Raw genomic sequence first — 141465 nt, 5'->3', positions numbered from 1 at the left:
TCAGCTCAAACCTCCCCTGGCACAGCTTGAGACTGTGTCCTCTCCTTCTGTCACTGTTGCCTGGGAGAAGAGCCCAACCCCCACCTGGCTACAACCTCCCTTCAGGTAGTTGTAGACAGCAATGAGGTCTCCCCTGAGCCTCCTCTTCTCCAGGTTAAACTCCTTTGCTCTAGCAGATACCAGCTCTGGCTTCTGCTGGCTTTGCTGACCTTGAATTCATTCTTGGTGTGGTTAAGTACTAAAGAGCAATTCTCATCTCTTTTCTCCTCTCTTCTCTTGCCCCATGTACAGGGGGAAGGCAGCAGGGAGGGGGAAGCTCTTGGTAGCCCCCTGGTCTTTTCCAGGGGGGTTCTTGTGCTGTTTATCCATTGTGTACATGTAAATATTGTATATTTTGTACACAACCTCACAGGGTGACAGGGGTCGGAAGGGACCTCTGGAGATCTTCCAGTCCAACCCCCTGCCAGAGCAGGACCAGAGAATCCAGCACAGGTCACACAGGAACACATCCAGACAGGGCTGGAAAGGCTCCAGAGAAGGAGACTCCACAACCTCTCTGGGCAGCCTGTTCCAGGGCTCTGGGACCCTCCCAGTGCAGAAGTTCCTCCTCATGGTGAGGTGGAACCTCCTGTGCTGGAGTTTCCATCCATTGCCTCTTGTCCTGTCCCAGGTTGCAGCTGAGCAGAGCCTGTCCCCTTCCTCCTGACCCCCAGCCCTCAGCTATTTAAAAACATTCATAATAAACATTTCTTAGCTCTTAGTTCACCTGACCTACATATTCAATGCATTTCCTATTTGGATTGCAGTTTTGCTTGGCAACTGAGCTTCATTTGCTTTCCACCTCAGCTGGTCTGGCAGTTTTGTGTTGGGTGTGTGTGAATTCAACCCACCACAGCACCCTGGGCAGGGACAGTCAGACAGCTCCTCAGCAGGAGATGAGATTTATTTTGGGAATCCCTGAGCCAAAGAGCAGAGCACTGGGCAGCACCACCCAGCACTTGTCTCTTGCAGCAGGACTGAGGGTTGATAGATGACAGAGTCCCTGCCCTCTGCTGCCATCCCTCCTCCAGCCTGCTCACCACAGCAGAGTGAAGACAATGACAGCTAATGAAGTTTTGAGACATTCCACAGTGCACATGTTCTGTTTTGTTCTATTTATTGACAGTGACAGATGCAGTCAGTCACAGGCTGGGTGTGAAGGGCTTGTGTGGGGGTGTAGGCAGCCAGGTGAGGGGGGAGGACTGAGCTAGACTGCAGAGACAAACCAGGCTGTGTCACAGGCATGTTGGATGTGCTGCAAGCAGCACTTTCACTCATTTGGCATCACAGAATCATAGACTCACAGAATGTATTGGGTTGGAAGGGGCCCTTGAAGGTCATCTTGGCCCAGCAGGGAGGAGGGACATCTCCAGGCAGAGCAGGTTGCTCATCAAGGTTGATCTTGAATGTCTCCAGGGATGGAGCTTCAACCACCTCTCTGGGCAGCCTATTCCAGTGTCTCACCACCCTCATTGTGCAGAACTTCCTCCTGATGTCCAACCTAACTCTGCCCTGCTTGACTTTCAAACCATTGTCCCTCATCCCATCACTACAAGCCCTTGTCAAAAGTCCCTGCAAAGCTGCTCGAAGGACTCTCCAGAGCCTTCTCTTCTCCAGGCTGAACAGCCCCAACTCTCCCAGACTGTCCCCACAGCAGAGGTTCTCAAGCCCTGTTATTATTTTTGTGGCCTCATCTGGACCCTCTCCAGCAGGTCCATGTCCTTCCTGAGCTGAGGACTCCAGAGCTGAGCTCAGTACTCCAGGTGGGGCAGAGCAGTGAGGCAGAATCATCACTTCTCCCACTTTGTTGTTCATCCACTTTGTATGTCCAAAGTGTTTGAAAGGCTGAACTGAGACATGGAGTAATTGATGCAAAAGAATTGCAAGGCTGGGGAGGAGTCTGGAGCACAGCCCTGTGAGAAGAGGCTGAGGGAGCTGGGGGTGTTCAGCCTGGAGAAGAGGAGGCTCAGGGGAGACCTCATTGCTCTCTACAACTACCTGAAGGGAGGTTGTAGCCAGGAGGGGGTTGGGCTTTTCTCCCAGGCAACAATGACAGAACAAGAGGACACAGTCTCAAGCTGTGCCAGGGGAAATTTAGGCTGGAGATTAGGAGGAAGTTCTTCACAGGGAGAGAGATTTGCCATTGGGATGTGCTGCCCAGGGAGATGGTGGAGTCACCATCACTGGAGATGTTCAAGAGGAGCCTGGATGAGGCACTTAGTGCCATGGTCTGGTTGATTGACCTTAGAGCTGCCAATAGCTGAAGGGATCCTCCAGGAAGGCTGCAGAGGGACTTTGCATCTGGGTGTCTAGAGACAGACCAAAGGGGAATGGTTTGAAGCTGAGGGAGGGGAGGTTCAGACTGGAGCTGAGGTAAAAGTTCTTCAGTATGAGGGTGGTGAGACTCTGGCAGGGGTTGTCCAGGGTCCCTGGGGCTGCTCAAGGCCAGGCTGGATGAGTTTAGTTGAGAGGTGTCCCTGCCCATGGCAGGAGGTTTGCAGTAGATAATCTCTGAGGTCCCTTCCAACCTGAGCCTCTCTGATTCCCTGCACTAAGGAGGTTAAACCTGTTTTCCAAAACAGCCAAAAGAAGCCAGCTTTGTGATCCAGCCTCAGGCAGTTGCAGTGCATGGGGGAAGAGGGAAGGGTTCCCTGAAGGAGCTTTGTTTCACTCATCCTGTGGCTCCTAAACCTACACACTTTATAAATAACTCCTCTGTGACTGTAGGTCTTGTGTGCACTGCAGACAGTCAGACTGAAGCACTGCAGCACCAAAAGAGGTGAGAAATACTTCTGCAGGACTCTGAAGCAGAGTGCTAATGGCAGAGCCTCATTTGGGTGTCAAAATGCTGATAAAGCCAATGCATACCTCAGGCAGCTACACACACTGCAGGCTGCTTGTATTTAGAGATCCACACTAGCCAAGGACAGGAAAACAGGCTTTGGGCTACAGGCTTCAGCTGTCAAGGACAAGAAGGGTACCAAGGCCTTCCCCTTCCTCCAGGTCACCAGCACCTGCTTTAACAGAGCCAGGAACAAAGGCAGAGGGTAGTGCTGGGACCAGTGCTCTGCCAGTGACATGGACATGGGACTGAGGCAGCCTCAGCAAGACTGTGGATGACACCAAGCTGTGTGGTGTAGTTCACAGCACTGGAGGGAAGGGATCCATCCAGAGAGAGAAGTGAGCCCAAGCCAGCCCCATCAAGTTCAACAAGACTAAGTGCAAAGTCCTGCAGCTGGGTGAGGGCAACCCCAAGCACAAATCCAGGCTGGGTGAGGAATGGCTCAAGAGCATCCTTGGGGAGAAGGCCTTGGGGGTGTCAGTTGGTGACAAACTCCCCAGGAGCCAGCAATGGTCCCTGGCAGCCCAGCAGGCAGCTGTGTGCTGAGCTGCATCCAGAGCAGGGAGAGCAGCAGCACAGGGAGGGGATTCTGCCCCTCTGCTCTGCTCTGCTCAGACCCCACCTGCAGCACTGCCTCCAGCTCTGGGGCCCCCAGCACAAGAAGGACCTGGAGCTGCTGGAGAGGATCCAGAGGAGATGATAAAAGGGCTGGAGGACCTCCCCTGTGGGGACAGCCTGGGAAAGTTGGGGTTGTTCAGCCTGGAGAAGAGAAGGCTCCAGAGAGACTCCAGAGCAGCCTTCCAGTACCTGAAGGAGAGCTGGGGAGGGACTTTTGACAAGGGCTGGGAGTGACAGGATGAGGGACAATGGCTTTGAGCTGGGAGAGGGGTGATTGAGACTGGAGGTGAGGAAGAAATTCCTTAGAATGACACTGGCACAGGTTGCCCAGGGAGGCTTTGTATGTCAGGTTGTGACTCTGTGCAACCTGGGCTGGTGGGAGGTGTCCCTGCCCATAGCAGGGGGTTGTATCTGGATGGTCATTAATGTCCTTTCCAACCCAGACCATTCTGTGATTCTATGCTCTAGCTAGCAGAAACTTTTGAGGCTGTGCCAGCTCAGACACATGGCCATGCCTGAGGATTCCACACGACTGGTGAAGACCCTTCTCTGTGAGAGGACTTTGGGCATGACTGAGTCACTGCCTGACAGAATCTTGCATTCCTGCAGCCCTTGTTTCAAGGAGACATGCAGCTGTTTGTTGGAGCCCCTGTGAGCCTGGAATGTTAGTGCAGGTGTGGGGTTCAGAGGGACAAATCCTCTCCCACTTCTTTTTTTGCACTCCAAATGCCTTCCATCTCTGCCGCTGTGTGGCTGGGTGCTGGTGCACCTTGGAGTGCAGGCTGTAATACAGAATAAGAACAAGTAAAGAGTGATGTGAGCAAAATGAAGGTGATGTATTTCATAACATCTCCTGTGTGTGGAAGGTGTAAGTGCTGTGTAGCTCATTCACTTGCTGGGAAAGCCCTGTGCATGCTGTGTATCCAGGTAGTTCCACCTGGGAGCCCCCATTTGTGCCATGGCCCAGCTGTGCAGGCTCTCTCTAAGACCTGTGTCCCTTTCTAGATCCATAGATTCTTATGGTTTGGGTTGGAAAGCTCCTTAAAGATCAGCCAGTTCCAAGCCCCCTGCCATGGGCAGGGACACCTCCCGCCAGTCCAGCTTGCTCAAGGCTTCATCCAGCCTGGCCTTGAGCACCTCCAGGCAGGAGACATCCACAGCCTCCCTGGGCAACCTGTGCCAGTGTCTCACCACTCTTCACTGTAAAGAATTTCCTCCTAATTTCCAGTCTAAATGTGCCCTCCTCAAGCTTCAGTCCATTCCCTCTCATCCTATCACAACAAGCCCTTGTCAAAAGTCTCTCCCCAGCTTTCTTGTGAGCCCCCTTCAGGTCCTGGAAGACCACTATATGGTTTCCTCAGTGTGATGGTATTAAGACTGTCTTCAATTTTTCCTCTCACAAAGTTCAAGCAGAGAAAGTGAAAGGATGTAAATAAATCACTGCTGGGTGCAATAAAGCAAAAAATGATTATTGTAAACACTTCCATTGGAGAGAGAGAAATGTTTAAGAGTCACTGCTCCTAACCAGGTCAGGCAGTCAGGCAGTCTGTCCTCTCTCAGTCTGCTGCTGCTCCTCTCTCCTGGCTGAGGATAACCTACTGACCTTGACAAGCTAAGTCTAACAGCCTCTCTCTGCTTCTTGGCTTTCTTCCCTTTTGCCTGCTCTGGGAGGGGGAGGAAAAAAGGAGCACGTCCCCCTCTCTTCTGGGGGGGCCAAGGGGGCTTGGTTGTGTTTTTCTGTTGACTGTACCTGTTTGTAAATGTTGTGAGCAGTGTCTGTTTGTACAGAGTCATTGCATTGCATCACAGGTTGTAGTGTTGCCTTAAATACAGCTTCCTTTGCTGCCAGACTGAGCCAGCCTGCTCAGTGTTGGGGTGGGAGGGGGATTTCAGCTCTCACACTGTGACACCCAGAGCCTTCTTTCCTATTGCCTGCGCTGCCTCCTTCCCACCACTGAGCTGCAGAACAAGCTGCCCACTCCCTGCACAACTCATGAACACTTCCCAGGATGAAAAGGTTTCTGTGTCCTTCCCTGAGGAGCACCAGAGAGCAGCTTTGTCAGATATTAGCACCTTTGAGGATCTGCCAAGTGAACCACTTAGAAACTGTCACCAAGCCTTCTGTTTTTTCCTGTCAGGAGGGACTTGGTGAGCTGCTAGTCTCAGTTAACCATTGGTAAGCTGCTAGTTCCAGTTAAGCATTGGCAAGCTGCTAGTTACAGTTAACCATTGGTAAGCTGCTAGTTCCAGTTAGGCATTGGCAAGCTGCTAGTTACAGTTAACCATTGGTAAGCTGCTAGTTCCAGTTAGGCATTGGCAAGCTGCTAGTTACAGTTAACCATTGGTAAGCTGCTAGTCTCAGTTAACCATTGGTAAGCTGCTAGTTCCAGTTAAGCATTGGCAAGCTGCTAGTTACAGTTAACCATTGGTAAGCTGCTAGTTCCAGTTAGGCATTGGCAAGCTGCTAGTTACAGTTAACCATTGGTAAGCTGCTAGTTCCAGCTAGGCATTGGTAAGCTGCTAGTTACAGTTAACCATTGGTAAGCTGCTAGTTCCAGTTAGCCATTGGTAGGCTGCTAGTTCCAGTCAGCCATTGGTAAGCTGCTAGTTCCAGTTAACCATTGGTAAGCTGCTAGTTCCAGTCAGCCATTGGTAAGCTGCTAGTTCCAGTTAACCATTGGTAAGCTGCTAGTTCCAGTTAGGCATTGGCAAGCTGCTAGTTACAGTTAACCATTGGTAAGCTGCTAGTTCCAGTTAGGCATTGGCAAGCTGCTAGTTACAGTTAACCATTGGTAAGCTGCTAGTTCCAGTTAGGCATTGGTAAGCTGCTAGTTACAGTTAACCATTGGTAAGCTGCTAGTTCCAGTTAGCCATTGGTAAGCTGCTAGTTCCAGTTAGGCATTGGCAAGCTGCTAGTTACAGTTAACCATTGGTAAGCTGCTAGTTCCAGTCAGCCATTGGTAAGCTGCTAGTTCCAGTTAACCATTGGTAAGCTGCTAGTTCCAGTTAGGCATTGGCAAGCTGCTAGTTACAGTTAACCATTGGTAAGCTGCTAGTTCCAGTTAGGCATTGGCAAGCTGCTAGTTACAGTTAACCATTGGTAAGCTGCTAGTTCCAGTTAGGCATTGGTAAGCTGCTAGTTACAGTTAACCATTGGTAAGCTGCTAGTTCCAGTTAGCCATTGGTAAGCTGCTAGTTCCAGTTAGGCATTGGCAAGCTGCTAGTTACAGTTAACCATTGGTAAGCTGCTAGTTCCAGTTAGGCATTGGTAAGCTGCTAGTTCCAGTTAACCATTGGTAAACTGCTAGTTCCAGTTAGCCATTGGTAAGCTGCTAGTTCCAGTTAGGCATTGGTAAGCTGCTAGTTCCAGTTAACCATTGGTAAGCTGCTAGTTCCAGTCAGCCATTGGTAAGCTGCTAGTTCCAGTTAACCATTGGTAAGCTGCTAGTTCCAGTTAACCATTGGTAAGCTGCTAGTTCCAGTTAGGCATTGGCAAGCTGCTAGTTACAGTTAACCATTGGTAAGCTGCTAGTTCCAGTTAGGCATTGGTAAGCTGCTAGTTACAGTTAACCATTGGTAAGCTGCTAGTTCCAGTTAGGCATTGGTAAGCTGCTAGTTCCAGTTAACCATTGGTAAACTGCTAGTTCCAGTCAGCCATTGGTAAGCTGCTAGTTCCAGTTAAGCACTGGTAAGCTGCTGGTTACATTTAACCATTGGTAAGCTGCTAGTTACAGTTAACCACTGTTTTTAAGGTCACTCTGACTGCTGTCTTTAGCTCCCTGAACTCTTTTGTGATTCTGAATCCAGAGTGGAACAAACAAAGAACAGAACCTTACACCTGCCCTCCTCAGTGATCAATGGATTGATCAGAGACTCAGAGTATGCTTTGGGTGGGAAGAGACCCTAAAGACCTTCTAGTTCCTTGAGTTTTGCTGTTCTAAACATGCAGTAACTTTCTGCTGTTAATCTCACTCTGTTTTCTTGAATGTTGAGCTCATTAATTAGTGGTGACCTCCTTCATGTTGATAAAGATGTGCAGGGTGGTGTGGGGAGGACAGAGCCAGGCTCTGCTCAGGGATGTCCAAGGACAGGACAAGGGGCACTGGGGGCAAGCTGGAGCAGAGGAGGTGTGTGATGGTTTGAAACTGTCTCTTTAATTTTTCTTTGCAAACTTCAAGCAGAGAAAGCTAAAGAGTGTAAATAAGTCACTATTGGGTGTAAGAAAGCAAAATAATGATTGTTCTAAACACTTCCATTGGACAGATAGAAATGTTTAAGAACTACTACTCAAAACAAAGTGGGGGAGCCTGCAGTCTGCAGTCGGGGCAACTTGCTGGGCTGTCTGGCTGCTGTTTCTTCTTCTCTTCTGGCTGGAGATAACACACTGACCTTGGTGAGCTAAGTTAACAACTTCTCTGCTTTAGCTAACTCTGCTTTCTGCCAGGGGGGTCTGGGGGGGAGGCCCCTGGGAGACAGACCCCTTGGGAAAGGTCCCCTATGTGGGGAAGCAAAAGGAGCTTGGTTGTGCTTGTCTGTTGATTGTATATATTTGTAAATGTTGTGAATTGTGTCTGTTTGTACATATTCATTGCATTTCATCATAAATTGTAGATTTTGCTTGTAAATACAGCTTGCATTTGCTGCAAGACTGAGCTAGCCTGGGTATTGTTGGTGTGGGGGGAATTTCAGCTCACACTGACACAAGGTGCCATGGGAACAGAAGGGAAAACTTTGTCCCTGTGACGGTGCTGGAGCCCTGGAGCAGGCTGCCCAGAGAGGTTGTGGAATCTCCTTCCCCGGCAATGAGGTTGGAGAAAGGCCTGGAGCCCCTGGGCTAGAGGAGGGGCTGAGGGAGCTGGGGGTGTTGAGGCTGGAGAAGAGGAGGCTGAGGGAGACCTCATTGCTCTCTACAGCTCCCTGAAGGGAGGTTGGAGTGAGGAGGGAGCAGCCTCTGCTCCTTGGGGGCAAGAGACAAGAGCAGAGGAAATGGTTCCAAGCTGCAACAGGGGAGGCTCAGGCTGGATCTCAGGAAATATTTCTGCACTAGAAGGGCTCTCAGACTGGATGACCTTTGGGGGTCCCTTCCAACCCAACCCATTCTATGATTCTATGATTTTCTTCTACAGCTCAATGACTGTTGAATGCCTTGTGCACCGTTGCCAGTGACAGCAGGGAGGGTCTCATCTGCATGGCCATTTAACCACCTTAAAACTCAGTCAGATTTATTTCCATTTCATCCTTTCCAGTTGCCAAATCCCTTATACAGCTGCAACAGAGAGAAGAATCTAGCACTGGCTGGTCCCAGTGACTGCCTGCATCTATTAACAGCCTTACAACTGCCCTGGATTTGACCTCCTTTTGTGCTGTAAATACCTAAAGCATTGTCTGGGAAATGTTACCATTGCTGGTTTTGTTGTTGTTTTGGTTTTGAAGAGTTGATTGAAGAATCGAAGTGTTCAGGTGTTTTCCCACACTGAGCACAGAGAACCCTTCACTGGATACCCTTCTGATGATGCTGTGAGAATTAGAATCATTCATGAAGACAAATACCAGCCTCAGCTGTTCCCCATGGCTCAGTGCTGGACCCAGTTCTGTTTAACATCTTTATCAATGATCTGATGGTGATGAGGTGATGGAGGCACCCTCAGGCAGTGTGCAGAGAACACCACGCTGGTGTTGCGGCTGTGTTGTGTGGTGGCTTTAAGGCTATACCTTAAATTTCTTCTCACAGAGTTTGAGCAGAAAGAATGTTGTGATGGATTTAAAACTGTCTTTTTAATTTTTCTTCACAAAGCTTGAGCAGAGAATGTGAAAGGATGTAAATAAATCACTGTTGAGTGCAAGAAAGCAAAATAATGATTATTCTAAGCACTTCCATTGGAGAGAGAGAAATGCTTAAGACTCACCACTCCAAACCAGGTCAGGCAGTCGGGCAGTCTGGCAGTCCTGCTTCTCTCAATCTGCTGCTGCTTCTTATCTGCCTGAGGATAACATACTGACCTTGACAAGCTAAGTCTCTGCTTCTTGGCTTTCTTCCCTTTTGCCTGCTCTGGGAAGGGAGGGAAAATAAGCATGGCCCCCCTCTCTTCTGGGGGGGCCAAGGGGGCTTGGTTGTGTTTTTCTGTTGACTGTACCTGTTTGTAAATGTTGTGAGCAGTGTCTGTTTGTACAGAGTCATTGCATTGCATCACAGGTTGTAGTGTTGCCTTAAATACAGCTTCCTTTGCTGCCAGACTGAGCCAGCCTGCTCAGTGTTGGGGTGAGAGGGGGATTTCAGCTCTCACATTCTTACGATTCATATTTTCACACCCAATGTGGGGCTTGAACCCACAACCCTGGGATTAAGAGTCCCATGCTCTATCGACTGAGCTAGCCTGGTCATGGTCAGTATGGGAGGTGGATTTCAGCTCTCACACTGTTATAAATGTGAATAACTCACAACTGGGTGTAAGAAAGCAAAATAATGATTATTCTAAACACCTCCATTGGAGAGAGAGAAATGTTCAAGAGGCAGCACTCAGAACAAGGTACAGGCAGTCTCTCAGTCTGTCTGTCTGGTGTTTCTCTGCTGGGCAGTTCTGTGTCTCTCCTCTGGCTTTGGGAGATAACACACACCCTCATACTGACCTTGAAAAGCTAAGTTTCTAACAACCTCGCTGCTTCTTGGCTTTCTTCCCCTTTGCCTGCTAGCTCTGGGAAGGGGAGAGGGGAAGAAGCAGAGCCTCTCTGGAGCCAGGGGGCTTGGTTGTGTTTTGTTGTTGATTGCACCTATTTGTAAATGTTGTGAGTAGTGTCTGTTTATACATAGTCATTGCATTTCAACACAGACTGTAGTGTTGCCTGTAAACCCAGCTTCATTTGCTTCTGAGCTTCATTTGCTTCTGAACTGAGTGAGTCTGGAGTTGTAAATGTGGAAAGGGAATTTCAGCCCACCACACTCCAACATGTTGATTTGCTGGAGGGCAGTGAGGCTCTGCAGAGAGATCTGGCCAGGCTGGCTGGATGGGCTGAGGCCAGCCCAGCAATATGAGATTTAACAAGGCCAAGAGTCAAGTGGTGCGCTTGGGCCACAACAACCCCATGAATGCTCCAGGCTTGGGGCAGAGAGGCTGGAAACTGTCTGGTGGAGAAGGACCTGGCTGGAGATGAGCCAGTGTGTGACCAGATGGCCAAGAAGGTCACCACCATCCTGGCCTGGATCAGCAATGTTGTGGCCATCAGGTCTAGGGATAGGATTGTCTCCTTGGGCACTGCTGAGGCCACACCTCAAGTACTGCATTCAGTTTTGGGCTCTTCACTGCAAGAAGGACATCGAGGAGCTGGAGCAGTTCCAGAGAAGGGCACAAAGCTGGGGAAGGGCTTTGAACACAAGTCCTGTGAGGAACACCTGAGGGAACTGGGGGTGTTTAGTCTTCAGAAGAGGAGGTTGAGAGGAGACCTCATCACCCTCTACAAATCCCTGAAAGGAGGTTGGAGCCAGCTGGGGGTTGGGCTCTTCTCACACTCAGCAAGTGACAGGACAAGAAGGAACAGTCTCAAGCTGTGTCAGGGGAGGCTCAGGTTGGAGATTAGGAACAATCTCTTCCCAGCAAGGGTTCTCAGGCACTGTCCCAGGCTGCCCAGGGAGGTGCTGCAGTCCCCATCCCTGGAGGGGTTTCAAAGCTGCATGGATGTGGTGCTGAGGGACATGGGGCAGTGGCAGTGGCTCAGCAGCAGGGCTGGGGCTGTGAGCTCTGGGGGAGTGCTTGGACTTGGTGATCTCAAAGGTCTCTTCCAACCTCAACAGTTCTGTGGTTCTGTGATCCACGCTCAGGCTTTCTCCTTGCCACCCTAATGCTGCCAGAAGAGTGCTGTGCTCCTTTCCCAGCTCCTTTATGGTGCAAGTGAGTGAAATCCCTTTGGAGAAGCATTTCAAAGCACTTGTTTGTAGTGACCCTTGGATGTTAGAAAGAAATTCTGCATCATGAGGGTGGTGGAACACAGGAACAGGTTGCCCAGGAAGGTGACTGTGGCTTCTTACCTGAAGATATCCAAGGTGAAGCTCAACAGGGCTCTGGGGAACCTGATCTGGAGGAGGATGTCCCTGCTGACTGCAGGGGGGTTGGACTGGATGAGCTTTGCAGGTCCCTTCCAAGCCAAATCATTCTATGATTCCATGATTGTTCATCCACACAGTATGATTGTTTTAAACAGCCTCAGAACTGCCACCACTTCCTGCATTTCCATGTGCCAGTGGAGGTGTTGCTGTAGAGCTGCAAAGGGCTAAAGGTGCAGATGATTGCTGTCCAGGGCTTAAGGTGCAGATTGCTGTCCAGGGCTGTGGTTCCCTTTTTTCCCTCTTTGAAATGTTGGTGTCTGCCTGCCTGCTTCAGCAGGATCATATAATCACAGCTCACAGGATGTTAGGGGTTGTAAGGGACCTCTGGAGATCTTCCAGTCCAACCCCCTGCCAGAGCAGGACCAGAGAATCCAGCACAGGGCACACAGGAACACATCCAGACAGGGCTGGAAAGGCTCCAGAGAAGGAGACTCCACAACCTCTCTGGGCAGCCTGCTCCAGTGCTCTGTGAGCCTCAGAGTGAAGAAGTTCCTCCTCATGCTGAGGTGGAATCTCCTGTTTATATCCTATTCTAGGATGCTGCTCTGCTTACAGGATGAGGCAGTGGCCTTTCCATCTCGATGTATCCAGTGCTGGCTTGATAAGGCAAATCTCTTTCTGCTTTGCATTCAGTTTTGTCTTTTAAGTTTTGGGAGCCTTCTTTTTTTTCTTTTCTTTTTTTTTTTTTTTTTCTTTTTCACCCTGCTCTTTGCAAGGCAGTAAGAAGTGTGACAGGAAGGTGTGATTTTTCATTTACACCAGAGTTCTCAACAAATAATGACTTTTCACACCCTGTTATTGCTGCTTAGCCTGGGGGAGGAGTTGTATGGCTACTGTTGTCATATCAAATTAAATCCACTGGTGTCACTCAGAAAGAAGTTCTTCAACTTAACCCTTTTAAGTTGTTGAAGCACAGAGTGGCTTGAGTTGAGATCACCTAGCTCCAGTCTCTGCTGGCTCAAGAGTGTGAGATGGAGCACAGCTGGTTTGGGGGATCTCTGCTGCTGAAGGGTGAAGTTGGAAATGTTTCTATGGAAGGATGGTGACCATTTGGGTTTTGTGGTGCAGTGGTCCTGTTGTGGTTCATGTGGTGAATCCTCATCTTAGCCTGGAGTTCACTGCAGGCTGAGAAGAGGAGGCTGAAAGGAGACCTCATTGCTCTCTACAGCTCACTGAAAGGTGGTTGTAGAAAGGAGAATGATCTCTTCTTCCAAGTAATAAGTGATAGGACAAGAGGAAATGGCTTCAAATTTCATCAGGGGAGGTTCAGGTTGGATATTAGAAAAAAAGAAAACAGCACCAAAATGGTCATCAGGCACTGGCCCAGGCTGCCCAGGGAGGTGGTGGAATCCCCATCCCTGGAGGTGTTTAACAGACATTTGGATGAGGAGCTCAGGGACATGGTCTGGGAGCTGTGTGCAGGGAGCTGTTAGGTCATGGCTGGACTTGATGATCCCAAGAGCTTTTCCATCCAGGTGACTCTGTGATCCCGTGATGTATTTTAAGAAAGGGAAGGCAAGGCCAAGCATACCAGAGGTGTGGTCACCTGGAAAACAGGCTGGGATCGTTTCCTCTGCTGCTCTCTGTGGATTGCCAGCTCAGCCATGGAGCACTTGGTTCTCCTTTATCAAGGAGAGCTGAAAAACATTAGTGAGAAAATCACCCTCAGAGAGAGTTTGCTGCTGTGGATGTGTAGGCAGAGCAGGACAAGCTTTGCCTTTGTAAGTCATCTTCTCCTGAGGAGACCCAAGCCAATCCCTCAGGAAGAGGGAGAGAAAAGTGCTGCTGGAGCTGCTCCTTCCCAGGGCAGCCACCACGTTGTCCTAGGGAGGGCTGGAGCCTGAAGGGTTGGACAAGCAATGAACAAGGGGACTGATTCCTTTTCCCCCCTTCCGGGGGCTTTATTGCCCCTAATTGTTGGTACTTGAGGGTTAGTGTTTGCTGGAGAGCCTGCTCGGTGCTGCAGGGGGGGTTAAGGGGCTTAATTTACTCTCAACATCTCTGTGCCAAAGCCTGGTCTGGTGCTGCTTGGGTTTTTTTTTCCTCTCTGTAAGACGTCAGCCGTTTCCTGACGAGCTGCTGGTGGTGAATTTCACACCTTTTTGCTTCTCTGTGTGGAAACCTGGGTGTTAATGGTACTGGAGCAGGTCCTTTTTTATAAGCCATGAGGCTGTCTCCTAGAGCAGAGGGAAAGCAGGAGAGGGAGAGGAGGTGAAGGAAGTGATCCAGGGGAGCTGCTGCTTTCAACAGTCATCAGCTGGATTATTCTGCACTCTTTTTGTTCAGGGCATGTACATTTATTTCCTAAGTGCATTTTTTTTCCCCCTATGAAACATTAGAATTCAGCACAAAAATAATCCTCTCTTTTAATTTCACAGCAACATCTAAAGCATTGAAGCAGCTGAAGATGGAAAACTGGACAGTAGATCAAGTCTGCAACTGGTTGAGACAGAGGAATTTAGGAGAACTTGTTCCCAAGTTCCGTGGTAAGCATTCCTGTTGTTTGGGGTGGCGTGTGTGTGTTTAGTATTTCTTTCTCTGCCTTTACCTGGCACAGCCTACCTTGTCTGGGGCTTGTGTAGGTAGGCTAAATTCAGACTTTATAGATAGTGATGAGGGTAAGAGCTGGCAGAGATCAGCTCAAAGGAGTGTGGAGGTTTATTGTGTCTCTGAGAAGTGCTGGGGGATGATACGAAACCTGAATCTGAATGGAGGCACCTTGGAGCTGAGCTGGCACTTTAACAGTCTGGGCAGGGCCTGCTTTATGTTGGATAAACCTAAGAAATTCTTCTTCACTGGGAGGGTCCCAGAGCCCTGGAGCAGGCTGCCCAGAGAGGTTGTGGAGTCTCCGTCTCTGGAGCCTTTCCAGCCCTGTCTGGATGTGTTCCTGTGTGACCTGGATTCTCTGGTCCTGCTCTGGCAGGGGGCTTGGACTGGAAGATCTCCAGAGGTCCCTTCCAACCCCTAACATCCTGTGATAATGTCACTGCAGTGTGTAAATGCTTTGTAGAGTGTTTGTATCCTCATAGTTAAAGGAGTGCACGAGAAGCTGTTATGTGAACAGGCAGTTTGTTGTCTGCTCCCTGGTATCAGGTGATAGGAGGAGAGGAAATGGCCTGAAATTGTGCCAGGGGAGGGTTAGGTTGGAGATCAGGGAAAATTTCTTTGCTGCAAGAGTGGTCAGGGATTGGCAGAGGCTGCCCAGGGAGGTGGTGGAGTCCCCATCCCTGGAAGTGTTCAAGAAAGATGTGGCCATGGCACTTGGGGCCATGTTTTGGGGGCCATGGTGGTTGATGTTTGGACTGGAAGATCTTAGAGCTCTTTTCCAAAGGAAACAATTCTGTGATTCTTAAAATGTTTGCTTTCATAGAATCAGAGAATCACAGAATTATCAGGGTTAGAAGGGACCTCAAAGATCATCCAGTCCCAACCCCCCTGCCATGCCTCACACTACAGCAGGTTGCTCACAGCCACATCCAGCCTGGCTGCAAAAACCTCCAGGGATGAGGCTTCCACCACCTCCCTGGGCAACCTGTGCCAGTCTCTCACCACCCTCATGGGGAAGAATTTCTTCCTGACATCCAATTTAGCAGAGTGGAGCAGAGGGGGAGAATCCCCTCCCTGGTTCTGCTGGCTATGTTTTCCTTCATGAACAAAGTCCCAGCCTGCTGAGGCCTGACTGAAAGCATCAAAGCAGTCAGCTCACTGCTTTTGTGTGTCTCATACTTGGCTTTTTGTCATGGGAAATGTCTGGCCAGTGCCCAGCACTCCTGGCAGTGCTTGGGGAAGGACAGTAGCTAAACCATCATCGTTTTAGCAGTTGAAAAACCATCAGCAGGAGAAATCATCCTTCTCCTCCTCCTCTGCTCAGCCCTGGTGAGACCACATCTGGAGGACTGTGTCCAGTTCTGGGCTTCTCAGTTCAAGAGGGGCAGAGAACTGCTTAAGAGAGTTCAACAGAGGCTACGAGGATGGTTAAGGGACTGGAGGTCCTCTCTTATGAGAATGGGCTGAGAGCCCTGAGGCTGTTTATCCTGGAGAAGAAGGCTGAGAGGGAACCTTATCAATGTCTACAAATATCTGAAGGGTATCTGTCAGGAGGCTGGAGCCAGGCTCTTTCCAGGGATACACAGCGGTAGGGTGAGGGGCAATGGATATAAACTCAGTCACAGGAAGTTCCACCTCAACATGAGGAGAAAATTCTTTGGTGTGAGGGTGCTGGAGGCCTGGAGCAGGCTGCCCAGAGAGGTTGTGGAGTTTCCTTCTCTGGAGACTTTCAAGACTCTGCCGGCTGTGTTCCTGTGTGACCTGCCCTGGGTGCTCCTGCTCTGGCAGGGGGGTGGTCTGGATGATCTCTGGAGGTCCCTTTCAACCCTGACCATTCTGTGACTGTGACTCTTGCCTCTGAGCTGCCCCCACCCACAGCTGATCAGTCACACAGAGTGTTGCTGTAACTGTAAAGCTGTTGTAGAGTCACTCTGCAATCCCCTTCCACCTGCAGAAGAAGAAGTGAGTGGAGCAGCTCTCCTGGCTCTCAACGACCGCATGGTGCAGCAGCTGGTGAAGAAGATTGGGCACCAGGCAGTGCTGATGGACCTGATCAATAAATACCAGCAACACAAAAGTGGGCCAGGAGCCTGCACCTGCTGCTGTGAAACAGCTTCTCCAAAGCTTCCAGAAGTCCTCAGTGGGTGAGTCTGTCCATGGCCCAGAAAACACCAATCTGGGGAGAGCTGGGTTCTTTGCATTCTAAAGTGTCATTTACTGTCTCTTCAGAGGTCACCTGGGACTGGTTCTTAACTTTGAGTATCTTCAACTGCATGGGAAATGCAGAATGAGGTCATGGCCTTGCGCTTTTTGAGAGCCTGCACAATGCTATTAATGAATTGAAACTGCTCTGCTTTCACAGGCTCCCAGGATGTCAGGGGTTGGAAGGGACCTCTGGAGATCTGCCAGTCCAACCCCCTGCCAGAGCAGGACCAGAGAATCCAGCACAGGGCACACAGGAACACATCCAGACAGGGCTGGAAAGGCTCCAGAGAAGGAGACTCCACAACCTCTCTGGGCAGCCTGCTCCAGGGCTCTGGGACCCTCCCAGTGCAGAAGTTCCTCCTCATGTTGAGGTGGAACCTCCTGTGCTGGAGTCTCCGTCCATTGCCCCTTGTCCTGTCACAGGGTGCAAGTGAGCAGAGCCTGTCCCTGTCCCTTCCTTCCTGACACCCAACCCTCAGATAATTATGGACATTGATTAGAATGAAGTGTGTGGGAGAGTCTTTTGGAGTGATGCAAGAAAATTATTTCCTTTGTAATACAGAGGAACAGAATATGTGACAATCCCAATGTTGCTACAGTCACCATCTCTGGAGGTGCTTAAAAGGCTTTTGGATGAGGAGCCTGGGGACATGGTCTGTGGGTGGTGTAGAGGGAGATGGTAGGGTAGGTCATGGTCCAGAGGGAGCTGGACAGGCTGCAGAGCTGGGCACAAGTCAACCTCATGAGGTGCAACAAGACCAAATGCAAGGTCCTGCAGCTGGGTTGGGGCAATCCCAGGCACTGATGCAGGCTGGGCAGGGGCTGGCTGGAGAGCAGCCCTGAGGAAAAGGCCTTGGGGGTGCTGGGGGAGGAGAAGCTCAACAGGAGCCAGCAGTGAGCACTTGCAGCCCAGAGAGCCAAGCAGAGCCTGGGCTGCATCAGGAGAAGTGTGGCCAGCAGGGCCAGGGAGGGGATTCTCCCCCTCTGCTCCACTCTGCTCAGACCACACCTGGAGCTCTGGGTCCAGTTCTGGAGCCTCTGTTCCAGGAAGGATCTGGAGGTGCTGGAAGGTGTCCAGAGAAGGGCCATGAGGATGAGCAGAGGGCTGGAGCTGCTCTGCTCTGGAGACAGCCTGAGAGAGTTGGGGTTGTGCAGTCTGGAGAAGAGAAGGCTCTGAGGAGACCTTCTTGTGGCCTTCCAGTATCTGAAGGGGGCTCCAAGAAAGCTGGGGAGGGACTTTTGAGGGTGTCAGGGAGTGATAGGACTTGGGGGAATGGAACAAAACTAGAAATGGGGAGATTCAGATTGGATGTCAGGAAGAAGTTCTTCCCCAGGAGGGTGGTGAGAGACTGGCACAGGTTGCCCTGGGAGGTGGTGGAAGCCTCATCCCTGGAGGTTTTTGCAGCCAGGCTGGATGTGGCTGTGAGCAACCTGCTCTAGTGTGAGGTGTCCCTGCCCATGGCAGGGGGTTGGGACTGGCCAAGCCTTGAGGTCCCTTCCAACCCTGGCAATTCTGTGATTCTCTTAGAGTTGGACTTTTCCAGCCAGGTGATTCTGTGACTCTCTTCCTTTACTTGTTGCTCAGTGCTGCCAGGCTGAGCTGCACACTTGGTGACATGAGCAAAGGCACTGCACTGAGGTTCACCATTAGCAGTATCCATAGCTGAATGTGTGGCCCCACAGCTGCAGGGGACTACTGTGAGAACAAAGTCTGCATGTTGATAGCTCAGCTCCTGTTGTGCTTGAGCTCAGGTGAAAACCAATCCCCTTTCCTATTGCACTCAATTATTTCTCAGTCAGGCTAGTTCCTGAGCTGCCTCACACTGCAAGGGCCAGGGCCAGGGTGGAAAAGGCATTGCTTGGCCACAGGGCAGGGCAGAAATCAACCCCAGAGTTACCTCTTTCTGGCTCAGCTGTGAAGCTTCAGGAAGCGTCTTCAGTATTTCCCTGTTGTCTTGCCCTGGTGAACCTCATGAAGTTCAGTAAGGTGAAGTGCAAAGTCCTGCACCTGGGTTGAGACAATTCCCATTATCAATCCAGGCTGGGGATGAGGAGATTGAGAGCAGCTCTGCAGAGAAGGACTTGGGGGTGCTGGTGGGGGAGAAGCTGGACAGGAGCCAGCAATGGGCACTGGCAGCACAGAAGGCCAAGGGCAGCCTGGGCTGCATCCAAAGCAGTGTGGCCAGAGATGGAGAGAGGAGATCCTGCCCCTCTGCTCTGCTCTGGGGAGACCTCACCTGCAGGGCTGGGTCCAACACAAGAGGGACATGGACCTGCTGGAGGGGATCTGGATGAGGGCTGTGAGGATGCCCAGAGGGCTGGAGCAGCTCTGCTATGGGGACAGGCTGGCAGAGTTGGGGCTCTTCAGCCTGGAGAAAGGAAGGCTGCAGGGAGACTTTAGAGCAGCGTTTCAATATCTTCCCCACAGTGGAGGTTCTCCAGCTCTCTGTTCATCTTCATTGTGCTCCTCTAGACCCTCTCCAACAGCACCATGTGTCTCTGATGTTGTGGACTTTCCCTTTCTCCCTCCTTTCTCCCCTTCTTTTTCGGTTTATTTTGCTTTGGTTTGTTCCAGGGCTGCTGGCAGACCACTGTTACATTCTTCTGCTCTTGTGGAACAGAAAAAATATCTCTGCTTACCTGAAAGTGAAGAAGGACTAATTGATCACAGAGTGCTAAAGCAAAAGTGAGTTTCTAATGCATTTACTGAACTTCCCTCAGCTGCTGAACATGGCATAAGCAGGAGTTTGTTTTGGTAAGATTAAACACATCACTGTTCAGTTCTGGGCCCCTCACTCCAGGAAGGACATTGAGGAGCTGGAGCACATCCAGAGTAACCAAGCTGGGGAAGGGTCTGGAGAACAGGGCTGGGGAGGAGCAGCTGAGGGACCTGGGGGTGTTCAGTGTGGAGAAGAGGAGACTGAGGGGAGAGCACATTATTCTCTACAGCTACCTCAAGGGAGGTTGGAGTGACATGCGGGTTGGTCTCTTCTCACATGCAATAAGTGCCAGGACAAGGGGAAACAGCCTCAAGCTGTGCCAGGGGAGGTTCAGGTTGGAGATTAGGAACAATTTCTTCCCAGCAAGGGTTCTCAGGCTCTGGCACAGTGCCCAGGGAGGTGGTGGAGTCCCCATCCCTGGAGGTGTTTCAGCAACCTGTGGCCATGGCACTTGGGGCCAGGGTTTGATGGCCAGGGTGGTGTTGGGTTGCTGGTTGGAGTGGGTGATCTTTGAGGTCTTTTCCAACCCAAACAATTCTATAATTCTATGTTGTAAAAAGTGATGCTGGTTAGGGGAGGCTTAGGTGCAGCAAGATATGTTCATAAATTGGGACTTGACTGATTGTTGGAGTCCAGCAGTGCTTTGTCTGCCTTCCAACCTCAGTCCACCCTCACTGTCTCATGTGTTAACTTATGCACATTACAGACTTCTCTTTATTTTTCTAATTTTTATTTCTCATTGTTTGGTCTGGTTTTGGTTTGATTGTTGGTTTTGGGTTGTTGTTTGGGTTTTTGGTCTTTTTTTTTTTTTTTTACAGGTGTATTTTCAATAGCAATCTGGTAAATTAATGATTCCAGGGTAGAACATGGCTGCAAAAAAAAATTGTGTGCTTCAAGCATCTCAAATGTAGCACTTGGGAAGGTAGAGGTGCTGATAGCTGGAAGAGGAGAGATTGAGACTGGAGATCAGGAAGAAATTCTTTCCAGTGAGGGTGGTGAGACACTGGCACAGGTTGCCCAGGGAGGCTGTGGCTGCCTCCTCCCTGGAGGTGCTCAAGGCCAGGCTGGATGAGGCCTTGAGCAAGCTGTGCTGGTGGGAGGTGTCCCTGCCCATGGCAGGGGGTTGGAACTGGATGATCTCTGGAGGTCTCTTCCAACCCCTACCGTCCTGTGCTTGTGTGAATATCAAGGAAGGTTCTTTAGACACAAAACCAAATAGTGAGTGGCTGCAGCAATGATTTCCTTTGCCTCGCCTGGCAGTTGTGCCTATGTTTAACCAGATGAGCTTTGGAGGTTCCCTCAGTGGAATAACTTTCTGCTAGCAGCTCCACAAGTCAGAGCAGTCCATACTGTGAATCTCCCAGGAATATCCATCTTGCAGTGGTGCTTTGCTGGGAGGACAGTGAGACAGCTGGAGAGGACAATGCAATAAATACATTTCCCTTCTACCTGCTTTCCTGTGTCAGCTCCAGCAGTCTGCTGGCTGCTGCCAGCCTGGTGTTTATCTTGTTGCTAAGACAGAGGCTGCCATTCCTGATACTGCTGGGGGAACCTTTTACTGCCCTGGCAGCTTCATGCATCCTGTCTGCCTTTCCTCAAGGTGTTTGCTTATCAAATGTTGTCCCTAGCACACCCCATTCCCCCTGTTTCCAACACAACAGTCCAGCTGCTGTCCCTCAGGAGTGATGCCCTGGTGCAGGCTTATTTGCACATTGATTCTTCTGATGAAAATGTGTTCTCTAGCTCCTGAGTGCTGTGGAACAGATGGACTGTCTCAGTGCCTTGAAGCAGTTTGCTCAGAGCAAGCTTATATTCACAAGCAGGAGAACACAGAATCACAGAATGGTCAGGGCTGGAAGGGAGCTCCAAAGCTCATCCAGTCCAACCCCCTGCAGTCAGCAGGGACATCCCCAACCAGATCAGGTTGCCCAGAGTCCTGTCCAGGCTCACCTTGAGTATCTCCAGGGATGGGACCTCAACCACCTCCCTGGACAACCTGTTGCAGTGTTCCAGCAACCTCCTGGTGTAGAACTTGTTCCTAACTTGTTCCCTGTATCCAATCTCAATCTGCCCTTCTCTGGTTTGAAGCCATTGCCCCTGGTCCTGTCCCTGCAGGCCTTTGCAAACAGTCTCTCTGCAGCCTTCCTGGAGCCCTTTTCAGGTCCTGGCAGGCTGCTCTAAGGTCTCCCTGGAGCCTTCTCTTCTCCAGGCTGAACACCCCCAGCTCCCTCAGCCTGGCCTCATAGCAGAGCTGCTCCAACCCCCTGAGCATTCTCATGGCCCTCCTCTGGACCCTCTCCATCAGCTCCATGTCCTTCCTATAGTGAGGGCTCCAGACCTGCACACAGCACTCCAGGTGAGGTCTCCTCAGAGCAGAGCAAAGTGGCAGAATCATCTCTCTGGCTCTGCTGGCAATGCTGCTTTGGATGCAGCCCAGGATGGGATTGGCCTCCTGTGCTGCAAGCTCACACTGCCTGCTCCTGGCCAGCTTCTCATCCATCAGCAACCCCAAATCCTTTTCCTCAGGGCTGCTTTCTATCCCCTCCTCCCCCAGTCTGTACTGCCAGTGAGGATTGTTCCAGCCCAGGTGCAGGACCTGCACTAATGTAGTCATTCACAGTCATTGGGTTGGGAGGGACCCTTGAATGTCATCTTGCCCAACCCCCCTGCACTCAGCAGGGACATCTCCAACTAGATCAGGCTGCCCAGAGCCACAGCAAGTCTGATCTTGAATGTTTCCAGGGACAGGGCTTCACCCACATCCCTGTGAACCTGCTCCAGTATTTCACCACTCTCATTATAAAGAACTTCTTCCTTATGTCCAACTTAAATCTGCCTGAGCTGAGCACCAAGCACACCTTCCATGCTCACAGCAAACAGAACAGCTGGAGGCTTTCTATCCCCTCTTCCCCCAGTCTGGACTGCCAGTGAGGATTGTCCCAGCCCAGGTGCAGCACCTGTACTTGCTCTTGTTGAACCTCATGAGGTTCACCTGGGCCCAGCTCTGCAGTTTGCTCAGGTCCCTCTGGATGCCCTCCTGTCCCTCTGGACAGCACCACTCAGCTTGGTGCCATCTGCACACTGCTGATGGTGCACTCAATTCCAACATCTATAGCACTGATAAAAATATATCCTCTGGCTAGCACTGAGAGCCTCCCACTGCTCTGTTTGCTGTGAGTATTGTAGGTGTGGTCAGTGCTCAGTTTTAAGTTGAACATAAGGAAGAAGATTTTTATAGTGAGTGGTAAAATACTGGAGCAGGTTGCCTAGGGATGTTGGTGAAGCCCTGTCCGTGGAAACATTCAAGATCAGACTTGATGTGACCCTGGGCAGCCTGATCTAGTTGGAGGTATATCCCTGCTGACTGCAGGGGGGTTGGGCAAGACCTTATGCATACACCTTCCAGTATCTGAAGGGGACTACAAGAAAGTTGGGGAGAGACTTTTGAGGGCATCAGGGAGTGATAGGACTGGAGGGAATGGAGCAAAACTAGAAATGGGGAGATTCAGATTGGATGTTAGGAAGAAGTTGTTCCCCATGAGGGTGGTGAGAGACTGGCACAGGTTGCCCAGGGAGGTGGTGGAAGCCTCATCCCTGGAGGTTTTTGCAGCCAGGTTGGATGTGGCTGTGAGCAACCTGCTGTGGTGTGAGGTGTCCCTGCCCATGACCTGGGGGGTTGGAACTGGATGAGCCTTGAGGTCTCTTCCAACCCTGACAATTCTGTGATTGTAAGTAGAATCAAAGAGTGCAAGGCTCAGGTTTCTCTAGCAATAGTTTTCCTTTGTGCTGAATTTTTTGCCTGTGTTTTTCTTTCCTCCTTGCTTGCATTCCAGCAGAAGGAGGTCATGACCATGATGACCTGATATTTTCTTTTGCAGAAATAATCTGAAGTCCTTTGTTGCAAGATACAAAACATTGCAGTGGACAAGTTGCTATGCTTTGCCAGACTTCCCTCATGATATCAAGTGCATACTGGCAGAAAAAAAGAGCCCTGACCACAGCATGAGAATAAGGATTATTGAGTTCTTACAAGCAGACATGACAAAATACCTGGAAGGATCACTGTAAGTAAACACCACCAGATCATAGAATCAACCAGGTGGGAAGAGACCTCCAAGATCATCCAGTCCAACCTATCACCCACCCTAAGCAATCAACCAGACCATGGCACTAAGTGCCTCATCCAGGCTCCTCTTGAACATCTCCAGTGATGGTGACTCCACCACCTCCCTGGGCAGCACATCCCAATGGGAAATCTCTCTCTCTGGGAAGAACTTCCTCCTAACACCCAGCCTAGACCTCCCCTGGGGCAACTTGAGACTGTGTCCTCTCCTTCTGTCACTGGTTGCCTGGGAGAAGAGCCCAACCCCCACCTGGCTACAACCTCCCTTCAGGTAGTTGTAGACAGCAATGAGGTCTCCCCTGAGCCTCCTCTTCTCCAGGCTGAACACCCCCAGCTCCCTCAGCCTCTCCTCACAGGGCTGTGCTCCAGACCCCTCCTCAGCCTCATTGCCCTTCTCTGGACACCTTCCAGTCCTTCAACATCTCTCTTGAACTGAGGAGCCCAGACCTGGACACAGCACTCAAGGTGTGGTCTAACCAGTGCTGAGCACAGGGCAGGATGACTTCCCTGCTCCTGCTGGCCACACTATTCCTGATGCAGGCCAGGATGCCATTGGCCTTCTTGGCCACCTGGGCACACTGCTGGCTCCTGTTCAGCTGCTGTCACCCAGCACCCCCAGGTCCCTCTCTGCCTGGCTGCTCTCCAGCCACTCTGTCCCCAGCCTGTAGCTCTGCTTGGGGTTGTTGTGGCCAAAGTGTAGAACTCTGCCCTTAGCCTTGTTAAATCTCATCCCATTGGCCTCTGCCCATCTGTCCAGCCTGTCCAGGTCCCTCTGCAGAGCCTCCTACCCTCTAACAGATCAACTCCTGCTCCTAACTTGGTGTCATCTGCAAACTTACTGATGCTGGACTCAATCCCCTCATCCAGATCATCAATAAAGATATTGAACAGGATGGGGCCCAGCACTGATCCCTGGGGGACACCACTGGTGCCTGGCTGCCAGCTGGCAGTGGCACCATTCACCACCACTCTCTGGGCCTGGCCCTCCAGCCAGTTCTTGACCCATTTCAGAGTGAATCTGTCCAAACCATGAGCTGCCAGCTTTGCCAGGAGCTTCTTGTGGCAGACAGTGTCCAAGGCTTTGCTGAAGTCCAGGCAGACTTCATCCACAGCCTGCCCTGCATTCACCAGGTGCTAACCTGATCATAAAAGCAGATCAGGTTGGTCAGGCAGGACCTACCCCTCCTGAATCCTGCTGGCTGGGCCTGATCCCTTGACCATCTTGCAGGTTCTGTGTGATTGTGCTCAGGATGATCTGTTCCATAACCTTGCCTGGCACTGAGGTCAGGCTGACAGGTCTGGAATTTCCTGGTTCCTCTTTCAGGCCCTTTCTGTGGATGGGCATCACACTGGCCAGCCTCCAGTCATCAGGGACCTCACCTGTGAGCCAGGACTGCTGATAAATGATGGAGAGAGGCTTGGCCAGCTCATCTGCCAGCTCTCTCAGCACCCTAGGATGGATCCCATCAAGTCCCATGGACTTGTGAGGATCCAAGTGGGTCAGCAGATCCCTTACTGCTTCCTCCTGGATTACAGGGGGACTGTGATGTTCCCTGGCTCCATCTGCCAGTTCAGGAGGCCACTTGTCCTGCAGACAACATGTCCCACTATTGAAGACTGAGGCAAAGAAGGTGTTAAGTACCTCTGCCTTCTCCTCATATTTTGTTACTATATTCCCCTCTGCATCCAATATGGAGACACTACCTGTTGGCTGCAGAAGCAGATTCTGACCTATTCTCTTGGTGCTGGAGGAGGCTGAGGGCCTGCCACCTGCTGAAGTCAAGAGGAAGGCTTCATGCCAACCTTAAAGCTGGTATCCTGGGGTGCAGCAAGAAAATGTGGCCAGCAGGGCTAGGGAGGTTCTGCTCCTCCTCTGCTCTGCCCTGCTGAGACCACAGCTGCAATCCTGTGTCCAGTTTGGGGCTCCCCAGGTCAAGAGAGACAGAGACCTGCTGGAGAGAGTCCAAGGGAGAGCCAGGAGGATGCTTAGGGAACTTGAGCAGCTCTCCTGTGAAGAGAGACTGAGAGCCCTGGGGCTGTTTAGTCTGGAGAAGAGAAGGCTGAGAGGGATCTGATCAATGTCTATCAATAGCTGAGGGGTGGGGGTCAAGGGGAGGGGGCCAGGCTCTGCTGGGTGGTGCACAATGATAAGACAAGGAATAGTGGAGACAAAGTGGAACAGAGAAGATTTCAGCTTAACATGAGCAGAAACTTCTTTACAGTGAGGGTGCTGGAGGTCTGGAGCAGGCTGCCCAGAGAGGTTGTGGAGTCTCCTGCTCTGGAGACTTTCAAGCCCCACCTGGATGTGTTCCTGTGCAGACTACCCTGGGTGCCCCTGCTCTGGCAGGGGGCTTGGAGTGGACAATCTCTGGAGGTCCCTTCCTCTAACCATCTGTGATTCTCTTTGCTCAGCCAAGGGAGAACCATGGCAATCAGTTCAGTGTAAATCAGTGCAGACTCCACAGAGGGCCTGCCAGTGTCCAGAACACCAACAACTCGTTTCCATCTCCATCTGTTTGCACAGGTACCCAAACAGTCAGCAGTACAACCTGGTGGTCAGTGCCCTGCTGCAGGCATACCCATTCCTGGATGCAGATGGCAATGGCTTTGTAAGTGTTGTCAATTCCAGCTGGGAAAACACAGAAATAACTCTTGTGGGGGTTCTGTTGGTGGTGGTGGTGTTTTTTTTTTCCCTCACAAAATCAATCACAGGACAATAACTTAGTCTGCAGGAAATCAATATCAATTTCTTACATCCTGGCTCTGTCCAGAGCTGTTGGCTTCACTTGGACACATTTGGCAAATCACATTCTCTCAGGAGGAAGTCCTGCACAATGAGGGTGGTGAAAGGCTGCAACAGGTTGCCCAGAGATGTGGTGGAGTAGTTTGCTCAGAGCAAGCTCCACAAGCAGGAGGAGATCTCTTCTGGCCAGGCCTGAGAGCCTCCAGCTGTTCTGTTTGCTGTGAGCATGGAAGGTGTGCTTGGTGCTCAGCTCAGGCAGATTTAAGTTGGACATAAGGAAGAAGTTCTTTATAATGAGAGTGGTGAAATACTGGAGCAGGTTCACAGGGATGTGGGTGAAGCCCTGTCCCTGGAAACATTCAAGATCAGACTTGCTGTGGCTCTGGGCAGCCTGATCTAGTTGGAGATGTCCCTGCTGAGTGCAGGGGGGTTGGGCAAGATGACCTTCAAGGGTCCCTCCCAACCCAATGACTGTGAATGACTACATTAGTGCAGGTCCTGCACCTGGGCTGGAACAATCCTCACTGGCAGTACAGACTTGGGGAGGAGGGGATAGAAAGCAGCCCTGAGGAAAAGGACTTGGGGGTGCTGATGGATGAGAAGCTGGCCAGGAGCAGGCAGTGTGAGCTTGCAGCACAGGAGGCCAATCCCATCCTGGGCTGCATCCAAAGCAGCATTGCCAGCAGAGCCAGAGAGGTGATTCTGCCACTTTGCTCTGCTCTGAGGAGACCTCACCTGGAGTGCTGTGTGCAGGTCTGGAGCCCTCACTATAGGAAGGACATGGAGCTGATGGAGAGGGTCCAGAGGAGGGCCATGAGAATGCTCAGGGGGTTGGAGCAGCTCTGCTACAAGGCCAGGCTGAGGGAGCTGGGGGTGTTCAGCCTGGAGAAGAGAAGGCTCCAGGGAGACCTAAGAGCAGCCTGCCAGGACCTGAAGGGGCTACAGGAAGGCTGCAGAGAGACTGTTTGCAAAGGCCTGCAGTGACAGGACCAGGGGCAATGGCTTCAAACCAGAGAAGAGCAGATTGAGATTGGATGTTAGGAACAAGTTCTGCACCATGAGGGTGGTGGAAGACTGGAACAGGTTGCCCAGGGAGGTGGTTGGGGCCCCATCCCTGGAGATATTTAAGGTAAGGCTGGGCAGGGCTCTGGACAACCTGATCTAGTTGGGGATGTCTCTGCTGACTGCAGGGGGTTGGACTGGATGAGCTTTGGAGGTGCCTTCCAGCCCTGACCATTCTATGATTAGTTAATGACATGGCTGGCACCTTCAGGCTGATAAATCCATCACTATTCTCTGCCAGAATCTCCCTCCAGTCCTCACTGGGACTTTACCATCACCAACCCAAACATCTCCCCCAGACAAGCCTGTCCATCCCTCAGGGCTTTACACTTGTGGTACCTCCAGCACTCACCTGCCCCTGCTGTTGGGCTGCCAAGCATTGCCCAGGTGTTGATGATTCTGGAGGTCCTCTTGATCATAGTTTTTGAAGGTCTATGCAGCAATGACAAGTTGACCTCCAAGGGGCCTTGCCAACCAGATACATTCTGTGATTGTATTTACTTAGAGATGAATAAAATTAATATAAGATTAATACAAGATTGATAAGATTAATACAATTAGTAAGATTATAGGATTAATGAGGTCTCCAAAGAGAACTTGTGGCCTGAAGGGGGCTCCAAGAAAGTTGGGGAGGGACTTTTGAGGGTGTCAGGGAATGACAGGACTGGGGGGAATGGAGTAAAACTAGAAATGGGAGATTCAGATTGGATGTCAGGAAGAAGTTCTTCCCCATGAGGGTGGTGAGACACTGGCACAGGTTGCCCAGGGAGGTGGTGGAAGCCTCATCCCTGGAGGTTTTTGCAGCCAGGCTGGATGTGGCTGTGAGCAACCTGCTGTGGTGTGAGGTGTCCCTGGCCATGGCAGGTGGTTGGAACTGGATGATCCTTGAGGTCCCTTCCAACCCTGACAATTCTGTGATTCCCTAATCCAGTTACAGCCATTCCTCAAAGCCTTTGTGAGATCACATATGGCTGGATGTGAAGTCCCTAGTTGCTTGCTGGGGACAGTTTCTTTCTGGCTTTCTTGGGGACAGTTTCTTTGGGGATTGCTTTCCCCAGGAGGATGAATTGAAGTACCTGCGACTCATTTCTGTGTGTAACAATGAAGCCAGCCAAGCCTTCAGCAAACTCTCCATGTGAGGTCTACACATGACTGGAGTTCTTGCAGAGCTCTGCCATCACCTGTGTGTCACCTTACAGCATCTGGACATCAAACTGTGGGAGAGGGTCCAGAGGAGGCCACAAAGATGATCAGAGGGCTGGAGAACCTTCCCAGTGTGGACAGGCTGGGAGAGTTGGGGCTGTTCAGCCTGGAGAAGAGAAGGCTCCAGGGAGACCTCAGAGCAGCCTTCCAGTATCTGAAGGGACTCCAAGAGAGCTGGGGAGGGACTTTGGACAAGGGCTGGGAGTGACAGGATGAGGGACAATGGCTTTGAGCTGGGAGAGGGGAGATTGAGACTGGAGTTGAGGAAGAAATTCTTTGCAGTGAGGGTGGTGAGACACTGGCACAGGTTGCCCAGGGGGGTTGTGGATGTCCCCTCCTGGAGGTGTTCAAGGCCAGGCTGGATGAGGCCTTGAGCAAGCTGGGCTGGTGGGAGGTGTCCCTGCCCATGGCAGGGGGGTTGGAACTGGAGGATCTTTAAGGTCCCTTCCAACCCAACCCATTCCAGGATTCTATGTGTTTGTTCTGGGAATCTGGGCTTCATTTTGCTTTTGAAAAAGAAGCTGTTGGGAAGCACTGGTTGGGACCTGAGTGGGGCTGTAGGAAAAAGCAGTGGAAGCAGAGGGGTTAAATCTGGACTGCATTCTTTTCCCTCTTGTGACCCAGAATACATAGCTGTGGTCTCAGAGGACAGCCTTCACCTTTTGACTTCACATCATTGCTTTGCCATGTGAGACTGTTTTAAGCATCTGCTAAAAGTGGGTGAGACTCAGTGGGGATGGTCAGCTTCAGATGTCTGTCAGGATGTCTCTGCTGTCCAACCAGTGCAGAAAGCAAAAGGATTTTGAGAATTCAAAGAAACAAGGGAGGATTCATAGCTGGCTGTTCTAGTTCCCCCCTGAGCCCAGGCACTGCAGGAGGGAAGGGGCTAAAGTAAAGAAACATCTTGGAAAGGAGAGAGGGAACAGAAGGCTCAGACACTGACACCCCATCCTTCCTTTCAGCAGGGATTCCTCTCTCAGCATCCCACTGGGGGTGCCTGGCTGAGGTCCAGGGTAATTCTAAGGCTTCCCAGGGAGGTGGTTGGGTCTCCATCCCTGGAGATAGTCAAGATCAGGCTTGCCAGGGCTCAGGGAAACCTGAGGTAAAATGCTAAGGCTTCCCAGGGAGGTGGTTGGGGCTCCTTCCCTGGAGATATTCAAGATGAGGCTCAAGAGGGCTTTGGGAAACCTGATCTAGTGGAGGATGTCCCTGTGGATGTCCCTGCTGCCTGCAGGGGGTTGGACTGGATGAGCTTTGGAGATTCCTTCCAGCCCAGACCATTCTATGATCCTTTGATTCACCAACCTTTGTGAAGGGCAACCTGAATGACCTTCTGGGAGGGGCTGAAGACGTTTTTACAGCCTTCAACTTTGAAAAACTGTTTTAAAAGAGGGTTCCCAAGGGCCTTGGTTTGAGCAGGGCTGTAGGCTGTGCACTTGTAACTCCTTTCTTTGGCAAATGGCTCATTGATTCCCAGATGGATCCCAGAACTGCTGCTGACAGAGGTTAGGTGATGGGGCAGAAACTTCAGAGTTGTTGTTTATCTTTTGGTACTTTCTCTCATGTGTACTAGAAAGCAGCTCTGGAAGAAACTACCATGAGTGAGTGAGGAAGCTAAAATCAGCAGTTTGCAATGTTGCTGGTCTGACACTTCTCAGACCTTCTCCAGTGCTGGAGGCAGGGAAAAACACCCCAAAGGTGTCTGTCTGTATAGTGAAGTTTGAAGCAGGGGGTGAGAATGAGTGACTGGTTTTATTTGCCCTCCTGTTAGACATTCTGTTCCTCCTTCAAGATCATAAAAGCTATAAATACTGCTTTATTCTTGGTCTGAGATAGCTGTGTGGTACAACAGCAAAGGCTTCAAACAAGCCCCACAACATATGCACAGCTGCTAAGCACAAGGCTTGCAGTAAAAGTAGATTCAGATATTTTGAATAAACAGAAAATTGGCTAGACAGCATTATTGCATCTGCTCTCTGGGGAAGAAAAAAGGATGCTTAGCTAAAAAAATAAGTTTGTGTAGCCTTTCCCTTTCCCTTTCCCTTTCCCTTTCTCTTTCCCTTTCCCTTTCCCTTTCCCTTTCCCTTTCCCTTTCCCTTTCCCTTTCCCTTTCCCTTCCCCTCCTTTCCCTCTCCCTCTCCCTCTCCCTTCCCTCTCTCTCCCCTTCCCCTCCTTTCCCTTCCCCTCCTTTCCCTCTCCCTCTCCCTTCCCTCTCTCTCCCCTTCCCCTCCTTTCCCTTCCCCTCCTTCCCCTCCCTCTCCCTCTCCCTTCCCTCTCTCTCCCCTTCCCCTCCTTTCCCTTCCCCTCCTTTCCCTTCCCCTCCTTCCCCTTCTCCTTCCCCTCCCTTACCTCAGTAAGTGGTGCTGCTCGTGATGTCAGTATTGCATCCCAGCTCTTGTGAGTCATCACTCAAGAGTTACTGAGAGGTTTTGAATACCTTTGTCCTGGGCTGGTTATGTATCAGAGCTGCACAGCTACTCCTAGAATTCAGAGCAACCCTTGCTACCAGTCCAGGCTGGGGGATGATGAGGTTGAGAGCAGCCCTGCAGAGAAGGACTTGGGGGTGCTGGTGGGGGAGGAGCTGGACAGGAGCCAGCAATGGGCACTGGCAGCACAGAAGGCCAAGGGCAGCCTGGGCTGCATCCAAAGCAGTGTGGCCAGAGCTGGAGAGAGGAGATCCTGCCCTCTGCTCTGCTCTGGGGAGACCTCACCTGCAGGGCTGGGGCCAGCTCTGCAGCTCCCAATGCAAGAGAGACACAGACCTGATGGAGAGGGTCCATAGAAGGCCATGAAGATGATCAGAGGGCTGGAGCAGCTCTGCTATGGGGACAGGCTGAGAGTTGGGGCTGTTGAGCCTGGTGGATGAGAAGCTCAGCATGAGCTGTCAGTGTGCACTTGCAGCCCAGAGAGCCAAGCAGAGCCTGGGCTGCATCAGGAGAAGTGTGGCCAGCAGGGCCAGGGAGGGGATTCTCCCCCTCTGCTCCACTCTGCTCAGACCACACCTGGAGCTCTGGGTCCAGTTCTGGAACCTCTCTTACAAGAGGCCTATGGACATGCTGGAAGGTGTCCAGAGAAGGGCCACCAGGATGAGCAGAGGGCTGGAGCTGCTCTCTTATGAGGACAGACTGAGAGAGTTGGGGCTGTTCAGTCTGGAGAAGAGAAGGCTCTGAGGAAACCTTCTTGTGGCCTTCCAGGCTCTGAAGGGGGCTCCAAGAAAGCTGAGGAGGGAATTTTAAGATCTCAGGTAGTGATAGGACTCGTGGTCCCTTCCAATCCTGACTGATTCTGTGATTCTATGATTCTAAGAAGAGAAGGCTCCAGGGAGATCTTAGAGCAGCCTTCCAGTACCTGAAGGAGACCTGCAGGAAGGCTGGGGAGGGACTGTTCAGAAGGGCCTGTTGGGACAGGATAGGAGGCAATGGTTTGAAACTGGAGCAGGGCAGAGTTAGGTTGGACATCAGGAGGAAGCTCTGCACAATGAGGCTGGTGAGACACTGGAACAGGTTGCCCAGGGATGAGCAACCTATCCCTGGAGACATTCAGATCAAACTTGCTGTGGTCCTGATCTGCCTGCTCTAGTTGGAGGTGTCCCTGCTGCCTGCAGGGGGTTGGACAAAGATGACCTTTGAGGCTCCCTTCCAACCCAATGCAATCCCTGAAGCTGTGTGAATCTCTGCAAGCATTTAAGAATCCCAGAATGCACTACAGCCTGAAAGCTTTAGTGGCTCAAGATCTATCAGCTGATTAGCTATAATCATCTTTTCTTGGTTAAAAGGTTTCCTATTTCATTTTGCAGGAGGGGAAAAATATGTTGGAGTGCCATCAGCTCTTTTGCAGGTTATGCAGTGCAGTAAAGTCAGGATGGCAATAATGATTCAAAAGCAACAAGGTTGGCAATAACCCTATGAGGAGAGGCTGAGGGAGCTGGGGGTGTTCAGCCTGGAGAAGAGGAGGCTCAGGGGAGACCTCATTGCTGTCTACAACTACCTGAAGGGAGGTTGTAGCCAGGTGGGGGTTGGGCTCTTCTCCCAGGCACCCAAGGACAGAAGGAGAGGACACAGTCTCAAGCTGCCCCAGGGGAGGTCTAGGCTGGGTGTTAGGAGGAAGTTCTACCCAGAGAGAGAGATTTGCCCTTGGAATGTGCTGCCCAGGGAGGTGGTGGAGTCACCATCCCTGAAGATGTTCAAGAGGAGCCTGGATGAGGCACTTAGTGCCATGGTCTGGTTGATTGCTTAGGGTGGGTGATAGGTTGGACTGGATGATCTTGGAGGTCTCTTCCAACCTCATTGATTCTATGATTCTATGATTCTAAGCTACTTCTGCTTAGTAGTAGTTTCAAAAGAAGGTTGTTTACTAGGTCTCTCTAGAAGCAGGAAGAAGAAAGAACCCTCTGAAATTCTAAATAATAATAATGATAAGAATAATAATGATAATTATTATAATAATATTAATAATAATGTAATATTATTATAAAATAATAATAATGATAGTAATAATAATAATAAGTAGTAGTAGTAGTAGTATATCAGAGGATCACAGGATGTTAGGGGTTGGAAAGGACCTCTGGAGATCTTCCAGTCCAATCCCCTGCCAGAGCAGGACCACAGAATCCAGCACAGGGCACACAGGAACACATCCAGGCAGGGCTGGAAAGGCTCCAGAGAAGGAGACTCCACAACCTCTCTGGGCAGCCTGCTCCAGGGCTCTGGGACCCTCCCAGTGAAGAAGTTCCTCCTCATGGTGAGGTGGAACCTCCTGTGCTGGAGTTTCCATCCATTGCCTCTTGTCCTATCCCAGGTTGCAGCTGAGCAGAGCCTGTCCCCTCCCTCTTGCCTTCCAGCCCTGTGCAAGGTGTTCTAAATGAATCTACTTTAGCAGGGGGCTTGGAGTAGATGATCTCCAGAGGTCCCTTCTGACACCAACCATTCTGTGACTATACTTAAGTAAGACATAGAGCATTCAAAAATGCATCTCAATTGCATCATGAAATAGGTCATCAGATTTTTGATCCACCTTCTACAGCCTGCAGCTTCAGCACTGGCTTCAGTTTTGGGTGTCTCACTGCAAGAAGGACATTGAGGAGCTGGAGTGTGTCCAGAGAAGGGCAACAACGCTGGGGAAGGGTCTGGAGAACAGGGCTGGGGAGGAGCAGCTGAGGGAGCTGGGGGTGTGGAGGAGGAAAGGCAGAGGGGAGACCTCATTGCTCTCTACAGCTCCTGAGAGGAGGTTGCAGTGAGGTGGGGGTTGGGCTCTGCTCCCTAGTCTCAGGTGATAGAAGGAGAGGCAATGGCTGCAAGAGTGGTCAGGGATTAGAAGAGGCTGCCCAGGGAGGTGGTGGAGTCCCCATCCTTGGAGGTGTTCAAGAAACCTGTGGCCATGGCACTATGGGACATGGTTTGATGGCCTTGGTCAGCATCAATGTCAGGTCAGCACTTGGACTTGATGGGATCAAAGATCTCTTCCAGTTGCACTGATTCTGTGACTCAGTGATGCCAAGCAGCATTTGCAGGCAGTCTCAGACACACAGGTTACCCAGAACAAGCCAAGGTGACATCTGCAGCAGGCAGAAGAAAATTGTCCTGACACTGTTTCCTGACACTCACAGATACCCCCCAGCTGTGTCTGTTCCTGCTACAAGGGCAGGAAAGGGTCACTGCCCCTGTTTCATTCCAATTGCAATGCTATTGGCAATGCTATGACCTCCAGACCAGCACACAGGAGGAAAGAAAAGAGAGAGAGAGAGAGCAGCCTCCCACCCTCCCTGCTCCCCAGGGGGCTGGGCATCAGCTGGAGGCTGCCCAGCAGTGCCATGGTGCCCATGGAAGCTGAGCAACCTGTGCCCAGGGGCCTGGTTTATGTAACCACTGCACACAAGGTCATTGGTCACCAGTAAATTGCTGCCTTAATCCCTGTGTAATCCCTGCTCTCCTGTGTCAGACAGACACAGGCTGAGCCTTCTGCTCCCTCACCAGCACTGCAAACCCTGCTGGACTGGGTGGGGTTTGTGTGGCTTTGTGTAATTAATAGAACAGAAAGTTAGCAGATCAAAAATGTTACAAAAGCATCATTTTTAGGGCATGGAATCATGGAAGCATGGAATTGTTTGGGTTGGAAGAGACCTCTGAGATCACCCAGTCCAACCAGCAACCCAACCCCACCATGGCCATCAAACCCTGGCCCCAGGTGCCATGGCCACACCTTTCTTCAACACCTCCAGGGATGGGGACTCCACCACCTCCCTGGGCAGCCTCTTCCAATCCCTGACCACTTTTACAGCAAAGAAACTTTTCCTTATCTCCAACCTAACCCTCCCCTGGCACAATTTCAGGCCATTTCCTCTTAATTCTATCACCTGAGACTAGGGAGCAGAGCCCAACCCCCACCTCACTGCAGCTTTCTCTCAGGAGCTGCAGAGAGCAATGAGGTCTCCCTCAGCCTCCTCTTCTCCACACTGAACACCCCCAGCTCCCTCAGCTGCTCCTCCCCAGCCCTGTTCTCCAGACCCTTCCCCAGCTTGGTTGCCCTTCTCTGGACACACGCCAGCTCCTCAATGTCCTTCTCATAGTGAGGAACCCAAAACTGAACTCAAGCTGTGGCCTCCCCAGTGCCATGTACAGGAGGACAATCCCTGCCCTGCTCCTGCTGCCCACACCATTGCTGACCCAGGCCAGGCTGCTGGTTCCCTTCTTGGCCACCTGGGCACTGCTGCCTCATGTTCAGATGGCTCCCAACCAGCAACCTCAGGTCCTTCTCTGCTGGGCACTTTCCAGCCTCTCTGCCCCAAGCCTGGAGCCTTCATGGGAGTGTTGTGACCCAGGTGCAGGACCCAGCACTTGGCCTTGTTGCACCTCATGCAGCTGAGTTCAGCCATGGATCCAGCCTGGCCAGGGCCCTCTGCAGAGCCTTGCATTCCCCATGAGGGGAACCACAGAATGTGTGTGCTCACAGGATGCTCCATGGCACAGATACGTGAGAGGGGACCTGGCTAAGCCTGTGAGAATCCTATTAGAGAAATAGATTTAGTTGAAACTCTGAATTCATCTGAGGCCAGGAGGATGAAGCAGCTGAACAGTTTGAACTTGGATATTTCCAGCTCTGGGTAGGAGTCATTTTTCATGGGGAAAACTAAGCAAAAGGGGGAAAAAAAAGGTCTTTCTAGCCTAACAAAGAAACTGTGCAAAGCTCAAGGAAGAGGCTATTTAAATTGTCAGCTGCTAATATATTCTGGGATGGTCCTGGTTTAAAATATTTTAACATCTGTGCAATGCTTCAGAGAAGCCTTGAGCTAAGGGTTGTTTTGTTTGGGTTTTTTTTTTTTTCTTTTTTGTCTGATTGTTTCTTAGCAGCCTTAAAATACCAACAATGCAGCAGTGGCCTTGGAGGATCTGACCAAGCTCCTCAGTATTCCCCAGTGCAGGGTTTGCCTGCAGGCACGTTTGGCAGCCTTGGCTCTGTAGCAGCTTCTCTGCTGAGAAGGGCCAGGAGGGTGAGCAGAGGGCTGGAGCTCCTCTGCTATGTGGAGAGGCTGAGAGAGTTGGGCTTGAGCAGTCTGGAGAGGAGAAGGCTCCGAGGAGACCTTCTTGTGGCCTTCCAGGATCTGAAGGGGGTTACAAGAAAGCTGGGGAGGGACTTTTTAAGGTGTCAGGGAGGGATAGGACTGGGGGGAATGGATCCAAGCTAGAGGAGGGGAGAGGTAGATTAGACATCAGGCAGAAGTTCTTCCCCATGAGGGTGGTGAGAGACTGGCACAGGTTGCCCAGGGAGGTGGTGGAAGCCTCATCCCTGGAGGTTTTTGCAGCCAGGCTGGATGTGGCTGTGAGCAACCTGCTGTAGTGTGAGGTGTCCCTGCCCATGGCAGGGGGGTTAGGACTGGATGAGCCTTGAGGTTTCTTCCAACCCTGACCATTCTCTGATTCTCTGGGTGTTGGCAGGGAGCATGGCTGGGTCCTGTCTGCAATTCCCAGCTGGGCATCCCCTGTGCAGGATGCATGAGGAAGTTCAGCTTGGTTCCTGAAGAGTAACCCAGCTGGTGAAGGGCCTTGAACACAAGTCTGATGAGGAACAGCTTGAGGGAGCTAGGGGTGTTTATTCTGCAGAAGAGGAGGCTGAGGAGAGACCTCATTGCTCTCTACACCCCCCCGAAAAGAGGCTTGGGTGAGGTGGGGGTTGGGCTCTTCTCATGAAACAAGTGCCAGGACAAGAAGAAAGCCTCAGGTTTATCCAGGGGAGGTTTGGGTTGGATACTAGGAAAAATCTCTTCCCAGTAGGGGTGACCAAGGCCTGGGCTGCCCAGGGAGGTGCTGCAGTCCCCATCCCTGGAGGGGTTTCACAGCTGCATGGATGTGGTGCTGAGGCTGTGGGGTAGCAGCAGTGGCTCAGCAGCAGGGGTGGAGCTGTGAGCTCTGGGGCAGAGGTTGGACTTGGTGATCTCAGAGGTCTTTTCTGTTCTCAGAGGTCTCTTCCAGCCTCCACAGTCCTGTAGTTCACTGAGTGGAGGTTGCTCCATTAACCATGGACAGGATCTATTTACAATGCAGAGCTCCCTTTAAGTTGCAATTTGCATGCCTTGAGGAGTCTCTCAAATTCCAGGTCCTACTGGAATGATCCTTGATGGAGCAACTGAAGTGACTGAAGGCTGCCTGCCAAAGGAAGTGTCCTGCCCTGTCTGCCTGCTCCCTTGTGTGACAATCACACAACTACACAACCTGCCAGAGGCAGGGGAAAGAGCCCACTCACAAAAAGCCAATTTTCTGTGGCATCACTGAGCTGATCTGCTTCCCCAGGTAGTTTCATGACCTGATGTCATCAATGGAGCACCCAAGAGAGGAGCAAGCTCTGGTTGCACTGACAGCTCTGGTTATAGAGAACAAACCTACCCCTTAGGGTCAGTCACTGTCACCCCTAACAAGCCATGCCAGTGCCACCAGACCTGCTGGTCAGTTCTCAGAGTCCCACACCACAGCTGTCTGTGCTTCCTTCAGTCCTGAAGCCACCAGCACTCTGCTGCCACACTGTGAACCTTTTTCTGCTTAGGGGCAAACATTAAGAGCCACAAAAAAATGACAAAGGGAGAGGAACATCTTCCTTAGGAGGAGAGCCTGAGGGCTCTGGAGCTTGGAGAGGAGGAGCCTGAGGGTGACCTCATTGCTGGTGATAAAGATGTGCAGGGGGAGTGCCCAGAGGCTGGAGCCAGGCTCTGCTGGGGGATGCCCAATGCCAGCACAAGGGGCAGTGGTGGAAGCTGAGGCAGAGGAAGTTCAATGGGAACAGGAGAAAAATTTTTTTCCTTGTGAGCATGACAGAGCCCTGGAACAGGTTGCCCCGGGGGGGTTATGGAGTCTCCCTCTCTGGAGACATTCAAACCCTGCCTGGATGTGTTCCTGTGTGACCTGCTGTAGGTGACCCTGCTCTGGCAGGGGGTTGGACTGGATGAGCTCTGAAGGTCCATTCCAGCCCCTGACATTCTGTGACTCTGTGATTCTGTGACTCTGTGATTCTGTGACTCTGGGATTCTGGGACTCTGTGATTCTGTGACTCTGGGATTCTGGGACTCTGGGATTCTGGGGCTCTGGGATTCTGTGTGTCTGATTTATTAAAGCAGAGTTAGACAAAACTGATTGAGCAGGCTGCTCAAGGAGGTTGTGGAGTCAGCATCCCTGCAGGTGTTCAAGAAGTGAGTGGATCCTGCACCTCTAGTGGTCATGGAGGTGTTGGGTAGAAGGTTGGACTGGATGATCTGAGAGGTCTTTTCCAACCTTAATGATTGCATGAAAACTGAGTGATCTGCTTTAGGAATGGGGCAAATTCCTGAGCAGGCTGAGGGTTTTTGTTTCCCCCATGCAGCTGCTGTGGAAAAGGGCCCTGAAGGATCGTTTCAAGTACGTGCGGAGACCTATCAAGGACGACGAGCAGGTCCTGAGGAACAAAAGCAAGTTTGGCCACCGGCGAGGGCAGACCAGGAGACCTCCACCTGCTGAGCACAAACCTGAGCACACCCAGCTGCAGGCAGAGGTGAGACTGGTGGTGCTTAACTGAGTTCTCTTTCAGCTCTTCTGCTGGTGGTAAAAGAGGGAACAAAACCTTCTCATCCCATTCACCCTCATTTGTATAGAGTCAGAGGATGGCAGGGCTTGGAGCAGACCTCCAGAGATCACTGAGTCCAAACCTTCTGCCAGAGCAGGCTCACCCAGGGCAGGTCACACAGGAACATATCCAGATGGGTCTGGAAAGTCACCCTGGGCTGCTCCAGGCCTTCAGCACCCTCTCACCAAAGAAGTTTCTCTTCATGTTGAGGTGGAACTTTCTGGGTTCCAGTTTGTGTCCATTGTCCCTTGTCCTATCCCAGGACACCACTGAGCAGAGCCTGGCCCCTTCTTGCCCCCCACCCCTCAGATATTTGTAACCATTGATCAGATCCCCTCTCAGCCTTCTCTTCTCCAGGCTAAACAGCCCCAGGGCTCTCAGCCTTTCCTCATCTTCCAGTCCCTGCAGCATCCTTGTAGCCCTCTGTTGGGCTCTCTCCAGCAGATCCCTGTCCATCTTGAACTGGGGAGCCCAAAACTGGGCATAATTCTCCAGATGTGGTCTCACCAGAGCACAGGAGAGGGGGAGGAGAACCTCCCTTGACCTTCTGGCCACACTTAATGCACTCCAGGATACCACTGGTCCCTTGGCCACAAGGCCACATTGCTGTCATATGGATAACTTCTTGTGCCCCCGGACTGCAAGGTCCTTCTCCATGGAGCTGCTTCCAGCAGGTCAACCCTTAACCTGTACTGGTGCCTGTAGCCAGACCCTTGACTTCTTTTCCTTCCCAGAGAGCCAAGTCTCAGCAGTGGAGCTGAACCCAGCACTGGATGCCTTGCACAGTTGTTGTTGTTTAGATTCGTTGCCAGTTGGACAGAAGATTCTGTCTGCTTTCCTTCAATGCTGTGTGCCCATTTCTGGTCCTGGTTCTACACCTCCAACCAGAGTGAAAAGCATTGGAGGCTTCTGTCCCAGGTCTGAAAGCCTCTGTGCAGTGCTGTTTGCAGATGGCCATGGCAACCTCTGATTGCACTTTGTGAGAGCAAAGCTGCTTCTGTTGGTGTGTGATGTGCATGGGGAGGCTCTGGAATGTGTGGATGAACTTCTGTGTGTCCCTTTAGTTAGGTAATTCACAGAGCTGTCACTGCCGGAGAATGCTTTAGGCTGCAAGGACCTTCAAGCTCATCCAGCTCCAAACCCCCTGCCATGGGCAGGGACACCTCCCACCAGCACAGCTTGCTCAAGGCCTCATCCAACCTGGCCTTGAACACCTCCAGTCAGGGGGCATCCAAAACCTCCCTGGGCAACCTGTGCCAGTGTCTCACCACCCTCATTGCCAAGAATTTCTTCTTCATCTCCAGTCTCAATCTCCCCTCTCTCAGCTCAGAACCATTGTCCCTTGTTCTGTCACTCCCAGCCCTTGTCAGAAGTCCCTTCCCAGCTTTCTCATAGCTCCTTCAGGGACTGGAATGTATTCTGAAAATATCTGTAAGTAAAATAGGGATGCAAGAATTAACACTCATGGAGCCCAATAAGGCTCAATTATTAGTCCCACACTACTGAAGGAATCAAATCTTCCTTAGCTTTAGATCAGTTTCTGTGCTGCAAGCAGGCATGTGTGGCTCTGAGGTCCTAGCTGGAGTCACCACCACTGTGCAGAGCTCAACCAGATGTTTGTTTTCAGTCCTTTCAAAGAGATGCTGGGGGGGGTGTGTGTTCATCCTGTGCATTCAGGAGCACACATCAAGGCACCTTTCTGCCACTCCTTGGCACTAACAAGTCTGTCATAAATTTAAACTGATTGTCACAGTGTGAGAGCTGAAATCCCCCTCTCACCCCAACACTGAGCAGGCTGGCTCAGTCTGGCAGCAAAGGAAGCTGTATTTAAGGCAACACTACAACCTGTGATGCAATGCAATGACTCTGTACAAACAGACACTGCTCACAACATTTACAAACAGGTACAGTCAACAGAAAAACACAACCAAGCCTCCTGGCTTCCCCCTCCCCTCGAGGGGCTGTGCTTCTTCCCCAAGGGGCCTCCCCCCCAGCCAGAAGGACTCCCCCCGGGTCCCCCTGGCAGAAGGCAGAGAGTCAAGAAGCAGAGAGGCTGTTAGCTTGTCAAGGTCAGTGTGGTATCTTCAGCCAGGAGAGAGAAGCAGCAGCAGACAGAGAGAAGACAGACTGCCCAACTGCCCAACCTGGTTTGGGGCAGTGACTCTTAAACACTTCTCTCTCTCCAATGGAAGAGTTTACAATAATCATCATTTGCTTTCTTACACCCAACAGTGATTTGTTTACATCCTTTCTCTTTCTCTGCTGGAACTTTGTAAGAAGAAAAATTAAAGACAGTCTTAAAACCATCACACTGATAAACCAAGAGTCTTAGCCTCAACAAAACTAAAGATATGGTCTAGAAGCCAACACCACAGGCAAACCCAGGTGATACTCATAAAATACAAAATATCTTATTTAAAATATTTTTGTGTATATATTTTTCTCTTTTCTATTTTGGGTGGTGGTTTCTTCAGACGCTGCTGTGACTTGTTTACAGAGTACATTCACAGGTGCTGTTACTGGGTTGTGGGAGTTGCATTCCACATGTGAAGCCAGTTACATGCTTCAAGCACAGATCTGAGAAGTGCCAATACAGGACTGCAATTGGAAATAAAGGTGCAGCAATCTGTGGTTTCCCACCAGGGGGATTCTGTAGGAAATTATCCAGGGACTCACAGCTTGCTCCGCTGTCTGGTACCTTCCCAGATGCTGTGACTATAAATCAAGTGGCTTTTGGCTCAGAGAGGGCTACAGGGCCTCTCTCTCCTCCTGTGCTCTGTTGCCAGGCTGTGGCTTTTCCTTGGCTCAGAGAAGGCTAAGAGGCCTCTGTCCCCTCATGCACTGTTCACAGGCTGCAGCAGTGCAGCTCTTCTGGGATTCAGTTCTCTCAGGGCTTTTGCCCTTTCTGCCTCCAGCACAGCACTCTAGGAATATTGGTTGCCTTGGTCCAGGTGAGCACAAGGCCCAGGTGTGGTGTGCCTGCTAGGACAGACTCTGCAGCTGCAACTCCAGCAGCATTTGGCTCTTGTTGCTGTCTGGGTGAGCACAAGGCCAGTTGCCTACCTTCTTGGCTGGTTTAAATACTGTCCTAAGACAATGAATGCCCTTTGGTACCAGAGAAACCTGGTAACTGAACCTACAGGATGGGGCATAGCCAAGCAAGTCCAGGGGCACACACAGTCACAGGTGTGTTGTAAGGTTAGTTACAGGTACTACACCTTTACCTGGACCATCTGGACCCCAGGAAGAGTCCAGGTTTGCACATTCACAGGTGCTTAACCCACTGTCTGGGTTAGGACATGTTTTGGGGCTTGTCCCTGCAGGACAATTCATAGAATCATACAATTGCTTAGGTTGGAAAAGACCTCTAACCATTCAAATTATTTAATATTTACTACTAATAATTCAAATTGTCATTAGCCAGATTCCCTGCCCCCAACCCTGGAGGGACTGGAAGAAGAGATTAACTTCCAGACCAAGTGCAGGGTCCTGCATCTGGGTTGAGGCAATCCCAAGCACAAATCCAGGCTGAGCAGTAACTGGCTGGAGAGCAGCCATGAGGAGAGGGACTTGGGGGTGCTGGTAGATGAACATCAGTCAGCACTTGCAGCCCAGAGAGCCAAGCAGAGCCTGGGCTGCATCAGGAGAAGTGTGGCCAGCAGGGCCAGGGAGGGGATTCTCCCCCTCTGCTCCACTCTGCTCAGACCACACCTGGAGCTCTGGGTCCAGTTCTGGAGCCTCTCTTACAAGAGGGCTATGGACATGCTGGAAGGTGTCCAGAGAAGGGCCATGAGGATGAGCAGAGGGCTGGAGCTGCTCTGCTCTGGAGACAGCCTGAGAGAGTTGGGGTTGTGCAGTCTGGAGAGGAGAAGGCTCTGAGGAGACCTTCTTGTGGCCTTCCAGGATCTGAAGGGGGCTCCAAGAAAGCTGGGGAGGGACTTTTTAGGGTGTCAGGGAGTGACAGGACTGGGGGGGAATGGAATAAAGCTGGAAGTGGGGAGATTCAGGCTGGACATGAGGAAGAAGTTCTTCCCCATGAGAGTGGTGAGAGCCTGGAATGGGTTGTCCAGGGAGGTGGTTGAGGCCCCATCCCTGGAGGTGTTTAAGGCCAGGCTGGATGAGGCTCTGGCCAGCCTGATGTAGTGTGAGGTGTCCCTGCCCATGGCAGGGGGGTTGGAACTGGATGAGCCTTGTGGTCCCTTCCAACCCTGACTGATTCTAGGATTCCTGTTGACTGGAAGCCAACAGATCAAGGTTTTGTAGTCTCCCAGCTTCAGGAGACATTTAGAGAATAATCAGTGGAGGAATCCAGGCCCTTGTGTGTTACCAAAGGCTCCCTGAGCTGGCAGAGTAGGGCATTTGGGGCATCATAGCCAAAGCACCTGGCAAGCAGTGCAGCTGCCATTAACATCTGTTCCCAGCAGGTGACCTACTTAGCAGCCACACAGCTGACTTCTCTGCTGAGCTTTAGTTTCTGAACAGCTGTGGGATGGAACTTCAAAAGTGCTGAGTGTCAGGATAAGCCTGGATCTGTAATGGCATGGAGCTGATAACAAGGTTGGGTGCTAAGAGGAGATGCCTCCCTGCTACACCTGGCATTGGTAGCTATAGAAAGAGAGTAATGAAGCTATTCTCTTACTGACAACAAAAACCTTTACCCCCTTATCTATGTCACCATGCTGCAGTGGGTCCAGAGGAGGCCATGAAGATGATCAGAGGGCTGAAGAAGCTCCTCTGCAGGGACAGGCTGGGAGAGTTGGAGCTGTTCAGCCTGGAGAAGACTCTGGGAAGACCTTAGAGCAGCCTTCCAGTACCTGAAGGTGGCTCCAGGAGAGCTGGGGAGGGACTTTTGACAAGGGCTGGGAGTGACAGGATGAGGGACAATGGTTTGAAACTGGAGCAGGCAGATTTAGGTTGGACATCAGGAGGAAGCTCTGCACAATGAGGGTGGTGAAATACTGGAACAGCTTGCCCAGGGGTGTGGCAGGCAGTCACCAGGGACTTCTTTCCTGAAAGGATTCTCAAATGCTGGCACAGGCTGCCTGGGGAGGTGGCTAAATCCCCATCCCTGGAGGTGTTTCAAAGCGGCAGAGATGTGGTGCTGAGGGATGTAGATTAGCACCAGGCTTGGTAGAGGCCATGGATCAATAGCTTTGGGTCAGTATAGGTTGGGGACTGAGCTGCTGGAGAGCAGTGAAAGGGAAGAGGACCTGGGGGTCCTGGTGGATGGGAGGTTGACCATGAGCCAGCAATGTGCTCTGGTGGCCAAGAAGGCCAAGGGCAGCCTGGGGTGCATTAGAAAGGTTGTGGTTAGTAGGGTGAGAGAGGTTCTCCTCCCACTCTACTCTGCCCTGCTGAGGACACATCTGGAATATTGTGTCCAGTTCTGGGCCCCTCAGGTCAAGAAGGACAGGGAGCTACTAGAGAGAGTCCAGCACAGAGCCACAAAGATGAATAGAGGAGTGGAAAATCCTCCTTATGAGGAGAGCCTGAGGGAGCTGAGGGCTCTGGAGCTTGGAGAGGAGGAGCCTGAGGGTGACCTCATTGCTGGTGATAAAGATGTGCAGGGGGAGTGCCCAGAGGCTGGAGCCAGGCTCTGCTGGGTGATGCCCAATGCCAGCACAAGGGGCAGTGGTGGAATTTGAGCCAGAGGAAGTTCCATGGAAACAGGAGCAGAAATTTTTTTCCCTGTGAGGGTGACATAGCCCTGGAACAGGTTGCCCAGGGGGCTTGTGGAATCTCCCTCTCTGGAGATACTCAAGACCTACCTGGCTGTGTTCCTGTGTGACCTGCTGTAGGTGACCCTGCTCTGGCAGGGGGTTGGACTGGATGAGCTCTGGAGGTCCCTTCCAACCCCTGACACTCTGGGTTTCTGGGATTCTGGGATTCTGGGATTCTGTGAATTGCTGGGCTGGATGATCTTAAAAGACTTTTCCAACCCAAATGATTCTGTGATCTGATCCTGCATGCAGTGGATGATTTACACAGCACAGTTTGGCCTTCCATCACCTTATTTTGTGACAAGAGGAAAGGGCATGGCCTGAAGCTGTGCCAGGAGAGGGTGAGATTGGATGTTAGGAAGCAATTCCTCATGGAAAGGAGAATCAGACACTGGGATGGGCTGCCCAGGGAGGTGGTGGAGTCACTGTCCCTGGAGGTGTTTAAGGCAAGACAGGTTGTGGCCCTCAGTGCCATGGTCTCAGCACAGTGAGGTGGTGGTGTCAGGTCACAGGCTGGGCTGGATGATCTCAGAGCCCTATTCCAGCCTCAGCAGTGCTGTCAGTCTGTGATTGTTCCTGCTGGACAAGTATGGCAGCAATTCCTCCTCACACTGCTGCTGTATTCCTACTGCTAGCCTGCCACTGATGCTTAAAAGCATGGCCAATGGTCTCACCCAGCTCCTTAGTAATGCCACAAGATAAATCAGCTCTCCAGGACAGAGCTGGCTGCAGAGAAAGTCCATTGACTGGAGCAGTGTCTGTCACTACTTGGGAAGTCCATTGACTGGAGCAGTGTTTGCCTTAGCAAGAGGGATGGAGACAAGCTGGAGCCAAGGTCACAGCCTGTGGGTGTTTGTTTCTAAGCAACCCAGGCAGTCTGTGGCTGCAGTGCACTGAGCTGAGTTTGCTTTGCCTTCCTGCCTCTGGGAGTGAGCCACTGGGGGTGACAGGCCCTCTGGAAAGGAGCTGCTGTGCTCCAGGGGGCAGAGGGCTCCAGAAGCTGCTCCTGGGCAGGAGGCTTGGATGCAAACCCTTTGGAGAAGCATCTCCCTGTGAAGAGAGACTGAGAGCCCTGGGGCTGTTTAGTCTGGAGAAGAGAAGGCTGAGAGGGATCTGATCAATGTCTATCAATAGCTGAGGGGTGGGTGTCAAGGGGAGGGGGCCAGGCTCTGCTGGGTGGTGCACAGTGATAGGACAAGGAACAATGGAGACAAACTGGAACAGAGAAGATTTCAGCTCAACATGAGGAGAAACTTCTTTCCAGTGAGGGTGACAGAGCCCTGGAGCAGGCTGCCCAGGGGGGTTGTGGAGTCTCCTTTGGAGACTTTCAAACCCCACCTGGATGCATTCCTGTGCAGACTACCCTGAGTGATGCTGCTCTGGCAGGGGGTTGGATCTGATGATCTCTTGAGGTGCCTTCCAGCCTCTGACATACTGTGAGACTGTGAGCCTGTGAAGCCAATGGAAGCAGCTGTCTGGGGTCAGAGACCAGCCTAGCTCTTGCCCAGAGCAAAGCAGATGGTGAATGGAATTAAACCCCCAAGGCCCTGCCCAAGCTGTGTGTGTGCAAGCCTGGTGCTGCCAAGGGCCAGGGCTGCTCAGGCTGCACTCTCTAAGTGCAGGAGGGCTCCAACAAGATAAAGTCACCCCATGAAAGCTAGGCACACCTTGCAAGGCATGTCACTGGCACCTTCCAGCATGGGCAGAGGCAGGGCACCTGCCCCAGCCTGCTGTGCTAGGGAAGAGGTTACAGGACATGGACATGGGATGGAGGCACCCTCAGCAAGTCTGTGGATGACACCAAGCTGTGTGGTGCACCTGAGAAGATGGAGGGAAGGGATCCATCCAGAGGGATTTGGGCAGGCTGCAGAGGTGAACCCAAGCCAGCCTCATGGAGTTCAACAAGGCCAAGTGCAAGGTCCTGCAGCTGGGTCAGGGCAATCCCAAGCACAAAGCCAGGCTGGGTAAGGAGTTGATTGAGGGCAGCCTTGCAGAAAAGGACTTGGGAGTGCTGGTGGATGAGGTGCTTGACATGAGCCAGAATGGTCACTGGCACCCCAAAAGCCACCCATGTCCTGGGCTGCATCCAAAGCAGTTTGTGCAGGAGCACAGGGAGGGGATTCTGCCCTCTGCTCTGCTCTGCTCAGACCCCACCTGCAGCACTGCCTCCAGCTCTGGGGCCCACAGCACAAGAAGGACCTGGAGCTGCTGGAGAGGGTCCAGAGGAGGCCACAAAGAGGATCAGAGGCTGGAGAACCTCCCATGTGGGGACAGGCTGGGAGAGTTGGGGCTGTTCAGCCTGGAGAAGAGAAGGCTCCAGGGAGACCTCAGAGTGTCTGAAGGGGCTCCAGGAGAGCTGGGGTGGGACTCTTGTGGCACTGTGGTGATAGGACAAGGGGCAGTGTTTTGAAACTAGAGCAGGGGAGATTTAGATCGGGTGTTAGGAGGAAGTTCTTCACAAGGAGGGTGGTGAGACCCTGGGATAGGCTGCCCAGAGAAGTTGTGGACACCTCATCCCTGGAGGTGTTCAAGGCCAGGCTGGATGTGACTCTGAGCAACCTGGGCTGGTGGGAGGTGTCCCTGCCCGTGGCAGGAGGGTTGGAACTGGATGAGCTTTAAGGTCCCTACCAACTCAAGCCATTCTAGGACACCTCACTGAGATGAGCTGTGACACACTCCCAGGTCCAAGTGTTTGTGCAAGCTGTTCAGTCATGGCCAGGGATGGCCCAGGTGGCTTTCTAGCTGGGATGTAGTTTGGCTCCTGAAACATGGCAACAGGAAACTGGAGGCAGCTAATCTGATGACAGTTTCCAGAGTGCCAGGAGAGAACTGGAGATCAAACCCAGCAAGAAACCTGCTGGCCACGTGGGCAAGAACTGTTATGCAGCCCCAAGAATGAAGGAATTCCTTGAGTTTCTGTAAACAGAAGGAATTCATCATGAATGCCTGAGGTCTTTGAAGTATTCATCCACCCTGAGGCCAGGGGAGATCCATGCTGGCAGAGTTTAACTCCAGAACAGATTTCACCACTTGCCCTTCAAAGGCTCTTAGTGGATATAATCTGAGGGGATAAGCAGGAAGGTCCCAGCATGGATAAACAGTTCAGAGACAGAAGCAAGAAGACCAGGCAGAAAGAGAAGGTTTTCAAGTGGGAGGGATTATTAATGCGCAGTTTAGCCAGCTCAATCTAATCCTGAGTGGTGAGGCAGAAGGAGCACAGCTGGCTGACCACCTTTGGTGATGCTGCTGAAGGTACCAAAGACACAGACTGAGGAACTGCAGAATGCTACTGAGGGACAGGACAAAAAACCCAACCCCAACCCCAACCCAGCAGCTAAAATTCAACAGTGGCAGGTGGAAAAGAAGGCACAAGGAGAAAACTCAGTCCTGATGACACTCACAGTGATGGGCTCTGAGCTTCTCAGCACCCTGCACAGAACCACAGAAGGCAGGGGCTTGAAGGGACCTCTGATGATCATGGAGTCCAGCTGCCAAGAGAAGGTCACACTTCCAGGCAGGCCTTGAAGGTCTCCAGAGATGGAGACTCCACCACCTCTCTTGGCAGCTTGTTCCAGTGCTCTGCCACCCCCAAAGTAAAGAAGTTCCTCCTCATGTTTAGGTGGAACTTCTCATGTTCAAGTTGATGCCCATTACCTCTTTTGTCCCTGGGGACCACTGAGGAGAGTCACAAATGATATTTTCCTATCGTGCCAAAGAAACTGTGGGAAAGAAAACTGTGTCCCAAAAAAGTATAGAGAATGTTCAGAATTATTTAAGAAAGAAAAGCAAGAGGGGAGGGAGGCTCTGCAGAGGGACTTGGATAGATTGGAGCCATGGCCAGCATTACCAGGAGGAGCTTCACCCAGGCCAAGTGCCAGGGCCTGCCCTTGGGGCACAACAACCCCAAGCAGTGCTGCAGGCTTGGGGCAGTGTGGCTGGGAGGCTGCTGGCAGAAAGGGAGCTGGGGGTGCTGATGGCCAAGCAGCTGAAGAGGAGCCAGCAGTGTCCAGGTGGCCAAGAAAGCCAAAGGCATCCTGGCTGGGATCAGCAATGCTGTGTCCAGCAGGAGCAGGGAGGGGATTGTCCCCTGGGACTCAGCTCTGGGGAGGTCACACCTGGAGTGCTGTGTCCAGGTTTGGGCACTCAATCCAAGAGAGATGTGGAGGTGCTGGGGCCAGGGCAGAGGAGGGAAGGAAGCTGGGAAGGGCCTGGAGAAGAAATCTGATGAAGAGAGACTGAAGGAGCTGGGGATGGTTAGTGTGAAACAGAGGAGGCTGAGGAGAGACCTCCTGGCTGTCTCCAGCTCCCTGAAAGGAGGTTGTGGAGAGGTTGGTGCTGGGCTCTGCTCACAGGGAATTAGTGACAGAACAAGAGAGAACAGCCTCAAGCTGCCTCTGGGTAGGTTTAGCCTGGACAGTAGGAAACATTTTTCCCAGCAAGAGTGGTCAGACATTTGAACAGGCTGCCCAGGGAGGTGGTGGAGTCCCCAAGCCTGGATATGTTTGAAGGTGGTTTGGATGTGGTGCTTGGGGCTATGGTTCAGGGGTGACCCTTGCACAGTAGGGTTCTGGGATGGACTTGGTGATCCTGAGGGTCTCTTCCAACCTGAATGTTGATTCTGTGATTCTGTGAAGGGAGCTGATTGCTCCACTGTGTGCAGCTGTGGTGTCCCAGCATCTCCACCAGCATCTGAGGTTTTCCTGTGTCCATTTCACTCAGGCTGTAGTGAAATTAGAAAATATGCAAAGAAAATACCAAGAAGACTTGAAGGCTTAGAGCAGCTTTTCTGTGTGGAAGGACTGCACAGCTCAGGACAGTCTCATCTGGATAAGAGGTGGCTGAAGACAGAGTGTTTGTGAAACTACAGTGGCAAGGAGATGGTGGATTGGTTTTGAAGGCAGGAGGATATAATTAGGATGCAGGAGCAGCTGGAGAAAACAAACAGCAGAAGGCAATTCTCCTGGCAGCACACAGCTGCACTGCCTGCTCTAACACTGACTGCTGTGGTAGCTTCGATTCTATGAGGGCTGGAAAAGTGACCAGGAGAAATAATGGAAGGAAAAGGTCTGCTGAGGGAGATTAAATATAGAGATAAAGCCCTAGGGAGTCCATGAACCCTTTGAGAGAGCTCCAGGGAAGAACAACTACACCCTCAGCCTTACTTCACAGCACCCTGCCCAGCCAGGTAGAGGAGGGTAGGGGACTGAGCTCTATGACCACCACAGGTATCTTCAACACCTCCAGGGATGGGGACTCCACCACCTCCCTGGGCAGCCTGTTCCCATCCCTGACCACTCTTGCAGCAAAGAAATTTTCTCTCATCTCCAACCTAACCCTCCCCTGGCACAATTTCAGGCCATGATACTTCAGTTGCATAAATGTGGAAGTGAGTTGTGCTGCTCTCAGCACCTGTATGAGTAAGAAGAAAATCCTGCTGCTCTGGGAACGCAGAGCTGGTGATGCTCAGCACTGAGGCAGCATTAGAATTGCCTGCTGACTGCCACCAGTAAGGTCCAGTTAGGAAAATGAGCCACAGGCATAGGAATTTGATAGAATCACAGAATGGTTTGTGTTGGAAGAGAGATCTTAAAAAATCAGCCAGGTCCAACCCCCTGCCATGGGCAGGGACACCTCACACCACAGCAGGTTGCTCACAGCCACATCCAGCCTGGCTGCAAAAACCTCCAGGGATGAGGCTTCCACCACCTCCCTGGGCAACCTGTGCCAGTGTCTCGCCACCCTCATGGGGAAGAATTTCTTCCTGATGTCTAATCTACCTCTAGCTTGGATCCATCCCCGCCAGTCCTATCACTCCCTGACACCCTAAAAATTCCCTCCCCAGCTTTCTTGTAGCCCCCTTCAGATCCTGGAAGGCCACAAGAAGATCTCCTGGGAGCCTTCTCTTCCCCAGACTCAATTCCCCTTTGACTCCCCTCAAACCCTCTCAGCCACCCTCTAAACTGTCTGGCTGCTGTTCTGTCCTTCCTTTCTTGCCAGGAGGATGCTGTGCACCCCCAGGGCAGTGCTCTGGCTGCACACATCAAGTGGCTTAAGGAAGAGTATCTGAAAGCTCAGAGGAACTGGAAGGAAGTGGACAACAGGATGAAGATGACGATGGAAGTGCGCAGAAAGATGATCAGTGCCAAGGCTCCTGTCCAAGACATTCTCAGGCTGTTCCCATTCTTAAGATGCCCTTGTCAGGTAACAGAGCTGCTTTTGATGCTGGCAGTGGATTCTGTGTGGCAGCTGTGATCCAGCTGCAGGCACCACGCTGCCAGTGAGGTACCCATCAATGTCACAGAATCATAGAAGGGTCCAGGCTGAAGGGACTTCCAAACCTCATCCAGGCCAACCCCCCTGCAGTCAGCAGGACATCCCCAACTAGATCAGGCTGCCCAGAGCCCTGTTCAGCCTCACCTTCAATATCTCCAGGGAAGGAGATATTCATCCAATCTGAATCTCCCCATTTCTAGTTTTGCTCCATTCCCCCAGTCCTATCACTCCCTGACACCCTCAAAAGTCCCTCCCCAGCTTTCTTGGAGCCCCCTTCAGATCCTGGAAGGCCACAAGAAGGTTTCCTGGGAGGCTTCTCCTTTCCAGACTGCACAACCCCAACTCTCTCAGTCTGTCTCCACAGCAGAGCAGCTCCAGCCCTCTGCTCATCCTCGTGGTCCTTCTCTGGACACCTTCCAGCACCTCCAGATCCTGCCTGGAACAGAGGCTCCAGAACTGGACCCAGAGCTCCAGGTGTGGTCTCAGCAGAGTGGAGCAGAGGGGGAGAATCCCCTCCCTGGCCCTGCTGGCCACACTTCTCCTGATGCAGCCCAGGCTCTGCTTGGCTCTCTGGGCTGCAAGTGCTCCCTGCTGGCTCCTGGTGAGCTTCTCCTCCCCCAGCACCCCCAAGGCCTTTTCTTCAGGGCTGCTCTCAAGCTAGTCCCTGCCCAGCCTATATCAAATCAAACCATCCCCTCTGGTTTCTAATCTTATTTCACTCAGCCACTTTACTCCTTCTCCAGAGAGGGGTGCAGCACCTTGTTTGCAGCTTTGCTTCAGAGGGACTGCAGCAATCCCACCTCTTTCTTTGTCTTCCAGCTTTTTAGGGAGTTCCAGCTTCTCACCCACATGGACATCTACAAAAAAACGTCTGAGATTTTGGAGGTTTATTCTGAAAGCATCTTAGCCTTGGACGTGGTGAGGAACAATCCAATCACCATCCTGCTGCAGGAGAACCTGAAGCAGCACACAGAGGCAGACGTTCTGAAGAGTCAGTAACAAATCCTCTCTGCTCTGAACAGCAGACCTGTTGTGGCTAATTGTTGTTGTGTGACTAAAGCAGCTCCAAATTTACTGCAAAACCCACTTTAAATACCTCACAGGTGCCTGGAAAATAGATGGAAGATGAGGAAGGGACTGGGTTGGTACTGGGCACAGCCCTATGTAACAAATTGAGCAGTGGTCTGAGGGAAGGGATGGAGTTGGACCCTCAGCAGCTTTGCTGATGATACCAAGCAGCGAACTGCTCCTCCCTGTTTGCTGCTGATGCTCTGGAGAAGAGAAGGCTGAGGGGCACTTGGTCACAACAACCCCATGAAGTCTCCAGGTTTGGGGCACAGTGGCTGGAAACTGCCCAGCAGAACAGGACCTGGGGTTGCTGGTTGACAGCAGCTGAAGATGAGCCAGGAGGTGCCCAGGTGGCCAAGAAGGCCACCAGCAGCCTGGCCTGGATCAGCAATGGTGTGGCCAGCAGGAGCAGGGCAGGGATTGTGCTCCTGTACTGGGCATTGGGGAGGCCACAGCTTGAGCTCAATTTTGGGTTCCTCACTGCAAGGACATTGAGGAGCTGGAGTGTGTCCAGAGAAGGGCAACCAAGCTGGGGAAGGGTCTGGAGAACAGGGCTGGAGAGGAGCAGCTGAGGGAGCTGGGGGTGTGGAGGAGGAAAGGCAGAGGGGAGACCTCATTGCTCTCTACAGCTCCCTGAGAGGAGGTTGCAGTGAGGTGGGGGTTGGGCTCTGCTCCCTAGTCTCAGGTGATAGAAGGAGAGGCAATGGCCTGAATTTTAAGGGTGATGGAGCACTGAGCAGGCTGCCCAGAGAGGAGAGGTGGTGGAGTCTGCATCTCTGGAGGCATTCAAACCCCACATTGTTAGGGCTGGAAGGGATCTCAAGGCTCAGCCAGTTCCAACCCCCCTGCCATGGGCAGGGACACCTCACACTACAGCAGGTTGCTCACAGCCACATTCAGCCTGGCTGCAAAAACCTCCAGGGATGAGGTTTCCACCACCTCCCAGGGCAACCTGTGCCAGTGTCTCACCACCCTCATGGGGAAGAATTTCTTCCTAACATCCAATCTGAATCTCCCCATTTCTAGTTTTACTCCATTCCCCCCAGTCCTATCACTCAGCAGTGGCTCAGCAGCAGTGGGGGACTGTGAGCTCTGGGTGAGGGGTTGGACTTGGTGACCTCAGAGGTCTCTTCCAACTTCAGCAGTTCTGTGGTTCTAAATGGAATTGTGGTGATGAGTAGCAATCATGAAGGATCTGAATGCTGCTGCCCCCCTGCAGCTGAGGTGCCTAAGCCCTCCCTGTGGTACAGAACTGCTCTGGCCTGAGCACAGACACACTGCAGGGACAGCATGGACTGAAGCCCAGTTCCACTGCTAGCTGTGAGCACTGCATGGGCTGCAACCTGCTGCTCCAAGCTGGTGCTGCAGTGCCAGGATGCACAAGGAACCCTTGTCTTTGACAGGTATGAAAATGACTGCTGCATGCTTACTCCTGCCAGACGTCTTTGGAGATGATTCCAGCCTGTTTGCTGCAGTGAACGAGGAGGTAGGAGGCAGAGCACCCAAGTCTTGGCTTGTCTTCAGTAGCCACCTGGTCACATCACCTGGCTTAGCTCCTGGGAAAGGCTGCCCTGAGCCTGCCTCATGGGCAGGAGGCAAATGTTCAGAGAACTGCATGGGCTCCTGGGGAACATTCAGAAGAGTGTGGCCAGAAAGTCAAGGGAAGTTCTTGTCCCACTCTACTCAGCCCTGGTGAGACCACATGGTGTCCAGTTCTGGGCTTCCCAGCTCAAGGGAGACAGAGACCTGCTGGAGAGAGTCCAGCAGGGGCTATGAGGATGCTGAAGGGCCTGGAACATCTGTGTGAGGAGGAAAGGCTGAGAGCCCTGGGGGTGTTCAGCCTGGAGAAGAGAAGGCTGAGAGGGGATCTGATCAATGGTTACAAATATCTGTGGGGTGGGGGGCAAGAAGGGGCCAGGCTCTGCTCAGTGGTGTCCTGGGATAGGACAAAGGGCAATAGACACAAACTGGAACCCAGGAGGTTCCACCTCAACGTGAGGAGAAACTTCTTTGGTGTGAGGGTGCTGGAGGCCTGGAGCAGCTGCCCAGAGAGGTTGTGGAGTCTCCTTTCTCTGGAAACTTCCAAGCCCCACCTGGATGTGTTCCTGTGTGACCTGCCCTGGGTGCCCCTGCTCTGGCAGGGGGTTGGACTGGATGATCTCTGGAGGTCCTTTCCAACCCCTGCCATCCTGTGCTTCTGTGACCCCAGCTACATAACAAGCTGTGCCACTCTGCTCAGCAAAGCTCTGGCATTACCTGAGATCCCCTTTCTGACCCACAGGTGAGGGCAGTGACTCCAGTGCTGGAGGTGAGGAACCCCTTCAGCGTGAGTGGCTGTGAGTTTGTGCTGCAGGTGGACAGGGAGCAGCTGGCCCAGCTGGATGACTGCAGCATGGCCCTGGCTGCACTGCTGGCTGCCTTCCACGTGTTCCACATCCCCTGCCCCAGCAGAATCCACTGCACGCTCAGCTTCCTGCATTCCCTGCTCTTCGAGGGGAGCAGCCCAGCAGCCCTGCCCACCCTGGCACAGAGAGGGCTGCAGGCACCTGGCTATCCCACAACACCCCTCTGGGGAGCAGCTGATGTGGTGTCAGAATGAATCCCTCTGTCCTGAAGGCAAACCAGTGGCAGCCTGGGGGCAGTGCCTGGGTGTTTGTACCAGTTAGGGCTCACCCTGCCCTCTGCCAGCCTGAGCATCTTCCTTGTTTAAAATGGAATTCTAGAGCAGCCCTGAGGCTCTAGAAAGAATAAAGTTTCTGCAGGTTACTGCATCTGCCTTGTGTTCTTTTTTTCCATATGGAAGATACTCCCTCTGCCACCCAGAGGGGCCTAGACAGGGTGGAGAAGGGGGCTCAGGAAAACCTCAGGAAGTTCAGTAAGGCAAAGTGCATCTGAATCAGGGCAGTCCTTGCTACCAATCCAGGCTGGGGGCTGAGGAGATTGAGAGCAGCCCTGCAGAGAAGTACTTGGGAGTGCTGGGGGGGGGAGAAGCTGGACAGGAGCCAGCAATGGGCACTGGCAACACAGAAGGCCAAGGGCAGCCTGGGCTGCATCCAAAGCAGTGTGGCCAGAGATGGAGAGAGGAGATCCTGCCCCTCTGCTCTGCTCTGGAGACACCTCACCTGCAGGGCTGGGTCCAGCTCTGGAGTCTTCAATACAAGAGAGACCTGGACCTCATGGAGAGGGTCTAGAGGAGGCCACAAAGATAATCAGAGGCCTGGAGAACCTCTGCTATAGGGAGAAGCTGGGAGAGTTGGGGCTGTTCAGCCTGGAGAAAGGAAGGCTGCAGGAAGACCTTAGAGCTGCATTTCAGTATCTGCAGGAGACCTCCAGGAAGGCTGGGGAGGGATTGTTCAGAAGGGCCTGTGGGGATAGCAGGAGAGGCAGTGGTTTGAAACTGGAGCAGGGCAGAGTTAGGTTGGACATCAGGAGGAAGTTCTGCACAATGAGGCTGGTGAGACACTGGAACAGGCTGCCCACAGATGTGGTGGAGGCCCTGTCCCTGGGCACATCCAAGATCAGACTTATGTGTCCCCGGGCAGCCTGCTGGATGAGCTCTGAGGGTCCCTTCCAAGCTGATGCAATCTGTGGCTCTGTGATACTGTGTCAGGACTTAGGCAGCAGCCAGGGAGCTAAGGTGAGCACTGCCCTGCTCCAGCTGCTCACACAACCCACAGGCTGGAGGTCCAGACCTGCCTGTTCCCATCACTGGGACCCTCTGGCAATGGCTTTTGTGTTTGCAAATGTGCTTCAACGTACAGGGTGATGAAGTCTTCACTGTTCTAACACTGAGAACAGTGAATTATTTTCTCCATGTGTGAAAAATGCTTTTATTTTTTGACATGACTCCTGAATTTGCTCCACAGGAATTCCAAGAGGAGTTCTGCAGGTTGGAAGCACGACTTGGCTGGGCTCTTGCCATGCCTGTTTGTAAGCACAGCTTTGATGCCTCTGTTTCTGTCTCAGTTTGTTCCCCAGAACAAATTGACCTTCTCCACATGGTGACTCTCCTGGCTGCCCACACAGACCACAGGACCTCTCCTCTTTTCTTCCACAGCCTCCTCTTCTCCCTTACATGCTCCTCTTAGCTCCTGCATGTCTGGAAACCCCAGGGGCTGCTGCCTGACAGTGCATGGCTCTGGACAAGCACTTGGTGATGGGCAGTAGCACAGCCAACAAGCATGACCCACTGCATTCATTAGCAATTAAGATGACTTTTTATTCATACAGTCAGAGAAATGTTTGGGCTGGAAGAGACCTCTGAGATCATCCAGTCCAACCAGCAACCCAGCACCACTATGGACATCAAACCCTGGCCCCAAGTGCCATGGCCACACCTTTCTGGAACACCTCCAGGGATGGGGACTCCACCACCTCCCCGGGCAGCCTGTTCCACTCTGACCACTCTTGCAGTAAAGAAATTTTTCCTCATCTCCAACCTACCCCTCGCCTGGCACAATTTCAGGTCATTTCCTCTTCATTCTGTCACCTGATACTAGGGAGCAGAGCCCAACCCCCACATGGCTCCAGCCTCCTCTCAGGGAGCTGTAGAGAGCAATGAGGTCTCCTCTCAGCCTCCTCTTCTCCACACTGAACACCCCCAGCTCCCTCAGCTGCTCCTCTCCAGCCCTGCTCTCTAGACCCTTCCCCAGCTTGGTTGCCCTTCTCTGGACACACACCAGCTCCTCAATGTCCTTCTTGCAGTGAGAGGCCCAAAATTGAACTCAAGCTGTGGCCTCCCCAGTGCCATGTACAGGAGGACAATCCTGCTGGCCACACCATTGCTGATCCAGGCCAGGCTGCTGGTGGCCTTCTTGGCCACCTGGGCACTGCTGCCTCATGTTCAGATGGCTCCCAACCAGCACCCCCAGGTCCTTCTTGCAGTGAGGGACCCAAAACTGAGCCCAGCACTCATGGTGTGGTCTCACCATCGCCGATTACAGGGACACAATCCCATCCCTGGTCCTGCTGCCCACCCTATTCCTGATCCAGGCTAGGATGCTGGTGGCCTTCTGGCACACCCTGGCTCATGTCCAGCCAGCCATCAATCAACACCCCCAGGTCCTCTGCTGAGCAGCTCTCCAGCCACTCTGCCCCAAGCCCCCAACACTGCATGGGGCTGTTGTGGCCCAAGTGCAGCAGCCAGCCCCTGGCCTTGTTGAGTCTCACACTGCTGGCCTCAGCCCATGGCTCCAGCCTGTCACTTAGGTGAGGCTTGCTCTGCTCCCTGTGAACAGCACTAACCCAAACCCCCTGCTTACAGCCCAGCACACAGAAATGCAGGGAGCTGCTAACAGCCCCCAGGGATCTCTGTGGAGCAGCAAATCTCTGCCCTGCTTCTCACAGCAGGCCAGAGAGCCTGAAGGAAGGTGAACTCCATGGAGGGACAGAAGGAAAGCAAACAGGAATTTGGCTTTCTGCTGCTCTGCAGAGGCAACTTCAGCTGCTGCCAGTGACAAAAGCCAGGGCCACAAATGGAATTCTGTGACAGCAAGTGGCCTGTGAGCCTCAGATGTGTGTAGGGAGAGGACAGACAGCAGCAGCCACATTGCTCTTTGAGACCCATGGTGAGGAACAACTCCAGAGCAGCCCTAGGGACAGCTGGGCTGAGGCTCCTGGGCACACACCAACAGAACAGATGGCTCCAGGTCAGGTTGTGTTGGTGGTGTGGTACAGAAGGGCTGCAACTTGAATGGACAAATATTGGGCAAGATGTGAAAATATTCCCATGCAGCACTGTGGAAGGAAAGGAACAGAGCAATGCAACTGGCTTCACTATGACACTGCTTCAGTTCCCCTGGCTGATGATCTGCAAAGGGCACAGAGGGAGATGGAGAGGCATGGAGGAGCTGCAGCCAAAGGAGAGCCTGGCAGAATCCATGGGAAGGTACAAAGTTCTCCCATCTCAGTGTCTCTAGACACCCTCAGGAAAAGTTCCTCTGCAGCCTTCCTGCAAGATCCTTTCAGGTCCTGGCAGGCAGCTCTAAGGTCCCCCTGCAGTCTTCTCCTCCCCAGGCTGCACACCCCCAGCTCCCTCAGCCTGGCCTCACAGCAGAGCTGCTCCAGCCCTTGGAGCATCTTTGTGGCCTCCTCTGGACTCACTCCACAGCTCTGTGTCCTTCTTCTGCTGGGGACACCAGAACTGGAGCCAGGATTGGAGGTGAGGTCTCAGCAGAGCAGAGTCAAGGGGCAGAATCCCCTCTCCTGCTCTGCTGCTCACACTCCTGCACACAGCTGCCTGCTGGGCTGCAGGAGGGCACTGCTGGCTCCTGGGGAGCTGCTCAGCACCCAACACCCCCAAGGCTTTTTTCTTCAGGGATGCTCTCAACCCACTTGCACCCAGCCTGGATTTGTGCCTGAGGCTGGCCCAACCCAGCTGCAGGACTTTTTGCTTGTATCCTTACCTCCAAACAGCTCCAGTTCCCTTCATGTGCTGAAGGTCTGCAGCAGGCTGGGACTCCATTGTGCAGCATAAAAGAAAAATCTGCTATGAAGTCAAACTTTTATTTTCACTTGCAGCCTTCTCTATAATGCTCTTGTTTGGGTTTTTGGTAAGATACATCAAAGCTGCTGGTGGCCAAACTCACAGAACGGTCTTTCCCTTGTCATCGTGCAAAAGTAAAAACATTCAATTATCAAAAGAGGAGGAGGAGGAGGAGGAGGAGGAGGAGGAGGATTACAACTGGAACCCCCAAGGAGGGGTGGTTTGGCATTGTTACAAGCAAACAGACAGGTTATGGATCTGCAAAGTCCAACGCTGCCGCAGACAGTCTCACCCAGGGAACACCAAGGGTTTCATTCTGAAGCCATGGCACAAGTCTGTGTTAGCCACAACTGGCTACCTCTAGCCTCATTTGGGTTGGCTCTTGTTTTTTTCCTTGGGGCTAATCCGTTTTTCTTTTGGGAGTATGAAAGCTTCTGGAAAGAACAATGGGTACATGAATCCATAGAGAATCTCAACCTTCCCTTCTATTATACAGCATAAATAATGAACCAAGGCTCCTGGAAGGGACACAAGTCAGGGATCTGAACCCTCCCTGGGCTGCTCCACAGCACCTTCTCAAAAGCTCCAGCACTTGCCAGCAGGATGCAGATGTGTGCTGGCTCCAGGAGAGTATGGCCAGCCCAGCAGTGCTGAAGGGATGAGTCCTCACTCACCAGTGGCAGCAGTCTTTGTGCTTTGAACAGAACATGAGCTCCAGAGGAGCAAGCTGGCTCCTGCACACCTTTCCACCATCTTCAGAGCTCGTTGTGTGAGTTCTTCTCTGCAGCTTTGAACATCAGAATGGAATTAAAGATTTTTAGGGCTGGTCCCAGTTTAATGCTCATTATTTTGACTATGTCTGATTGGGTCATTAGCAGAAATGCTTCTCCATCGATTTGCTTGAAGAAAGAAAAGAAGGACAAAGCTGTTAATGGCTTTGACAGTGCAGCAGGGCAGCTGTTTACCCAACAGGGACATCCCCAGCAGTTTCAGGCAGTGCAGAGGGATGGCTGAACAGAAACACCTCAGCACAGCTTTGATTTCCACCCTTAGGACAGAAGAACAGGTTTAGAGCTCCTTCCTGCCTGAAAGCAGCTGCCTGGCCCCTTTTTGTTGGCCAGTTCTTATTTCCCTGCTGGCAGTGGAAAGCAGAGGCACTGAAAAGGCAGATGGGGGAATGAAGTGGAGTTCAACTCGGCTGCAGCACAGTAATGACTTCAACATCTTCACTGCTCCCTCCATAATGAGAGCTTCTGGATTTCACTCCCAAGCACAGATCTGTGACCCCCACCAGGCCACCCTTTACTGCTCATTAAATAGCAAATCACAGAATCACTGAGGTTGGAAAAGCCCTCCCAGATCAGCCAGTCCAACCAGCAACCCAGCACCACCATGGCCATCAAACCATGGCCCCAAGTGCCCTAACCACAGGTATCTGGAACCCCTCCAGGGATGGGGACTGCAGCACCTCCCTGGGCAGCCTGGGACAGTGCCTGAGAACCCTTGCTGGGAAGAGATTGTTCCTAATCTCCAACCTGAACCTCCCCTGGCACAGCTTGAGGCTGTTTCCTCTTGTCCTGGCACTTGGCAGCCTGTTCCAATGTTTGACCTTGTTCCAATGGCTTTGTGCAGGACAGGAGGTGGCTAAATGACATGGGGGAGGGAAGCCACCACATGGGAACCTTACAAAGCCCTTCCCCAACACCTGCACCAGGTCAAAGTGAACGATGAATGAAGACAGGCTGAAAGCGTTCAGCCTGGAGAAGAGAAGGCTCCAGGGAGACCTTAGAGCAGCTTCCCAGCACCTGAAGGGGACCTACATGCAGGCTGGGGAGGGACTGTTCAGAAGGGCCTGTGGGGATAGGATGAGGGGCAATGGTTTGAAACTGGAGCAGGGCAGAGTTAGGTTGGATATCAGGAGGAAGTTCTGCACAATGAGGCTGGTGAAGTACTGGAACAGATTGCCCAGGGATGTGCTGAAGACCCCATTCCTGGAGATTCTCAGGATGAGACTTTATGTGGCCCTGGGCAGCCTGATCAAGTTGGAGATGTCCCTGCTGACTGCAGGGGGTTGCACAAGATGCCCTTTGAGGGTCCCTTCCAGCCCAGTGTGAATCTGGCAGGAGCTTTCTGTAGGAGTAGGACAAGGTTTCTAAATCAGAAGCCTGCAAGGACACCCCAGCAGGGTAAATGAGGAACACTGCAGGGGGAACAGCATCACCCAGGCACCACAAACACTTTCTGCTCATCTCCTGCACACAGCCTGGCTGGGTGGGCTTGGAACCAGAGGTGGGTAAGAATGGAGTGCCCAGCTGTTTGCATCATCTTAATATAAGCAGGATGAAGGTTGATCTCCACAGCAGGAGCCTGAACCAGCACTTTCTACCTCCTGAAAGACCTACTGATGCCAGTCAGTCCCTGCTGGTTGACCACACTGGGAGAAATTCAATTTACTGCTCACAGACAAAGCTGAATCCTAGAGAGAGGAAGCATTTTCTGACACCTCTGAGCCCAAAAGCATTTAGGATTCATCCATCTCTGTGGCACTTCCCACCTGCTGACTTGATTAGCAACACCCCTGCCTTCACTGACCTTAAACTCATTGCTGAGACACCTCAAGTGCCACAGAGGAGAATGCAGGCCTGCATGCCTGCTGCAGCTGTAGAATGCCCAACCTCTAGGCAATGGTAAAACATCCCAGAGATGCAGCTCCTCAGCCCTCCAGGAGGCCAGCAGCAAGCATTTCCTGAGTACCACAGCACTCTGCTCTTGAAAGCCTGGCTGGCTCAGGACACTACAGCTTCAGACTGCCCCTTCAGGGGGTCTGGCTGGGATAAGCACCTCAGCTATTCACTGTGACCATTTGGGACCAAGCAGTCTTCTTGAAACTAAGAATTAACAGGAGAAGCAAACTTCTGAGAAGAGAAATCCATTTCAGCTTGTTTATAAAGGCCTCCTGTGCCTAAAAGCCTTTCCTAGGACAGCCTTGGCACAGCAATCTTCCCAGAGAGCAGAAATGCTTGCCTGGGTGCTCACAAAGTGAACCTCATCAGAAGGCTTCAGATCTTCTCACTTCCCCCTCACTCAAATTCCATTTGTAAACTGGCTGCATAACAGGTGGAAGAGAAGCAAGAGCTAAGTGTGATCAGGCAGGCTGCAGAGTTTGCAGAGGAGGTTATCTCACAGCACTGCTCAGCTTTCTTGTGCTTATTAACATCCTGCAGAACTGCATTAACCTACTGAACACTTACTCAAACCAGATTAAGAGAGAAGAGCAGTAAATCAGAAAGTTCCTCCTCTTCCACACCTAATTCCAAGTCATTTCAGCTGCAGGAACAAAGCCAGAGAAGCACAAGAGACCTGTCTGACACTCCTTTGGATTTGCCTTACTTTCTTCCCACTCTGTATCACAGAAACATCCAGGTTGGAAAAGACCCTCAGGATCAACCAAGTCCAACTCCATGACCTGCAACTCAACCTCATCTCCCACACCTCTGCACCTGACTTCAAACCCACACTTGCTCTTGCTCCTTTTTATGGATTTGCAGGGATGGCATTGAATGAACCTTTCCCCCAAGCCCTCTACTCTGTGTCCTTCCCAAATCAAATCCACTCACCTCCTCTTTGAACACCTTGCCATGTTCTTCACATCCTGGCAAACTCCTTATAAATTCAGAGACCTGCCATTAAAAAAATAGCAAAAGATTTAGTCAGGTTGGTTGAGTTCTCAAAATTGTCTTAACAGTTCTAAATCATTCAAGTCTTTTAGCCATTGTTTTTCACAGCCTCATTTTAGGTGTTCCACCTTCCTCTGTAAGCTCATGCAGTGTTCAAGGGCAAGCAACTCTTGTCCACAGCACATTCCAGTGGCACATGGCTCCTCCCTCCAAATGATTCAGTTTAGTCTATCCAGGCAGACCCAGAGCAATGAATCTTTTCTGGGTGAGCCACTTCACACAAACCAAAGGGATTGCTGCCTTCCTCTTCTTTAGTCTTTACAGCACAGGCTAGAAAATCATAGAATCACAGAATGGTTTGGGTTGGAAGGGACCATCAAGATCATCCAGTTCCAACCTCTCTGGTATTGGCAGGGACACCTCCCACCAGCCCAGCTTGCTCAAGGCCTCATCCAGCCTGGCCTTGAACATCTCCAGGGAGGAGGCAGCCACAGCCTCCCTGGGCAACCTGTGCCAGTGTCTCACCACCCTGCTACTGATGAACTTCTTCCTCAGCTCCAGCCTAACCCTGCTCTCTTTCAGCTTCAAACCATTCCCTTTGTCCTGTCTCGACACCCTGATGAAAAGTCCCCCTGCAGCCTTCCTGGAGGATGCCTTCAGGTACTGGAAGGCAGCTCTAAGGTCCCCCTGGAGTCTTCTCCAGGCTGAATAACACATTACTGTAAAACTCCAAGGATAATCTAAAGCTCTACATCAGCCAAGACTTTCAGAGCAGCAGCAGTGAGAGAGAAGATGCAGGTGAGCTTACCTCATCTGTACTCCACTTAGACACTTTGCTGGCTGGGATCCCAGCCACACTGGGCAGGAGCTTGCTCTGCTGTTCCCAGCGCAGGGGCAGGCCTGGGATTTGCAGCTTGGAAGCCACAATAACTGGCTGAGAGAGAAGCCTCTGCCTGTTGGGTTCAGCAGCATCTTCAACAAGGAGGAGAAGCAAGAGACAAGCATTAAATCCCTTGGTCAGTGATGAGATCACAGAGAGAGAGATTGGCCTTTGGGATGGGTGCCCAGGGAGGTGGTGGAGTCACCATCCCTGGAGGTGTTTAAGAAGAGCCTGGATGAGGCACTTGGTGCCATGGTCTGGTGGATTAGTTAGGGTTAGGTGACCAGTTGGACTTGGTGATCGTGGAGGTCTCTTCCAACCTGGTTAATTCTGTGATTCTGTGAGATCACCTCCATTTCTGCAAATGGGCCTCCCTACACCAGCTGCAAGCTCTGCTTACAGAAGCACAGAATCAGAGAGTGTTTGTGAGGGCTTGGAAGGGAACTCCAGACTCATCCAAATGTCTTCTAAACACCTCCAGGGCAGCCTGTGCCAGTGCCTGATGAGCTTTCTGGTGAAGAAATGTTTCCTCATATTCAACCTGCTTGAGGCCATTTCCTCTTGTCCTGTCCTTTGTTACCTGAGAGAAGAGACCAGCCCCCACCTCACTCCAACCTCCTTTGAGTAGCTGCAGAGAGCAATGAGGTCTCCCCTCAGCCTCCCCTTCTCCAATCAGGTTAATACAATGTGGCCAACACAGGATGGGATTCCATGGGTTGTTCTGCTCCTCTAGCTGAAATTTTTGTTACTTTCAAGATTAATCCTCATTTTATATCACTGTTAAAAATTCCTAAGTAGCCTCTTAAGCCCTTGGGGTCACAACTGTCAGCCCAGTGAGCAGATTTTTAAATAGACTCCTTCAGTTCTTCCTAGCAGCATCACTCTGCTTCTTGGAAATGAGCTGCCTAAATGGCTGTGTGCACTTCACTGCTCTTCACATCTTCCTTAGAGCTTCTACTGTTGCTAAAATACTCAGTGAGAAAGGAAAGTGTCTTACAAGGCAGCAAGCATGGTCCATGGTAGGGGTTGGAAGGGACCTCTGAAGACTGAGTCCAACCCCCTGCCAGGGCAGGATCACCCAGGGCAGGTCACACAGGAATGCGTCCAGGTGGTTTTGAAAGTCTCCAGAGAAGGAGACTCCAGAACCTCTCTGGGCAGCCTGCTCCAGGGCTCCAGCACCCTCACAGTGATGAATCTTCTCCTTACACCAGGATCTATGCCTGTTCTTCCACTAGGATGGGTCTACACAACCATAACTGCTCTTCCATGGGAAAAGCATCTCCCAGCCCAAGGCAATTCTGTGCCAGCACAGCTGCTGCTATGCCACACCACAGGTCACATCACTTCAAATAGTTGGGTACAACAAATCACACCCACAGGTGGTATCTGTGCAGCAGCACAAGAGGGAATTAATTCCAGGTTGGAGTTGTTGTGACTTCATCAAAGGCAGCACTGCACTGCTACAAAACTCCAAGTGAAGCAGTTGTACAGCTCCAGCCCACACAACATCCATGCCTCATCCACAACAAAATGTTTTTCAGTTCTTCTGAGGAAAAAAACCAGAAACTAAACCAAACCACCCGTAAATGTCTGCAAATTCCCTGCTCCCACTTTAATCAAATATTTTGTTTGGAAAAGAGCACTGAACTCCCACACTGCTCTGAGTTTCTGTACTGGGTCATTTCCCTTTTTATCTCCTTTATCCATGATGGAAGGAATGTGTTCCCATCCCACTGGCCTCCAAGGAAATGCACCAGTGGGAGGCTGACTTCAGCCACATGCTGCTGCTGCAGATGTGTGTGGGAGGCAGAGGGAAGAGGCTTGCCTCCAACCACAGCAGCCAGCAGAAGACATCCACCTCTGTGCAGATCCATGGCAATGCAGAAGCCTGCTGTGAGCTCAGGCCTGAATGCCTGCCTCCAGCTGTGAGCAGCTGTGGGATGAAGTTCTAGAGGAAGCAGCCAGCAAAGAACCCAGGCCTAGCACTGCTTACTGAGAATGCTCCATGCAGTCCCTCACCCTGTGCTGGCTGTGCAGCCAGTGCTCACTTCTCTTACAGCTCAACTCAGCTTCCATTGTTGGGAGCTGCTGTAACCCACAGCCTCCCTACCCTGACTGCTCTGTTCACACCTCTCTGCCCAGCAGCTGGGGCACAAACTCCCAGCACAGACCTTTGCCAGCACAGTGGAGCTGATCTAGAAGAGAAAATCATGGAATCACAGAATGCCTGATGGATCTCATTCCTGTTGATAAAGATGTGCAGGGGGAGTGCCCAGAGGCTGGAGCCAGGCTCTGCTGGGTGATGCCCAATGCCAGCACGAGGGGCAGTGGTGGAAGTTGAGGCATAGGAAGTTCCATGGAAACAGGAAGAAACAATTTTTCCCTGTGAGGGTGACAGAGCCCTGGAACAGGCTGCCCAGAGGGGTTGTGGAGTCTCCCTCTGGAGATACTCAAACCCTGCCTGGATGTGTTCCTGTGTGACCTGCTCTGGGTGCTCCTGCTCTGGCAGGGGGTTGGACTGGATGAGCTCTGAAGGTCCCTTCCAGCCCCTGACAATCTGTGATTCTGTGAAAAACCCTTAAGGTCACTGAGTCCAACTACAATCTAACACCTTTCAAGGTCCCTTCCAACTCCTAACATCCTGTGATTCTGTGATCTCCCTGTACAACTGTTAGACCATGTCCCTAAGCTCCTCATCCAAATGTCTTCTAAACACCTCCAGGGCAGCCTGTGCCAGTGCTTGATGAGCTTTCTGGTGAAGAAATGTTTCCTCATATTCAACCTGCTTGAGGCCATTTCCTCTTGTCCTGTCCTTTGTTACCTGAGAGAAGAGACCAGCCCCCACCTCACTCCAACCTCCTTTGAGTAGCTGCAGAGAGCAATGAGGTCTCCCCTCAGCCTCCCCTTCTCCAATCAGGTTAATACAATGTGGCCAACACAGGATGGGATTCCATGGGTTGTTCTGCTCCTCTAGCTGAAATTTTTGTTACTTTCAAGATTAATCCTCATTTTATATCACTGTTAAAAATTCCTAAGTAGCCTCTTAAGCCCTTGGGGTCACAACTGTCAGCCCAGTGAGCAGATTTTTAAATAGACTCCTTCAGTTCTTCCTAGCAGCATTGATCTGCTCTTGGAAATGAGCTGCCTAAATGGCTGTGTGCACTTCACTGCTCTTCACATGCTCCTGAGTTTCCACTGCTGCTAAAAACCTCAGGGAGAAAGCAAAGAGTCCTGCAAGGCAGCAAGCATGGTGAATCACAGAGTGGTAGGGGTTGGAAAGGATCTCCAGAGATCATCCAGTCCAACCCCCCTGCCAGAGGACCACCCAGGGCAGGTCACACAGGAATGCACCAGATGGGTCTTGGAAGTCTCCAGAGAAAGAGACTCCACAACTTCATGTTGAGGTGGAACTTCCTGGGTTCCAGTTTGTATCCATTGCTTCTTGTCCTGTCCCAGGACACCACTGAACAGAGCCTGGCCCCTGCTTCTTCGCCCCCACCCCTCAGATATTTGTAACCATTGATCAGATCCCCTCTCAGCCTTCTCTTCTCCAGGCTGAACAGCCCCAGGGCTCTCAGCCTTTCCTCCTCACACGGATGTTCCACGCCCTTCATCAAGAAGCTAGTATGAAGGGGCCATGATTTCAGTGGACTTATTTAGCTACAATTAATCTTTCTCCAGTAAAGGGAAGACAGCAGATGTTCCATGAAGCATCAACAAAGAACTGGTCAAGTGAGTATAGCAAAAGCATGCTGAAGAATAAAGAATGTAAATGACATGCAGAAAAATGAGGGCAACAAGCATAGGAAGCAGCAGCCACAGGCCACAGAAGTCTGCACAACTGCAATTATTTTAGCTGGAGCTTTCCATCAATGTGATAGCAACAACTGCCTGATGCACTTCAATAACAAAGATTAAGGATAATGGCACATTTAAGCAAATAATGGCACAAAATTGTTATTATTTTTAAATCAAAAGGCAAGTATAAAGCACAGAATCACAGAAAACCTCCTGTGATCCTGTGGTCCTTCTCCTCTGCTAGGCACCCTTATAGGAATTCCCTCTCCAGCCCTCCTGTAGGCGAGGGAAGACACCCCCCAGTACCTGAGGGTACTGGCAGGCAGCTCTAAGGTCTCCCTGCAGTCTTCTCTTCCCCAGGCTGCACACCCCCAGCTCCCTCAGCCTGGCCTCACAGCAGAGCTGCTCCAGCCCTTGGATCATCTCTGTGGCCTCCTCTGGACTCACTCCAGCAGCTCTGTGTCCTTCTTCTGCTGGGGACACCAGACCTGGAGGCAGGATTGGAGGTGAGGTCTCAGCAGAGCAGAGTCAAGGGGCAGAATCCACCCTCTTGCCCTGCTGGCCACTTGATTTCACACTTTTTGTGTTGTGTTGTATAATGCAAAGTCAACATCAAATCATAGAATCACAGAATTGTTTGGGCTGGAAAAGCCCTCTGGGATCCTTCAGTCCAAACAGCAACCCTACACCACCATGGCCACTAAACCATGTCCCCAAGTGCCATGGCCACAGGTTTCTTGACCACCTCCAGGGATGGGGACTCCACCACCTTCCTGGGCAGCCTGTGCCAATCCCTGACCACTCTGGCAGCAAAGAAATTTTTCCTGATCTCCAACGACTTCAGGCCATTTCCTCTCACCCTATAACCTGAGACTAGGGAGAAGAAACCCACCCCCACATGGCTCCATCCTCCTCTCAGGGAGCTGTGAAGAGCAATGAGGTCTCCCCTCAGCCTCCTCTTCTCCAGGCTAAACACCCCCAGGGTCCCTCAGCTGCTCCTCCCCAGCCCTGTTCTTCTAAACCAGGATGTGTCCATGCTACTAAACCAAATACTTTAAATGACCAAAAACCTTAATCTGCTTTACAGAAATTCTTCTTTTAATGCTTCATTTTCTCCAGGACTCTGAGCAAATCATGTTTCAAAACACTAACAACCTGGATTTGTTACATTTTTTGCAGATCTCTTGTAACAATCAGAACCTTTCCTGCTTCAGAGAGCCTCTCAGATCTATTTGAACAGCTCTGGCAGACAAACAATGGTTTAAGATAAAAGAAATGGATCAGAGGTTAATAATTCAAACCAAAGCACTGCCTAAACCTCATCTTTACACAGTGCTCTGCTAGTCTCAAAGAGTGTCCTGGGTTTTATGAGGATGAGCTCACTTACAGGTGAGAAATGCAGCTCTTCAACAACCACCCTTACTCAAGGACCAAGACTTTTGACTGAAGCATCACAAATTTTCTGCTGCAGCACCAGGACCCCCAGGTCCTTTTCCCTTCACTGCTCTCCAGCAGCTCAGTCCTCAACCTATCCTACTCCATGGGGTTGTTCTTTCCCAGGTGCAAGGCTCTAGCCTTGCCCTTGTTGAATTTCATTCCATTTCTCCCTGCTCAACTCTCCAGCCCATCCAAGTCTGGCTGAATGGCAGCACAACCTCCTGGTGTGAGAACATTAAACCTCCACAACTCACACTGCTTTCATCACCTATTTTTAAAAGTCAGTGGGAAACAATATGTTTGAAACTTTTTCTACCAGTATTCATTTTACAGCTGTCCTGAAGTTCTCAAACCAAAGCCTTTGATGATTACAAGGGAAATTAACAGGGTTAAAAGTACTGCTGACAAGACAGTTTTGGCCCCAAACAGTGAATGTGGAAAGTAAGCTGCAATGAAGTTTCCTGAAGGAGTCTCACACTGTTTTAGTTCTGCTGATTTGAACATGGAACAAATGAACACTGCCAATTTACCTTTCATTCCATTGGAAATGAGCAGCTTGGTTTCTGCCTCTTCTTCTTCTTCACATTCTTTGTTCTTTATGGAGTCCTTTGTTTGCGGCAGTCCACTGAGGAAAAGAAGGTGTTCATTTTTTATTGATACACCATAAACCCCACTAAGCATGATGACATCTCTGGCTAGCAACGCTATTAACACACCAGGATGGTGTGTGACTATAGAACAGAAACAGAAACAGAGGATCTCATTCTTGGCCTCACAGATGGCACAGCTGCTAACATGAATTCTGCAACAAAAGCATTGATACAGGCTGGGCAGGGACTGGCTTGAGAGCAGCCCTGAAGAAAAGGCCTTGGGGGTGCTGGGGGAGGAGAAGCTCACCAGGAGCCAGCAGGGAGCACTTGCAGCCCAGAGAGCCAAGCAGAGCCTGGGCTGCAGCAAGAGAAGTGTGGCCAGCAGGACAAGGGAGGTGATTCCCATCCAACCTGGCCTTGAACACCTCCAGGGAGGTGCACCCACAACCCCCCTGGACAACTTCTTCCAGTGTCTCACCACCCTCACTGGAAACAATTTCTTCCTCATCTCCAGTCTAACTCTGCCCCTTTTCCAGCTGAAAGCTCCTTGTCCTGTCACTCCAAACCCTTATAAAAGTCCCTCCCATCTCTCCTGTAGCCCCCTTCAGGTACTGGAAGGCTGGCTCCAAGGTTTCTCTGGAACTTTCTCTTCTCCAGACTGATCAGCCCCAACTCTATCTTCCTTCACTGTAAACATTTCCAGAGTGGAATTCCTATTAGAGTGCAATTCTTTTTGCTGCTCTGAATGTAGTATAAATATCTATTCAAATTAAAATTGAATATGCTGTAGGCATGTATCTTTCTCTTCTGGAATTTTGATGTCAGTTGCATTCCAGAGGGAGAGGCTGCAGTTCTTTACACACATATTTTTGCAAACCAAAACTGTCTACTGTAATTGTTTGTCTGCACAGATAACTCTTACTAGTTAAAAAATAAAGAAATCAGTGAGGGTGGTGAGACTCTGGAACAGGTTGCCCAGGGAGGTTGTGGATGCTCCCTCCCCAGAGGTGTTCAAGGCCAGGCTGGATGAGGCCTTGAGTAACCTGTGCTGGTGGGAGGTGTCCCTGCCCATGGCAGGGGGATTGGAACTGGATGATCTTGAAGGTCCCTTCCAACCCAAACCATCCTATGAATCAATGAAAAGGAGTAAGTGGAACTGGAGATTAGCTGAGTACCACTTGGATGCAACACAGCAAAATAAATCTCATGGCTGGCTTCATGTGTGCTTGGCTCCTCAGTCCAGGACTTGTATGAAACAAAAGATGAGGTGGAACATGAAGGTACACACAGCTGTACTGCAGCCTGACAGCATTAAAAGCACACTGAGCTGAGCAGCTGAGCAGCACACAGAGACAGGGAGCTGTGCCCTCCATTATTCATGTGTACTTTGAATACATCTAGAGAGATCCCCTGGGCATTGCAATAACCAGAGGCTCCATAGTTTACAGCTCCAGCAGTTCATACCCCTGATGTTGTCAACAGCAGTGTGCATGCCTTTATCAAAGACATTTGTTCAGCTACAAGTCCTCCTTATGCTGGATACATAAAGAATCACAGAATTGTTGTGCTTGGAACAGACCTCTCAGATCATCCAGTCCAACCACCAACCCAACACCACCACGGCCATAACCAAGTCCCACAGTGCCACGGCCACAGGTTTCTTGAATACCTCCAGGGATGGGGACTCCACCACCTCCCTGGGCAGCCTGTGCCAATCCCTGACCACTCTTGCAGGAAAGAAGGATCCCAACTTCCAATAATTTTTCTGTCTTGTAGTATTTCCTCTCCTTTCTAATACGAATTTCTTATTTCTTATATTCACTGTGACACTCCTTTCCCTCCCCCCACTTCCAACATAAAGACAGCTGAAGAACTTCCATCTCCAAGAGTTTCATGGACAAATCTCCAAGAGTTTCATGGACGAATCATGGTTCTGCATTGCTTTGTGAGCTGCATTTTGACTTGATCAATTGCAAACCACCCAGACTTTGAGAGGAACTGCTAGTTACCCAGGAGCCTTCTTTTCTTTCACATCACACAGGAGGGGCTTCTTGCAAGGAGATTTACTTTCTGCATCTTCCTGCTTCGTTGTTTCTGCTGCAGTTTTCCCAGACGGTGGTCGACTGTGAGCTGAAGATTTCACAGCCACGTGGCCAGGGCTGGGGCACTTTCTGTCACTGTTTAAAACAAATCAACAAGATGTTTAAAACTGAGAGCAGTTGTTCCACTTACTGTTCTCTGTGGGTAAAGAGTCAGCAGTGTAACTAAAGGTTTTTGTTTGTTTGTTTTAAGGACACACAGAAGTTTTTTTTCAGTTGCCCCTCAAAAATGTTGGTTGCAGAAACAACAAGGCAGAACTTTTTCCTCCTGAAATCAAAGACAAACTGTGTTGGCAGTGTGACAGGAGGGGGATTTGCATAATTAGCTACCCACTTAACAAGCTATTATTTTTGCTAATAAGCTATCCACTTCAAATCCTTATACACAAGTACATTTTAAAGTGTCACCTTCCTCCTACGCCTTCTCTCCCTTCCATGATCCATGGCTGTGCTGCCAGGACTCTTGCAAAACGTTGCCCAGGCTCTTCACTGGGACAGTGGAGAAAGGAGCACTGGAGCCTCTCTGCTTCCATGGTTTTACTGGAGAACAGGGCTGATGGGGAGCTGCTGAGGTAACTGGGGTTGTTCAGTCTGGAGAAGAGGAGGCTGAGGGGAGACCTCATTGCTCTCTACAGCTCCCTGAAAGGAGGCTGGGTTGATCTCTTCTCCCTGGCAGCTTTCATTTGCTTCCAGACTGAGCTAAGGCTGGTCATTGTCAGTGTGGGGGAGGATTTCAGCTTTCACGCTGTTACAAGGTGATAGAAGGAAAGGAAATGGCCTAAAATTGTGCCAGGGGAGGGTTAGGTTGGAGATGAGGAAAAATTTCTTTGCTGCAAGAGCAGTCAGGTATTGGAATAGTATGCCCAGGAAGGTCATCCCCACAAACAAAAGACCAACTGGCAAACAATCCATTTTAAATTCCAGTGAACCACTTAGTAACCCACATAGTTACACCAAAGAGGAAGCCAAAGTCTTTTTAAATCTGGAATGGCTTTACACTGGAAGAAGGGAGATTTAGGCTGGAGATGAGGAAGAAATTCTTGACAGTGAGGGTGGTGAGACACTGGCACAGGTTGCACAGGGAGGTTGTGGATCTCCCCTCCCTGGGGGTGGTCAAGGCCAAGGTGGATGAGGCCTTGAGCAAGCTGGGCTGGTGGGAGGTGTCCCTGCCCATGGCAGGGGGTTGGAACTGGATAATATTGAAGGTCCCTTCCAGCCCAAACCATTCTGTGATTCTGTGGTCACACAGAGCAGGCTCAGTGGCAGGCTCTGACAGCTCAGTGCCTTTGTGACAGGCACTGCTGAAGCCAGGTCTGCCCTGTCAGTGAAGATGCAGATCACAGGCAGGTCTTCAGAAACCATTCACCTCATACAAGCACAAATGGGGCTGCAGGCCACTGAAAGGAAGCCGTGCTGTTAGTCAGGCCATGGCTGCAGTCATTCATTACTTGCTAGGAGGAGAGGTGGATCCCTCGCTGGCCTCCAGTTTCCTGCTCCTGGGCACGGGACTGGCTGTAGGCATCTCCCCGCTCAGCCGGTCTGGGACAAGGCTCTCTTTGTGCAGGTTCATCTCAGAGTAGGGGCAGCTGACTGCACTAGAAGAAGAAGAGAAATGCCTCCTTACTGTCAGACATTCACTCAGCTGACATGAAATGACCCCACAGATCAGTTACCCAGAAGCAGATGCAGGCAATTAATACGAATATTAGGAAGAAAAGCAATCAGCAGTCGGATTCCATCCAGCTCTCTGCCTCCCCAAAACTACTGCAGTGCTTTGTTTGTTTCACTGCTACATGCACGAGTTCCAAACACAAGTGTCAAACACAAACACCTCTACCTTGCCAGCCATATGCCCTGCCACCTCCAAACAACAAAACTCAGCAGAAAGCCAATAGCTTTCATTCCCATCCTCAGTTCACAAAACAGACAATAATAACACCAGGCTTTTATTCAACATATGGCAAGCATTGTCCTTTTCCTTTCATAGCATCACAGCATGCTTTAGGTGGGAAGGGACCTTCAAGATCACCCAGTTCCAACCCCCTGCTATGGGCAGGGACACCTCCCACCAGCCCAGCTTGCTCAAGGCCTCATCCAGCCTGGCCTTGAACACCCCCAGGGAGGAGGCAGCCACAGCCTCCCTGGGCAACCTGTGCCAGTCTCTCACCACCCTCACTGCCAAGAATTTCTTCCTCGTCTCCAGTCTCAATCTCCCCTCTCCCAGCTCAAAGCTATTACCCCTCATCCTCTCACTCCCAGCCCTTGTCAAAATCCCTCCCCAAGACTGCTGGAGCCCCTTCAGGTACTGGAAGGCTGCTCTGAGGTGTCCCTGGAGCCTTCTCTTCTCCAGGCTGGACAGCTCCAACTCTCTCAGCCTGTCCCCACAGGGGCAGTTCTCTAACCCTCTGATCATCTTTGGGGCCTCCTCTGGACCCTTCCCAATGGTTCTATGCCCTTCTTGTGCTGGGGTCACCAGCATAAACACAGAGGTGATCTTCATCATGCTACCAACCTCCACAGCAGCCTCACTTTCAACTGTGCAGCAGAAGCCCCAAGATGAACTGGTGATAGGCACCAAGTCCTTATTAACATCAACTTTCCAAAAGGTAAATGTTTTAACCCTGATCCATAATTAATCACCAAGCCTTTCATCTGGTTCCTAAGGAACAGGAACTCCACATCATTTCAGAGCTGCTTAGCATTTTAAATTACCATCTTCCCTGCATTTCTGCTGCAGAGGGGTGAATGAGGAGATAAGCACAGGTAAATACATTTCAAGATAAAAGAGCCACAGGACTGCTACCTGATGTGGTTAATTATACCAATTTCCAAATGTCAGGAAGAAAGTGGTGGCATGACTTAACAATTTTTAGGGTGACCCAGACCTTCAAGTCTGTAGACTCCAAGTAAATAACAAATCTCATTATTTCGCTCAGAAATGCTCATGAACAACACAGAACCAGCACAGAGGGCAAAGCAATAGTTTGTGAGTAAGACACTTAATGGTGTTAATTTCTTTTGCTGTGAAACACAAAGACCTGCCTGATGATCAGCAAAATCTCTCTTGCTGTATCTTCATCTCCTAGAACTATCAGCTAAGGTGCAAATAATAGGATTGCTGAGAGTGTAGTGAACATAAAACACAATAGATTGCCATGAGGTGATTGCTTTTCTTTATATTCAGGATGAGTAAGTGCTACACCTTTAAATACCACGGAGAAGCCAATTATGAAAGCAAAGGCTAAGTGAACTAACTAGATACACAGCTCTTACTCACCCCTTCCCTCTGAAACATTTCAGTACCTTTAGTGCCAAAGTTTAGTTAGAGACATCTCTGGAGACTTCCAAGCCCCATCTGGATGTGTTCCTGTGTGACCTGCCCTAGGTAACCCTGCCCTGGCAGGGGGTTGGACTGGATGATCTCTGAAGGTTCCTTCCAACCCCACCATTCTGTGAGTCTATGATCATAAATGTAAAACTTTTCTGACAACAGTTTCTTTCAGCCTTGGGCTAAGAATGGGAACATCCACCTGATTCTGTGTGGCTGAGATAAGACTCAGCTTAGAGATAAGACTCTGAGCTAGAAGTCACTGCTTTACAGGGCAGTTGTGTTAAAGAATCATCCCAGACTCAGCCTGCAGGAATATGAAATAAAACAGATTTCAGCTAAGCAGGCAGGAGGCTTTCTAGGCAAGCCCAGTTGACATTCCCTTGTGCAGAGGTCTAAGAACATGGATACAAGCAGGCTGACAGCCTGTCAGGCTATGCTGCTATCCAGTGAGACCTGGAGAGGATGGAGAGCTGGGCAAAGGGGAACCTCATGGGGATCAACAAGCATAAGTGTAGTGTCCTGCGGATGGGGAGGGCTGACCTGCTGGAGAGCAGCTCTGTGGGAAAGGACCTTGCAGGCTAGGTGGACAATAAGTTATCCACAGCAATGTGCCCCTGTGTCCAAGAAGGCCAATGGCATCCTGGAGTGCATTAAATGAAGAGTGAGTCCAGCAGGTCAAGGGAGGTCTCCTCCCACTCTATTCTGTCCTGGTGAGGCAACATCTGGAAGACTGTGTCCAGTTCTGGGCTCCCCAGTTCAAGAGGGATTGGGAACTCCTGGAGAGATTCCAGTGGAGGCTACGAGGATGCTGAAGGGACTGGAACATCTGAGAGCCCTGGGGCTGTTCAGCCTGGAGAAGAGAAGGTTGAGAGGGGATCTGATCAGTGGTTACAAATAGCTGAAGGGTGGCTGTCAAAAAGAAGGGGTCAGGCTCTTTGTAGTGGTGTCCTGGGATAGGAAAAGGGGCAACAGGCAAAAGCTGGAACCCAGGAAGTTCCACTTCAACATGAGGAAAAACTTCTTTGTTGTGAGGGTGCTGGAGCCCTGGAGCAGGCTGCCCAGAGAGGCTGTGGTGTCTCCTTCTCTGGAGACTTTCAAGACCCTTCTGGATGTGTTCCTGTGTGACCTGCCCTGGGTGATCCTGCTCTGGCAGGGGGGCTGGACTGGATAATCTCTAATGGTCCCTTCCATCTCCTGCCATTCTATGATTCTATGACCACCTGCTAACTGAAGGATGTTAACTTCCTAAGTGCTAACTTGAGTGTTTCAGATGGAGTGCACCAAAGCTTCTCAAAAGGGGAAGGCAGACAAACTGAAAAAAACCCAATCAAACAACAACAAAGCAAAGAAAAAGAACAGAGACAGAAAAAGACAAAAGGAAAAGGGTGAGATTAATGTGAAAGACAGGAGTGCAGCACACTGTGTCATGGCCCCACCACCACAGCTCACACTGCAATTGCTTTTGTCACTGGCACTAACCTACCCTATCTCTTCCTGGAGGTGAAGCCTGTGCTGGCACCTGGAGCTCATCTGTGTCTCCTAACACCACACACACAGTGCCTCTGCTGTAGGAAGGAAGGAACCTCTTGCAGCAAAAGATGACTTTTGCACACTGACCATGTAAGAACACAATGCCTTTTGCTGGCAGGATCTTTGTTAGGGGTGAGTCAGGGCTTCAGCCACTGCTGATGTGCCACCCAAACCTTGTAGCAGAATTGTAGTCAAGAGAATGCAACTCTCTGACCAAAGCCAGGAAAAGATTGAGGGGTGGCTTAATAACATAATTAAAAGCCATCAACAGACAACTAACCAAAGGGCAATCCTCTGAGCATGAGAGCAGAAAGCATGAAGGGACATGGCCCTCAAGGATTGGATGACTGTGCAATGGAAAAGTTCCAAGGAAATTTCTGGAAACTTTAATTATCAAAAAGGTAGTAGGATAATAGGAATTATAATTAATTTTCAACTTCACATCTGGAAGTATTGTAGGGGGACCACAGCTGGAGTGTTGTGTCCAATTCTGGGCTCCCCAGCTCAAGAGGGACAACACTGAAGAGAGTCCAACGGAGGCTACAAGAATGCTGAAGGGCCTGGAACATCTGTGTGAGGAGGAAAGGCTGAGAGCCCTGAGGCTGTTTAGTCTGGAGAAGAGAAGGCTGAGAGGGGATCTGATCAATGGTTACAAATATCTGAGGGCTGGGGGGTAAGAAGGGGCCAGGCTCTTTGCAGTGGTGTCCTGGGATAGGACAAAGGACAAAAGATACAAACTGGCACCCAGGAAGTTCCACCTCAACATGAGGAGAAAATTCTTTGGTGTGAGGGTCCTGGAGCCCTGATGCAGGCTGCCCAGAGAGGTTGTGGAGTCTTCTTTGGAGACTTTCAAGCCCCACCTGGATGTGTTCCTGTGTGACCTGCCCTGGGTGACCCTGCTCCAGCAGGGGAGTTGGACTGGATGATCTGCAGAGGTCCCTTCCAACCCTTCTATGTAACCTTAGCATTCTATTCCTTACTGAAATACTCAGGATTCACCTCATACTATAAATATTTTAAAACAGTAAAATTCTGACTGAGTCAACGTGTCCCATTTACTCTGTCATTGTCTCTATACTCTTCATGCTACTGCTCTCCCTGTGCCAACTCTCCTCCTTGGACACATTCCTGTGTCCAGTTTCAGAAAGGATTCAACAGAAGCACCTTTAGGTACAAACATCAAGTTGTTCAGGTGGGACTAGGGAGTATGTCAACCAGAAGTTCCTTCTCAGCATTCTTCCAAGCCAACAAACAAATGCTTATCTCTGCCAACCAAGCAGAATAAAACTATCCAAGCCATAATAAACTCAGTGGCATCTTCTTCGAGAAGGTTCAGAAGTTATTGTTCTATACATATCCGTCTGTAACATTTGGCAATCTGAAGAGCAAGCTGAGGAATCCTCCTAGGAACACAATGCAGAGTAACTGAATCAATCAGCTGTGAGCAAGAACCATGTTTGACAAATCTTCCCTGGGCACACCCTGGTGAAATGAAGCTACAGATTTCTAGTGTTTATCTCAACATGCTCACCATGGCAACTGAAATCACTGCATGCTCAGCTTTACAAGATTTCCTCTTTTCCTCTACCTTGGATCTGTTTTGCTTGTGAACCACAATTAACAGCCCCCACCACATGCAGGCATCACTCAGCTGACAGAAGGAAGTTACACTTTCCTAGCACATACCTATGGTGGCCGATGTGTCTTGCTCTTTTGATGTGCCCAACTCCTTTACATCCTGCTGTGGGACACCCTCCATGCTCTAAAGCTTCCACCAATTCCAAGGGACCTGCACGCCAGGAGAAATTACACAAGAGATTAAAAAACTCTTCACCTTTAGAAGTTCTACCAATATGCAGGAATAGAAGAGGATCACAGCAAACAAGATGATGAAATAAGTAACCAAAACCTAGTTGTTCAGTAGTTTAAAATGCACTCTGCAAAATCATGATGGGGATTCAAATAACCTAATCCACTTGAGAAAAAGCTTTGCTCTGCGTGAGGGGAGCTCTACAGAAAGGCAAACCCACAGAAAGAACACAGATCTTGGATGAACTCTGTGGCTTCAAATGACTTCCAGTCACAAGTTCCCAGGGCTCAGTGCTGGGGCTAGTTCTCTTTAATATCTTTACCAATGATCTGGATGAGGGGATTGAGGCAGCCTCAGTCAGTTTGCAGATGACTCTAAACTGGATGGGAGTGCTGGTCTGCATGAAGGGAGGAAGGCTCTGCAAAGAAACCTGAACAGGCTGGATTGATGAGCTGAGGCCAATGGGATGAGTGAGGTTCAACAAAGCCAAGTGCCAGGTCTTGCACTTGAGTCACAGCAACCCCATGGAACACTCCAGGCTTGGAGCAGAGTGGCTGGAAACTGCCTGGTTCCTGGCGGTGGAAAAGTTCCTGGGGGTGCTGGTTGACAGCAGCTGAAGATGAGCCAGGGCATGCCCAGGTGGCCCAGAAGGCACATGGCATCCTGGTAGTGATCAGCAATGGTGTGGCCAGCAGGAGTGGGAAAATGGCCAGAAATTGTGCCAGGGGAGGGTTAGGTTGGAGATGAGGAAAAATCTCTTTGCTGCAGAAGTGGGCAGGGATTGGAACAGGCTGCCCAGGGAGGTGGTAGAGACACCATCCCTGGAGGTGTCCAAGAAACCTGTGGCACTCTGGGACATGGTTTGATGGGCATGGTGGTGTTGGGTTGAAGGTTGAAGGTGATCTTAGAGGGCTTTTTCAACCCAAACAATTCTATGGTTTTATGATTCTTTCCTATTAACTCCATGGAGCTGGAACCTGCTTGCTTTGCAAGAGCAGAGACAATGTAAGGTCACCCTGCTCCTGCTCGAGACAGGTATCTGTTTGTGATGGTTTGAAACTGTCTTTTTAATTTTTTCCTTGCAAAGTTCAAAACAGAGAAAGTGAAAGAATGTAAATAAGTCACTATTGGGTGTAAGAAAGCAAAATAACGATTGTTCTAAACACTTCCATTGGATAGATAGAAATGTTTAAGAACTATTACCCAAAACAAAGTAGGCACTCTGCACATTCTGCGTTCGGCAGTGGGGGCAGTTGCTGGGCTGTCTGGCTGCTGTTTCTTCTTCTCTTCTGGCTGAAGATAACACACTGACCTTGGCAGCCAAGTTAACAACTTTCTGCTCTAACTAACTCTGCTTTCTGTCCAAGGAGGGTCTGGGGGGAAGCTCCTGGGAGAGAGAGGCCCCTTGGGAAGGGTCCCCTTTGGGGGGAAGCAAAGGGAGATAGGTTGTGCTTTTCTGTTGATTGTATATATTTGTAAATGTTGTGAATTTTGTATATTTGTACATATTCATTGCATTTCATCATAGATTTTAGACTGTGCTTGTAAATACAGCCTTCATTTGCTTCCAGACTGGGCTAGCCTGGTTACTTGTTGGTGGAGGGGGAATTTCAGCTCACACCGACACACTGTTTATGCCCCGCTCCTCCTGAAGACAGGGATCTGTTGATAATGAGCACTGAGCTCCAGTTTTAGATCATTTCTCAGTGAACAAGACATGAAAAGAAAGGCTGGAAATACCAACAAAAAGAACAAGCCATCAGATTTTGCATGGTTTCACTTCTCTGAATTTATGTGTCTGATTTTCACCAGCCTGATAAGAAGGAAACGTGAAGGCATGCAGCTGTCAAACCTGGCTCAGACACTCAAGTAAACATAGTACACAGGTCATGGGTGTACAGCAAGTGAGGGAAAGACTGGCTCCAGGGAATGGAACCTTATAAGCACAGCTGCTGCACAGCTGCAATGATTCTATGATTCTAAAAGGCATAAAGCACTTGGATACAGGAAAAATGGGGGGAAAAGCAGGAGAAAGCACCCTGGGAATGAGGGAGTCTGCAAGAAGCAATGATCTTAGTGGTTGGACTTGATGATCTGCAAGGTCTTTGCCAACTTAAGTGATTCTGTGACAAGGGCAAGAGGTAATGGATATAAACTACAGCACAGGAGCTTCTACCTCAACATGAAGAGGAACTTCTTCACTGGGAGGGTCACAGAGCACTGGAACAGGCTGCCCAGAGAGGTTGTGGAGTCTCCTTCTCTGAAGCCTTTCCAGTCTTGTCTGGCTGTGTTCCTGTGTGACCTGTGCTGGATTCTGTGGTCCTGCTCTGGCAGGTGGCTTGGACTGGAAGATCACCAAAGGTCCCTTCCAACCCCTAACATCCTGGGAGCCTGTGTTCAAGCAGCCTGTGTGTGCCTTACCCCAGTTATTTCACATGTAAGTTTTCAGAGCAGCTGGCATTGCTCAGCATTCCTGCTCCTCCAAGCACAGCTCCTTCTGATCCCAGTTACAGCTGTGCTTCTGTGCGCACACAAGAAGTCTGGAATTCCACTGCAGCAAGGGCTGAGTAAAGCTGTCTGCTAAAAAGTGATTAATTACTGCCTGCTGATTTGGCACTAAATGTCACATTTACATTATTCTGCATATTCTGCTACTTGAAAGAAAGAAACAAAGCATAAAAGAGGATGCATCTTTAACTGGAAGGCACTGGCAGGAAGCAGCCAGCATGGTTCATGGCACTTTGAACACCAATATGTTATAATGTGATTTCTCTTACTGAGTGGGGGCTGAAGGGGGTGTCCTGTTTTTGCACACCAGCCTGCAGGATGGATATCCGGGCTATCTACATCAGTCCAATAATCATAAATACTATCCCAGCCATCAAAATGGACCTAAAAAAAAACCAAATCAAAAGGGAGAAGAATGCATTGTTAGGTCAGAAAAAATTCTCTGGCAAATCAGTTTCTCTAAGTAACCTCTGAAAACGACGACATCCACTGGAGAGGTCACTTTGAGAGGACTCTTAGTGTTAGACAGAAAATAAACCTCCCTTAGGTTGTGCACTTAAAACTACCCTCAGTGAAGTAAAGAGAGAGCTGCCACTTGGTTATTTACTAAGCCTTGCATCACCAGCCTCAAATCCCAGATTAAAGCAGGCAGATTTACTTCTCACATTAATACTTAAACCAAGCATGAATTTCTATCTTTTTTTCCTCTCAAAAAAAACCAACCACCAAATCCAAACATTTTTAAATCTTCTGTTGGGGCAAGATTTAAAAATAGCAAAGCAGTAAGGCTTTAAAAATGGCATTTATCCAGTAAAAAAAAAAAAAAAACCCAAACAAATCCAAGCAATAATTTTACTCAGATCAGACTATACAGGAAAAGGACTTGAAGAGAAATTGATGTAACTTCTCAGAAAGCCACCAGTATGGGCAATTTTTTGTGGTGAAAGGGAAGTATCTTCCAACTGTATCTGACCTCTGCTCTTGTAAATAGATCGAGTCTCCCACGTGCCCATGGGGATGCATGTACAGGTACAGGAGAGCTCTTCCACAGAATCACAGAATTGTCAGGGTTAGAAGGGACCTCAAGGATCACCCAGTTCCAGCCCCCCTGCCATGGGCAGGGACACCTCACACTACAGCAGGTTGCTCACAGCCACATCCAGCCTGGCTGCAAAGACCTCCAGGGATGAGGCTTCCACCACCTCCCTGGGCAACCTGTGCCAGTGTCTCACCACCCTCATGGGGAAGAACTTCTTCCTGACATCCAATCTGAATCTCCCCATTTCTGGTTTTGCTTCATTCCCCTGAGTCTTGTCACTCCCTGACAGCTTCAAAAGTCCCTCTCCAGCTTTCTCGGAGCCCCTTTCAGATACTGGAAGGCCACAGTAACATCTCCTCGGAGCTTTCTCTTCTCCAGACTGAACAGCCCCAACTCTGAACCTGCCCATTTCTATCTTTGTTCATCACCTGCTGCCCTGTCCATGTCCTGGTTTGAGCCACCAGCTGCTCAGGACAGAGGGCAGAAGGTATTTACCCAAAAGGGGTAAAATAACAACACCCCACAGAACTGGAGGTTAAACAGAAAATACTACTTACAAAAATAAACAGAGGTATCAAAGCACAAAAGTAGATAAATACTCAGGATCAGTCTTGGCCAGCTCTGCAGCTGGACCCCCCGAAGCCAGGCCTCAGTAGGCCCCAAATACCTGCCCTCCAACACTAGGCCTCAGTAGGGTCAGAGCAGGCCTCACCACCCCCTGCAGGAGCTGGGCAGGCTCGGCCCTGGCTGCACAGCAAGGCTGCACTCCCGCCCCAGCCACACACACACAGCAGCACTGTGTGTCCAGAGCAGGCAGGCGACAGACAAGGAGAGAACTGGCTGTGAGCTCTGCTTGCATAGGGAGATGCAGGATTATGGGATGGAACAATTACAATGTCCTGTTCCTCCCACTGGGAATTTCTACTCCTCTGGAGGAATTATCTCTATGGTAGGACAGTTAGTCCTTAACCTGCCCAGGAGGCCAATCCCATCCTGGGCTGCATCCAAAGCAGCATTGCCAGCAGAGCCAGAGAGGTGATGCTGCCACTTTGCTCTGCTCTGAGGAGACCTCACCTGGAGTGCTGTGTGCAGGTCTGGAGCCCTCACTATAGGAAGGACATGGAGCTGATGGAGAGGGTCCAGAGGAGGGCCATGAAAATGCTCAGGGGGTTGGAGCACCTCTGCTACAAGGCCAGGCTGAGGGAGCTGGGGGTGTTCAGCCTGGAGAAGAGAAGGCTCCAGAGACACCTATTAGCAGCCTGCCAGGACCTGAAGGGGCTACAAGAAGGATGGAGAGGGACTGTTTGCAAAGGCCTGCAGGGACAGGACCAGGGGCAAAAGCTTCAGACCAGAGCAGAGCAGATTGAGATTGGATGTGAGGAACAAGTTCTTCACTATGAGGGTGGTGCAACACTGGAACAGTTTGCCCAGGAGGTGGTTGGGGCCCCATCCCTGGAGATATTCAAGGTGAGGCTGGGCAGGGCTCTGGGCAACCTGATCTAGTTGGGGATGTCCCTGCTGACTGCAGGGGGTTGGACTGGATGAGCTTTGGAGGTCCCATCCAGCCCTGACCATTCTATGATTCTACGACAGTGCAGTTACCACCCTGCAAACTCCAAAGCCTGTTCTTTTAATCAAGACTGGAGAGGGGGTTGGTTGGTTGGTTGGTTTTGGTTTTGTATGCTCAGCTTTAGCTACAAAATGTGTAGGTGTGAAGATAGTAGTTTTGATGAGTCCCTATCACAGCTTATTCCAGGTTCAAAATGAAATGTCAGCTGCATTCCTGCTTGAAACACCAAGGGATGCTTAATCAAACTGAGCAAGGAGCCTTCCTAGCCAGCTAGCTGGGTATTTGGGATACCTATCATTGATTAATCCAATCTAAATCCCATCATTCATTAATCTAAATCCCATCATTGATTAATACAATTTAAACCTGTCATTGATTAATTCGATTTATATCCCATCACTGGTCAATCTAATCTAAATCTCATCATTGATTAATGCAATTTAACACCTATCATTGATTAATCCAATTTAAATCACATCATTGGTCAATCTAACCTAAATCCCATCATTGATTAATACAATTTAAAAACCTATCATTGATTAATCCAATCTAAATCACATCATTGGTCAATCTAATCTAAATCCCATCATTGATTAATCCAATCTAAATCACATCATTGGTCAATCTAATCTAAATCACTTCATTGATTAATACAATTTAAAACCTATCATTGATGAATCCAACCTAAATCCCATCGATTAAATCCCATCATTGATCAATGTAATCTAAATCCCACCACTGATTAATACAATTTAAATCCCATCATTGATCAATCCAATTAAATCCCACCACTGATTGATCCAATCTAAATTCTACCATCAATATCAACTTCAGAAGTCACTGACAAGGCAGAAGAGATCAGGGTGGTTTGGCTATTGTTTGTTTCCCTATCTCCCTTGTAACTCTCCCCTCTCCCTGGAAGTTTCTAGAGGCAGACTCAATTAACCCAGGCCAATGTTTTATGAGGCTAATTCAAACTCCACAGCAGTCCTTCCACACTGGGTACTCAATCATCACATTTCTTGCTTGGTTAGACAACTGGTTTGTAGCAACTGTCCCCAAAGCAATTTTCTAACATACTCAGCTCTGTTCTCTTATTACCTACATCAGCAAACATGACCATGAGGACAAGAGACCCCCTCCTTCCAGAGGAATCAGACACATCATCCATCAGTGACAAGCTTAGCAGGACACAGCAGTGGGACTCATTTCTTCCTGACCTTACTTTTTACACCAACAGAATTTTGGTTTCACAAAGAACTCCTCAGTCCCTCCACCAGGATGGTACAGGAAGACAGAGAGCCTTACTTTTATTCTATAGTCATCAGTATCTACAATAGTTGCTACTCTGATAAATACAGGATTTCTCTTGTCAACCACTTCAAGTTTCATGTTTTTCTGAAAGCCATGAGAAGGTTTCTAGGAAAGAAGAAAAAAAAAATATGCAGTGAAACAGAAGAAAACCTCCAAAATCTCACAGTTGCAAAGCACATCAAATCCACAGCTAACTTCTGCCTGCCTTTTCTCACATCTGCCCTCCCACTCCCACAAATCCAAGCATAAAAAGATCACTCAGAGCAGTGCAATTAAACCAGAGAAATTAAGTAACTATTGTGGGATGCCAGGTTCTGCTGTTGAGCCTTCCAAACATGCAAGGAAGGAAATTCATTGGGGTTTTCCCTAAATTCTATACAAAAGCTTTCCCAGATATTTCCCAGTGATGTGCTCTTGTGGCCAAGAGAGCAAATGGTCTCCAGGGATGCCTCAAGAAGAGTGTGTGCAGCAGGTTTAGGGAGGTTGTCCTCCCACTCTGCTCTGCCCTGCTGAGACCACAGCTGCAATACTGTGCCCAGTTTTGGGCTCCCCAGTTCAAGAGAGACAGAGACCTGCTGGAGAGAGTCCAGTGGAGGCTATGAGGATGACTGCAGGACTTGAACATCTCTGCTGTGAAGAAAGGCTGAGAGCCCTGGGGCTGTTTAGTCTGGAGAAGAGAAGGCCGAGAGGGGATCTATCAATGTCTGTCAATACCTGAGGGGTGAATGTCAAGAAGCAGGGGCCAGGCTCTGTTCAGTGGTGTCCTGGGATAGGACAAGGGGCAGTGGACACAAAGTGGAACCCAGGGAGTTCCACCTCAACATGAAGAGAAAGTTCTTTGGTGTGAGGGTGCTGGAGCCCTGGAGCAGGCTGCCCAGAGAGGTTGTGGAGTCTCCTTCTCTGGAGACTTTCAAGCCCCACCTGGATGTGTTCCTGTGTGACCTGCCCTAGCATTCTGCTCTGTGTTTCTGGCCAACAGTTTCAATGCAGAATGGAATGAAACTGCAGACCAGCAGCATTTCATGCCTGTGAAATGCTCTACAGGACACATATTTAGGTTTTTCAGCCTGTGATTTGGTGGATCCATCACTCACTCAGTCTTCCACTGAAAACATAACTAATGCATGGTGTAACAGTAACTACTCAGAACAAACAGCTCCAGAGGGATGGTTTGAAGACTGTTCTGGCATGAAATTAAAAAAAAAAGTCTTTGTTAGGAATGGCAGATTTTGTCTTTGCCATCTATAGGTAGGACAGCTAAAGCCAAAAACATTCCCATTTCAAAGTAACATAGTCACAGGAAGTGGTAAGGGTTTCAATTTAGCTTATTTTCCTATAAATCTATCTGTCCCTGAAAGACTTTCCAGAGCATCAGAGTTTTTTACTCAGCTTCAGAACTCTCTTTCCTCCCATAATACAAAATAAAATATTATAACCATCTCAGGAAGAACTCAGAGATTCCTAGAATCCTAGAATGGTTTGGGCTGGAAGGGACCTTCAAGATCACCCAGTTCCAACCCCCCTGCCATGGGCAGGGACATCTCCCTGCAGCCCAGGTTGCTCAAGGCCTCATCCAGCCTGGCCTTGAACAGTTCCAGGGAGGGGACATCCATGACCTCCCTGGGCAACCTGTGCCAGTGTCTCACCACCCTCACTGCAAAGAATTTCTTCCTCATCTCCAGTCTCAATCTCCCCTTCTCAAGCTTCAATCCATTGTCCCTTGTCCTATCACTCCAAGGCTTGTCAAAAGTCCCTGCTCAGCTTGCCTGTAGCCCCTCCAGGTACTGGAAAGTTGCTCTAAGGTCTCCCTGGAGCCTTCTCTTCTCCAGGCTGAACAGCCCCAGCTTACCCTCACTCCAAATCAGCATTTTGTCTCTATTAAATTGCTTCCTTACTGCTCCTCACAGTCAGCATTGATATGGTTCCCAATATGTTAGCACAGAAAGCAGGGAGGGGATCTCCCTGGGCTCTGAAACCAGAAGGCAAAGCACAGCTGAGCCCCTCCTCTCCATCCTCCAAGCCAGATGGCTTTGTCTATGCTTTTTAGGTACTACATCATCCCTAGGTGTTCTGGTGCAGTGGTACAGTGGTACAGGGCTGAGCCCTGCCACCAGTGCTTTCCCAGTTCCATTCTGTTAGTGCCTGCACACCTGTGGCATGTTCTTTTCAGCTTCCCAGTGCAGACCAGTGGGCCACTGGTGGGACTTTCCCTTTGCCAAGCTCTGCAGGGTAGCTGCTCCTTGAACCCAAGGGGAAGAAACTCAATCATGGATATTCTGAGTGAAAGAAACTTTGCTTTTAAGCCTGATGTAGTCAAAGTCCCAGTGCTCCACTGTTCTGCCAAGGTCTGTACCTTCCAGCTATAACCCAAGACCTTCCCAATCCTTCAGGGATTCTTGCAGGGAACAGAATATTTGGACACATTTTGGAGTGGGAACTGCAGGCAGTTATAAACTCTTGATGACCTACTGACCCCAGGAACTGCTGTAAGCACCACATTTCCACTTTGGTTAACCCAGCTCTTAGCAAACTGTTATTCAGAATGAGTGGCCCTAAGCTGACAGAAGTGAGACAACCCAGATTGAGGGCACTGGGAGCTGATGCTGGTTCCCTAAAGCAAGCCTTGCTGCATGACTGAGCAGCCTACCTTCCTCACTGAAATGCTGAGAGCTCAAGAAAGCTGGGTGCCACTGCAGGGAACCAGCAAGCACAAAGCTCAAAGAGAAGGATGTTGCCCACCAACACCACAGTGAAGCTGGGCAGCTGCCCCTGGGTGCTGCCCAGGTGCCCTAGTCACAAGCTCACAGGAGAAGTCTCCTCAGGGGCTGGCTATTGTCAGAGACAGTCATAGAATCAAAGACACAGAATGGCAGGGGTTGGAAGGGACCTCCAGAGATCATCCAGTCCAACCCCCTGTCAGAGCAGGGTCACCTAGGGCAGGCCATACAGGAATCCATGCAGGCAGGTTTTGAAGATTTCCAGGGATGGAGACTCCACAACCTCTCTGGGCAGCCTGCTCCAGGCCTCCAGCACCCTCACATTAATTTTTTTGTCCCATGTTGAGATGGAATTTCCTGTGATTGAGTTTGCATCCATTGCCCCTTGTCCTATCATGGGGTACCACTGCAAAGAGCCTGGCTCCATCCTCCTGACATCCACCCTTCAGATATTTGTAACCATTGATCAGATCCTCTCCTTCCCTTCTCTTCTCCAGGATAAACAACCCCAGGGCTCTCAGCCTTTCCTCACCACACAGATGTTCCAGGCCCTCCAGCATCCTCATAGCCTTCATTGGACTCTCTCCAGTAGTTCCCTGCCCCTCCTGAACTGGGGAGTCAGGAACTGGACATAATCCTTCAGATGTGGTCTCAGCAGGGCAGGGTAGAAGGGGAGGAGAACTTCCCTTGACCTGCTGGCCACACTCTTCTTGATGCACTCCAGGAGACCATTTGGCTTCTTGGCCACAAGGGCACATTGCTGTCTCATGGAGAACTTGTCCACCAGGACTCCAAGGTCCTTCTCTGTGGAGCTGCTTTCCAGCAGGTCACCCCTCCCCTGCACTGGTGCCTGAGGCTGTTCCTCCCCATGTGCAGGACTACACTTACCCTTGTTGAACTTCATTTGGCTGTTCTCTGCCCAGCTCTCCAGGCTGCCCAAGTCTCTCTGAATGGCAGGGAACCAGATGGGCAACCAGACTGACCTCCTATGGTCATTGTTACACACTCACTGTGCTTCTTGCACCATTGCAAGTGCACTGCTAGAAATGCCTATGTTCCAAAGATGTTCTGATGCCTCAGTAGCTACCTCATCATTTCTAACAACTAGGCAGCAATTTCCTACAGCAAATTACATTCATTAGCAATATTGTGCAGCATTTCATCCCATTGATAACAATTAATAAAGCACCAGTGATTGATAATGATGATGGTCTGATTTCTAAGAGGAAGCTTGCACAAAAACAAACCAACTATTATGCAACTTATTAAGTGGACTGCATTTGCCAACACAGGAACACCATGTCTGTATCAATGAGTTACATGCACTGAAAAGCATTTTCTCACCACTTTAAAAGCCCTTGCAGGTGCAGGTAAGGAGCTGGTTTCTTCCAAATACTTCTCCCAAGAGAAATGCTTAGCGTGTGGATAATCTGGCACAGAAGAGATGTGAGCAAAATGAGACATTGCAGTGCAGAACAAAATGAATGTCTGAATTACAAAACCCTAACACTTGTGTAGCAGTGCTCTGATTTATGCTTCAGGTTTGTCAGATAATTACAAGCAAGGCTGCTCTCAATTGGCTCTGACAAATTCCCCATGTAGGTTACAGAACTCTACAATCTTCTCATAACTGAGAAGTACTGAGGAGCTAGAAGGAAGAAAAAAAAGGTCACAATTGCTTTGGGTATGAGAATAGAAATAATGTGTCCTGGAAAAACCTGTCCACTTAATTCAAGAAATTCATTGAAGTATTACAAAGCTAATCCTGCCTTTGATAATTTATAGGCAGACCTCATCAGTAGGAGCTTTGTACCACATTAGAGCATACCTGAGCCCTGGCTGCTCTTTCAGTGCATTTGGTTCAGCTGCCTTTCTAAACCAAGCCAGCCTGGAGATTTACTCCAGGAATAATTCCCAGAAGTTGTTGCCCTTCTGAGGAGGTGTCATGGTTACAAACACCTCATGCAGGAAACAGCTTTGCTCTTAAAGAAAAGGCAGGGCCTGGCTTCTGCCTTGAATCTGCATTGGAAGTTTAACTCACAGTTGCCATGTTAGGATTCAGCAGCTAGGCCAGAGTGAAACCAGTTCTGATTTGGGTTGAAAGGGGTTCCAGTCTTTACCACCTCCTGGCAGACACATTGCTCACACCTTTCCAAGACTGCTGGCCATCTGATCAAGTTGGGTTTGTCCCATTCCAGTTTTCTATAATCTCAGACCACAGGTGGTGGTGTCCACAACAGGACATTCACACACAACAGCCCTGAAAAAGAGTGGGCTCCCATTTCCTACTGGTGAATGCACTTTCACTCTTCTCTATTGTCTCTTGCTGTGTTTTCTCCCTTCCAATGAGCCCTCACACGTTTGATTCCTTCAGCATGGAAGGAATCTTCTCAACCCATCACCTTGCATGTTTAGTCCACATGACCATGTTCTCCTTATCTAACAATTCCACACCCCGGGAATGTGGTTTTCCAGCATTTTCACCATGTGAGTGTTGAGATAGATGAATACATTCAGCCAACACTACAACCTTGTTTGGATTCCAAGAGCTGTCTTTCATGGAGGGATGTCTCTGCACTGAAGCACCCTCAACACCTAATGTCTATCTCTTGGACTTCTCATTTCAGTATATTATCTCTTGTAAAAAAAAATTCAGAACTCCCCAAAAACTTCTTAATTACAGAAACAAAAAAATAACACCAAATCAGGAGAGACAGCAATAAGGTGATTGTAAGTTTTAATGCTGCCAACCTCCCTCAGTCTTGCAGAGGTACCAAGATACAAACCTGGTGGGGTAATGAGAGTCCTTTTATGTTCTTTACACCATCCAACAGGATGAATGTGTGGGCTGGCTGCCTCACACCTAGAGAGGGGGAGAAAACAAGGCAGTGAAATGCAGTTCTTCAGACAGCATGTACAATTTTGGCCAGGAAGGAACTGTGCACTGAGGAAAGCCAAGGCCAGGTGGCAATGTGAGCCCCTGGGGTTGGCACTGCTCTGCTTGACAGGCACATGTCAGCAATCCTTAACTTGTGGCAGGAGAGCATGTCCCAGGGGGAGACTCAGACATGGAAAGACTCAGTATTTCCCATAGGACACTTTGAGCTCTCTTACATTTTCCCCACAGTCTCTTTCATCCATACAGCTCATTCATTTTCATATCTACTGCTCATGGAAGTGACCTGCTGGAAAGCAGCTCCACAGAGAAGGACCTTGGAGTCCTGGTGGACAGGAAGTTCTCCATGGGACAGCAATGTGCCCTTGTGGCCAAGAAGCCAAATGGTCTCCTGGAGTGCATTAAGAAGAGCGTGGCCAGCAGGTCAAGGGAGGTTCTTCCCCTCCACACTACATCTGGAGTACTGTGTTCAGTTCTGGACTCTCCAGTTCAACAGGGACAGGGATCTGCTGGAGAGAGTCCAATGGAAGCTACAAAGATGCTGAAGGGCCTGGAACATCTGTGTGAGGAGGAAAGGCTGAGAGCCCTGAGGCTGTTGAGCCTGGAGAAGAGAAGGCTGAGAGGGGATCTGATCAATGGTTACAAATATCTGAGGGGTGGGGGACAAGAAGGGGCCAAGCTCTGTTCAGTGGTGTCCTGGGAAAGGACAAAGGACAAAAGATACAAACTGGAACCCAGGAAGTTCCACTTCAACATGAGGAGAAACTTCTTTGGTGTGAGGGTGCTGGAGCCTGGAGCAGGCTGCCCAGAGAGGTTGTGGAGTCTCCTGCTCTGGAGACTTTCAAGACCCATCTGGATGTGTCCCTGTGTGACCTGCCCTGGGTGACCCTGCTCTGGCAGGAGAGTTTGACTCAGTGATCTCTGGAGGTCCCTTCCAACCCCTAATATTCTATGATTCTATGAAATTCAGATCAAGCGAACAAGATGATGCTTGTTGTTAAAAAAAAAAAAAAAATAAATACAATTGATTAATTCAGAACAACAGTTTCCCAAGTGGGTCTCCACCTGAAGATCTGGACACAGTTTTCAGTTAGTAATCAGCATTTTCCTTAAACTAAGATCTCTGTTCCAGGCTCATTTTCTATTTTTGAAAGATTTACTTTCCCTTTGGGGCAAACAGACCTTTTGGCATTTTGATTTTCCCTTTAGGAAATGTAGATACAATCTGTAATGAAAATATTATCCCTCCAAAACCACTGACACACAAATGTCTCCTAGCTATAAATGGTAACATGGCCTCAAGAATGCTACTCACACTACTTGATTGGGAGAAGTCACTTAACAGTGCTTAGAAAAAAAGGAGAAAATCACAGAAAGCATCCTGCAGCCCCATCTAGTGCAGAAGTGAGAACGGTTCACCACTGACAAGTGCACAGTTGGGATTATTTGAGGTCAGGACTTCCCAAAACGTTGCCCAGGAGGTTATGGGATGTGTCCTGAGGTGCACATCAAGCCACACTGCCATACACTCAATCTGAAGTCTGATCAGACAGCAGCATGGTGATCTGGTGATCTGCATGAACTGTTAGGGAGCTAGTGTCAGAAGGATTATTAGGAATAGCTGAGGGACCAGGAGTTGTTTAGTCTGGAAAAGAGAAGGCTGAGGGGAGACCTCACTGCTCTTTACAACTCCCTGAAAGGAGGTTACAGTGAGGTGGGGTTTGTCTCTTCTCCCTGGTCCTAGGTTACAGAAGGAGAGGAAATGGCCTGAAATTGTGCCAGGGGAGGGTTAGTTGGAGATGAGGAAAAATTTCTTTGCTGCAAGAGTGGTCAGGGACTGGAACAGGCTGCCCAGGGAGGTGGCAGAGACACCATCCCTGGAGGTGCTCAAGAAACCTGTGGTCATGGCACTCAGGGCCATGGTTTGATGGCCATGGTGGTGTTGGGTTGATGGTCGGACTCAGTGATCTTAGAGAGCTTTTCTAATTCAAACAGTTCTGTGGTTCTCCAAGTCAAAAGGAACCCTGGGATGTTGAGATTGACAATTTTGACCCTAGCAGATGAGCTGAAATAGCACAAACAAAATGCTCATGGCTGGGGGCAGAAACCAGCACTTAAAGATAACATATTTCATAAAATCATAGAATGGTTTGGGCTGGAAGGGACCTCCAAAGCTCAACCAGTCCAACCCCTCTGTAGTCAGCAGGGACATCCCCAGCTAGATCAGGCTGCCCAGAGCCCTGTCCAGCCTGACACTGAAGATCTCCAGGGGTGGGGCCTCAACTTCTTCCCTGGGCAAATGTTCCACCCCTCTTGTGGTGCAGAATTTGTTCCTCACATCCAATCTCAATCTGCTCTTCTCTCATTTCAAACCATTGCCTCTGGTCCTGTCCCTGCAGGCCTTTGGGAACAGTCCCTCTGCAGCCTTCTTGTAGCCCCTTCAGGTCCTGGAAGCCATGTGGCAATTAGTTCTCTCCAGGCTGAACACCCCCAGCTCCTTCAGCCTATCCTCACAGCAGAGGTTCTCCAGCCCCCTGATCATTTTCCTGCCCTCCTCTGGACCTGCTCCATCAGGTCCATGTCCTTCCTGTGTTGAGGCAGTTGGAGGGGTGGCTCAGGGAAACACCAAACACAGTCCCTCTGGCAACCTGTTCAGTGTCTCACCACCCTCACTCTAAAGAATCTCTTCCTAACCTCCACTCTAAACCTACCCTCCTCAAACTTCAATCCATTCCCTCTTGTCCTGTCACTCCCAGCCCTTGTCAAAAGTCTCTTCCTGGTTCTCCTATAGGCCCTGCAGGTCCTGGCAGGCTGCCCTAAGGTCTCCCTGGAGTCTTCTCTCCTCCAGGCTGAACAACCCCAGCTCCCTCAGCCTGTCCTCATAGCAGAGGTGCTCCAATCCCCTCCTCTGGACCTGCTCCATCAGGTCCATGTCCTGGGAGGTCTCCCCAGGACACAAACCCTCACACCAGGGTCTCTCCAGCACACAAACCCTCACACCAGGGTCTCCCCAGGACACAAACCCTCACACCAGGGTCTCTCCAGCACACAAACCCTCACACCAGGGTCTCGCCAGGACACAAACCCTCACACCAGGGTCTCTCCAGCACACAAACCCTCACACCAGGGTCTCCCCAGCACACAAACCATCACACCAGGGTCTCCCCAGCACACAAACCATCACACCAGGGTCTCTCCAGCACACAAACCCTCACACCAGGGTCTCTCCAGCACACAAACCCTCACACCAGGGTCTCTCCAGCACACAAACCATCATACCAGGGTCTCTCCAGCACACAAACCCTCACACCAGGGTCTCTCCAGCACACAAACCATCACACCAGGGTCTCTCCAGGACACAAACCCTCACACCAGGGTCTCTCCAGGACACAAACCATCACACCAGGGTCTCTCCAGCACACAAACCATCACACCAGGGTCTCTCCAGGACACAAACCCTCACACCAGGGTCTCTCCAGGACACAAACCATCACACCAGGGTCTCTCCAGGACACAAACCATCACACCAGGGTCTCTCCAGGACACAAACCATCACACCAGGGTCTCCCCAGCACACAAACCCTCACACCAGGGTCTCTCCAGGACACAAACCATCACACCAGGGTCTCTCCAGGACACAAACCATCACACCAGGGTCTCTCCAGGACACAAACCATCACACCAGGGTCTCTCCAGCACACAAACCATCACACCAGGGTCTCTCCAGGACACAAACCCTCACACCAGGGTCTCTCCAGGACACAAACCATCACACCAGGGTCTCTCCAGGACACAAACCATCATACCAGTAGTCATAACTCTCGTCCCAGTTGTCAAAATGCACCAGGAACCTGTTGTCCACCATGTCTGTCACCGTGGCAACACAAATGAAAGTTGGGTTCTTCTTGTCCACCGCTTCCAGCTTCATGCCCACACGGAATCCTGAAGGGATCACTGTCTACATAAAGACATTGCATGGGAGAGAAATGCTGTAACCCCAGGACCCTCCCCAGTGTCCACACTCAAGATATTCATGGCATTTCTTAAGATTCCCAATTAGCTGTTCCTCTCCTCTCCTCTCCTCTCCTCTCCTCTCCTCTCCTCTCCTCTCCTCTCCCTCTCCTCCCCTCTCCCCTCTCTCCCCTCTCTCCCCTCTCTCCCCTCCCCTCTCCCTTCTCTTCTCTTCTCTTCTCTTCTCTTCTCTTCTCTTCTCTTCTCTTCTCTTCTCTTCTCTTCTCTTCTCTTCTCTTCTCTTCTCTTCTCTTCTCTTCTCTTCTCTTCTCTTCTCTTTTCTCTTCTCTTTTCTCTTCTCTTCTCTCCTCTCCTCTCTTCTCTTCTCTTCTCTCTTCTCTTCTCCTCTCCTCTCTTCTCTTCTCCTCTCTTCTCTTCTCCTTCTCTTCTCTTCTCCTTCTCTTCTCTTCTTTCTCCTGTTGCTTGTGCTTGCAACTTTCCTCTCTCTCTCTCCTGTGGCCTTGTCAAGGGATCTCTGTTTTGACTACTGTGTGAGGTAGAGGGAAAGAGGGAGGGAGCCAGGGAGAAGGTGAACAGGTCCGCTGGATAGGTCCAGGGAGGTCTAAGGAGTTTTTGTGTTGTTTATAAATGGCAAATAGATCTCTATTGTACATATCTGTTGTATACTTGGTACATATTCATTGCCTTTCATATCTCTTGACTGTAGTTTGCTTGTAAATAGAGCTTCATTTGCCTCCCTCCCAAGCTGAGCTGGTCTGAGCAGTTTACTTTGGGGGTAGTTCTCTCCAGATGAGTTTTGGGGGTAATTTCAACCCACCACACACCTTACAGAATTTCATACTTAGTTCATTTCATAAACGCAGCTTTCATTTTAGCTTCCAAACTTCCTGAGCCAGTCTGGTGATATATTCTGTAGGCAATTCTCCACATTCTGGGGGTGATTGTTGAGGGGGGAGGAAAAGTTAACCCTACAACAACATTTGAGCACACAGCAACATTAGTAACAAGTGAGTACTCACTGCATTCTGGTTTTCAAACAGGGACTTAGGAGCAGCCTGAGCCTTGCATGCCTTCAGGTAGGAGGGCCAGCTGAACTCTTCCTCCTTATAGCCTACATGAGGGTCAGAAGAGAAGGGGAAGGAATGACAGGCAGGAGACACAAGTTGTATACAGGTCCTTCGACCACAACTGATGGAATGATTTTTTTTTACAACCAGTTCTGAACTCCTTTTTCCAACTTCCAACCTAAAGGGATTCTGTACTATTAGCTACTTATTCCAATTTGAACTCAGCCACACTGGCAAAATGCACTTTTAAAGTCCTTAGGAATTCCACCCCAACAGGAGCTCAGAGAGTCTCTCAGGGAGCCCTGGTTTGTATTATCAGACATTTTAGCAGAGCACACTTCAGAGGAGCTTAGAGAGTTCAAAAGGAAGCTGATGAAGCTTGTCCATTCTTTTATTACAAAGAAGACTCATGTTCTTTATTTAGGGTTGGCTGAGCTTCCCTAGCAAAATGTCAAGCTTTCTTTACACTAACCAAGGAAAATACTCTGCTTGCTTGGCCTGCACATTATTAGCTTCTGGTAGCTGGCTAGGACTGACATTTGAACTGCTCCTAGTCTTCACCTGGGAGGAAGAACAGTCATATAAATAAAGCACCAGGCAAGAGCTCAGGAGATTCCAGCTCAGTTTCAAATCCACCTTCAAAACAAGCTGGGGAATATTTCTTAGAAGATCATTGCCCTCTCCTTGAGCTCCAACCTCCCTGTCCTGGCTGGTATGAGAACTGAAGATCCCCAAGAGGCAGAATGTGTAGAAAGAGCCTGGAAACTAAAATTCCTCCTTTCTCTATATTTCAGGCTTACTCTTTGAAGGAAGAGTTAGTCTAACCTTGGTTAGTCTGTGCCAACACATCAATAATGATGGTGATCAGTATCTAGCAATGAAAATATCCCAAGAGCTTCCACTGAAGGAGTCTCAGCTGCCTGTGAGACCTCACACACATCACCAGCATGCTGCCATTTCATTTGCAGTAAGCATTCATTTGGGGTCTAGGTTTGTTCCTTTAGTTGCTTTCCTAATACCTTAGGAATCACTTCTGGCTCTGTCTTTGAATTTCCACTGAATAAAAAAGGGTAGGATTTCAACTTCAAGATTTTAGAAGGACATCAAGAGTAGAGCTTAACTTGCTGCACTCAAATACTCTAAGTGAATAAAAAAGTTTCTGGTTAAAAGAAATAAAAGTAGTCATTCCAGAATGACACAGATCTGAGAGTTATGGAAAACACCAACACTGCAAATTCCACAGTACCTTTAGGTGGATGAAGCTTGTGACCTGTCCTCTCACACCACCCAACAGGATGGATGTCTGCAGCATCAGCATTGACCCAGAAATCGTAGCAGTCTGGGTACCCATCGAAGTGCAGTCGTATTCTGTAGCCACAGACCTAAAAGCAAGAATGGACAACATCCAACACCACCTTTGGAGATGTTTGCCCTACAGCTAACATTAGGAAACATTTTTCCCAGCAAGAGTGGTCAGGGACTGGAATGTGCTGCCCAGGGAGGTGGTGGAGTCCCCAAGCCTGGAGGTGTTTCAAGGTAGTTTGGCTGTGGTGCTTGGGGCTGTGGTTTAGGGGTGAGCCTTGTAGGGCAGGGTTCTGGGTTGGACTTGGTGATCCTGAAGGGCTTCTCCATGACTTCAGTTCTTCTTGGAATTTTCTTCACATGTTTTCTAGTTTCACTACAGCCTGAGTGAAATGGACACAGCAAAGCTTCAAATGCTAGTGGAGATGCTGGGACAGCACAGGTGCACACAGTGGAGCAATCAGCTCCCTTCACAGAATTCACAGAAACACAGAATCACAGAAACACTCTCCTACTGTCCACTCTAAACCTACCCAGAGGCAGCTTCAGGCTGTTCCCTCTTTTGTGTCACTAATTCCCTGTAAGAGATCAGCACCAACCTCTGCACAACCTCCTTTCAGGGAGCTGGAGACAGCCAGGAGGTCTCTCCTCAGCCTCCTCTGTTTCACACTAACCATCCCCAGCTCCTTCAGTCTCTCTTCATCAGATTTCTTCTCCAGGCCCTTCCCAGCTTCCTTGCCCTCCTCTGCCCTGGCCCCAGCACCTCCACATCTCTCTTGGATTGAGTGCCCAAACCTGGACACAGCACTCCAGGTGTGGCCTCCCCAGAGCTGAGTCCCAGGGGACAATCCCCTCCCTGCTCCTGCTGGACACAGCATTGCTGATCCCAGCCAGGAGGCCTTTGGCTTTCTTGGCCACCTGGGCACTGCTGGCTCCTCTTCAGCTGCTTGGCCATCAGCACCCCCAGCTCCCTTTCTGCCAGCAGCTTCCCAGCCACACTGCCCCAAGCCTGCAGCACTGCTTGGGGTTGTTGTGCCCCAAGGGCAGGCCCTGGCACTTGGCCTGGGTGAAGCTCCTCCTGGTAATGCTGGCCATGGCTCCAATCTACCCAAGTCCCTCTGCAGAGCCTCCCTCCCCTGGTGCAGATCAGCTCTGCCCCTGACTTGGTGTCATCTGAGACCTCACTGCTGACACACTCTGGGTCCTTGTCAAGGTCATCAATCAAGATGTTAAACAGAAGTGGTCCCAACACAAGGCAGACAGGAAATATTCAACCACCAGAAAAGGGGAGAGGTAACCACACAACTGGGATCTGTCTGGGGTCAGAAATAGGAATGCAAAAGCCTAGGCTATTAAAATATGACCTGCAGGATTACAGCTGCTGGAATAGCAGTGACAAGAGAGCAGAGTGCCTGCTAATTCCTTCTTCCCTGTTTTAATGGATACAACAAAGCCAAAAAAGTATTCTGGGTAGAACTACAGAAAAACTCTAGGATGTGTCTGAAATTCAAAGAAAGGTTCTCTTTTATACCATTGAAAGCAAAGAAGTTACTCAGCAGCAAACTTCAGAAATAAGAAAAAATAAATTAAAGCTGCAGCAAAAAGCCCAATTTTCTATTGCACAATAGCTTTTGTGTTTCTGTCTCATGGTGTAACAGCAATTTTTCAGCATTTCCCATGTATTAGAATGTGTGAGGATGAAAGGCTGGGAATTTGCTCAGGGAAATGAAACAGCCACTGGCAGGGGGTTGGAACTAGACGATCTTTAAGGTCCCTTCCAACTCAAAAAGTCTTATGATGCTGGAGCACCTTCACTACAGGGACAGGCTGAGGGAGTTGGGGTTGTTCAGCCTGGAGAAGAGAAGGCTCCAGGGAGACCTTAGAGCAGCCTTCCAGTACCTGAAGAGGCTACAGGAGAGCTGGGGAGGGACTTCTGACAAGGGCTGGGAGTAACAGGATGAGGGACAATGGATTGAAGTTTGAGAAGGGGAGACTGAGACTGGAGATTAGGAGGGTGAGAGTGGTGAGACACTGGCACAGGTTGCCCAGGGAGGTCATGGATGTCCCCTCCCTGGAACTGTTCAAGGCCAGGCTGGATGAGGCCTTGAGCAACCTGGGCTGCAGGGAGATGTCCCTGCCCATGGCAGGGGCTGAAACTGGATGATCATTAAGTTCCCTTCCAACCCAACCCATTCTATGCCTACCTTGTACAATTTGCCAACGGAGGCAATTTCTGAGGCCATCAGGCTGAAAAAACTGTAACCCACCTGCAGCACATTAGTGTCAGGCGTTTGCATCAGTGAATGGAGCAGCTGCAAATACTACAGGCTAAATTCTATGGCACTGCTAGGTGTCAGTTGCCACACTTCTGTTTTTTTCAGGTTATTTTCTCTTTACATTTAATCTCTAGGATTACAGAAAAAAAAAGCCTCACACCTCCTGTCTCTCTCTCTGTGAATAGTCTCTGCTGCATGGCACCTGCAGACACTCTTTACATGTCTATCAGGGTGATTTAACACAAAGATATTGAAAAGCCTACACAGAGTAGGCTTGGGGTTTTTTTCCTGCACACAGTTTCTGTCTGATTTTTAAGGAGGAGTGAGGCCCTCCAGCTGCTGCTGTTTGGCTTCAGTCTCTCCCCTGCTTACCTCAGCCACTGTCAGCACACAGTACATGGACTGGTGCTCAGGATCCACGCCCTCCAGCTTCATCCCTGCTTTGAATCCATTCTTGTTGTATGGAAAAGACTGATACTGCAATGGAAAGAAGAGTTTCAGTGCTTCTGAAAGTACACCAGAGAGACAGAACACCTTTGGAAGGGGAAGAACAATGTTTATCTGTTCATGTTTCTGAGAAAACTGATCAATGGTGTTAAAATGTTTTTACAAACATAACAGTGAAAATCCCCGACTCACAGCATTACTGAAGCTGGAGTAGAGCTCTGAGGTCATCCAGCCCAGCCTGTGACCTAACTCCACCACCTCCACCTGACCATGGCACCAAGGGCCACAGCCAATCTCTCCTTAAACACCTCCAGGGACAGCAACTCCACCACCTCCCTGGGCAGTCCATCCCAGTGTCTGATTGCCCTTTCCATGAGGAATTGCTTCCTAACATCCAACCTAACCCTCCCATGGCACAGCTTCAGGCCATGTCCTCTCCTCTTGCTGCAAGCTCCCTGGGAGCAGAGCCTGACCCCCACCTGACTACAACTTCCCTTCAGGTAGCTGTAGAGAGTGATAAGGTCCCCCCTGAGCCTCCCCTTGCCCAGGCTGAACACCCCCAGCTCCCTCAGCCTCTCCTCAGCAGCCTTTCCCTCCAGCCCCCTCCCCAGTCTCGTTGCTCTCCTCTGGACCTGCTCCAGCCCCTCAAGATCTCTGCTGCAGTGAGGGGCCCAGAGCTGCACACAGTGCTGGAGGTGAGGCCTCACCAGTGCCCAGCACAGGGCAGAATTCCATCCCTGCTGCTGCTGCCCACACTGCTCCTGACACAAGCCAGGATGCCCTTGGCCTGGGCACACTGCTGGCTCCTGTCCAGCTGCTGTCCCCCAGGTCCCTCTCTGCCAGGCTGCTCTCCAGCCACTCACCCCCAGCTCTAGCCTGCATGGGGTTGTTGTGGCCAAAGGGTAGGAGCCTGCCTTGGCCTTGTTAAACCTCATCCTGTTGGCCTCAGCCCATGGACCCAGCCTGGCCAGGGCTCTCTGAAGTGTCTTCCTACCTTTCAGCAGATCCACACTGCCCCCACCTTGGTGTCATCTGACAATTTACTAATGGCAGACTCCATCCTCTCATCCAAGTCAGAATTAAAGATATTGAATGGAACTGGGTCCAGTACAGATGCCTGGGGGACACCACTGGTCACTGGACAGCAAGTGGCTTGTTTGAAAACCACATTGATCACTGATACCAGAATGTGTTACCACTGGAGAGTGCTTAAGGAAAATAGGAAGAGTTCATAAAAATGTTCATCCAGGGAAAGCAGATGACATGATTTGCAAATGATCAATGGGCTGGTGCAGCTCTGCTGTGAGGCCAGGCTGAGGGAGCTGGGGCTGCTCAGCTGGAGAAGAGAAGGCTAATAGCAGCCTGCCAGTACCTGAAGGGGGCTACAAGAAGGCTGCAAAGGGACTGTTCCCAAAAGCCTGCAGTGACAGAACGAGGGACAACAGTTTGAAATTAGAACAGAGCAGACTTAGACGGAATGTGAGGAACAAGTTCTGCACCATGAGGCTGCTGGAATACTGCAACAGGATGCCCAGGGAGGTGGTTGAGGCCCCATCCCTGGAGATATTCAAGGTGAGGCTCAACAGGGCTCTGAGCAACCTGATCAAGTGGAGGATGTCCCTGCTGAGTGCAGGGGGTTGGACTGGATGAGCTTTGGAGGTCTCTTCCAATCCAAATCATTCCATAATTCTATGATTTGCCCTCAACTTCTTTCACTAACTGTCAATCAAGTATTTTAAACCAATTCTTTGGTTTTCAGCCTGTACAGGGACACTTTGAAACCTTCCTGGTGGTTAATCCCTTCATGACAGATTTATGGTTGGAGTACAAAGCAAACAGAAAGAAATGAAAGCAAAGAACAGAGTACAAGGAGAGAATCATCACAAAATAGGAGCAGATCTTCAGAGCAGAAGTACAGCAGCTGAGACAGGTTCACATCCTGCCAGGTTTTGCAAGAGAAGAGAACAACCAGCATGGAAACTTTGTGGATTTGCAGACAGAGCTCTCTTCCAAGAAAGAGAGACAGCACTAGAGGAAGCACTGGAATGACAAATGACACAGCCTGCCAGAGCAGGCAAAGGACAAGCAAGACATGATGAGGTGACATCCAGGCAGGCAAAGTGGGGACAAGCCAAACTGGGATCTGATGTAGTAACAAAGTCTGAAGTCAGCAGGAGCTGCAGAAAGAGAGGTAATAGAATCAAAGCTCCAAGGCAGAGGATAGGTGACCCTTGCACCACCTTTCCAAACACATTTGCAGAGCATGGCATGACGTGAAAAAAAGGAGAGGATGGATCAGATTTTGAGCTTCAGAGACCAGAAGGGAGGACTAGAGCTTGCAGAGTCTGGACAAGCATTTGCTTTCTGCAGCCTCACTTGCCAGCATTCATCTACATCTACAAGGCCAAGTGTAGGGTCCTGCATCTGGGGAAGAACAACCCCAGGGACCAGCACAGGTTTGGGACTGAGCTGCTGTGAGGCAGCATAGGGGAATGGGATCTGGGAGTGCTGGTGGACAACAGGATAGCCATGAGCCAGCAATGTGCCCTGGTGGCCAAGAAGCCCAAGGGCATCCTGGGGTGGGTTAGAAGGGCTGTGGTGAGTAGGTCAAGAGAGGTTCTCCTCCCGCTCTACTCTGCCTTGGTGAGGCCACATCTGGAATACTGTGTCCAGTTCTGGGCCCCTTAGGTCAAGAAGGACCTCAGGGAACTGCTTGAGAGAGTCCATCCCAGAGCCACAGAGCTGCTGCAGGCAGTGGAACATCTCCTGTGAGGCCAGGCTGAGGGAGCTCTGGGGCTTGGAGCTGGAAGCAGAGGAGCCTGAGGGCTGCCCTCATTGCTGGGGATAAAGATGTGCAGGGCTGGAGCCAGGCTCTGCTCAGGGATATCCAAGGGGCACTGGGGGCAAGCTGGAGCAGAGGAGGTGCCACAGGAACAGGAGGGAAAACTTTGTCCCTGTGAGGATGCTGCAGCCTGGAGCAGGCTGCACAGAGAGGTTGTGGAGTCTCCTGCTCTGGAGACTTTCCAGCCCCACCTGGATGTGTTCTGTGTGACCTGCCCTGGGTGACCCTGCTCTGAGAGGGGGGTTGGACTGGGTGATCTCTGGAGATCCCTTCCAACTCCTAACACTGTGATTCTGTGAATTCTCTGAGGAAGCCAAGGATGAGCACTCATTTCACACCATCTAACTATCTTGCTGATGGACAGCATTGTTTTACTCATGCAGGTTTTCCTCCCAAGGAAGTGCAAAATCTTCAAATGCTTGGTTTTGTTTGGGGGATTTTTGTTTGTTTGTTTGTTTTTCCTTTTTCTTTTTTTTTTAATATTGTTTTTTGTTTGTTGCCTTTTTTTTAATTCAAATTAATTTCCTACAAATTTCATGATCCTAGGTGGTGGACTGATTTAAACTTCAGCAGGTCACATACCTCTTTAAAAAGCTTAGTAGGTACTGCAATGGCCTTTTCCTCCTCCAGGTAGGATGCCCAGCACCATGCCTGCCGTCCTTTAGAGGGTACAGCTGTCAAGAAGTACACAACAGCAAAGTGATTCTGTAACTGGTTAAACTTCTCCAGAGAAGGAAAAAAAGACCCCCCAACACTTGCAGGTTCCTAACACACCCAACTCAAATCTACATTTCATGAATTGCATTCCTGGTGCTGCTGAGGACTTCTTTCGGGGTAAACAAAAATGAAGCTCTGTATATTTAATGGCACCAAGCACATGAAGGCTTCTGGTTTCTGTAGGAAGGTTTCCAGCAGGTGATGAGGACATTTTGAATTCTTGCCCCCTCTTCCTTTTCCCTTAGTGCTCTTAAAAAGCATTAAGTTATAGAGTCTGCAAATACCTAACAAGATCAGTTTAAAACACAAAGTAGCTCAGTGTTATTAGACTTCTTTTCTGAGAATTTCCTTTCCTGGAAAACATTTCCAACTGGATAGCACTTGGGACATGCTGGAAGACTTTATTCTTTACCAGTTTCTAACCTGCTTTACCCCTTTGTAGTGTGATGGTTTGGGGGTGGAGAGGCAGAGATTTCACTGTTTTCTTCAGGCCATCACAACTCACACCAGAGCTACCTCCCGCTATCATGTCAGGGAATCAGGGAATCACAGAATGGTTTGGGCTGGAAGGACCTTCAAGATCATCCAGTTCCAAGCCCCCTGCCATGGGCAGGGACACCTCCTACCAGCACAGCTTGCTCAAGGCCTCATCCAACCTGACCCATAACACCTCCAGGGAGGAGGTGTCTAAAACCTCCCTGGGCAACCTGTTCCAGTGTCTCACCACCCTCACTCTCAAGAATTTCTTCCTCCTCTCCAGTCTCAGTCTCCTCTCTTCCAGCTCAAAGGCTATAGCTCCCCTCCTGGTACTAGAAGGCTGCTCTAAGGTCTCCCTGGAGCTCTAGGTGATCCTGGAATAGGCTGCCCAGGGGGGTTGTGGAATCTCCCCCTCTGGAGATGAATTCAAAACCTGCCTGGATGTGTTCCTGTGTGACCTGCTCTAGGTGACCCTGCTCTGGCAGGGGGGTTGGACTGGATGAGCTTTTGAGGACACCTCCAGCCCCTACCATTCTGTGATTCCATGACCACATGCTCACTAAAGGTTACTAACCTCCTAAGTACTAACTTTGCTGTCCCCTCCAACCCCTAGCATTCTATGTTTCTATGCTAATGTAACCACACAATAACCAATCAATCACTCCACACTGTCAAAGCAGGTTCATTTTCTTTGGGATTCACCCAGTTTTCATCTATTCTATTTAAGGGATGTGCTGCTCAGCACAATTATCCACAGTGATGTGCTTGGTTCTGAATATAAATTGGTCTTTTATCCCAAGTCTCTGGTGCTGAACTGACATTTTCCAAAAGAAAAAAGAAATGAAAGAAGAAATCTCTACAGATGATTCTGTCAATGGCCAGCAGTGATTTAGAGCTGCCTTCCAGTACCTGAGGGGATCCTCCAGGAAGGCTGCAGAGGAACTTTTCTTGAGGGTGGCTAGAGACAGGACAAGGGGGAATGGTCTGAAGTGAAGGGAGAGCAGCGTTAGACTGGAGCTGAGGAAGATGCTCTTCAGTATGAGGCTGGTGAGACTCGGGAACAGGTTGCCCAGGGAGGCTGTGGATGTCCCCTTCCTGAAGATGTTCAAGGCCAGGCTGGATGAGGCTTTGAACAACCAAGTCTACTTGAGAGGTGTCCCTGCCTTGTCCCACAGCAAGGAGGTTACAACAGATGATCTCTTCAAGTCCTTTCCAACCTAAGCCATTCCATCATTCTGTGATTTCCACAGAGCATTGGCTCTGTCCTGCATCTCAGAATCACAGAATCAACATTCAGTTTGGAAGAGACCCTCAGGATCACCAAGTCCAACCCAGAACCCCACTCTACAAGGGTCACCTCTAAACCCTAGCCCCAGGCACCACACCCAAACCACCTTGAAACACCTCCAGGCTTGGTGACTCAAACACCTCCCTGGGTAGCACATTCCAATCCCTGACCACTCTTGATGGGAAAAAAGAGAAATCTCCCACACTTCTGATCACCTCAGCTTTGGAAACAACTGTAGAAATGATATTTTATATTTCAGGAGTAATTCTGCCTTGGGAGGAGGATTTTCTGTAACTTTTCACTGTTGCATCTTCACTCAGTGTTTCAGCAGCCTCCTGTGCAGCAGAGCTACTTGGAGTTCTGTGCTGATTTTGGTGAGACACTGGCACAGGTTGCCCAGGGGAGGTGGTGGAAGCCTCCATCCCTGGAGGTGTTTAAGGCCAGGCTGGATGTGGCTCTGGGCAACCTGATGTAGTGTGAGGTGTCCCTGCTCATGGCAGAGGGGTTGAACTGGATGAGCCTTGAGGTCTCTTCCAACCCTGACAATTCTGTGATTCTGTGATTTAAGGACAACTTCTGGCAATGATTCTCAGTCTACTGTAAGAAACACTCTGGAAGGCAAGCTGTGGGTTTGTGCCTGGTGTACCACTGAGCTCTAATAGCTGCTGATTCCTTGCTTCTCTCCCTGAAAGTATCTTTCACACAGAGAGCTTGCAAAAGCCTCACTCATCTCAAATATGCTTTATTAAGCTGTTTGATGCAGTGGATGTCCCTTTGGACTGATTACAGCAATTATTCCTAAACACTTCCATAAATGTGCCTATTTCCAGCATGATACTGTAGATACTAAATTGATCTCCAGGGAAACAAAAGTAAACTTTTACTTCTGCTTCACAGAGATATTTCCACAGCTGGGAATTCAATGAGCCTGATTCCCTTTAATACTGGGGTGAAAAAAACAGCCCCTAAAACATGCATCAACTAAATGTATCCTCACTGTGTCTTCCTTCAAAGTGCCAGAGGTAAACAAACTGGCTCTTGGTACAAGGTAAGGAATTACCAAGTGATGAGGTTTATTTTCTGTCTTCACTTGGCTCTCCCAGTTCTTCAGTCCTTCAAGTCACACTGGCACTTTGTTTTCACTGAACTGAAAAATTCTATTCAACATGGAATAGAGATTCAGCTGAACAGAGCTGAAGGTACACAGGAAGAGATGAATATCACCTAAAGAACTTCTCCTTGGTATCAGGGGATAGAACAAGAGGAAATGGCCTGAAATTGTGCCAGGAGAGGGTTAAATTGGAGATTAAGAATTTTTTTTTTTTGCAAGAATGGTCAGGAATTGGAACAGGCTGCCCAGGGAGCTGATGGAGTCCCCCCCCTTGGAAGTGTTCAAGAAATGTGTGGGCATGGCACTTGGGGACATGGTTTAGTGGCCACAGTGGTGCTGGGTCAAGAGTAGGACTCAATGATCCTAAAGGGATTTTCTGACCAAAACACTTCTATAATTCTGTGAGAGTTGAGGCTGTTCAGCATGGAGAAGGTTCCAGGGAGACCTCAGAGCAGCATTCCAGGAGGCTTACAAGAAAGCCAGGAAAGGACTTTTGACAAGGGCTGGGAGTGACAGGATGAGGGACAATGGCTTTGAGCTGGGAGAGGGGAGACTGAGATTGGAGATCAGGAAGAAATTCTTGATAGTGAGGGTGGTGAGACACTGGAACAGGTTGCTCAGGGAGGCTGTGGATGCCTCCTTCCTGGAAGTGTTCAAGGCCAGGCTGGATGAGACCTTGAGCAACTTGGGATGGTGGGAGGTGTCCTTGTCCATGGCAGGGGGTTGGAATTGGATGATCCTTGAGGTCCCTTCCAACCCAAACCATTCTGTGATTCCATGACATGATAGGGGGAGAAAGCACTGGTGTCAGTTTTGATGGCCTGGAGAAAATAGTTAAATCAATTCCTCTCCACCCCAACCCATTCTATGATTCTATGAATTCTATCATTCAATGAGCTGATAGTTGAGACTTTTGTTCCATAATCTAACTTACTTTGTTTCAAAACCATTGTATCTCCTTTCCTTTTCCTTCGGGCCCTTTGTGAGACTCTCAAGATCCTTCCTTCAGGTTTGTCTTCCTAAATTAAAAGAAGAAGAGAGTAAATAAGAGTTTTTGATTAGTGCAGGAGCCTAGTGCATGAAAAATAGACTCCTAAAGATTCTGTGACCTCATTTAAATGGTAGTGACACAGCTCTCCCTCATCACCAACAAACCTGCAGATGTCTAACAATGACAAAGCCAGACGTGGGTGACAAATGACAGCAAACACAGTGGAACTGACAGACAGAAGGACTCCCAGCACCCAGCACTCAGCCAGCCAGCCCTGTCTGAGCCAGGGACAGACCACAAAGCCCTCAGCAGCCCTGGCTGCACCAAAGGTCAGCAGCAGTACCTGTGCCATGGTTATGCTCCTACAGGAATTTGAAGAGAACCTCTCCCAGCTTCACTCTGCTTTGTTTCCAAATGTACAACTGCTTCACTAACCAGAACATGGCTCTGAGCTTTTGTACTGCATTTGTGGTGTGCTAACAGTTTTGTTAGCACCTGAGCACAGCAGCAGAGGAGTACTCATTTGGGAGGGCAGACACATGGAGGTAAAGGAGGTGTCCACTGGCTTTTCTCTAAGATACTGCTAAACAGACAGCTACAAATTCCCTTCTGGCAGCTGTGGTGTCTTCAGCTTTTGGACAGTTTGGGAGCTGCAGACCTCTTCCATTTCCCCTCAAAACAGTGCTCCTGCCAGCAGAGTCACAGCTATTGGGAAGAAAACAAATACTACAGGGAAACCAACATTATGGGAATTTTCCTATCCTGAAGGTACTGGGACTTTCCTATCCTGAAGGTACTAAAAATTTCCTATCCTGAAGGTACTGGGAATTTCTCTATCCCAAAGGTACTGGGAATTTCCTATCCTGAAGGTACTGGGAATTTCCCCATCCCAAAGGTACTGTGAATTTCCTGTCCTGAAGGTACTGGGAATTTCCTATCCTGAAGATACTGGGAATTTCCTACCCTGAAGGTACTAAAAATTTCCTATCCTGAAGGTAATATGTGTTTCCTATCCTGAAGGTATTGTGAATTTCCTACCCTGAAGGTACTGTGAATTTCCTATCCTGAAGATACTGGGAATTTCCTACCCTGAAGGTACTGAGAATTTCCTATCCTGAAGGTACTGAGAATTTCCTACCCTGAAGGTACTGGGAATTTCCTATCCTGAAGGTACTGGGAATTTCCTACCCTGAAGGTACTGGGAATTTCCTACCCTGAAGGTACTGAGAATTTCCTACCCTGAAGGTACTGGGAATTTCCTACCCTGAAGGTACTGTGAATTTCCTATCCTGAAGGTACTGGGAATTTCCTACCCTGAAGGTACTGTGAATTTCCTACCCTGAAGGTACTGGGAATTTCCTACCCTGAAGGTACTGTGAATTTTCCTATCCTGAGGACATAGCAAGACTAGGTTAGTATCATCTTCCTTTAAATTCTTCTGTCCTTAAAGCAGGAGGAAAAGCAGCTAATGAAGAGCTCTTATTGGCACCCATTAATCTACTGATGAGGCCTAACTAAATTGGGAAGGGAACCAAGCAGCTGTTGAGGCTCTGCCAGTGATGCCATCACTTTGCAGACAGAGGAAGTTATTGACACTGCTATCTGAAGCAAAACTCTCACTGAAGCACTTGGAGGAAGGGGTCCACGATGCACACTCACAGTTTCCTCAGGGTTCTCTTTCTTCTCTTCATTATCCCTGGACTCTTCCTTGAGAGGTAATTTTGCTTTCCTTTTCCGAATGCCTTTGGAATCATCTTCCCCATTGCAGTCCATGCTGGGCTTTTCCTCCTTTGGTTCTCTAGTAGGAGAGTAGCACAGTGAGCCCAAGCCAACATTACTTCACTTCTCAGAGTCATAGAACAAGTACAAAGTGAGTAAATCTGAAGGTCAAGGGTTTGCAAGTCCCATACTATACACTACATATAGTCTTGGAAATAACTACTGGCAGGGGGGTTGGACTGGATGATCTCTCGAGGTCCCTTCCAGCCCCTAACATTCTGTGATTCTGTGAAAATCACATCTGCCAAAAGAATTAATCTGCAAGATGGACAACAGCAACTGCAACAAGAAAGCTGTCAGCTTCTGCTGGACACGTTCTGCACGTTCCGAACAGCCTGTCTGCTGTGACCTGCCACCAAGCCTCACAGAGAAGCACACTGTGAAATGGGCAGGACTGCAGGGCAGGGCACAGACAGGAAAGCAAAGGGAATTCATTACGCAGACTGACAAATCCAATTGGAGAAAGCTGGGCTGTGACTGGACAAATTGGTAATGAAGCAACCAGGACAGAAAACTGGGAGGCAGTTAGCTAAAAATGAAGGGAAAAGTACAAACCCATGGAGGTTAACAACTGCCATAATGCAGTCATGTGCAATACAGAGTGGGGATGCTAACCCAAACCTACACTCATGGTAAGATGACACTAGGGATTGTCCTACTGGAGAGCAGCCCCATGGAGAATGACCTCAGAGTCCTAGTGGACAGTAGTTATGGGAACAGCAACGTGCCCTTGTGGCCAAGAAGACCAACAGCATCATGGGGTGCATCAAGAAAAGTCTTTCCAGAAGGTCTAGGGAGGTTCTGCTCTCCCCCTACTCTGCCCTGGTGAGACCACAGCTGGAGTATTGTGTCCAGTTCTGGGCTCCCCAGTTCAACAGGGACTGGGATATACTGGTTAGAGTCCAATGGAAGGCTACAAGGATAACTGGAGGACTGGAACATCTGTGTGATGAGGAAAGGCTGAGAGCCCTGCAGCTGTTGAGCCTGGAGAAGGCTGAGAGGGATCTGATCAATGGTTACAAAACTCTGAGGGGTGGGGAGCAAGAAGGGGCCAGGCTCTGTTCAGTGGTGTCCTGGGATGGGACAAGGGGCAGTGGACACAAACTGGAACCCAGGAAGTTCCACCTCAACATGAGAAGTTACTTCTTTGGTGTGAGGGTGCTGGAGGGCTGGAGCAGGCTGTCCAGAGATTTGTGGAGTCTCCTCTGGAGACTTTCAAGACTGTTCTGGCTGTGTTACTGCCCTGGGTGATCCTGCTCTGGCAGGAGGTTGGACTGGATGATCTCTGGAGGTCTCTTCCAACCCCTAGCATTCTGTGATTCTGAGATAAACTGCACTAGCTGAAAGAAAAGGAACTGAGAAACTAGAGCATGCTCCTGTTTTCACTCACTGTCATCTCTAATACAGCTCTTTGCACTTAATTATAATTAACTTCCCACACCAAACATCTCATTACTGAGTCTCTTAATTCCAATGATTATGAAACAGGGTGGCTGGCTGACACTGATTCATGCATCCCAGAGACTTTTTCATTTTCACTACTTGCATCTGACAACAGAACACAGCAGACTGAGCAAAGAAACTCTGCCTTCAGCATCACTGTCAGACAGAACCAAACCCTGGTAATGCCTATCAGTGAAAACCACTGAAAGAATTTTCCAGTCTGATGGAGACTCACCAAAACACAGCTGCTTAACAGCTCCCTTTGCTCCACCATCAACATTTCATTCCCACCACTTTTTATCTAATGTGCTGCATTTCTGCCAGACTCTTTGTTTCTATGCTTTGCAACAGCACCTACTTGTTTTTCACTTGCTGGGCACATTTCTGGCTGCAGAATTTCCCTTCAGGAACAAATTCTTCTATGGTACCATAGTGGTAGCAGTTTTCACAGAAAACAAGTCCATCCATTTTTGCAGTGTCCTTCAACCTCGTGGAGATCCCTGTCTTTTCTGAAAAGGCTGTACAGTGAGAACAAAGAAGAAACTTCCCTTAGGCAGAGGTGATACATTTCCAACCCTTCCCAGCAACCCATGCTAAACAGACAGAAAAAACACAAGTCAGCCACACCATTCTTCTTAGGAGTTAGTGTCTGTGTGGGGTCTCTATTCCTGGCAGGCAAGTTGGGGTTTCATACTGAGAGGGCTTCACCAATCTCATCCTTCTGTCATCAGTGCTTGATGTGGCTGCTTGTGGAAGGAGTGAATCTGGGGAGATGATCTTAAAGGTGTCTCCCAACTGAAATGATTCTGTGATGAAGTGATCATGCTTAAACTGATGATTACAACCATAGAATGGCTTCAGTTGGAAGGGACCTTCAAGATCATCTAGTCCCAACCTCCCTGCCATGGGCGGGGACTCCTCCCACCAGCACAGCTTGCTCAAGGACTCATCCAGCCTGGCCTTAAACACCTCCAGGGAGGAGGCAGCCACAGCCTCCCTGGGCAACCTGTGCCAGTGTCTCACCACCAAAATTAAAAGAAAACGTGGAAGTCTGCTTTTCAGAGGGCTTGCAGAATGTCTATTTTAAAAGAAAACTGATAAAATATAATATCCAAAAAGAAAAGCCCCTAGGTAGCTGTAACTGCAAAGTACTTGAAGGGGCCTACAAGAAGGCTGCAGAAGGACTGTTCTCAAAGGCCTGTGCTGACAGCACCAGGGGCAATGGTTTGAAACGAGAGCAGAGCAGACTTAGATTGGATGTGAGGAACAAGTTCTGCACCATTAGAGTGGTGGAACACTGGAACAGGTTGCCCAGGGAGGTGGTTGAGGCCCCATCCCTGGAGATGTTCAAGGTGAGGCTGGACAAGGCCCTGGGCAACCTGATCTAATGGAGGATGTCCCTGCTGGCTGCAGGGGGTTGGACTGGATGAGCTTTGGAGGTCTCTTCCAACCCAACTCATTGTATGATTCATGCTACTCCATCATTGCTGGACTCAGAAATTATCAGAATTTCTAGCCACATAAACCAACTTTCCTAGAACAGAAAAGGTGGAAACACCTGCTGTCAGCATTTCAAACCCAGGAAACATCTCCTTTGGCAGCCAGGGACTACCAGTGTCAGAATGCTGTCACTCAGCAGACACATAAACGATCCCAACACACTGATTTCAGGTGAGCAGGAGCAAGGCAGCAGTGCAGACACACTGACATGGCTGGTGGTTGCTGAGCAGCAGCCAAGACCACGTGAAGGCAGCTCACAGGGCATGGCACTTGATCACCAGTGAGCTGTGGGCACTCTGCAAAGTCATAAGAATCATAACAATGGTCTGGGTTGGAAAGGACCCCCAAAGCTCATCCAGTGCAACCTCTCTGCAATCAGCAGGGACATCCTCTACTAGATAGGTTGCCCAGAGCCCTGTCAAGCCTCACCTTGAATATCTCAGGGATGGGGCTCCAACCACCTCCCTGGGCAACCTGTTCCAGTGTTCCAGCAGCCTCATAGTGCAGAACTTGTTCCTCACATCCAACCTAAATCTGCTCTGCTCTCATTTCAAACCATTGCTCCTTGTCCTATCACTGCAGGCCCTTGCAAACAGTCCTTCTGCAGCCTTCTTGTAGGCCCCTTCAGGTACTTTGCAGTTACAGATACCTTGGGATTTTTCTTTTTTGATACCATATTTTATCAGTTTTCTTTTAAACTACATATTCTGTAAGTGCTTTGAAAAACAGACTTCCAAATTTTCTTTTAATTTTGGTGGTGAGACACTGGCACAGGTTGCCCAGGGAGGTTGTGGATGCCCCCTCCCTGGACGTGTTCAAGCCCAGGTGGGATGTATCACCTCAGATTGCCCAGAGCCCTCTCAAGCCTCACACTGAGTATCTCTGTGGCCAGTCTGGAGAAAGCAACTCAATGAAAGCAACAGCTAAAACATCCTCAATAACTTAGAGTAAGACATGGAATACTATTCCAATTAAACAGAGAGAAAATACTGACTCTGAACTCAGATAAAAATACTGATGAACAAAATTGTGGCTGGAATTGAACTTCAGATGTTTACCAGTGGAATGGTTTCCTTTGCACTTGAGCTGCATTTCTTGTCATAGTCACACCCCAAGACACAGGTAATATCATCAGAGATACTCTGGGCATTAAATCAAAGAACTGTGGCTTGCTTTTTTTTTTTTCTTTAAACTTTGGGGGAAACTTTAAGACCAACTGCTTTATTAAACACAACACAGGAAATGTTTACAGCCTCTGAACTGACCTTCTTGAGCAGTTGGAACCACCCAGGTGGTGGTAGCAGTTGCCTTTTTAACACTCTCCATCTCAGTTTCATCTGTGATCACTTCCAGGGCCCCAAATTCATTCACTCTGAACTGTAAAAACAAAACAAATGGCACAGAGCATAGTAAAAATGTTCTACTACTCTCTTAAGGTATCTTCTCCAATAACCCAAGGAATGATGTCCTCACCATATTATCCACTTTGCTGTGTTTCTGCTCATCCCTAAGGAAATTGCAGCAAGCTGCTCTTGCTTCCAGCAAGCAAAATGCAAACCCATTTTGTTAGCTGAAAATCTTAATTTGCAACAGACACTGACACACAAAGGCCTCCATATACAGATTGATGTCTACCTTAAGACAAGAAGCAAAACACCATAGCAAAACATGGCCCTGAAGGGTAGAGCTGGATAAGGAACTGGCTAGAAGGCCACATTCAGAGAGTTGCTCAATGTCCGAATGGAGACCAGGGATGAGTGGTGTTCCCCAGGGGCTGATGCTGTTTAACATCTCTGTCAGTGACATGGACATGGGGCTGAGGCAGCCTCAGCAAGACTGTGGAAGACACCAAGCTGTGTGGTGTAGTTCACAATGCTGGAGGGAAGAGATCCACCCAGAGAGAGAGGTGAGCCCAAGCCAGCAGCATCAAGTTCAACAAGATCAAGTGCAAAGTCCTGCAGCTGGGTCAGGGCAATCCCAAGCACAAACCCAGGCTGGGTAAGAAGTGGCTCAACAGCAGCCCTAAGGAGGAGGCCTTGGGGGTGTCAGTTGGTGACAAACTCCCCAGGAGCCAGCAGTGGTCCCTGGCAGACCAGCAGGCAGCTGTGTGCTGAGCTGCATCCAGAGCAGGGAGAGCAGCAGCACAGGGAGGAGACTGGAGATGAGGAAGAAATTCTTTCCAGGGAGGGTGGTGAGACACTGGAACAGGTTGCCCAGGGAGGCTGTGGATGCCTCTTCCCTAGAGCTGTTCAAGGTCTTGAGCAACCTGGGCTGGAGGGAGGTGTCCCTGCCCATGGCAGGAGGTTGGAACTGGATGATCTTGAAGGTCCCTTCCAACCCAATCCATTCTAAGATTCTATGGTCATTAACAGAAATTCCTGGGAGAGTCTCCCACAGGTGTGTTTCATTGGCAGCACTCCAGTCATGAGGATCATTCAGGAACATCTAACACAAAAGGTTCACAGAGCACAGCAGTGTCAGCATTCTCTGCAAACGCTGTGCTCCTCTGCTGTGGACTGCACGCAAACACACACCTCAGGGCAGTCTGTGAGCTGCTTAATTACAGCTGAAGGTGGCATTAATGTCAGCCAGGAGCAGGGCTGCACAATGCCCCACATGCTGTGCTCACACAGCAGCACTGGCACTTAGATCCCTCCTGCTGCCTGCAGAAAAAGTGTCTTCCAAATGCCATCCTGATTACAGTGCTAGGAGGTGAGAACAAACCTCAGCTCCTGGTCACTACGTGGCTTTAAGGCAGCATTTTGTCCACGACAGTTTGCTTTGAAGAGTGAAGAGCTTAACTCTGAGCTTTGCACAGAGGAGAGGAATAACCTCCTGCACCAGAACAGGTGAGGAGTTGAGCTGCTGGAAAGCAGCTCCATGGAGAAGGACCTGTGATGCAGGTGGACAGTGAGCTCACCATGAACCAGCAATGTGTCCCTGGGGCCAAGAAGGCCAATGGCATCCTGGGTTGCACTAAGAGTGTGGCCAGCAGGTTAAGGGAGGGTCTCCTCTCCCTCTACCCTGCCCTGGTGAGGCCAGACCTGGAGTATTGTGTCCAGTTCTGGGCTTCCAGTTCAAGAGAAGCAGTGAACTGCTGGACAGAGTCCAACAGAGGGCCATGAAGACGCTGAGGGGACTGGAGAATCTCTCTTGCAAGGAGAAGCTGAGATGTGTGCCTGTCCCCATTTTCACCCACAGCCTTCCATCAGTTCCAGAGGCCTCCAGCTCCTGCTTGGACACAAACTCAGAGCAGATATGTCTGCAGTCAGCCTCTGCTTCCCCAGCACAGCTTCAGCACTGCTGTGCATGCTGAGCTCCTCCTGACTGACCAGACAATGCCTCCAGAGCTTGGGAGTCATACTCTTGCCTTCAGCTGGGAAGGAAAAGCAACAAAACACTTGTGACAGAGGTTAACTGCTTAAAAACAGGATAAAGAGATGCAGAGAGCAGTGTGCTGCAGAAAGCCAGCAGAGGGATGACCTGCCAGAGCAATGTGCCAACTGGTGCCTGCTGCTGGAAGCATGACAAAAAGAGGTAACAGAACCATAGTATGGCTTAGGTTGGAAGGGAGCCCAGAGATCATCTCCACCCCCCTGCCATGGGCAGGGACACCTCTCAGCTAGACTTGGCTGCCTAAGGCCTTCAACACCTCCAGGCAGGGGGCATCCACAAACTCCCAGGGCAGCCTGTTCCAAAGTCTCACCAGCCTGGTAATGAAGAACTTCTCCCTCAGCTCCAGTCTAACCCTGCTCTCCCTCAGCTTCAAACCATTCCCCCTTGGCCTGTCTCCAGACACCTTCAGGAAAAGTCTCTCTGCAGCCTTCCTGCAGGATCTTCAGGTCCTGGCAGGCAGCTCTAAGGTCCCCCCAGAGCCTTCTCCTCCCCAGGCTGCACACCCCCAGCTCCCTCAGCCTGGCCTCACAGCAGAGCTGCTCCAGCCCTTGGAGCATCTTTGTGGCCTCCTCTGGACTCACTCCAGCAGCTCTGTGTCCTTCTCCTGCTGGGAACACCAGACCTGGAGGCAGGATTGGAGGTGAGGTCTCAGCAGAGCAGAGCCAAGGGGCAGAATCCCCTCTCCTGCCCTGCTGCCCACACTCCTCTGGCTGCAGCCCAGCACACAGCTGCCTGCTGGGCTGCAGGAGGGCACTGCTGGCTCCTGGGGAGCTGCTCATGTAGATTAATGGTGGTTTGTGTGGCCATGAAAAACATCATCTTCAAAAGCCAATTTTGCTTAGAAAGCAGGAAACAAGAACACCCTCAAGTAAAGATTTTGCCATTGTATTTCCTCTCTTTTGGGGGGTCCTGTCCTCCCATATATTTCCCTAAGCATCTTGACAGTCTGGAATTTCACAGCAGGGAAGGAAACAGTGCCGCTGAGCTAACCTCAGGGAACAGATCCATAGCTTTCTGAGGAATAACAACTGAAGTCACAAAACTCATTGAAGAAATAAATAAATTTGCAATGGAATACAGGGGTTTCCTCAAAACTTTCTTCACCAAAGTGAAAAGTCAAATTCCTATTGATAGACACAAAGCCAGGCCATTATTATAAAGTTATTTCAAAGCCATCTCACAAAAAAGCCTGATTTGTGTCACTTCAATGTTTACAAGAGAATAAATTATAAAGCTTGTTGGGTATGGAGAATAAATCTTATGAAAAGCCACTGAAGGAGCTGGGGATGGTTAGTGTGAAAAAGAGGAGGCTGAAGGCAGACCTCATTGCTGTCTACAGCTACCTGAGAGGAGGTTGTGGAAAGGTTGGTGCTGGTCTCTTCTCACAGGTAATTAGGGATAGAACAAGAAGGAAAGGCCTTAAGCTGCTCTGGGCAGGTTTAAACTGGACAGCAGGAAACATTTTTTCCCAGCAGGTATGGTCAGGCACTGGCACAGCTGCACAGGTGGTGGAGTCCCCAAGCCTGGAGGTGTTTCAAAGTGGTTTGGATGTGGTGCCTGGGGCTATGGTTTAGGGGTGACCCTTGCAGAGTAGGGTTCTGGGTTGGACTTGGTGATCCTGAGGGTCACTTCCAACCTGAATGTTTCTGTGATTCTGTTACTTTTGTCAAATGCCTATCTGGAAATGTTAAGTAACCTCTTCAAAAGACAATTCTCTAGCCCAGCAAATGCAGCCAATGGTCTTCAAACATCAGAAGGCAAAGAAAAAGAGAGAAAGAAACCTTCAGGGCTTTCAGGAGGGAATCCACTAGATAAACAGGGATAAATCTAACATTTAGATAGCAAATTTAACTTTCAAAGTCTGATGTACAGGTGAGCAACAAGGGCAAAAATACTAATTTTCAAGCTCCTGCCATTCTTTTAACACAAGTGTATCAGAAACCAAGACTCCAACTGCTATGGGTAAGGAAACAGCACAGAAATTATTTGGATGCCTTCAGCAGTTTCCATAAGGATCAAAAGGGAATGAGAGAGCAGCTTCCATGTGCAAACACCATCAGAGAATCCATCTACTCAGAGCAGAGATAGATTTTCACATTCTCTGGAAATGATGCCCAGATCCAGCAGGACTTCACTCAATGTGACTGTTCATTCAACCCTCAGGAACATTTTAACATCCATTCAACAGACAGAGAACACATCGAGGTGCATCAAATAATAAATAAATAAGAACCAAACACTATAAATGTTTCTGGACCGTTTACTCTCTGTTCACATGCTCAGTTCTTCTAGTGATCAAAATTCCTATCAAGAAACACCAATACTGATGAAAATTTACACAGGACTGCAACAAGTATCATGCACCACTAAGGCTTTGTTTACTGCAGGCAACAGCATCATGCAAAGTGTGTCACAGAAGGTTGGAAAAGACCTCTAAGATCACCAAGTCTAACCCTCTACCCAACACCACTAGACCACTGAGGGGGCCACAAAGATGATCAGAAGGCTGGAGAACCTCCCCTATGGGGACAAGGTGAGAGGGCTGAGGGCTGTTCAGCCTGGAGAAGAGAAGGCTCCAGGGAGACCTCAGAGCAGCCTTCCAGTACCTGAAGGGGCTCCAGGAGAGCTGGAGAGGGACTTTGGACAAGTGCTGGGAGTGACAGGATGAGGGACAATGGCTTTGAGCTGGTAGAGTGCAGATTGAGACTGAAGATGAGGAAGAAATGCTTTCCAGTGAGGGCAGTGAGACACTGGAACAGGTTGCCCAGGGAGCCTGTGGTTGCCTCCTCCCTGAAGGTGTTCAAGGCCAGGCTGGATGAGGCCTTGAGCAAGCTGGGCTGGTGGGAGGTGTCCCTGCCCATGGCAGGGGGTTGGAACTGGATGAGCTTTAAGGTCCCTTCCAATCCAAACCACTCTGTGACTCTATGAATCTATGTCCAAACATCATCAGTGTTTCATCTGCAGTCCACTGCAGACAGAAGTTCTGCTATCAGTGCTTCAACTGAAAATTCATCTCTGCATTCCCTTCTTGAAAAAGCTTCTAACCTTTCATTTACATTCATCCACAGTCAGTTTGCAACCATTTGGTCTTAACACTCCCCTATGGATTGTATAGCTCTAGCACCTAGGGCTTACATTCTAGGTCATTATGTACATTATGTACCACTGGATTTGATTTCATTAGGCTAAGCACGAGCTCCTTCTGTTCTTCTTGTGAAAGTGGTGCTCCATCTACTCCATCAGGCTGTCATTCTTTGCCCACCATGTGGTGGGCTCATCCTTGGAAATTCATTTTGTCTCAGTGTCCCCAAGAAGTTCCACTTCAACATGAGGAGAAACTTCTTTGGTGTGAGGGCACTGGAGGCCTGGAGCAGGCTGCACAGAGAGGTTGTGGAGTCTCCTGCTCTGGAGACTTTCAAGACCCACCTGGATGTGTTCCTGTGTGACCTGTCCTGGGTGATCCTGCTCTGGCAGGGGGTTGGACTGGATATTCTCTCCTCCAACCCCTACCATCCATGATTCTATGAATGTGAGTAACCCTAACAGGTGTTCAAAAAAACCTTGGCTGTGGCACTTGGAGCCATGGTCTGTCAGGAGGTGTTAGGGATTAGGTAATAGGTTGGACTCGATGATCTCTGAGGTCTTTTCCAACCTGGTTGATTCTGTAAACACAGGTGCACTTTCCCTGTCCTTTATCCAGTGGCTTTAGACCTTTCCATTCCTCTTGGAAGTCCAGTGCCTTATCATGCAGAGCTGAAGGCAGAGGGAATCTTTAAAAGGGCTTTCAGTTCCACATCTCATAACATTCCTCTGTGTCTTTGTCACCACATAGGATAAAAATTAATTTGCAACCAATGAGCAATAGCTACCATATCAGAGATTCATTCCTAGAAATTCAAACCCACTGCAAAGAAATACTGACAGCCAGTGTCAAATGAAGTCCCCATGTGTTGAATTCAGAGCAACAAAGAGCAGATGACCTGTTTGCTGTTCCTTGTGCTCTTTGAGAGTGTATGAGGCCTCAGCAGTTGCCACAAAGATTCAGAGTAAAGGCTGCTATTTGTCCAGCAGGGCTAGGGAAGTTCTTCTACCTCTCTACTCCTACTCTGCCCTGCTGAGACCACAGCTGCAATCCTGTGTCCAGTTTGGGGCTCCCCAGTTCAAGAGAGACAGAGACCTGCTGGAGAGAGTCCAAGGAAGAGCCAGGAGGATGCTTAAGGGGACTTGAGCACCTCCCTGTGAAAAGAGACTGAGAGCCCTGGGGCTGTTTAGTCTGGAGAAGAGAAGGCTGAGAGGGATCTGATCAATGTCTATCAATAGCTGAGGGGTGGGTGTCAAGGGGAGGGGGCCAGGCTCTTTTGGGTGGTGCACAGTGATAGGACAAGGACCAATGGAGACAAACTGGAACAGAGAAGATTTCACAGTGATAAGCCAAGGAACAATGGGTTCAAGCTTGAACATAGAAGATTTCAGCTCAACATGAGGAGAAACTTCTTTACAGTGAGGGTGACAGAGCCCTGGAACAGGCTGCCCAGGGGGGTTGTGGAGTCTCCTTCTCTGAAGACTTTCAAACCCCACCTGGATGCATTCCTGTGCAGATTACCCTAAGTGATGCTGCTCTGGCAGGGGGGTTTGGCCTGATGATCCCTTGAGGTCCCTTCCAACCTCTGATATACTGTGAGACTGAGCCATATCAGGTAAAAACTATTGTTCGGCAGAACAGGGAGAAAGGAAAAGGGTGAAAAAGGAAGAACTGTGGAAGTGCAAAGGACAAAGAGAAAGCTGCATGCATCTTAATGCACAGCTTCAAAGCACCTTAGGAAAAACCAGGCAATGCTACCATCTGCTGGGCAAGGGAAGGATGAAGGCTTCACTGCAATGAAGACAACTACTGCAGCACTCTGGCAGCACCTTCAGGAACAGAACTTGTCTTGAGCACTACAGTGTGACTGTGGACCAGCTCAGAAAAAAAATCAACATTTCCATCACCCAAAACGAAAGTAAAATGAGGAAATCCTCTTTATGCCTGTGAAGTAATTAAACTCAAAGTAGCAGTTATGCAGCAGTCTGTTTAGAGAGTAACACCTGGGATTGCAGTGATACCAACCAAAGAATCTGAGAATCAGAGAATTGTTGAAATTGGAAAAGCCCTCTAAGGTCATCCAGTCCAACTGTCCACCCAACACCACCATGGCCATCAAACCATGTACACAGGTGCCACAGCCACAGGTTTCTTGAACACCTCCAGGGATGGAGACTCCATCACCTCCCTGGGCAGCCTCTGCCAATCCCTGACCACTCTTGCACTAAAGAAATTTGTCCTCATCTCCAACCTAACCCTCCCCTGGCACAATTTCAGGCCAGTTCCTCTCCTTCTTTCACCTGAGACTAGGGAGCAGAGCCCAATCCCCACCTGACTCCAACCTCCTCGCAGGGAGCTGTAGAGAGCAATGAGTTCTCCCTCAGCCTCCTCTTCTCCACACTGAACACCCCCAGCTCCCTCAGCTGCTCCTCCCCAGCCCTGTTCTCCAGACCCTTCCCCAGCTTTGTGGCCCTTTGCTAGATATGCTCCAGCACCTCAATGTCCTTCTTGGAGTGAGAAGCCCAAACCTGAAACCACTACTGGAGGTGCAGAAGCAGAACTACAGCCTGATCTCTGGTTAGCAGTTCCTACTCATGAATTCAAGCACTGTTTAATTGCAGTGACCTCAGTGGAACCTCTCAGAGAAATCAGTGATTTTCTTGCCCCTCCTCTAGATATTAGGAAGAAACTCTTTGAGGGTGGTGAGACACTGGCACAGGTTGCCCAGGGAGGCTGTGGCTGCCTCCTCCCTGCAGGTGTTCAAGGCCAGGCTGGATGAGGCCTTGAGCAAGCTGTGCTGGTGGGAGGTGTCCCTGCCCATGGCAGGGGGTTGGAACTGGGTGATCTTGAAGCTCTCTTCCAACCCAAACCATTCTGGGATTCTATGCATCTCTCTCCAAAGCAATGCTCTACAGACACTGTACTGTCCAACCATGTCCTGCTACTTGCCAAACTATTTTTTACATTGAGTAAGCAAATGCCACAATTTGTCCACCCAACCATTCCCCCTGTGTGTGACACAGCTTTTGCAGGCACCATCGCAGACTATTTTATTCCACAGAAGCCCTGCCCCAGGCAGGGGCTGGAGAGCATTCAGAAAATGAGGCTGCTGTAGAGTATTTTTATATCCCTTTTTCAAGCAGTAAAGCCAGTCTTATTTACTCTACAGGGTTTGAGAGCAGGACTGTTTATTTTCTTTAACCCAAACCCCACTGAGATAACAAAGAGCATGGATCTAAAACTGCTCTTGGCACTCCAGCAATTACTGCTACAGTGCCCTGCAAAGCAATTCCTGAAACAAACCCTCTGTGCTCAGCCACTTACACAGGAAAATAAAAACAGCTCTCCCCAGCTCTTCAGCCCTCCCCAGACTCTGCTCCCAGCACGTGACTCCTGAGGCTTGCCTGCTGACAAAATTTTCCTGTTTTCAGGCACAGAGAAGGTTAGGGGAATGAGTCTCTGCACCTGACTATTGCCTCTCTTTCATGATGAGAAGGGATCCTGCCTGCATGCTTCTGCTCTGCACGCATAGCAAACAGCAAACTCCTCAAGCAGGAACCCAGGCTGTTCAGGGCTCTCTGAATCATCATTGATAGATTCATAGAATGGGTTGGGTTGGAAGGGACCTTCAAGATCACCTACTTCCATCCTCCCCTGCCATGGGCAGGGACACCTCCCACCAGCCCAGCTTGCTCAAGGTCTCATCCAGCCTGGCCTTGAGCCTCCCTGGAGGAGGCAGCCACAGCCTCCCTGTTCCAGTGTCTCACCACCCTCACTGGAAAGAATTTATCCCTAATATCAAGATGAGTGGAGAAGTTTTTAACAGTCCATGATCAGCAGAGATTAAATTCCACACCAGCACCAAGAGGCAGGGCCAGATCCCCTCTCACTGGAATGATGCTGTCAGCAAGAAAGTCAAGCACTTCGAGCAATCTTCCATTGATTTTCAGATGCTTCAGGAACATTGCAATAGCTAATCCTGAAATAACAAAGAAGAGAGAACAACTTGAATGCAAAAGGAAAGGCTTTTTTCCTCTCTGGACAGGCAGGAGCATAAAGGATTACTACCAAATTACAACCTGGTGAAAAAGAAATTAGTAATAGGAATATCCTCTCATCACTTATGAACTGGAAGTGACAAGTGGTGATGGGGGCAAGTTACTCCTGGAGAGGTTTCCCATTGGACTCCAGAGGAAAATGGTTCCCTATGAGCATAGCCAGACACTGGAATCATCTCCCAAGGGAAGCAGTGGAGTCCCCTCCATAGGGCAGTTTAAGGCTGGGCTTGCCAGGGTGCTGGGCCAGCTCACTGCAGCTCTGCTGTGACCTAAAAAGGTTGGAGCAGATGATGCTTGGGGTCCCTTCCAGCCTGGCACTCTGGGATTTTGTGTAAGACCTTTAGCAAGACAGAGTTCAATTGCCCCCCAAAGCCACCAATACTGTCTTTGTCTGCATTCTTAGACACCCCTCAGGCTTTTCCAGTCCCCCTGCTCTGCCCCAAGCACTCAAGAATTATCTTGCTAGCAGAGGCCTTCTCCCCTGCAAGCTCAGCCTGCCTTCTTATCTGCACTTGAGCAGGAAAGTGCAGCTCAGCAGCCTCTCTGGAGGTGACACATCAGGAATCAGTGGCAGAGCCAGAGCCAAGGCCTGCCAAGATGATGCTTATTGATCCAGATCTGACCCAAAGAGCAACCCCAGCTCCAAATTCTGTCAGCCAGAGTATTTCTAAACACCAAAAGCTAGTCTTTCTTGGAGATCCCAAGCAAGTGACAAACAAAAAGAGAACGGTTAGCACCAAAGTCTTGGTTGCAGTGAGTTGTTTGGTGGCACACAGGAAGGCTGTGGTAGAAGCAAGTGCAGTGCAAGGCTTTCAGGTGTGAGATTTACCTTCATGGATCACACAACTATTCCTGACACTGGGTGGGAGAACAGCACTTCAGTGAGGACTCCACCAAGGCTACACAGCAGGAAATGCAATTCAAAATCCAAAGGCAAGCCACCTGGAGGACAGTGTCCAGCTAGGGGATCCCCAAAGAAGGGAGGACAGGGGACTGTTTTCAGAGGATCCAGAAGAAGTCACAAAGATGATCAGAGGGCTAAAGCACCTCTCCTACAGGGATAGGCTGAGAGAGTTGGGTCTGTTCAGCCTGAAGAAGAGAAGCTCCAGGGAGACCTTAGAGCAGCCTTCCAGTACCTGAAGGGGCTGCAGGAGAGCTGGGGAGGGACTTTGGACAAGAGCTTGTAAGGACAGCACAAGGGGCAGTAGCTTGCAACTTGAGCAGGGCAGATTTAGATTAGACATTAGAAAGAAGTTCTTCACAATGAGAGTAGTGAGACACTGGCACAGGTTGCCCAGAGAAGCTGTGGCTGCCTCACCCCTGAAGTGTTCAAGGCCAGGTTGGATGAGGCCTTGAGCAACCTGGGCTGGTGGGAGCTGTCCCTGCCCATGGCAGAGGGGTTGGAACTGGATGATCTTCAAGGTCCCTTCCAACCCAAATTATTCTGTGATTCTATGAAATCTAATTTTGGCATTTCTTAGCTTTGGAATTTTAGCAATGTTGAAGTAAAACTTCCTTTTTAGTCTTTCTGGTTTCATATTGGTTTGTTTTGTTTTTGACAGAAGGTAAAAATAATTTTATGCCAATGCAAAGTTTTAACCAGACATCTCTGATGATGAAGCACAGCATGAGCTGATCAAGTACATTAGATTGCAAACAGCAAGAAAGTTACTTTCACGTGGAACAGATCAGGCCACCAAGTCCATCTGCTGGGGCTCACATGTGCTCAGGGAAAGCCTATTCTGCCTCAGCCTTCTCCTTCCTGAGCTGCCCCTCAGCAGCTTCCCTGAAGGAAATCTATCTCCTCTCTGGAGTAACACAGTGATATATAGAACCATAGAACTGTTGAGCTTGGAAGAGACCTTTGAGACCATCAAGTCCAACCTCTCACCCAGAGCTCACAGTCCCAGCTCTGCTGTTGAGCCACTGCCACTAACCCACATCCCTCAGCACCACATCCATGCAGCTTTGAAACCCCTCCAGGGATGTTTCCAGTCACTGATGTTTCCCATGGACACTCTCAGGGACTCTCCTGAGCAAGAAACCCTTCACCAGACTGAAAGCAGCACCTGGCACTGTGTGAGGACAGGAATAGCTTTGCACTACAGAACTACCTGCTACACTCCCTGTGCTCATCACACAATCAGTCATATGAGAAAGGAAAAATAGAAGCTGCTTCCAAAATGTGAATTATCTCCAGCAAGCTGCAACACAATTTCAGAGCAGGCAGGTGGAAGGATGAACTTCACTGCCTTGAGCTGCAGCATCTACACAGCCTCCTGAATCACCACTGCCACAGTGTGTCTGCAAACACCAAGCACCACTGACCACTACTGCATCATTCTGGGGTGCACCAAGAAGAGTGTGGCCAGAAGATCAAGGGAGGTTCTCCTCCCACTCTGCTCTGCTCTGCTGACATCACACCTGGAGTGTTGTGTTCAGTTCTGGGCTCCCCAGTTCAAGAGGAACAGGGAACTACTGGAAAGAGTCCAATGGAGGCTACAAGGATGCTGAAGGGCCTGGAACATCTGTGTGATGAGGAAAGGCTGAGAGCCCTGGGGGTGTTCAGCCTGGAGAAGGGAAGGGAAGGGAAGAAGAGGATCTTACTAATCTCTATAAAAATCTGAGGGGTGGATGTCAAGAAGGGGCCAGGCTCTTGGCATTGGTGTCCTGGGATAGGACAAGAGGCAGTGGACACAAACTGGAACCCAGGGGGTTCCACCTCAACATGAGGAGAAACTTCTTTGGTGTGAGGGTGCTGGAGGCCTGGAGCAGGCTGCCCAGAGAGGTTGTGAAGTCTCCTGCTCCGGAGACTTTCCAGCCCCACCTGGATATGTTCCTGTGTGACCTGCCCTGGGTGACCCTGCTCTGGCAGGGGGGTTGGACTGGATGATCTCTGGAGGTCCCTTCCAACCCCTACCACTCTGTGACTCTATCATTCATGATCCACTACTACAGTTTGTCTCCTATGATATCAGCTGCCCAACTTTACTTACAGGTTTATTTCCTCATCATCTTTTGCTTTGGTTAGTTTTGGCTGGGTTTTGCGGGGGGAAGGGTTGCTGTGGGATTTTTGGGGGGTGTTTTGGGTGGTTGGAGGTTTTTTGTTTGGTGGGTTTTTTGGTTGGTTGGTTTGGTTTGGGGGGTTTTGTTGTTGTTTTGTTGGAGTTTTGTGGTTTGCTTGGAGGTTTTTTGTTGTTTGTATTGGGGGTTTTTTTGTTTGTTCTGTTTGGGTTTTTTTGGTGCAGCCTTTGTTTGGTTGTTTTTTTGTGTTGGTTGGTTGGATTTTGGTTGGGTTTGTGTTCTTAAGCACAATTTGCAAGCTGGAGACAACGTCCAAAATTCTGTCCATGCAGCACCTAACAGCTCACTTTCCAAACACAAGCACTTAGAAAACTCATTACAAAGTACTTCATAAACCTCATGTCACTGCAGTAGGAAGTGCCTGTAAATTATTACAGCTTTTCCAATGTAATGAGCACATTTAAATCTTCAAGTGCTGCTGTTACTGCCTGCACTCAGCACAGATCAGAAAAAATAAAAAAAAGAGGAAAAATAACCAAGAAAAAAGCAGAGTATTTCCCATTTACATTCACACCATGCAGAGCAACTGGTAAGCACTGATGTTTTTCAGCTGAGCATACATTACTCAGCCTGCCACATCAAGGCATTCTGTCATTTGTAAACTATTTTAAACTCTACTGGAATTCAAGCTTTCTGTTTTATTTAAACATCTTGAAAGAACTAATATACAATGCTAATAGTTTTACTCCCAGTTTCCTATGCATTCTACTGTACACTGTTTAATTCTCCCTGTTCTCTGTATCCTTTGGAATCCCCTGTGTCCTTTGGAACCAGGACAGGTTAGGGGCTGCCCTTCTGGAAAGCAGCTCCACAGAGAAAGACCTTGGAGTCCTAGTGGGCATCAAGTTCTGCATGGGACAGCAATGTGTCCTTGTAGCCAAGAGAGCCAATGGGATCCTGGGGTGAAGCAGGAAGAGTGTGGCCAGCAGGGCTGGGGAGGTTCTGCTCCCCCTCTGCTCTGCCCTGCTGAGACCACAGCTGCAATCCTGTGGCCAGTTTGGGGCTCCCCAGTTCAAGAGAGACAGAGACCTGCTGGAGAGGGTCCAAGGGAGAGCCACGAGGATGATTTGGGGACTTGAGCAGCTCTCCTGTGAAGAGAGACTGAGAGTCCTGGGGCTGTTTAGTCTGGAAAGAGAAGGCTGAGAGGGGATCTGATCAATGTCTATCAATAGCTGAGGGGTGGGTGTCAAGTGGAGGGGGCCAGGTTCTGCTGGGTGGTGCACAGTAAGAAGCCAAGGAACAATGGAGACAAATTGGAACAGAGAAGGTTTCACCTCAACATGAGGAGAAACTTCTTCACAGTGAGGGTGACAGAGCCCTGGAGCAGGCTGCCCAGGGGGGTTGTGGAGTCTCCTTCGGAAACTTTCCAAACCCACCTGGATTCATTCCTGTGCAGCTACCCTAAGTGATGCTGCTCTGGCAGAGGGGTTGGACTGGATGCTCTCTGGAGGTCCCTTCCAAGCCCTAATGCACTGTGATACTGTACTGTGAATTCCAGCATTTTCCATAGCACCCCTCACTATCTCTCTGTCACACAGTGTGCTCAAAGCAGTGTTAACTACTTTGTGACTATTTTTGTGAAGAGTTTTACCAAGACCTGGGTAAGAAATGTATTTCCACAGCCTGAGTGGCAGAGATCTAACAAATGACGATGCCAAAAAGCACAGGGAAAGAACATTTCCAGCACTGGACTCCAGAGGAAAATGTTTCCCCATGAGAACAGTCAGGCTTGATGATCCTCCTTGAGGTCTTTTCCAGTCTTATTGCTCCTGTGATTCTGTGACACTGGAATCATCTCCCAAGGGAAGGATTCCCCTACACTGTTCAGTGTCAGGACTCAGATTGTCAGGATGTTGGGCCAGCTCATTTCAAGCACACCTGGAAAGGCTGAACCAGATGATCCTTGGGGTCCCTTCCAACCTGGCATTCTGGGATTCTGTTTACAGATGTGAAAACAGATGTTGACATAAGAGCCCAAGGGATGGCTGAGACCAGAAGCTTGGGGTGTGACTTGGCTCCCTTGTTTTGACCAGAATGAGAAGTGAGTGCCCCTGGCACAGCCTACCTCACTAAAGTCTGGTAGGCATGAAACTGCCCACAGACTTTGTCATAAAAGTCAATGCTGCAGATCCATAGTCCTGATTTACTTCTTCTTCTGTATCATAAGAAAAGCCTAATGTAAGCAATAAGAATACTGAGAAAACCTATTTGTTAATGTTACAACAGCATTTTACACCTGTGCGAGGTTAGAGCAGGACAGATTGCTCTGTTGCTCCAAAAGGGACAAAAGAACAACCCTCACACAACTGGACTGGACAGTCATGCAAAGTTTAAATGGAAAAGCCATTCACACACACACAAACTGCAAAGCACAGTGGTGAGCACAGCAATTCAAAGAGCTCCCCAGTCTAAACACACAACCTCCTTTCACCAGACCAAAAGCCCAACGCTTCCCTTCTCCCCACCTGGGGTTCACCCAAAGCACCAGGCTCCTTCTTCCCACCCCCATTGCTAGGCTGGTTTCAGGCTGGCCAGGCCTGAACTGCTCTCCCCACCCCCACCCCTTTTTACCCTGGCATTAGGCCTGAAGAGACCAAGATTGCACAGGGATAGAAAAGTTACTCATGCCAAAGAGGCCTCAGATACTCCCCCGTCGTTACCAGATAAGAAAGAGGCTCTCTCCCACGGGAGCAGAGAGGGAAGAAAGAGAAAGACAGGAACTCTGATGCCAGACTTAAAAGGGTGCAAGGTTTATGGATCACAGGATCACAGCTCACAGGATGTCAGGGGTTGAAAGGGACCTCTGGAGATCTTCCAGTCCAATCCCCTGCCAGAGAAGGACCAGAGAATCCAGCACAGGTCACACAGGAACACATCCAGACAGGGCTGGAAAGGCTCCAGAGAAGGAGACTCCACAACCTCTCTGGGCAGCCTGCTCCAGGGCTCTGGGACCCTCCCAGTGAAGAAGTTCCTCCTCATGTTGAGGTAGAACCTCCTGTGCTGCTGTTTAAATCCATTGTCTCTTGTCCTGTCCCAGGGTGCAAGTGAGCAGAGCCTGTCCCCTCCCTCTTGATCCTCAGACATTTATAGACATTTATTAAATCCCCTCTCAGTTTTCTCCTCTCCAGACTAACCACCCCCAGGGCTCTCAGTCTCTCCTCACCAGGCAGTGCTCCAGTCCCTCAACCATCCTGGTAGCCCTCCCATGGACTCTCTCCAGCAGATCCCTGTCCCTCTTGACCTGGGGAACCCAGAACTGGATGCAATATTCCAGGTGTGGCCTCACCAGGGCAGAGCAGTGAACCTCCCTGGCTCTGCTGGCCACACTCCTCTGAATGCCCCCAGGACCCCAATGGCCTTCTTGGCCACCAGGGCACATTGCTGTCCCATGCAGAACTTCTTGTCTACCAGCACTCCCAGGTCCTTCTCCACAGGGCTGCTCTCCAGCAGATCACCTCCCAACCTGTACAGCTGCAGTTTTATTATTCCTTCCCAGATGAAGGCCTCTGCACTCAGTGAAAGCCTAAGCATTTCTCTAGCTAGCAAAGACTTGGAGCTGGCAGAACAGTGAGGATTTGGAAGCTTCTGAGATAATTGCCACAGCTCATTTTTCAGAGCTGCTTCTAAATACTGACTGCTGAAAGGGTGAGTAATCTCTTGGAGCTGTAAATGTAAGCACAGAAGATGTGGAATTCTCAGGAGAGGGTTAATGTGGATGCTTTATCTGGGCTATCCTGATAGCAGTTTGTTTTAATACTGGCACTGAACCTAAAGAAAATGGCCTTGCAGAGCAGGTAATGCTTGTAAGCTTGCTTGTGCCTCTCAAAATTCATCAGAGGCTTGTTCTGCTGAAGGTGTCAAACCACTGCCACATACTGACACGGAAATGCAGGGGAAAATGGGGTGAAAACACTGTAGCTGCAAGATGCAGCAATGCAAAGGTTCTATTTTTACAGCTTTCTAAGAGATTGAGAGTGGTTTTCATAGGCTTTTTATAGTTAATAACAAGCAGTAGCTGAACTTTTCATCACAGACATTGCTGATGTTTGCACAGATCCACAGAATGGGTTGGGTTGGAAGGGACCTTCAAGATCATCCAGTTCCAACCCCTCCTGCCATGGGCAGGGACACCTCCCACCAGCCCAGGTTGCTCAAGGCCTCATCCAACCTGGCATTGGACACCTCCAGGGAGGGGACTAAACATTCTCACATTTAGTCATTTCTCTTCCTAAAATGTCAGGGAAAATTGTCTTTGAATCCTCAGATTTGGTAAACTTGATACTATGAGCATCTTTCAGTTAAGTGAATACTAAAATGTTGAAATGCTGCCTTTTGGGGAGCTACCTACTTGAAATTCCTATTTTCAGTCAGTTTAGGAGCAATGGTTTGAAACTAGAGCAGGGTAGATTCAGACTGGGGATGAGGAAGAAATTCTTTCGATTGAGGGTGGTGAGACACTGGAACAGGTTGCCCAGAGAGGTTGTGGATGCCCTTTCCCTGGAGGTGTTTTTAAAGCCAGGCTGGATGAGGCCTTGAGCAACATGGACTAGGGGGAGGTGTCCTTGCCCATGGCAGGGGATTGGAACTGGATGATCTTTAAGGTCCTTTCCAACCCAAACCATTCTAGGATACTTTGAATCTATTTCCCTGCATTACTCCCTTTTGTATTCCTTGAGCTTTTCAATACTGTGTTTGTCTTTCACTTGATGTTGGTTTTAAGAACAGAAAGGACTGTTTAGAAGCCTGGACTTTTAACAAAATACAGGACTGGCCAGGGATGTGGAGGCTGATGGCAGCCTTGGCAGCTGCAACCATGAGTTAGTGAAGTCTGAAATCCTGAAAGTAGCGAGGAAAATAAATCCTGAAGGAGCAGCATTGGACTTCAGGAGAGGCAGCTGTTGGCTTGTTCAGAGATTTTCTTGGCAGACTCATACAGGAGACTGCTTTGAAGCGTAGAAAAGCCCAGGAAGTTTGGATATCTCCCCAGGGACCTCACACCAGGAGAACTATGCCTGCCAGTATCCAAGAAGTTAGTAAACGTGGATGAAGGCCAACATGAATGAACTAGGGACTCCTGAGTTAGTTCAAATGGAGAAGGAGGTAGAAGGTGAGGTAGGAGAGATGTCAGGTGCAGCAGATATGTAGTGATGGTGCTGTTGCATGCAGTGAGGGCATCCAGAAAGCCAAAGATCAGCTGGAGAAGAAACTAGCAAAGGCAAGAAGAAAGGCTTTACTCCATGCACAGGCAGCAAAAGCAAACTACCAAACCAGGTGTGGCTGAGGAACTGCTGGGCAGGCTGCTAGTCAGAAAGACCTCAACATGCTGAAGAAATAGGCTAATAAGATCTCATGAAGGTCTACAAAGGCATATGCAAGGCCCTGCACCTGGGACAGGACAGCTGTGTGCACCAGACCAGCCCAGGGGCTGACTCTTTGAAAACAGCTTTGCAGAAGGCAAGGAGTTGAGCATGAGTCAGCAATGCACCCTGGCAACAAAGAGCCACCAGCAGCCAGAGCTGCTTCAGCAAGAGGATAGCCAGCAGGCTGAGGAAACCTTCTGGGTAACACTGGGGAGACCACAGATGGACTACTGTGCCCACCACAAGAAAGACAATGGCATACCAGAGCAAGTCCAGTGGATGACCACCAAAACAAGGAGAGGCTGCAGCAGAGGGCATGCAGGGAGAAGGTGAGCAAACTTGTTTGCTCAAGTCTTAAACAGAGGAGAGATTTTACTGCTGTCTTCCAAGGAGAGCCTTTTCTGCTCTCTTTAATGAGAGGACAGGATAGAGAGGGGATGGCTCTTCTCACATGCACACTTAAAGGGCAACAGCCAAAAGGCACAAGCTGCAAAGGCAAATTTCAACACAAAGTAAAAAGTCACTAAGAGGCTGGTCAAATGCTGGAACAGGTTGCCCAGACAGACTGTGGCATGCCCAACCCTGGAGATAACCACATTCACAGTGGACAAGGCCCTGAGCAACCTGATCTACATCAGTCTAAGGTCTGGAGTGCTCAGAGGTGGTGTCCTGAGGTCCTTCCTGAATAAAGTTATTCTAGTGATTCTAGTCTATGGTTCTGTAATTTAGAACACCAAAAGCAAACAAACACAGCAGGAAGCAAAAGCAAACCAAAACACAAACCCAAACTCACAACAAGTAGGTCCTGAACACCAATACTTTTTGACACTTTACTTCAACAACAGAAACTGTATCAGACACCAAGGGACAAAAGGATTTTCAAACCCACACATTTAAAAAACAAACTGTAAGGAAACTTCATCAACCTCAGTCTAGATGGAATGAGTTGCAATTATTGACTGTAATCAACAGGAAATAGGTGCAAGAAAGGCCACTCGGGCGTTCTGTGTCCAGTTCTGGAGCCTCTGTTCCAGGAAGGGTCTGGAGGTGCTGAAAGGTGTCCAGAGAAGGGCCATGAGGATGAGCAGAGGGCTGGAGCTGCTCTGCTCTGTAGACAGACTGAGAGAGTTGGGGTTGTACAGTCTGGAGAAGAGAAGGCTCCACGGAGACCTTCTTGTGGCCTCCCAATAACTGAAGGAGGCCTTAAAGAAAGCTGGGGAGGGACTTTTGAGGGTGTCAGGGAGTGATAGGACTGGGGGGGATGGATCCAAGCTAGAGGAAGGGAGATTTAGATTAGATGTCAAGAAGTTCTTCCCCATGAGGGTGATGAGACACTGGCACAGGTTGCCCAGGGAGGTGGTGGAAGCCTCATCCCTGGAGGTGTTCAAGGCCAGGCTGGATGTGGCTGTGAGCAACCTGCTGTAGTGTGAGGTGTCCCTGCCCATGGCAAGGGAGTTGGAACTGGATGATCCTTGAGGTCCCTTCCAACCCTGACAATTCTGTGATTCTATGAAGTCTAATATTGAAAGTCTATTTTTAGCTAACACAGCAGAGGAGCAGTTTCTGATGACACAGTAAAAAGTATCAGGTAAATTTTTTAAAAAATGATAGTTTGAAAACAAAATAGAATGATTGCAATTTATTCCAGCAAAGATAAGCAGTGTGAAAAATGGAACGACTATTCCAGTATCATTCAGATTTCTCCATTATCCCCAGCTGAGAAGCACTCACTTTATTCATTTTTTCTAAGCACCCACACGACATAAGCCCAGCAAAAATAAACTATTTTTAGGAATAAGAAGAACTAAGACTATGAGACAGCCAGAGTCAGTGACAGGATAAAGATCCTCAGCGACAGAGCAGCGTAGAGCTCTAAGTGGACTGCATTTGCACACTTCACTTGTGAGATTTCCTTTGGATGCTGTGTACTTGATTACCTCTGTCTATACAGTGAGGCAGTGCTAATTTATGCCTTGCTCCAGGGCTGACAGCTGCCTGTGCCAGAGTCACAAACTGAATCGAGAAACTCCAGAGCTAAAAGCTAACAGGCTACAGGCTCTTAACTCAGAGCTGCACATTCATGTTTTATTCATGAAAGAAGATACCTACACACCAGCCTGTGAAATGCAGTCTTTTAACATTTTTATGTCAATTATTAAAAACAAAAGACAACTCTTACCTTTAGGTCACTTCCTGGCAAAGTCCCTATGCCATCCTTCCAGTCCATAGCACTGAAAACATCAAACTCTTGACCATTTCCACTAGAGGCAGGTTCATTCATGATGCATGTACTAAAAGAAAATATTAGAAAATAGTAAGGATTCGTCTGGAAATGCTGGAAGTGGTTTAATGTTTAGTTATGAAAAGAAACTTTTGCACTGAAAGGGTTCTAAAAACACTGGAATGGGCTGCCCAGGAAGGTGGTTGGATCCCCATCCCTGGAGGTGTTGCAAAGAGGCAGAGATGTGGTGCTGAGGGACATGGACTATTCATAGAAGCATTGAATTTTTTGGGTTGAAAGGGACCTTAGAGCTCATCTAGTTCCAAGCCCCTGCCATGGGCAGGGACACCTCCCACCAGCACAGTTTGCTCAAGGCCTCATCCAGCCTGGCCTTGAACACCTCCAGGGAGGGAACATCCACAGCCTCCCTGGGCAATCTGTGCCAGTGTCTCACCACCCTCACTGGAAAGAGTTTCTTCCTCATCTTTAGCCTCAATCTCTCCTAGCTCACAGCCAATGCCCCTTGTCTTGTCACTACAAGTCCTCCCCAGCTCTCCTTGGAGCCCCTTTCAGGTTGCTCTAAGGTCTCCCTGGGGCCTGCTCTTCTCCAGGCTGAACAGCCCCAACTCTCTCAGCCTGTCCCCATAGCAGAGGTTCTCCAGCTCCTTGATCATCTTTGTGGCCTCCTCTGAACCCTCTCCAGCAGCTCCAGGTCCTTCTTGTGCTGGGAACTCCCAAAGTAGAGGCAATGCTGCAGGTAGGGTCTGAGCAGAGCAAAGCAAAGGGGCAGAATCCCCTCCCTCCTCCTGCTGCTCACGCTGCTCTGTGTGTGATGCAGCCCAGCCTAGCACCTGACCTGGCAGAGTTAGAGAATGTTGGACTGGATGATCATAAAGATCTTTTCCAACCCAAATGACTCAATGACTCTGTGACCAGTGGACACTTCAAATGCCCTTCACAGATTAGTATCAAATGCTCCCTCACCACAGTGGCAGAGTGGGCAGCTGGTGACAATGCTGCTCACATACACTGAGGTAATAAAGGCAAGAGGAAATCTTTTCAAAGCCTTCCCAAACAAGATCTGTATTATACAATAGCAGTAATGAGGCTGCACTGGGGATAAATGAAACCTTTCCAGCTGCAAATAAAGTGACATGGGGAAAGCACAGCTCAAGCCCACCTAAGACAACCAATTGTTGTGGGGAAGGCAAGAGAGGACAGGAAGCCTGGAATCAAGAAGTGTGCATATCAAGAATCAAGAATCAAGAAGGTTGGAAGAGACCTCAAGGATCATCGAGTCCAACCTGTCACCCTACACCTCATGACTATCTAAACCATGGCACCAAGTGCCACGTCCAATCCCCTCTTGAACACCTCCAGGGATGGTGACTCCACCACCTCCCTGGGCAGCACATTCCAATGGCCAACCACTCTCTCTGTGAAGAACTTTCTCCTCACCTCCAGCCTAAACCTCCCCTGGCGCAGCTTGAGACTGTGTCCTCTTGTTCTGGTGCTGGTTGCCTGGGAGAAGAGCCCAACCCCCTCCTGGCTACAACCTCCCTTCAGGTAGTTGTAGACAGCAGTGAGGTCTCCCCTGAGCCTCCTCTTCTCAGGCTAAACAGTCCCAGCTCCCTCAGCCTCTCCTCATAGGGCTTGTGCTCAAGGCCTCTCCCCAGCCTCGTTGCCCTTCTCTGGACATGCTCCAGCAATTCAACATCTTTCCTAAACTGAGGGGCCCAGAACTGGACACAGTACTCAAGGTGTGGCCTAACCAGTGCTGTGTACAGGGGTACAATGACCTCCCTGCTCCTGCTGGCCACACTATTCCTGATGCAGGCCAGGATGCCATTGGCTCTCTTGGCCACCTGGGCACACTGCTGGCTCCTGTTCAGGCGCCTGTCAACCAGTACCCCCAGGTCCCTTTCCACCTGGCTGCTCTCCAGCCACTCTGACCCCAGCCTGTAGCTCTGCTTGGGGTTGTTGTGGCCAAAGTGCAGCACCTGGCACTTGGATTTGTTGAATGCCATCCTGTTGGACTCTGCCCATCTGTCCAGCCTGGCAAGGGCCCTCTGCAGAGCCCTTCTACCTTCTAACAGATCAACACCTGCTCCCAGCTTGGTGTCATCTGCAAATTTACTGATGATGGACTCAGTCCCCTCATCCAGATCATCAATAAAGATATTGAACAGGATGGGGCCCAGCACTGATCCCTGGGGGACACCACTAGTGACAGGCTGCCAGCTGGATGTGGCACCATTCACCACCACTCTCTGGGCTCTGCCCTCCAGCCAGTTCCTAACCCAGCACAGAGTGCTGCTGTCCAAGCCACAGGCTGCCAGCTTGGCCAGGAGTTTGCTGTGGGGGACAGTGTCAAAGGCCTTGCTGAAGTCCAGGTAGACTACATCCACAGCCTTTCCTACGTCCACCAGGCTGTCACCTGGTCATAGAAGGAGATCAGGTTGGTGAGGCAGGACCTGCCCTTCCTAAATCCATGTTGGCTGGGCCTGATTCCTTGGCTATCCTTCAGGTATGCAGTGATTGCCCCCAAGACAATCTGCTCCAGGATTTTCCCTGGCACTGAGGTCAGGCTGACAGGCCTGTAGTTCCCAGGTTCTTCTGTCTGTCCCTTCTTGTGGATGGGCGTCACATTGGCCAGTTTCCAGTCTTCTGGGACCTCTCCAGTGAGCCAGGACTGGTGGAAAATGATGGACAGAGGCTTGGCCAGCTCATCTGCCAGCTCTTTCAGCACCCTAGGATGAATCCCATCAGGTCCCATGGACTTGTGAATATCCAAGTGACTCAACAAGTCTCGAACTAATTCCACATGGATTTCAGGAGTACAACACTGCTCCTTGACCCCATCAACCAGTTCAGGAGGCCAGTTATCCTGAAGTCCTCCTGCCTTACTGTTGAAAATGGAGGCAAAGAAGGTATTTAGAATCTCAGCCTTCTCCTCATCCTTAGTTACAATGTTACCCTCCACGTCCAATAAAGAGTGGAGGCTCCTCTTGCCCCTCTTTTTAGCATTAATATATTTATAAAAATGCTTTTTGTTGTCCTTCACGGAAGCGGCCAGTTTAATTTCTAACTGTGCTTTTGCCTCTCTAATTTTACTTCTACATGATCTAACAACACCCTTAAACATATCACTAGTTGCCTCCCCCCCTTTCCAAAGGCGATAAACCCTCTTTTTTTCCCTTAAATCCTTCAGGAGCTGCTTGCTCATCCAGGCCGGTCGTCTTCCCGCCGGCTCGTCTTACGGCATGTGGGAACTGCCAGTCCCTGTGCCTTTAGGAGCTCCTGTTGGAAGTAGGTCCAACCATCCTGGACCCCTTTGTTCTTAAGGGCTGTTACCCAGGGAACTTTCCGAATAAGTTGCCTGAACAACCTGAAGTTTGCCCTCCGGAAGTCCAAAGTGAGGGTTCTGTTACTGCTCCTCCCTATTTCCCTGCATATTGAAAACTCCACACATTTAGCAGGGATCAACACAACTGCTCTTCTGTAACAGCAGCAACCATGCTGATGTGAATGCTCCTCTCAACTCTGAAATGAACTTCAAAATTAATTTGAAACTCAGGACACCCAAACAGAATCATAGAATGGTCTGGGTTGGAAGAGACCTCCAAAGGTCACCCAGTCCAACCCCGCTGCAGTCAGCAGGGACATCCTCAATTAGATCAGGTTGCCCAGGGCCCTGCCAAGCCCCAGATTGACTATCTCCAGGGATGGGGCCTCATTTACCTTCCTGGGCAACCTGTTGAAGTGTTCCACCAGCCCAATGGTGCAGAACTTGTTCCTAAAATCCAATCTCAATCTGCTCTTCTCCAGTTTGAAGCCATTGCCTCTGGTCCTGTCACTGCAGCCCTCTGCAAGCAGTCTCTCTCCATCCTTCTTGTAGCCCACTTCAGGTACTGGAAGGTCATTACCAGGTCTCCCTGGAGCCTTCTGTTCTCCTTGTCTGTTTCACTACACTTTGATCTTCAGCTGTGAAATGTCTTTACATGCAGAGAAGCACAGATTCAGCAGAGGAAAACCTCTGCTTTGCAAGCCTTTACTTTACTGGACCCTTTTGTTTCAGAGGAGCAAAAGGACATGCAGAAATGCTGCATGTGGATATCTTCAGAAATGCTGCATGTGGACATCTCTTCTGTGCTAACACCTCATTCCCAAACCACTTGCACAAGCAACACAAGTGTACAACACTTGCCACCAACCCTTGGCTTGGGCCCACCACTTGTCACTGTCACAAAGCCAGCATCAATGGCACTGAACTGCAAATGTTTCCAGCAGCCAGCTGTCATTCCCACCAGCTCCTTCCTTTCTACTTCTTACAAACCCAGCAATCTTTAAAGCTGTGGCCTGGCAGCTACTTTACTACTTGTTCTATGTGGAACCTGACTCATTCATCTTCTCTCTGACTAAATTCTGCACTATGCCTAGCAGCTGAGATGATGTTTGCTGGAATGATGATAGCACCTCCAATTCTGGGATCAGTTGTGAGGCCACTCACTACAGGAAAGACACTGAGAGGCTGGAGCAGGTCCAGAGAAGGGCAACAAACCTGGCAAAGGGTCTGGAGAACAGGGCTGGAGAGGAGCAGCTGAGAGACCTGGGGGTGTTTAGTCTGGAGAACAGGAGGTAGAGAAGAGACCTCATTGCTCTCTACAGCTTCCTGAGAGGAGGTTGGAGCCAGCTGGGGGTTGGGCTCTGCTCCCTAGTCTCAGGTGATAGAAGGAGATGAAATGGCCTGAAATTGTGCCAGGGGAGGGTTAGGTTGGAGAAGAAGAAAAATTCGTTTGCTGCAAGAGTGGTCAGGGATTGGAACAGGCTGCCCAGGGAGGTGGTGGAGTCCCGATGGAGGTGTTCAAGAAAGGTGTGGCCATGACACTCAGGGCCATGGTTTGATGGCCATGGTGGTGTTGGGTAGACAGTTGGACTGGATGATCTTGGAGGTCTGTGCCAACTCAAACAATTCTCTGAGTCTCTGTGCAGCCAAATGAGCTGTGTCTTGGTTTGGGAACTATCAGCCAAAGCTCCTCTCTTTTCCAGTTTACACCACCTGAGCTTTTCAGCAAACCCTTTCTAAGCCTCATCCTCCTGCAGACTACCAACTTTTGCTGTATCAATAGCTGAAATTCTTGTAGGCAGTCTCTTCAGTGCTTCACCTTGCTTTCTAAAATCTAATTTCTAACCTAGGTCCCACTCCCAAGAAACTGCAAGGATCTACTAATAGTCTCTGGACATTTGGAATTTCCACAAAATAGCCTGAGTGGTATTTGTTCACCCACAGACAACAGAAAAAGATGCAAACCGAGCAGAAGGAAACTCAAGTTATCTAGAAGCTTTTCAATGAATGCTTGAGGGCAACAATTATTAGCTAGTTAACACTATTGCATTAAAAAAAAAAAAATCAAATTCACTTTTTTTTTTTTTTAAATCAGAAAAATTGTAGCAATCACTGCAACATGGCCACTACAGAGAGATACTGCTCTGGTTTGGGGCCTGCCATGTGGACTCCCTTGTGTTTCTTCCTGGTTTCCTACTCTTTCTACAGTACACTTTAAAACTCTGAGCAACCTCTTACCCCACCAGTACTTTTGTCACACAACAGCCACCACACAGGACAAGCAGGGTGACAGGACCTCAGTCAGTAACCAGTCCCTAGGGTGACAATTTCTGTGTCACCCCCTTCACTTCATACAACAAGCAGAGGACTCTATGAGAGAACTTCAAGTACTTCACAAGACAAGCCTGAAGTAAGCAGAACCCAAAGATTCAATGTGTCTTCTCCAGCTCTATGAGAAAGTATTGGAACCCATCCTGTCAGTGAATTTTGAAATATGTCAATAAACCTAATCAAATTCAGTGCCATCTGAGAAGTTCCCCAAAGCTACAGAGCTGATCTTAAACACCACTCCCAGTCAAACTCCTGCACAGCTCAGGGCAGTTCCTGCAGCACAACTTGGACAACCTCTCCATTTCCAGAGACTTTCAAGGCCCATGCTGATGCGTTCCTGTGTGACCTGCTCTAGGTGACCCTGATCTGGCAGGGGGTTGGACTCAATGATCTTCAGAAGTCCCTTCCGACTCCTACCACTCTGATTCTGTGATCCAAGCACCCAGCCTTCCATACCTCAGCAGACCAACTCCAGGTGGCTTCCACCAGCCCCAACTGCAATGTGATGGCAAAGGCATAACCTTCTCTCACGGACACAAGATCCAACCTGCCCAAGGAGCAAATGAAAAATTGGATCTAGCCAGAAATTCAGGCAAGTTTAAGGAGATGAAGCCTGCTGGTTTAAGCACAGTGGTGTAACAAGCTGCCTGTGATTAGCCTGGCTAAGCAAACACAAGGCTGTGTTCTCCATTAACTGCTGTTTCCAAGTAACCTTCAATTACAGCCCTGTTTAGAGGACACTTCACTCAACCTTCCTGTGCTTTATTTATTCTACAAAGCGTGTTCCAAAGGATTTGGGAGAAGAGATGACAGAAGATGGAAAGACACTAGGGGAGGGTGTGGGGAAACTTCCTCACAGCAGCTGCTCTCCAGTAGAGCAAGGATCAGCAGCCAGGCACTGCCCCAGCTGCTGGGGTCTCCAGAAGTGCCTCTCTCATTGCAGACAGGATGTGTGACAGAGACAGTTGGGGAAAAATGGCATGGGGAAAAAAGGACATGGAACTGCTCTGGAACATGTCCAGAGGAGGCCACCAAGATGATCAGAGGGCTGGAGCATCTCCCTTATGGGGACAGGCTGGGAGAGCTGAGTCAGTTCAGCCTGGAGAAGAAAAGGCTTCAGAGAGACCTTAAAGCAGCCTTCCAGCACCTGAAGAAGCTCCAGAGGGAATTTTTATATGGGTTTGTTGTGCAAGGATGAGGGGCAATGGCTTTGAACTGGGAGAGGGGAGATTGAGACTGGAGATGAGGAAGCAATTCTTTGCAGTGAGGGTGGTGAGACACTGGCACAGGTTGCCCAGGGAGGCTGTGGCTGCATCCTCCCTGGAGGTGTTCAAGGCCAGGCTGGATGAGGCCTTGAGCAGCCTGGGCTGGTGGGAGATGTTCCTGCCCATGGCAGGGGGTTGGAACTGGATGATCTTGAAGGTCCCTTCCAACCCAAACCATTCTATGAATTCCATGAAATCTTCCAGCCCAGCATACTGAGGCAGGATGTAAACTGTGACATGGGAGAAAAAAACAAAACCCTGGTAAGAGGAAAGTTCAGGGCATATTTCTCTCAAGAAAACATACAACTTGACTGCACCTACCAAAGATTCCTCAGGTAACAATCAGCAATGATGATAGATTCTGTTGTTTGATAAGGTATTCATTACTGTTTGCCTTTCACAGTTAGCTCAACATCAAAGCCAGAGTCTGCACTTTCCCATTTTGCAGCATCCAGAAGTGTTCTTGGTGAGATGAAAAGGTTACAGGGCAATGCAGAGAGAAATTAATTTACCAAAAGGAATTATATTAAACAAAGTATCTGTTTCCAGCTTTGCTGAGTTGGAACAGATGAAAGATAGAGCTGCATTCCACTCCTAATGACAGTAAAGGAGGGAGATAGAGACCAATTAAATTGTTACAATGATGAGGTACTAAAAAAAGCCAAAATCATCACAGAACAAAGAAAAGGAAAAATGTCTCATCTACTTATTTTCATTTTCGTTTTTAAAGCTGTGATGTAGCTCTTTGAACAAGTCTAACTCCTTCCATAATGACTTCACTTGCCATCATTTCTTTTGCTACACTTCCAGAAAAGCAGTCAAGTCTAGTTGAGAGGTGTCCCTGCCCAGGGTTGGGAGGCTGAAGTAGATGAGCTCTGAGGTCCCTTCCAACATGAACCATTCCATTATTCCATGAAAAGCAGTAAAAAACACAGGTAAAGGAACAAATTAACTACAGCACTGTCCCCATGCCTGCCACTGAATGCCAGCAGATGTCAAGGAAAGGGCACAGCAGTGAGAACTTGGAGCAGTCATCTTCCAAAAGCACCTCCAAAATCAGAATCATAGAATGGCTCAGGATGAAAGGGACCTCAGAGATCATCTACACCAACCTCTGTGCAAGGGTCAGGGACACCTCTCAACTAGGTCAGGCTGCTCAAGGCCTCATTCAATCTGGCCTCCAGGGAAGAGGCAGCCACAACCTCCCTGGGTAACCTGTTCCAGAGTCTCACCCCCCTCATACTGAAGAACTTCTTCCTCAGCTCCACTCTAACCCAGCTCTCCCTCAGCTTCAAACCATTCCCCTTGGCCTGTCTCCAGACACCCTCATGAAAAGTCCCTCTGCAGCCTTCCTGCAGGATCCCTTCAGGTATCAGAAGGCAGCTCTGAGGTCCTCCTGGAGCCTTCTCCAGGCTGAACACCCCCAGCTCCCTCAGCCTATCTTCATGGCAGAGGTGTTCCTGCCCTTGGACTCAATCCAACAGAGATTCCAGATGTATCTCAGTCTTCAGAGTCCTTTCTAGAGGAGTGTGCTGCACGTTAAGAGCTCCACATTAATTTTTGATTAGACATATGTAATAAATTCATTAAAACAAGCAAGCATATGAAATAAGATTAGACACATCCAGCAGGAAAACTTCCACTTGTACCAACTGGCTCAACCATAAATGAGCAGCTCGCAGAGGAGATACTTAATGAGAGTAACAGCACTAAAAATGAGATCATTTCAGCTGGTAAAGACTCTCTAAAGATGTAAAGCAAAGAAGTAGGAGAGAATATGCCAATTAAACTTACACAGGTTTGGAAGTAATTACAGGGTTATGTGCTGAATACATCAGAAGTACTAAGAGGATTCCTGATTTCAGGCAGTGCTTTAAAAAAAAAACAACTACCTGACACCTACCCAAACCTTGAAACCCTAAGATGCCACCTGTGCAACATTTGCTTTCTAACCAGCAGGGCCAACTCAGCACCAGGTCACTGGGCAGCAAAGAGAGGAGGTTTCAGCAGCGAAGCCACCACTCAGCACTGCCAGATGGGCAGAACCCACCTGTGACAGTTACCTTTCCTTTTTCTGCATCCCTCTGTGTGTTTTATTTACTTTCCTTTCATTTACATGATCACAACAGCACACCCCAGCAGATCTGCCCTGTGCTTGTCCTCTCCCCCACCGACAGCTCCTGTCAGGAGGCAAAACTGGGCATATGGAGCTGGAAGTCTCAGTAAGTGGCACCAAGGGTGAGCTCCAAGGGGGTGATGAATGCACTCAGCCTGGTTGGACTCAATGATCTTAGAGGTCTCTTCCAACCAAAACAATTCTATGGTTCTATGACCTCCCCTTATCCAAGCTCATAGGAGTTTGGTACAGGCAAAGGAGGTAAAGACCTGAGCCATAATCTGGCTCACAACTCCTATAGGCAACCCAGAAAGCAGCAGAGTGAGTCAAGGAGCATGGATGCAGAGCTTGGAACACCAATCCTGTGAACCATGTGTGACTCTCCCAAGGCTCACTTATGGAGGAACAAAGTTGTGTGTCCAGGTGTCCTCTCCCACTGTATGAAATTTGCTTACAAGCCAACCCATGCATCCCATAAACATGACAGCCAGCGTGAGCCTCCTTGGAGCCTGCCCTGCTAGGCAGCATGGCTGCACAGTGGTGATCCCCCCTAGAGCTGCGATGCTTCTCAAGGTTGCTCCTGAAAGCAATGAGATCTTTCACCAATGACAGATGAACAGATAAGCCCAATTCAAGTTTTCCCTGGACAGCAACCGGGCTGCACAGCAGGTGACCCTCCCCTCAAGCCTCTGAAGGTTTGAGGTTCCTTACACAAGACAAAGATATCCTTCCTTTCCCAAAGCAGCAAGACCCCTCATCTGCAAGAGGAGTGACTGACAGCACACTGAATTAATACTAATGAAAGCCAGGTGTCCAAACCCTTTAGAGAGAAACCACTGGCCAAGTCTGGGACTAAGTCTGGACTCAGCTGCACCTATGCTCCTCTCAGGAGGAGTTCAGAAAGCAAGGGGCTCCATTCTGAACTTCCTGACTCAACAGAAGGTTTTCCATACCCTTTGTATCCCTTCCA

The 141465-nt window shown here is 49.8% G+C and overlaps 2 protein-coding genes and 1 non-coding gene across 3 annotated transcripts; 1 reads left to right on the top strand and 2 right to left on the bottom strand.

The window, feature by feature from the left end:
• Nucleotides 1–9805: 9805 nt before the first annotated feature.
• Nucleotides 9806–9878, bottom strand: TRNAK-CUU (transfer RNA lysine (anticodon CUU)). Its single transcript has one exon. It is a non-coding gene; the product is annotated as a tRNA-Lys (tRNA).
• Nucleotides 9879–13992: 4114 nt separating this feature from the next.
• On the top strand, nucleotides 13993–53943 carry SAMD3 (sterile alpha motif domain containing 3). The gene is made up of 10 exons (XM_054393016.1): nucleotides 13993–14083; nucleotides 16099–16288; nucleotides 18925–19035; nucleotides 22948–23133; nucleotides 25717–25801; nucleotides 38044–38205; nucleotides 50001–50204; nucleotides 51096–51267; nucleotides 52748–52830; nucleotides 53626–53943. Exons 1-10 carry the CDS (start codon nucleotides 14005–14007, stop codon nucleotides 53941–53943), a joined length of 1590 nt encoding a protein of 529 aa, XP_054248991.1. The 5' UTR covers nucleotides 13993–14004.
• Nucleotides 53944–58583: 4640 nt separating this feature from the next.
• L3MBTL3 (L3MBTL histone methyl-lysine binding protein 3) lies at nucleotides 58584–131500 on the bottom strand. Its single transcript, XM_054393002.1, has 21 exons — nucleotides 131396–131500; nucleotides 111502–111613; nucleotides 109095–109254; nucleotides 107174–107312; nucleotides 105458–105542; nucleotides 101513–101604; nucleotides 98014–98118; nucleotides 95310–95445; nucleotides 94016–94107; nucleotides 92831–92982; nucleotides 88915–88991; nucleotides 87473–87558; nucleotides 83406–83516; nucleotides 79758–79872; nucleotides 76857–76959; nucleotides 71758–71904; nucleotides 70220–70387; nucleotides 68151–68245; nucleotides 62314–62477; nucleotides 61446–61508; nucleotides 58584–58727 (listed from the first exon to the last, which is right to left on the bottom strand). Exons 1-21 carry the CDS (start codon nucleotides 131495–131497, stop codon nucleotides 58584–58586), a joined length of 2448 nt encoding a protein of 815 aa, XP_054248977.1. The 5' UTR covers nucleotides 131498–131500.
• Nucleotides 131501–141465: the final 9965 nt, after the last annotated feature.

The sequence above is a fragment of the Indicator indicator genome, chromosome 27, assembly GCF_027791375.1.
Source record: "Indicator indicator isolate 239-I01 chromosome 27, UM_Iind_1.1, whole genome shotgun sequence".
In the NCBI taxonomy this organism is placed as follows: domain Eukaryota; kingdom Metazoa; phylum Chordata; class Aves; order Piciformes; family Indicatoridae; genus Indicator; species Indicator indicator.
The sequence above is the reverse complement of the archived record's forward strand: the minus strand, read 5'-3'. Positions and strand labels throughout refer to the sequence as shown.

Coding starts and splice junctions, on each gene's coding strand:
- SAMD3 (XM_054393016.1), top strand. CDS start 14,005: ATGGAAAACTGGACAGTAGATCAAGTCTGCAACTGGTTGAGACAGAGG. Junction 23,134..25,716: donor AAATACCTGGAAGGATCACT/GTAAGTAAACAC, acceptor CTGTTTGCACAG/GTACCCAAACAGTCAGCAGT. Junction 25,802..38,043: donor ATGCAGATGGCAATGGCTTT/GTAAGTGTTGTC, acceptor TCCCCCATGCAG/CTGCTGTGGAAAAGGGCCCT.
- L3MBTL3 (XM_054393002.1), bottom strand. CDS start 131,497: ATGAATGAACCTGCCTCTAGTGGAAATGGTCAAGAGTTTGATGTTTTC. Junction 95,446..98,013: donor GTGTGCTGACAGTGGCTGAG/GTAAGCAGGGGA, acceptor TCTTGCTTTTAG/GTCTGTGGCTACAGAATACG. Junction 88,992..92,830: donor GACGAGAGTTATGACTACTG/GTATGATGGTTT, acceptor CCCCCTCTCTAG/GTGTGAGGCAGCCAGCCCAC.